Below are 144,179 nucleotides of genomic sequence, written 5' to 3'. Positions count from 1 at the left end.
TCTTTTTATTCTAAAAGAAGGTAATTAGTAAATATGATGGGAGAAAGTCTTCTTTCAGTAACAACAATAGTAGTAACAAACAAGATTGAGAAATAAACAAAATAATAAACATACAGGATGTAGATGAACAAAACTTCAGCACTTTCTAGCGGACACTTGAAGAAATAGAGATGCATGTTGTAATTCTGGATGGAAAGACACAAATATACATAAAGCTTTAGCGTGTAAGGGGAGGGGCGCTTCAAATCAACATCCTGTGCTTGTATTCTCAATGAGGAGCAGAAGGATAACTGAGTAACCATTTGGAATAAGTATAAACTAAGATCCCCATCTCACGTCATACTCTGATATCAATTCCAAAATGATTCCATTTTTTTCTCCTCCCTCCCTTGTGAGTTCAAATCTCCTTGCCAGAGTCCTGGGTGAGCCGGTCCTAGTGTCTCTGGGCAAGGTCCTCAGCAAGGACAGAAGTCAGGTGGACTCTGATGCTGGCAAACCCAGACTCTGCATGAATCCCTTAGTGAGGAAACTTGGAAAATTTCTTTTGCTTTTTGAAGAGTAAGACTGTTATATCCTCAGACACAGAAGCCTAAAATTCTGAGGCTAAACATAGCAGGTGACATTTAGCCAGAATGCTGAGGAGTGAACTTTTCAGCACAGATATCATAGATCTTTTACTTATGTTGTCTCCCTCTGTCATGGGTTGAATTATGTCCCCAAAAAGATATGCTGAAGTCCTATGTTCCCACCCCAGTACTTCAGAATGGGACTTTATTTGGAACTAGAATCATTGCAGGGGTAGTTAAGCTAAAATGAAGTCATACTGGGTTAGAGTGGGCCCTTCATCCAGTATGACTGGGTTCCTTATAGGAAGATTCTCATGTGAAGGCAGAGACACAAGGAGATGCCTCGTGAAGACAGAGGCAGAGATTGGAGTGCTACGTTATAAGCCAAGGGATGCCGAGGATTGCTGGCAACACGAGATGCTAGGAGGGGAAAGGCAGGGGACAAGGCCTCCCTGAGAGCCCTCAGAGGGAGCCAACCCTGCCAACAGCTTGGTTTTGGACTTCTAACCTCCAGAACTGTGGGAGAGGACACTGCTGTTGTTTAAGTCACCCAGTGTGTGGCACTGTGTTACGGCAGCCCTAGGAAATGAACACACCCTCTAAAAGGAGGCGTAGTACTCAGGTTTTAGTTGAGTGACTTTTTTCAAAGTCTACTGGCCAACAAGTATATGATTTTTAATGGAGTTGTTCGACTTGCATTTTTAATTCTAAAGAGATGGTTGGTGGCAGGGGTGTACGAGGCTATTGGCAGGCACATGAAGAGGGCTGAGCGCTCCCTCCCCTCGGCCCCTCGCCCCAACCTGCACCCTGGCTTCCCCTCAGAAGACCAAAAGGCAACTTGGCTGGCTTCCCGGCAGCTGCCCCCCAAGGGGAAGCCACCCAAGCTCCCTTAGCTGCTTCGGGTCTGGCGTTACCTGACAAGGAAAATGCCTCCCAAACGGCACAAGAAAAGGAAGGTGAGACATTTGAGCAAAGGAATCGAGGGTGTGGTATTTACCACCCAGACCAGCCCACTTGCTCTAACTAAATTTACAGGATAATCCCATCCTTCAAGCATGAATCCAAGCTTGTCCACAAACTTGTGGACAGTTTAGGTTTTCCTGCAGCAATTTCCTGACTGGTACAGTCAGAATAACCCTCGGGTGTTGAAGAGACGCAGGAAAGTTCTTTGTACATCCAGTAACTGCTGTCAAGACAAGGGAGGCTAGGTAGTGAAATCACACCAAAGATTTACATTGCACTGCATTGCTCCAACCCAGAGGTCCTGATCAGGCAGGATGGAGTAGGTCCTCCCCTCTGATTCATCCCGGACCCTCGGCCATTGTCCCAGCTCTTGAGCCTTTCCTTTCTGCCACAAACACTTCAAGCAAGTGCTTCCTCTGCTTGGAATACTCTTCCCCCTTTCCAAACCACTGCCTCCTCCAGGCTTCTCACCTGGCCCCCTCTTTCTCATCTGTCAGGTCTCAGGTTTAACATCATTTCCTGGAGGAATTCTCCGTCAAACATCTCATTCCTTCTGCTCAAAATTCTAATAGGAGATAGTTAAAAGATAACTATAAAACTGCATGATCACATATGAATACAGGATTTCCAGAAATAAAGTAACCCAGAAATACTGAAATCCTCCAATACAAAAGGGCTTCACCCTCTATAATACAGTGCATGGGTGACTTTGCAAAAAGGAAAAAAAGGGAAATTGTTGGGGGAAGAGACAATGCAGGGCAATCACCAGCTGAAGCTATCCGCTGCCTGGAGGGCATCCACTTACCCCAGACACCTAGGGTTTAGCTGGGGTGGAGGGTAGGGGAGTATGGTTGGGGGGGGGGTACTGGACAAAAACTCTGCTTTTCAGAGCAAGGAATAAGATCAGAGAGCCCATTTTAAACCTGAGCCTCTACAAAAGGAATTTAGAGAAACAAGGAATTAGAAAAAAATCTGGCACTGGGAGAAGATGGCATGGAAAAGTTTGTCCTGGCCTTTGCTCTTGGTGGAGGCAAGGAGAGTCTCCTCAGAAAACTCATAGTCAAATACTTGAGCTCCTATGGATGTGGGCCCATCTTTGCGTTATTTACATGGTCAAAATATAAACAAATAATAAAAAATATCAACATTTTAATTTAAAATGAGATTGCCAAAAAAAAAAAAGTCAAGCCTGAATCCAGTTAAGTTTCTAAAACTCGTGTCAAGTACACCAGAGTGATACATTCAGCAAACCCTAGACTGTAGGAGACTCTTCAGGACAAATAATCCAGTTTTTTGATGAATGAATTACAAGGGGGAAAAAAGAGGTGAAGGGGAAACTTATAAGTTAAGAGGCTTAATATGCATAGCAGCAAATTACAATGTGTAGACTTTGGATAATGGTACAAGTAAATCTACAGTAAAGAATATTTCGTAAGATAATTGGAAATTGAACACTGCCTGAATATTGGGTGATATTCAGGAATTATTAATCACTTTTTTTAGATTGATGATGATACTATGGTTTTGATTAAGTACTTGTCTAGAAGAGATGCATAGTGAAACATTTATGGATACAATTATATGACGTTGGAATTTATTCATAATGATATGTGAAGGGGATGTGGCTGGAGGTTTATCAATGTAACTAGATTGGCCAAGAGTTGACAACTGTCAAAGCTGGGTGATGGATACATGGGGTGTTATACTATTCTACCTTCGTACGTGTTTGAAATTTTCTATCATGAGTTAAAAAAATAAAATGAACTGCACCAAATCTGGCAATGCTTCAAGATGTCTCAAAAAAAAAATAATACGAATCCTTTCTGAAGACATGTATCTTCTTCAGAGACCTCAGAAGATTCCACTGGTAGCATCCCAACAAATATGAATTCGTACTTGAAATACACATGACAAAACAAGATTTCAAGACCAAGTGTCAGCAGAAAAAGCCATAGGGCCAACATAAATACATTAAAGATGTTTAAAGAAATTAAAGTGATCATTGAAAACATGAAAAAGGATTGAGAAACCATCAAAAAAAGCGCAGGATAATTCTATCAATAGCAGCTTATGTGGTTTCAGACCAACTTTCCCACTGAAAAACTATTAGGAATCTGTCCAAAGGCACTAGAGATCTGCCTAGTCAATGTGGACTTACAGGGCAAAGATCTGGACAGAAGAGAGGTCCAGAGCGCCGAGCCCAGCATTTGAGGCTGCTTTTTCCCTCAAGACAATTGCCAAATCCAAAAGCAGTAGGTAAGAAGTGCGTTAGTTTTTGACAGTTTGACAGTTTCCAGGAATAGGAACCTGCCAAAGAAAAGGTACTTATCTGAGCCTTTCACTTGGGATCTTGAGGGTCATCAGTTCTCAGATCTTTTAGTCTCAGGATCCCTTTACAATCTTAAAAATTATTTAGGATGCCAAAGAACTTTTGTTTATGTGGATTATATCTATCAATATTTACCACATCAGAAATTAAAACTCAGAATGAAAATATTTATAAAATATTTTATAATATTTATTATAAAAATAGTTTTAAAATATTTATTTTTAAAAATACTGATAACAAACCCATTACATGTTAATATAGGTGATTTAATTTATGAAAAAATAGCTATTTTTTTAAAACAAAAATATTAATGAGAAGAGTGGCTTTGTTTTACATTTTTGCAAGTCTCTTTAATATCTGGCTTAATATAAGACAGTTGGATTTTCGTATCTGCCTCTATGTTCAATCTGTTGTGGTATGTTGTTTTGCTTGAAATGTATGAAGAAAATCTGCCCTTACATAAATATGAAGGTAGGAAAGGGTGGAGTATTTTAATAGCCTTTAGAGATAATTAAGGATATTTTTCTTTTTCTTTCTTTCTTTCTTTCTTTTTTTTTGAGGAAGATTAGCTCTGAGCTAACATCTGCCACCAATCCTCCTCTTTTTTGCTGAGGAAGATGGGTCCTGAGCTAATATCAGGACCCATCTTCCTCTATTTTATATGTGGGATGCCTGCCACAGCATGGCTTGATAAATGGTATGCAGGACTGTGCCCGGGATCCGAACCAGTGAACCCTGGGCCACCAAAGCAGAGTGTGCGAACTTAACCACTATGCCACTGGGTCAGCCCAAGATATTTTGCTTTGATACTACACTAAAATTCAGTAAGTGGTAATTTCTTCAAGATTTGTTGCAATGTGGAATCTGAAATCATATCAATGAACTGTTCATACTCTCATACTTTAAAATGTACTGGCCTATTTTTAGCTTTGAATGATCTTTTATCTATGCATAATTTTTAACATAATTGCTCATTGGAAAAATATTAGTTCACGAGTTATGCTCATCTTCCAAATGTTGAAACATTTCACTATACAATATGCAAAAATCACATTAATTAGTAGCACCTCCAATCTCACCAGAAAAGTCTTTAACTATAGTTCATCTACCAGACATTTTTTCAAGTAAAAATAACGTTCCATAAAAAAAGCAGCTAGGGGCTGGCCCCGTGGCCAATGGTTAAGGTCATGCACTCCGCTTCGGTGGCCCAGGGTTTCGCCAGTTTGGATCCTGGGTGTGGACATGGCACTCATCAGGCCATGCTGAGGTGGCGTCCCATATAGTGCAAACCAGAGGTACCCATGGCTAGAATATACAACTATGTACTAGGGGGCTTTGGGGAGAAGAATAAAAGAAAAGAAAGAAAGAAAGAAAGAGAGGGAGGGAGGGAGGGAGGAAGGAGGGAAGGAAGGAAGGAAGGAAGGAAGGAAGGAAAGAAAGTAAGAAAGAAGATTGGCAACAATTGTTAGCTCAGGTGCCAATCCTTAAAAAAAAAAAAAAAAAAAAGCAGCTCATTCAGTACACAACTCCAACAATCTCACACATTTTTTTCCTCTAGACGCCATATTTCCATATACAACAGAAATGTATCAAGTGTATTCCCAATTTTGTCAGACAGAATGTTAAGCATTGAGACTTAATAAAATTAATCATTTTTACTGCACATCAAGGGAAACTAGCTTGTATTTTCTTTTTTACTGCAAGTGGATGGCTTGGTGTCATATTCTTGAGTTGTGCTAAGGCATCAATGCTAAAGCACCAATGACGTATTACCATCAGCGCACATTTCCACTCAGTGACAAAAAACCAAATGCCTTAGTATTATAATCAAAAGAAAATTTTAACCTTGTGGATCCCCTGAACACATCTCAGGGCCTCCCAGAGGTCCACAGACTACACATTGAAAATCAACGCTCTAGGAGTAAGAGTAAATGAGAAATAAACCAGCACTCTTAAGTAATGAAAATCAGCATTAAATCATCTCAATTCCTGATGGCCATAAGTAAAAGTAAATTCCTTTCTACAAGAAGATGACATCTTCCTGAGCTTCAACTTATCTCTACAATAGTTTATGCACAGTACCTGGCACTCAATCAAAAATAACCAACACATGAGAAGACAAGGCATAACTGAAAACCAAGAAAAAATGACAGACAATAAATAGATTCATGGAAGTTCTAAATAATGGGCTTAACAGACAAGGGGTGAATATTAGTAAGCTTAATATGTTCACTGAAATAAAAGACAGAAGGTAGATATTCAGTAGACAACTGAAGCTATTTTTAAGAAAGCAAAAGGGAGTTCTAGCACTAAAAATAATGTAAGTGAAGTTAAGAATCAAAGGACGGATATAACAGCAAATTAGACAAGCTGAAGAGAGAATTAATAAACTGGAAGATAGGTTAAAAAATCCAGAGTAAAGCAAGGAGTTATACAAAGATGAAAAAATACAAGAAAGAGACCAGGGATACACATGGAATCTAACATACATGTATATGGAGTTCCAGAAGAATAGGATGGGGTCAAATAATATTTGAAGACTCAATGGCTGAGAATTTTTCAAAAACTAGTGAAAAATATCAATTTACAGATACAGGAAGCACTTCAAACTCCAGAAACAGCAGGAAGCATATAAAGAGAACCACACCTAGAGAATCATATTAAAATTTATGAAAACCTCAAAAGCGGCCAGAGGAAAAAAAAGATACATTATCTTCAAAAGAGCAACTGTAAATAAGAAAACTGATTCTTACTAGAAATGATGGAAGTCAGAAGACTGGAATGAAATCTGAAAACTGCTAAAGGAAAAGAATTCCCTACATAGAATTTTGCACAAAGCAAAAATATCATTCAAAAGGAGATAAAGACATTTTCTGGGGCTAAAAAAAGGCTAAGGGAATTTGTTACCAGCAGACCTAGATGGTTGAGTATATTAAAGATGCTCTTCAGGCAAGAGGAAAATTATGCCAAAGGGAATGATTCTAAAAGCAAACTAAAAATGCAGGGAGGAATGAAGACAATATGTCTTTTGTAAGAGCAAATAATTGGGCTTAAACATGGAATAAAAAGAGATTGAAAGCAAAAGAATGGAAAAAGAAATGGAACTATATAAATAAAAGAAAGTAGACAAAGGCAAGAAGCATCAGAAATAAAGAAGGAGGTTTCAGAATCATGAAAGATCCAATACATTTGGAAAATTCTAAATTTGTATGCACATAGTAACATAGCCCAAAAAAATAGAAAGCAAAAATAATAGAACTGAAATGAGAACTATGCCAATCTATAATCATTGTGGGAGATTTTATCACATCTCTCTCAACTAATTTTTAAAAATCAGTAAGGCCATAATGAACAACCAATAAAAATGTGACCTAAATTTTTATTAAAATTCCAAATAAAGGCAGGATATACATTCTTTTCATGTGTATACAAAATTTATCAAAATTGGCCATGATCTAGCATATACAAAAAGCTTTAACATATTTCTTAAACTAGACATAATAGAAATTACTATGAAAAAGATAACTCAAAAATTTCCATATGTTTAAAAAATAAGAATTATACTTCCAACTAACTTATGGGTCAAAAAGGAAATCACAACGGAAAGTAAAATACATATTGAACTGAATGAAAATAAAAATACAACATATTGAAACTTGTAGGATGCTGGTAAAGCCATGATTACAGGAAAATTTATATCCTTAAAAGCTTGTATTAAAAAAGAAAGTAAGAAAGGCTGAAAATAAATTATTTAGGTGCCCATCTTAAAGAGTTAGAAAAGAAGAATAAATTAAATCCAAAGAAAGTAGGAAAGAAAATAATAAAGATCAAAGCAGAATTTATTGAAATGGAAATCCAATATGGTAAAATAGAGAACATTAATGAAGCCAAAAGTTGATCCTTCGAACTTTTGAGAGTTGTTTACAAACTCTTGGTGAGACTGATGAAGCAAAAAGAGAGAAGACACAAATAAACAGTAGCAGAAATGGAAAGAAGACAGAGCTACAGCTCTAAAGAAACTACCATGAGAACAGAATTAATAAGCATGATTATAAACACAGCTAGTTTTTTTCTTTTTCCTAATTTTTTATCTGGGAAAATTGCAAATAGACCTAGAATTAGAAAGAACGATATAGTGAAGTCTCGTGAACACATCATCCAGCTTCAACAAATTTCAACTCACAGACAATCTCTCTTATGTATACCTTTCCCTCCTTCCTCATCCTCATTATTTTGAAGCAAAACTTAGACATTATATCAGTTTATTTGTAAATATTTATTATTAAACATAATTATACTTGACCATGAGATTACTAAACTACGGTCATTTTTAAGTATCTGTTTCTCTGTATATCACACTCATTTAAGATGTTCTAAAACTATCTGTAAAAATAAAACTTGGCATGTAGGGCCAGCCCTGCCGGCCTAGTGGTTCAATTTGGCATGCTCCACTTTGGCGGCCTGGGTTTGGTTCCCATGGGCAGACCTACAACACTCGTCTGTCAGTGACCATGCTGTCACACTGGCTCACATACGAAAATAGGAAGATTCGCAGTGGATGTTAGTTCAGGGTGAATCTTCCTCAGGAAAAAAAATTGGCATGTATATTTGGAACTTTGTTCATAGGTGTTAGGAAAAATTGTAAAATGTACCATTACAAATTTATGAAAAGTCTTTAACCTGGTTTCATTAACAAGGTGCTTTTAAGGGAAAGAGTTACAGAGAGAGAGAGAGGGAGAGAGAGAGAAGGGGAGAGAGAGATATTGATTTTTAAAGAATTTGCTCACAAAATTGTGGTGACTGACAAATTCAAAATCTGTAGGACAGGCTGGTAGACAGGAGACTCAAGTAAGAGTTGATGTTGCAGTCTTGAGTCCAAAATCTGCAGGGCAGCAAGAAGAAAACTCAGGCAGGGTCCATCTTTCAGTCTTGAGGAGAATTCCATCTTCTTTGAGAAACCTTCTTTGCTCTTCAGGCCTTCAACTTATTGGACAAGGCTGACCTACATTATGGAGTGTAATCTGGTTTACTCAAAGCCTGTTGATTTAAATGTTAATCACATCTGAAAATACCTTCACAGTGACATTCAGACTGGTGTTCAATCAAATAACTGGGCCCCATAGCCTAGTTAATTTGACACAAAATTAACCATCACATCCATAGAAACAGGAACTAATTAGCAGAGAAAAAAATTACATTTTCAATAAAGGTTTAGTTGTTACAGTACTTCATAATTATCAAAATTTGGACTCTTTTATGATGTTCGATCACTTAGATTTTAATAAAAATTGGAAATGACCACATATTTTAATGTAAAGATTTATTGTTCAGAACATTTAAAAAAATATGTTTATTGCAGAAATGCATGAGAATGAAGGGTCAATAAAAGAGTTTCAAGCAAAAATTAGATTAGGATAAGATTCTGAGACGCAAAGTAGAGTGTAACACTTCCAACTCTACAATTGTTTATGTGTTTTCAATAGCTAATAAATACAAAAGTCTCTGTGAAATTTAGACTACATTTGGATAAATTTTAAGACTGACAAAACAATTACATTTTAAAATTACATAGGTGTATATATATATATGTATGTATAAATCATATTTTTCCAACTAAACAAATGAGGAAATTTTAGCGTCAACTTAAAAAGTATACAAAATGGAGACAGTGTCAAAATGGTGGCATAGGCAGACTCTGAACTCATCTCCTCCCACAGACATAACAAATTTACAACTACTCTTGGAACAATTACCACTGAGAGAGAACTGAAAACTGGATAAAAAGGACCCCCACAACAAAGGACAGTGCTGACTGAGGTGGAAGAGGCAGAAATTTCTTTCTGGAGAGAAAAAAGCCACCTTCTAGCCACAGTGCTTCATGGCCAGGGGCAATCTTAAGGTACGAAGCCTTCCCTGGAGGAGTGGGACATCTGAGCAGGGGAGCATGACCACAATAAGAAGCTTTTGGACTCAGTACAACCGCAACAAGTGTGATGCAAAAATCCTCAACTAAATACTAGCAAATCGAATATGACAATACATTAAAAAGGTCATACACCATGATCAAGTGAGATTTATTTCAGGGGTGCAGGGATGGTTCAACATCCACAGATCAATCAACATGATACACCACATTAACAAAATGAAGAATAAAAATCACATAATCATGTCAATGGATGCCGAGAAAGCATTCAACAAGATATAGCACCAATTTATGATAAAAACTCTGAATAAAATGGGTATAGAAGGAAAGTACCTCAGCATAATAAAGGCTATATATGACAAACCTACAGCTAATATCATTCTCAATGGAGAAAAACTGAAAGCTATCCCACTGAAAACAGGAACCAGACAAGAATGCCCACTTTCACCACTCTTATTTAACATTATATTGGAAGTCCTTGCCAGAGCAATCAGGCAAGAAAAAGAAATAAAAGGATCCAAATTGGAGAGTAAGAAGTGAAGCTGTCACTATTTGCAGATGACATGATTTTATATATAGAAAACCCTCAAGAATCCACCAAAAAACTTTTAGAAAAAATAAATGAATATGGTAAAGTTGCAGGATACAAAATCAACATACAAAAATCAGTTGTATTTTTATACACTAACAGTGAAGTAGCAGAAAGAACAATTATGAATCCCATTTACAATTGCAACAAAAAGAACAAAATACCTAGGAATAAACTTAACCAAAGAGGTGAAAGACCAGTACACTCAAAACTATAAAACATTGTCAAAAGAAATTGAATAAGACACAAAGAAATAGAAAGATATTCCATGCTCTTTGACTGGAAGAATTAACACAGTTAAAATGTTCATACTTCCTAAAGCAATCTACAGATTCAATGCAATCTTTATCAAAGTTCCAACGACATATTTCACAGAAATAGAACAAAGAATCCTAAAATTTATATAGAACAACAAAAGACCCCAAATAGCCAAAGGAACCCTGAGAAAAAAGAAAAAAGCCAGGAGCTGGCCCAGTGTCACAGCAGTTAAGTGCGCACATTCTGCTTTGGAGGCCCAGGGTTCTCCAGCTCGGATCCCAGGTGCGGACATGGCACTACTCAGCAAGCCATGCTGTGGCAGACATCCCACATATAAAGCAGAGGGAGATAGGCATGGATGTTAGCTCAGGGCCAGGCTTCCTCAGCAAAAAGAGGAGGATTGGCAGCAGATGTTAGTCTGCCCTAATCTTCCTCAAAAAAAAAAGGAAAAAAAAGAACAAAGCTAGAGGTATCACACTCCCTGATTTCAAAATGTACTACAGAGCTATAGTCACCAAAACAGCATAGTACTGGCACAAAAACAGACACACAGATCAATGGAACAGAATTGAGAGCCCAGAGATAAACCCACACATCTATGGACAGCTAATTTTCAACAAGGGAGTCAGGAACATACAATGGAGAAACGTAAGTCTCTTCAGTAAATGGTATGGGGAAAACTGGACAGCCAAATGCAAAAGAATGAAAGTAGACCATTATCTTACACCATATACAAAAATTAACTCAGATTAAAGACTCGAATGTAAGAGCCGAAACCATGAAACTTCTAGAAGAAAACACAGGCAGTATGCTCTTTGACATCAGTCTCAGCAGCATATTTTCAAGTACCATGTCTGACCAGACAGGGGAAACAATAGAGAAAATAAACAAGTGGGACTACATCAAACTAAAAAGCTTTTGCATGACAAAGGAAACCATCAACAAAACGAAAAGACAGCCTAACAATTGGGAGAAGATATTTGCAAACCATCTTATCTGATAAGGGGTTAATACCCAAAATATATAAAGAACTCATACATCACAACAACAAAAAAACTAACAACCCAATTTAAAAATGGGCAAAAGATCTGAACGCACATTTCTCCAAAGAAGTTGTATAGATGGTCAGCAGGCACATGAAAAGATGTTCAGGGAAAAGCAAATCAAAACTACAATGAGATACCACCTCATGCCCATCAGAATGGCTATAATTAACAAGGCAGGAAATAACAAGTGTTGGAGAGGATGTGGAGAAAAGGGAACTCTCATACATTGCTGGTGGGAGTGCAAACTGGTACAGTGACAATGGAAAACAGTATGGAGATTCCTCAAAATATTAAGAATAGAACTACCATACAATCCAGCTATTCCACTGCTGGGTATTGATCCAAACAACACGAAAACACTAATGTGTGAAGATACTTGCACCCCTAAGTTCATTGCAGCATTATTCACAATAGCCAAGACTTGGAAGCAACCTAGGTGCCCATCAAGGGACGAATAGATAAAGAAGATGTGGTATATATACAATGGAATATTACCTAGCAATAAAAAGCAATGAAATCTGGCCATTTGAAACAACATGGGTAGACCTTAAGGGTATTATGCTGAGTGAAATGCCAGAGGGAGAAAGTCAAATACTGTATGATCTCACTCATAAACAGAAGATAAAAAACAACAACAAACAAACTCATAGAGACAGAGACTGGATTGGTGCTTACCAGAGGGGAAGAAGGAGGGAGGAGCATGGAAGGGGTGATAAGGCACATGTGTGTGGTGATGGATTGTCATTAGTCTTTGGTGGTGAACATGATGTAATCTAGACAGAAACTGAAATATAAAGATGTACACCTGAAATTTATATAATGTTATAAACCAATGTTACTGCAATGAAAAAAATGAAAAAAAAGTATATGAAAAAGTACATAGTTTTTCAAAATTCTTTTATAGGGTACATGAGCAAAAAATTTTTAAAGCTATCCTCTAGATGACCTGGCTTCAGGAAAGCATAGAATCCTAGGACCTCCCCTCTCATAACATCTGCCTTGAAATATTTACTCGCTTTAAAATTTTTCACTCCTTTTCCAGGATTTCCTCCCACAATGAACCACACGATCTCTTCAATCAACTTTAGGTTCTCTTTCCTTTCTCAGTCCAATGGAACTCCCTTCCCCTTCTGCAAGCTCCCTTCAGACCACCTCCCAGCCTGGTTAGAGCACTGAGCTACCATGACACTTTAAAGGATTAGTGGCCCCACGACTTCTGCATTCAGAATGAACTTTTACTGCCATCATCTGAGTCATTTAACTGAAAAAGTATTAGTACCTTTGATCATTCAGGTTATCTCCAGAACACTCCTTGTAGTCCCTTGCATGTTTTTATGAATGACCTAAACCTGAAGATTGGCTTTGACTTCAAGGTGAGTGCCTGAAGCCACCATGTAATCGGAGACCTCCATCAATACAGTCACTCTTGTTTAATACTCCTCAATGGCTCCAAATAGCACTAAATAGCAATAAAACGCAACCTCCCCAAGCCCTCTTTGACTGTGCCAAGCTTATGTCACTAACCTCAGCTGAGGGCACGCTCCTCTTCTCCTTCCTTACTAAACACCGTCACCCCATCTTCCTTCAGGAGCAGGTCTAGCTCTCTTCTGCCCCAGGGCCTTTGCCTTCAAGCTCCCTTAGCCTGGTGTATTTTCCTCCATACTCCTTGAAGTAAATAGCTACCTCTTTCTCTTCAGGTTTATTGCAATTCGACAGTACCTGTCAAAATGTAAGATATCTGCCCATGGATGCACCAAAAACAATTCTAGAAATCCGTTCTGAAGGAGTATTCATATAGTACCTAACAATACGTAAAAAGGTGTTAAGAATTTAAATGTCCTTCAAGAGAGGAATGGTTAAACGGTGGTAGATGTGCAGCCATTAGAAAGAATGAGTTAGATCAGTAGGTCCTGGCATGGATAGAGGTCCACGGTATATCATTTGTGTATAAAGAAAGTCACAGAACACTGGAGCATGTGACCCCATTTATGTAAATAAAAGAAAGCCACAACACCCACATGAACATAGAAAAGGTTCCACAAGGCCTTACACCAGCCAGGAATGGGAGGATAGGGGAAGAGAACATTACTCTTTCCCACTAGTCATTCTCATTTTGTGTGAAAATTTTACAGCAACTGTGTGCTTATGTAATAAAATTTTATTAAATCTCTTAAATGTTGAAGTAAATTTGAGGGGAAGAACTATCTACAAATTGGTGTCATACTAGGCAAACAATCTTTCAAAGAGATATCAAAAACTTGAGGCAACTTTTGGCACTTTCTTTGAGCTAAGTAGTTAAGAGCTGAGTTATTGCTTTGATGCTGGAATCGTCAGTTAGATGCTTATGGTCCAGGCTAGGATCATATCTTTTGACAGGGAGCTGGTTGATCAGTGCAGGCTGGTTCACCATGCCCATGGGTGTCGCCATGGTTAGAAATGCTTTATTTCTTCTTGTCAAGGAGTCCCAGCCAAGGGGAAGCTTGTTTGGCTACTGCCTTGGGAGAAGGGAGCTGCAATGAGAGAGAAGGGAAGAAAAATGAGAAAATGGAAGTGGAACAATAAACGAATCAAGAGAGTGAAGAAGAGAGGAGAATAAAGAAGGCAGATGGGAGAAGAGAGAAGGGCAGGAGATGGAAGAGGGAAAAGGAGAGAAGGGGAAAGGAGGAGAAGGGAGAGAAGGAGAGGAGAGAGGAGAGCAAAGGAGAGGGAAAGAGAGGAGAGAACAAGAGCTGGCACTTATTGGATGTTCAGTGCATGCCAATCATTAATCTAAGCACTGAGCATGTTTTTATTACATCCTCTCTACTGCGAGTGATAGCATTATTATCTCTGTTTTACTGCTGAGGAAAATGGGGCACAAGGCACAGAAACTTAAATAAACGTTCCCAAGGGCACTCAACTTGCAAGTCCTGAAGCAAGAATTCAAACCTAGGTTGTCTGATGCCAGAGCACCTGTTCTTATCTCTGGAATTTCATGGAAAAGAAGAGCATTTGTGACAAAGAGAGAAAGGAAAGAAGGAACTGGGGATAGAAAAGGAAGACAGAGAAAGAATAAAAATTCAATCTGGTGGTGACTACTATTCTAATTTCTAAGCCATCGAGGAGGGGAGGATAAATATACACAATAGGTTGTTTCTGAACAGTTGAAATTTCAGAATGCTTTGTTTTCCTGCCTCAGCCAATCTAGATAAACCAACGTATCTGTTGCTGCATAACAAATTATCCCAAAACTTAGTAGCTTAAAACAGCAAACATTTATTATCTCACACAGTTTCTAAGAGTTAGGAATCCAGGGGCTGCCAAGATGGGTGACTCTGGCTCAGGGTTTCTCGTGAGGTTGCAGTCAAGATGACAGCCAGGCCTGCAGTCAACTGAAGGCTTGACTGGGGCTGGAGGGTCTGTTTCTAGGATGGCTCATTCACGTTGGCTGGAGATCTCAGCTCCTTGCTACCTGGGCTTCTCCAAACGGCCGCTTGGGTATCCTTACAACATAGCAGCTGGTTCCAACAGAGGGAGTGACCCAAGAGAGCAAGGTAGAAGCCATAATGTCTTTTATGACCTAGCCTTGGAAGTTACAGGCCATCGTTTCTGCCGTATTCTATTGGCTACACAGACCATCTCTGACACAAGGTGAGAGGGAACTACAGAGCAGCATGAATATCAAAAGGCAGGGATCTCTCAGGGTTACCGTAAGGAAACAAATGAGTTTCTGATAAGCAGTCTCTTCTCTGGCTGTCCACAATGACTTAATAAGTAGTCTTGTCAAATCTCTGGAAGGCTTATCACCCAGCAGTTTCTCTGCTTGCTGTGTACCACGGAGATATGTGTACTTATGAGCAATACTATCCCTAGAGACATTGTTTGTAATAGCCAAAAAACAACCATAACCCAAACGCATGCAATTCACCAATCGAACACATATATTGTGCTATATTTATATGACGGAATACTCCACAGCAATGAATAAACCAACTATAGTCACATGCAGCAACCTAGAGGAATCTTACAACGCTGAGCAAAAGAAGTCAGGCCAATATTTACTGTATTAATCCTCATTTACATAAAGCTCAAAAATAGGCAAACCTGAACTATAGTGTTTAGGGTTGCCTACTTAGGTAGTGAAACTATAAAGAAAGCAAGGAAATAATTTGCATAAAAGTCAGGGACGTGCTTTACCTTTAGGGATAAAGGAGGAGGTCGTGATCAGGCAGGGGCAGGATGGGGATTCTGGAAAATTTCTATTTCTTTACCTGAGTGCTGATTATAAGTGTTTCCTTTTTAATAATACCTTAAGCTGTATGTTTACGTTTTATGCATTTTTCTGTAGATTTGCCATATTTCACAATAAAATTTTTTTTAAGATCTTTGGAGTGATTTTAGCAATGGATTCTGGGTTTTATGCTCTAAGATCCTGTCTCAGAGAACAAATAATCAACCATGATAATAATAATAATTTGTCTAAACATGCACGATGAGCCCTGTCCCTGTATCCATGTGGGTCACAGGGATTCACAGGGAGCACTAGAGGTGTGAGGAAGCCTGTTCCCTCAGATCAGGGACACACAGTAAACCCTGTCCTGTGGTCCTCACGGCTGCAGAGCCTCACATTTGGACACTGGGAACCCAACTCCTATTGTGCTGACTTCTGAACTTCTTCTAGAAACCTTGGTCCTGGAGGAATTTCAGTCTGGTTCTACCATCATGGGTTCTCCCCACCCCCATCCTTTTTTGCCTGCTCCCTCCCACCCCTTCGTAGTCTAGCTTTTCTGTATTTCTTTTGTTAAGCTGACAGAAGCCATAATTGAACCCACTGACAAGAGCCGGGCTGTGCTTTTCTCTCTCTCTTCTTTTTTGCAGCCTACATTGAACCTTCCAAGTTCATTACCGCAAATGGTCTTGGTCAGGACCCAGGGGCTGGTGGCAGAAGCTTATTATCCAGCCTCAGGGACAGTGAGAGCTGGCGGCCCGCCGCAGTCATTCTGAAGCAGTCATGTCCAATTAGAACAAACATTAGGCACTTTCCTTCTGGAGGCCCATTAACAAATTAGTCCTACCACAAACTGAGAGGGACTGGATGGGACCAAATACCTTTTGACCACAGGATAATTTGATAATTTGGAGAAGAAACAGTGCAGAACACTACCGTGTGTGTGTGTGTGTGTGTGTGTGTGTGTTGGAGGTAGGCGAACAGGTAGTTAGGGAAGAGGATTTGATCCTGTATTGTGTCCCACCCAGAAATGAAACCTTTCTAATACTAAGCAATGCCTGTTATCGACTTAAAATAGAGAGTTGGGAAGAAGGGCAGTCTTTTCTGAGGTCAGTATTTCACCCCAGGTTGACTTGATGAGATGGAGGAGCTGTGGCACATGCCCTCAGTCAGGGCGTTGTGTCCTTACCCATCTTTGCCAGTTTTAATTCCAGGAAGTTCATGGGGAGAGGGCCAGGGAAGCCTCTGCCTCATGTACCTGCTATGGTAAAATAATCTTAACTCGCTATTTTAAAGTTAAGTTTTCAAAATATTGGTTATAAATGACTTGCTCAGGGAAGAGTACTAATTAAACCTCTGAGATTTTTAAGAGTCTGAATCACAAATAAATTTTTGTTGCTAAGGAAACAACCGCATTCAAATTACCATGGCAAATTCCAACTGCCATTTGCAACAGAGCGAAAGATTGGAGCAAGTCCTCTAAAAAGGAGAGCAGGAAAGGAGAATGAGGTAAAGAGGAAAGCACGCTACAGGCGAGAAAACTGTTCCTGCTTTTGATCTAGAGCTGAAGAACTAAGAATCTAGAAGCAGAGGACCACAGAGAAGACTCATACTGTCTCCTTTTCCATAACAATTTATTAACCCTGGAATTTCCCATTCATTGTAGGAGTGTTCTCTTTATTCGTGATAGCTCCTGGGGGTATAAACAAATAACATGAGGATTGTATGAAAACTTCCTGCTAATATAATCAAAAACCTTGATAAAATAGATAAATTCCTTCAAAAACATGACATCAAAACTGACACAAAGAGGGGCTGGCCCCATGGTATAGTGGTTAAGTTTGCACGCTCTGCTTCGGAGGCCTAGGGTTTGAAGATTTGGAACCCAGGTGCAGACCTACACACTTCTCATCAAGCCATGCTGTGGTGGCATCCCACATACCAAATAGAGGAAGATTGGCACAGATGTTAGCTCAGGGCCAATCTTCCTTACACACACACACACAAAACCTGACACGAGGAGAAATAAAAAACATCTAAATAGCTCCATATTATTAAGTATGCTGAATTTATAATTAAAACCCACAAAGAAATCTCCAAGCCCAGATGATTTCAACTGGTGAATTCTATCAAACATTAAAGAGAGAAATAATACTAGATGTACACAAACTCTTTCCGAAAAATAAAGGAAGAAACACTACTTAAGTTGTTTTATGAATTCAATGTAACCCTGATACTAAAACCTCAATAGATGCAGAAAAGTCATTTGGCAAAATTCAACACTCTTTCACAATCCAAGCGCTCAGGAAACTAAGAGAAGGGGACTTCCTCAACCCGATCAAAGGAACTACAAAAACTTACAGCTAATATCATAGTTAATGGTGAAATATTAAACCATTTCTAAGTCTGAGAACAAGGCAAAATGTCTACTCTTACCAGTTTTATTCAAAATGAGGCACAAAACAAGAAATAAAAGGCATAAGGATTGGAAAAGAAGACTGAACCTGTTAATATTTGCAGGCAACTTGATTGTGTACATCGAAAACCTTATGGGAATCTACAGAATAAATATGAGATCTTATAAGTGAATTTAACAAGCTTGCAAGATACAAAGTCAACATACAAAAATTAATTGTATTTCTAGGTATTAGAACAAACAATTGAAACCTAAAAATTTTAAATGTACCATTTACAGTAACATCAAAAAACATCAACTATATAGGATGAAATTTAGCAGAAGATGTGTTAAGACTTCTACACCAAAAACAAGACATTGCTGAAATTAAAGAGCTAAAAAATGGAGAGGTATGGTATGTTCATGGATTAGATGCCTCTAATGTTAATATTTCCATTCTCCCGATAACACTGAGTGAAGAGTCCAGAAATAAACATACCTAATTTTTTTTAAGGCATGCTTTTTTTTCTTTTATGGTGAGGAAGATTGTCCCTGAGCTGACATCTGTTGCCAATCTTCCTCTTTTATTTTCCTTCCCCAAAGCCCCCCAGTACATAGTTGTATATTCTAGTTGTAGGTCCTTCTAGTTCTTCTATGTGGGATGCCGCCCCAGCACGGCTTGATGAGTGGTGCTAGGTCCGCGTCCAGGATCGGAACCAGCAAAACCCTGGGCCACTGAAGTGGAATGTGCAAACTTAACCACTCAGCCATGGGGCTGGCCCTCCCCCGTTTTTTTGCTGAGGAAGATTCACCCTGAGCTAACATCCACCGTCAATCTTCCTCTTTTTGTATATGAGCTGCCACCATGAATGGCCACTGACTGAGGAGTGGTGTAAGGCCACACCCTGGGAACAGAACCCAGTTCGGCTGCAGAAGCAGAGCTTCGAGAACTTAACCACTAGGGCACTGGGACTGGCCCTAAACCCACCTGTTTTTGATTAACTGATTTTCAACCAAAACGCTGAGTCAATTCAATGGAGAAAGGAAAGTCTTTTTCCAAACGGTGCTGGAACAACTGTATATATTTTAAGGAAAAAAATGAACCCCAACCCCAATCTCACTCCATATGTAAAATTAACTTGAGATGGCTCCCAGACCAAAAATAAAAGCAAAACTTTAAAGCTTCCAGGGGAAAAAGAAAAAGTGCTATATTAGGGTTAGCAAAGATTTCTTGGACAGGATACAAAAAATTTTAACCACTAAAGAAGAAAGAAAGAAATTTTCCTTCATCATACTTCTACTCTCCAAAGATAATAAAAAGGTAAGCCACAGACTGGAAGAAAATAGTCACAACATGTATATGTGACAAACATCTTGAATCTCAACATGTAAAGAATCCATACAACTCAATAAGCAAAACAACCCAATTTTTAAAATGGTCAAAATCTCAACCAGAAATTCACCAAAGAAAATAGACAAATGGTTAATCAGTACATGAGATTATGTGGAACATCATGAGATATTAAGGAAATTCCTATGAAAAACAGTGAAATTTCAAAGGCTGATAATTACAAGAGTTGACAAAGATGTGGAACAATCAGAACCTCATTCAAAGATGACAGGAAGGTAAAATGGTGCAACCCCCTTTGTAAACCAGATTGTGACTTTCTTATAAAAATTATAAATTCACCTCTCTTAGAGGCCGGCCCTGTGGCCAAGTGGTTAAGTTTGCACGCTCCACTTTGGTGGCCCAGGGTTTTGCTGGTTCGGATCCTGGGCACGGACCTAGCACTGCTGATCAAGCCATGCTGAGGTGGCATCCCATATGGCATGCCCAGAGCCAGAAGGACCTACAACTAGAATATACAACTATGTGCTGGGGGGCTTTGGGGAGAAGAAGAAGGAAAAAAAAATAAAGATTGGCAACAGGTGTTAGCTCAGGGCCAATCTTTAAATTCACCTCTCCTAGATCCAGCAAATTCTACTTCTAGGGCTGGCCCCGTGGCTGAGTGGTTAAGTTCGCGTGCTCCACTGCAGGCGGCCCAGTGTCTCGTTGGTTCGAATCCTGGGCGCGGACATGGCACTGCTCATCAAACCACACTGAGGCAGCGTCCCACATGCCACAACTCGAAGGACCCACAAGGAAGAATATACAACTATGTACCAGGGGGCTTTGGGGAGAAAAAGGAAAAAAAATAAAATCTTTAAAAAAAAAAATTCTACATCTAGGTAGAAACATATCCACAAAACAACTTTCATATGCGTGTTCGTAGTAGCTTTATTCATTATTGCCAAAAACTGGAAATAATCAAATGTCCATCAATAGCTGAACAGATAAACAGATTGAGGTAAATCTACACAATGAAATACTACTCAGCAGTAAAAACAATGAACTGGAGCCAGACAAAAGGAGTACATACTGTGTATTCCTTTTATATGAAGTTCTAAAATAGGCAAAACCACTATACGGTGATAGAGATCAGTTCGCTGGGGTGGGCAGTGACTGCAAAGGAGCTTGGGCTTCCATGGGGGATTCTGGGCTCCATGCGGAAAGAGTCCTGAGTGGGAGCCTTCCAGGTAGTGACAGACCAAGAGAAAGATACTGGGGGGAGGTGATAGAAAAGCGAAGTCTGTTAAGCACCGTCCACGTTGATTATTTCCATTTTTGAGAACTTCAAGTTTCCCTTCCTCCCTCCCTCCCTTCCTTCCTTCCTTCCTTCTCCGTCTCTCTCCTTCCATTTTCATCCAACTGAGACCTGTGGGAAACGCTGGTATCCTCCTGAGATGAAACCTTTTAAAAAATTTTTAATCTGATTTCAGAAAGGCATCTGTTGATCCCTCCATTGTCTGTGATGGAGCAAACTCTCAGACCCGTAATTATCTCCTCTCCTGGCAAGCCTTAAGATGAAACAGACAGGAAGACCTGAGCGGATTCTTCTCAGATGCCACCTCTTAGCACTGGGCTTTGCGAGCCTATTATTTGGGGCGCTGCAGAAGGCAAGGCCCTATCCCGCTGAGGATCAATGGGAAAATAAGCAGTTGCTCGTGAATAGAGTGCGGTCTTCTGCAGTTGTCAGGCCTCCTTGGTAATGGCTATTTATCCCCACTTAATTGCTACCTGGGCTCCCCCTCATTCTGTGCTGGCTGGCACTTCCCACCACTGCCACCCCGGGCAAATTCAGGGCAGGCTGCAGAGGTGCAGTCCGCCTGCTCCGTACCCCTTCGCGGGGCCAAGGGTGCCCACGCTGACCTCAGCCAGATTGACAGTGGTGCCACCTACATGGACCGTCTCCTGGGGGGTGTCACCTGATCTCCAGTGCCTGGTGACATCTGTGCCCACCATGTTAAACTCCCAGGTGGTTTCTGGGGAGGCTTGAGCCGGGCAGGCAGTTCTCTGACAACATACAGACTGAAGCTGAGAAAAGAAATCTGTGTTCTCAGCAAGTGGAAGAGCCTAGAGAACGTTGGAGAAAGGGAACCTCGAGCCCATCTCCATCTGGACTTCTTGCTGTGTGGTAGGATAAATGGATCCCTTTGGAAAAAAAAAAGAAAGAAACATGATAGCACACAAGCAAGATTCCTATCCCAGATATTGTCATCCAAACCAAGCATTATATAATAAGCACATTCTACCATGAACAAATTTGACAAATGTAAACTAGCGGGAATTCGGAAAATCAAATACTACAATTTATAATACAACCCAGTTTAAATAAGGTTTAAGATTTTTTAAAAAGTCTTTGTTTATTTGTTGGACTACCTCTCGGAGAACTACATAATCCCATAACTTGCCATATTACCTTTGGGAATCACGTTGGCTGAGCAGGGTTAGGCAAACAAGTTTCATTTTTGTTCCCATTTAGACTGGGTGCCTGCTCGGCCTGGCATCCAGCCTTGGGGAAGGCTGTGAGATCCTCTGTGGGCTCGGCAGGGAAGAGGGCCAGGATCTATGGGTGAGGTGTGAGGGGGCACTAGGGTGGCAGGGAATGGCACCCGGGCCTGTATCTGCTCACCCTGGTAAGATCTCCTGTGCTGGGGAGTACAAAACCCTTTCCCAAAGGCTTCTTGGGAAAGAATCACCTTGTTAGCCCAATTCGACACCAGAAAGCGGAGACCGAGACGATGGACTCTAATCCCTCCTTGGTGAAGCTGTCCTCTGGTGTTTCTGAGTAGAGTTGGTCCAGCCCAGGAGGAAAGGGGAATTCTATTGTAGAACCACATACCCCAACTCCTGAAAAAAGTTCTACCCCTTTGGGTAACGTCCTTTGTGAAAGTTTTAGCTCTTAGGTAAAAAAGAGCTTTAATTACTCAGAATTCCACTTGAATTCAACAAATATATTTGCCTGCTTACCAGGTAAAAGGAACTGTACTCGGTTCTACAAGAAATAAAATTTTAAAAGTCTAGTGCCAAGACCTTCAACGGGCAAAGAGTAGTGTTTTCAGCTAATGGTGCTGGGACAACTGGATATCCACATGCAAATGAATGAATCTGGACCTCTATTGACACCACATACAAAAGTTTACTCAAAATGGATCAAAGACCTAAATGTAAGAGCTAAAACTATAAAACTCTTAGAATAAAGCAGTATAAACCTTCATGACCTTGAGTTAGGCAGTGATTTCTTTGATATGACACCAAAAGCACAAGCAACAAAAGAAAAAAATAGATAAATTGGACTTTATCAAAATTAAAACTTTCATGCTTCAAAGGACATCATCAAGAAAAGACAACGCACAGAATGGGAGAAAATATTTGGACATATCTGATAAGGGTCTAGTATCCAGAGTATATACAGAACAATTACAGCACAGCGATAGAAAGACAAATAACCCAATTATAGAAGATTTAAACAGATATTTGTCCAAAGAAAATATACAAATGGCCTATAAGCACATGAAAAGATGTGCTCATTAGTCATTAGGAAAATGCAAATCAAAACCACAATGAGATACCAATTTGCATCTACTAGGATGGCTATAATCAAACAGATGGACAATAACAAGTGTTGACAATCATGTGGAAAAATTAGAACCCTCATACATGGCTGGTGGGAACGTAAAATGGTGCTGTCACTTAGAAAAAGTCTGGCAGTTTCTCAAAAAATGAAACATAGAATTACTATATGACTCAGCAATTCCACTCCTAGGTACATACCCACGAAGACTGAAAACGTACGTCTACACAAAAACTTGGACATGAATATTCATAGCCACATTATTTATGATAACCAAAAAGTAAAACAACCCAAATGTCCATCAACTGAAGAATGGATAAATAGAATGTAGTATATCCAATCAATGGAATAGCATGTAGCCATGAAAAAGAATTTGGTACCAGTACATGCTGCAACATGGATGAACCTTAAAAACATACTGAGTGAAAGAAGCCAGACACAAGAAATCAGATATTGTATGATTCCATTTACATGAAGTGTCCAGAATAGGCAAATCCATAGAAAGAGAAAGTCGGTTAGTGGTTGCCAGGGGCTGGAGGGAAGAAAGAGTGATGAATGACCACTAATGGGTATAGGGCTTCTTTTGTGGGTGATGAAAATGTTCTGGATTTAGATAGGGGCGGTGATGGCACAACTTTGCGAAGATACTAAAAGCCACTGAACTGTACACTTTAAAATGATGAATTTTATGGTATATGAATTATATATCAATTTTTTTTAAATTCTAAGGAGCAGTCCTCTCTCTCAAATAGCTGACGATCTTCAGTGCTCAAACATTCCTGGTCAACACTGTCTAATTATCAATACTCTATGTTTTTATTTTCTGAGGTAGCCACAAATCACAAATCTTGATGAATTAACGAACTCAGGACCTAAAAAATAAAAATGTAAATCAGTTTAGAAAACACATTGCATTAATTACTCAGACTTTAATTAGTAAGGATGGAGCATTTTACAATAATTTTTTTTCTAAGCAACGAGGAAAATAATAGTCATATCAGTGGACCTGGGGACACCTCCAACTGATGACATTGGAATTGACTTTAAGACTCAAGCATCGTAAGAAAGGTTCTTATGTTTTTATCGATTACCATTATCTGCTGGGCCCTGGGGAGAGACCGTGAGTGCCTCAAGGAGCTCAGTGTGTAAGGGAAGAGGAGAACTTGTGAACAAAGCCCTGAAGGCCTGATGACACTACACCAGGAGGGCCATCACAGAGCTACGTCTGGGCCCAGTGGTGGCCCGGCCCATGGGGCAATGTTTTTGCACACAGGTGCATTTAGGGGCCCAGAATCAGCTCCGCATTTGACTGAATTACCTTTCCCACCACCAGCATTTTCTCTAAGTATATATTATTACCAAGGTTCAGGGACTGGCAGCACAATCTTGAGCTCTACAATGTATTAAAGTTTTCAAACTAATTGCCAACATATAAAAATCAGGAGGTTTCAAATACAAATCAAAATGTCTAGCTTTTTTAAAAAATCTGGCAGTGCTGTCCCCATGTTCTGGCCTATAACTTGCAGGGGAGGTGGAATAGTGCCTGCTTCCACTCACCGGGTGCCAAAATGGGCAAGGACCTCCCTCCATACCAGCTAGGACTGATGAGCAGTGTGATGGGCTCAAGGCCTTCATTATACTATCTCTCTATCTTGTATTTTTAAGTGTCCATAATAAAAAGTTAAAAGCAAACCAAAAATGAGGGGTATGCATTCTCCAATTGGCCACAGTCCCCACCCTGCTCTATTGTCGTTGAGGCAGAGTGTTAGTTACCATGCACTGGGCTTGAGCTACTCTTTTTCTTAGTGGTATTAAAAGGCAACTGAACTGTTTCTCACACCTCACCCGCTTGCCTCATCTTCCTCATCTGTGCAAAGCCCCTCCTGGCATTTGAGAACAGTCTCTAAAAGAAGCCTTAAGCAAAGGGCACAGCCTGGTGGCCAATGGCCAAACTCGGCCCACAAATGTGTTTTTCGTTTGACCCAAAGAATGTTTTCCTTAATAAGAGTTCATTGCCGTAGGTGGGCATCACTTTTCAATTCTCCCGTCTTCACCTCCCACTACATTACTATTATCTGGACCAGTCAACCTTTATATTCTTTGCCTTGCCCCTTTGGGCATCTGAATTTTAGAATCTAAAGCAGGAGGGGCAGCGGTTGTGTTCAGTATTTATGCTGGCATCTGGATGGGTGCAGCTAATCTTCATGGGTCTTGAAATCCGTCTGCCCATCGATCCCTTCCTGTTGTGAACGTGACCGTGCCTTCCATTTAGGGGTTTTTGTGAAAGTCTTCTATTTTGGGTAGTTTAAAATAGCTCTTTATCTTTCATAATTTTTCATTAAAAGATTAATTATGTATTATGCCTAGCATTGTCATTAACGTCATCTCATCTCTGAGTATATCTAATTGTTGTGAAATGTTCAACAGAAGCAGGTAATTCATTCTGTGACCAAATACAGCTTATACTCAAGGAAAAGCGGGTAGTATATGAACATTTAAAAAAATTCACAAACTTTCTAGTAGAGGAAAAAAATGCAACCCAAGATAGGTTTAAGGTATTATTATATCTCTATTAAGTTGATTATAAAAATTAAAAGGGTAACATTCTGTGATTATGAGGAAACAGGTGCACTTAAATATTACTCGGGAACTGAAGATTGATTGGGTAAGTAACTTGCAAATGTTACAAGAGCCGTGGTTAGATCATTCTATTCAGGAAATACACTCCCAAGGGAATAACTGAAAATGAAAAGTACAAAGATATTCCTACTAGTGCCATTTATAAGAGAGAGAAAAATATACACAAACTCCAATGACAAAAATAAGCAATAAAATAAGGAAACTCTCATTTAAGAACAAGATAGCAAACTATAAATTCTTCAGATGACAATTATGCAGACTATGGTCAATATATAATGAGCATGTGGGAGATAAGGATAAGCAGAAAAAACAAAATGGAACAGAGAAGAGGTACACGCTGATTTCATATGAATCAAAACTTATGTGTAATCATTGAAAAAGGTCAGAAGATAATATACAAAGGTATAAGGTGGTTTTTTTTGGTAAAGATTGGCACCTGAGCTAACATCTGTTGCCGATCTTTTTTTCTTCTTCTTCTCCCCAAATCTCCCCAGTACGCAGTTGTATATTCTTGGTTGTAGGTCCTTCTGGCTGTGCTATGTGGGACACTGCCTCAGCATGGCCTGATGAGCCGTGCCATGTCCGTGCCCAGAATCTGAACTGGTGAAACCCTGGGCCCCTGAAGTGGAGGGTGCAAATTTAACCACTCAGCCATGGGGCTAGCTCCCAAGCGAACAATTTGAAAGGAAAAGATGGAACTGAGTTACTAAGGTAGATGAAGAGGATGTAACATGTTTGTTGTGTGTACAATCTAACATGCACGTTTCTCATCGTGCACTGGATGGTGGAACAAGAAGACAGAATATGCATGGGGAAAAGTAGCCTGTGAGCACGGAGGCGTGCAGAAGAGTTTGAGGGGCACAGCTGTCACTGAAACATCGAGCAGCTGACAATCACTATTATCTATACAGACTAGACATGGGCTTTGCCTGTGGATTGAATTTCTTTGTCTTTTTTTTTTTTTGAGATTGGCCCTGAGCTAACATCTGTTGCCAATCTTACTCCCCCCTCCTCCCCCCCCACCCCGAGCCCCAGTACACAGTTGTACATCCATTTGCAAGTCCTTCTAGTTCCTCCATGTGGGATGCTGCCACAGCACGGCTTGATGTGTAATGCATTGGTCCAGGCTCAGGATCCGAACCGGTGAACCCGGGCCCCAAAGCAGAGTACGTGAATTTAACCACTTGGCTATGGGCTGGCCTCCTGGATTGAATTTCTTAAGGGGTGTCTGGAGAACTGATCCAAAGCTGGAAGGTAGTCCTGTACTGAATGCCCAGACAATGGGCAGTGTGTTGATTCAGGCTCAACTTGGTAATACTGTCCCTTGGTCAGGCTGGAGAAAGGCTTGGCCATTGCTGCTACAGAGCAGTCCTCCTCATCCAGGCGGGATATATTCCAAGACCCACAGGGGTTGCCTGCAACCTCAGATGGTGCTGAACCCTATGATTTTTCCTATACACACATACCTATGACAAAGTTAAATTTACAAATTAGGCATAATAAGAGATTAACAACAATAACTAATAATAAAATAGAACAATTATAACAATATACTGTAATAAAAGATGTGAATGGAGTCTCTCTCTCTCTCAGATATCTTATTGTACTGTACTCACCCTTCTTCTTGTGATGACGTGAGTCAATACAAAGCATCCGTGATGAGATGAAGTGAGGTGAACGATGTAGGCATTGTGACACTGCGTTACTTTTGGAGCAGTTTATGGGGGTTAACTGAAACCACAGAAAGTGAAACCGCAGATAGCAGGAAACTACTGTATCACACGTGGTGGATTGCTCAGCCTTTGTCAAGCGTGGGATCCGCTGATGTGGCGCGTCCTGGGGAATGCCAGCTCTATAAACACCAGGTCCACTTTTGTGGTCAAAACAACTCAACTCACACTAAACCCTGGATGTTAATGTTTTCATGGTATGGCATACCATACCATTTGGGGGTTAGAATTAGTAGATTCCTAGGCTTCTCCCACCATTGATGACAGAATCAAGACAGTAATGCTTTCCCACACGTTTCCACTGTCTCAAAGAAATTAGCACTACCCTCTCAACTGACGAACTGAGCAGGGGTAGATCATCAGGAACAAAGAAGAGAAAAGCTTTTGGAGGAAGAAGAAATAAATAAAAGATGCATTTTATAATTTAACCATTAATTAATCTTCTTAAACAAATACGTACGACTGGTAAATATGTGGTAATTTTCCTAGGATAAAACATAAACATGGAAATCTGCTCTCAAGAATGTTCTCGTTGAAACATAATAATCCCTTCAATTTCTCTTTTGGAGTGACGCAAGGCAGGTATATGTCCTATCTATACATTATCTCCCTTAAATGTCAGTGTAAGCTCAGGGAGAAGGAGCTATTACCATTCTGGTTTCAAAGGAGAAAAATCCGAAGCTTAGGAAAGGTTAATAACTTAGCAATGTCACAGCGATCACAGTGGGACATCCAGATTTTGAACCCTGCCCTGTCTGAGATAAAGCACGTAACCATCTTCCTCTCCCGTTTCCCATAAATGTGCTCATAGTCTCTGTGAAAAGTGCTGAAGGCACGGACACGAGGGAACATGTTGGCACCGCCATTGGCAGGTGAATGCCAAAGAGAGGTCTCAGAAAACCACAGAGAAGGGGTGACACTTGAACTTGGCCTTGAAGGATAAGTTGCAGGGTGTCAGGAAGACCCGAGGAAAGGGTGATTTAAGCAGAGGGAACAGCCTGGGCAAAGACATGGGAATCTAGCGTTTGACTGGGAAGCGGTAATATGCAGAAAGTGAGCAGGTTTGGAACTATGAGGTTCTCTTACAGAAAAATTTGCTAAACACTCACAATCTACACCCTGAAGTCCATGACTACTTGCATCTCATAAGGCTCATAAGAATAAAATTAATGTAAACAAATACGCCAAAGCTGGAATCACAGCATCCCCTGGCACATAAAACAAGTACAAACTCTCTTTGATTGTTCTCTAATTATTTCTCTGCATATGTCTTGACAGCCCAACCCAATTGTAAACACACTTGTTGGAAACAGTGAATGGGGCTCCAATAGTTTGTGCAGTGTGTAACCTACACAACTGTTCCTGCCCATCCTGATTATGTGGATGTCTATTATACACGGAAGTTGAAAAGTTTTGCTGGCTCTGTGATACTCTTACTGTAGAGTCTTTAACTGAGCTCTCTGATCTCTCTGCTCCTAAGAAATACAAGGAAACATCCTGCTTCTCAGAATGACCTGAAGCTATCCCACCACCTTTTAAGTAGACTGCTATTGATTCATTTATTAAATAATTCATTTAACAAGCATTAGTTGAGTAATAACTACAGGCCAGCCTCTGTGCCCAAGCAATGTAAAGAACGAAACAAACAACAATAAGAAAATTAGACATGGGACCTAGAAAATTAAGGTGAAAAGAATCAAATTTGTCTTTCCTTTATTTGTATTTGAAATAATACACAAACCTCTGATCGCCTTTTTAAACTTCTCACTTTGGTCAGTATCTAGTCCCTTCTCTCTTTTATCTACAAAATGAGAGGAGAGATGTGAATTACCTACACCTCCTCAGCAACAAGCTGCTCAACCGAAAAACGACAAGAAGGGGAAGGGGGCGGATCACGATCAAATGAACTTAAACAATGAGTCGAGTCATGTTCCATCTTGGACATTTACATTCACGTTTACTTAGTAAAGGGTCTGAAAAGGAAGTTTTCACCTTTGGCTAATCCAGGATTTCCAAAACATACCTGACCATGGAACTGTTTTTTTCATAGATTTTCTAACACTAACTTTAAGCAATAGGTCTCAAAACGTGAGCCAGCCATAGACGTTCTAAATGGGAATCATCTGGGGGCACATTATTTCAATCTTGCAGATCAACTTTCAAGGGTTTAAGTCAGCATTTTAGATCATTAATGCATTATGGGCAATACTGAGTTAATGGCCAGCAGGACTGGTAGGCAGGAAGCAGGAATTGGTGGGTTGAGTGTAGGCAGTATTCTCAGGTGATAATAGGCCTGAATTAGGAGTCAAGCACCTAAATCCTGGTCCTGGTGTCCCCTTGGACTCAAGAGTGACCTCTGAGAAGCCACTTCCCTCCTAGGACCATCTGTGAAGGTCAGGGTGTTGGATTGGACTGGCTGGTATTGCCCCTATAGAGCGCTGTGGAAATGTAGAAGGGCATTTTTCTTTGTCAAATGGTTGTGGGGTCACCATTGACATGAAGTGTGTAGGGACTATCGAAGCTTGAGGATTGCGGTGTGCAGGGTAGTTCTTCACCTTGAAGAATGGTCCTGCCTATTGCATGATCTTCTTATGTGCCTCTGAACACTCATGAAGGAGGTGAAACACCTGCCACCAGTTATCTGAGCCTAGAACTGAATCCTAAATTGCACATAAAAGCTTTGATATGCACTGAAATTTCCAGGAAAGCAACTACATCATGAATCAAGAGAAAACTGGACTTCATATATTCAGAACTTCTCCAAGAACTTGACTATAGTTTTGGGAAATCGCATCACCAATGATAACAGTACTCATGGGTTTTAATTAAATTGCCAATGCTACGTGCCCATACACCAGTCTCCACTTGTAGCTGTCACATTCGTGTTGACTCCATGAATGGGTGTGAGCATCTGATTACTTCACTATGTCATCTATGAAGAAGAAGCATCTAGAGCAATGCTTCCTAAAGTGCCAGTGAGCTATAAGATAAGGAACTTCCACCAGAATGTACACCAACATCTTGCTTCCTTCCTCAAGAAAGTCTTGCTATGAAAAAAATGTCAACTAAACTAAATCGTGTGTTTAGTGATGTAGTTGGTTTTCATTTCTGGTATAAGCTCTTCACGTCATTGCACATCAGTAACAGTCTATGTTTATGGCATATGATCTTTTTATTATCATATATAAGTAGGCTTTATTACCAATGTATTTCACTTCAGGAAAGGAAGAGGGATGTAAATATTGGTTATAAAAAAAGAAAATTCGGTCCAACACAATGGATGATCATTGGATCAAATGATTGCCAAGGGCAGGCACAGGGCAATGTGGGGTGACAGGCTTCAGCTTGCCCACAGCATCATCAGCTGCTTCACCCAGGTCTCTGATAACACAATTGAAGATCTCAATCTTGCATAAAGTGAGTGCTGGTCAATTGCCACTTTGGGACACCTCTTTCAACCAGAACACTGTCCCTAAGCCCCTCCTATGTAGAAAGTCTGGAGCACCCTGCTAATGATCTCTGCCTTTTTTATGCCCCCAGCTTATTTCTGTACTTTCTAAGCTTTGCAACTCTGTGCCTTGATCAATCCGTCCATATGGCTGCCCAAGTCACAGAAAGAATTGATGTTGCTCTATCAGGGGAGCAATTCAATGACTTCTCCCCACCAAAACAAGGATAATTACCTCCTTCACTGCCCTGTCCCTTAAACAGGTACTAGATAATTGACAAGAGTAAAATTTCTCCGCAAAGTCAATGCAGTTCAGTCCAGCAGGGGTTAAAGCTGGCTTCTTGTCTCTGCCGAGGAGCCAGGCGGGATGGGGCTCCTCCTGTAATGGGCACAGATGCCGCCATGCTTTGTTGATTACAATCTCCCACACCACGGAAGCTTTGACTAGGTTTGACATAATCAGCTCACAGCCTCTGCCTGCACTCTTTCACAAACAGGCCATTTTCACATCTTTTTCATGGAATCCGACAAGCGGAAAAATAATTAATGTTACCTCAGCCCAACAATGACCCTGGCTCTGATTCAAAAAGAAGGCATGTTGCATAAACTGCCCTTTAATTGAGGGTTGGGGGCAGACCCCACATACTCCTGTATCGGTTCTGCCTCCCTGGCCAAGGCTGATTAAGGCTTTCCTAAGATTGAGGACCCATGGTCACTGAGTACTACTCAGTTTCAGGTTCAAAGAGCTTCCATGAAAGAATTTTCTTCACGGTATTTAGCCGGCAGACCTGTTGTGCCTGTCGGAGAATTCCAGATGGTACTGTTGGTTGCTCCCATTTTATTGATAAAGACAAAGTGGATTTGATCTTTGCAAAAGACACAAAATTAGAATCCACAACTATTTTTCAATACGTTTCTTTTGAAAAAGAAAATACAAATGTATTTTATTATAGAAATCTACATGGTCATTTACATGGTTGTTGTGAATGTAAAATGGTGTCTTCACTTTGGAAAATAATCTGGCAGTTCCTCAAATGGCTAAATGTAGACTTATCTTTGGACCCAGCAATTCACTGCTAGGAATTCTCCCAAGAGAACTGAAAACATATGTCCACACAAAAACTTATGCACAAATGTTCCTAGAAGCTGTATTCACAATAGCCAGAAAGTGGAAACAACTCAAATGTCCCCAAGTAGATGAAGGGACAAACAAAATGTGGTATATCCATACAATGGAATATTATTTGGTCATAAAAAAGAAGAAGTGTATGCTATGACATAGATGAATCTTAAAAACATTATGCTAAGAAGCCAGTTACACACACGAAAAATCACTTAGATGATTCTATTTATATGAAATGTCCAGAAGGGACAAATACAGAGAGATAGAAAGTAGATTAGTGATTGCTCAGAACTAGGGAGGATGAGGGGCTGGAAGGTGGATAGCTAAGGGATACAGAGTTTCTTTTTGAAGCAGTGAAAACATTCTAAAATGGATTGCAATGTTGGTTGTACAACTCTATAGATAGACTAAAAGCCATTGAATTGTACACTTTTAAAAAAAGTATGTAGTACACTAATCTTACTCCAGAAAAATGACTGTCAAATTATGGGTCAAGGACCTGGAGATTCCCAAGATCTTTTGGGGGTGTCTGTGAATCCTTACCTTTCCAACTATATATCCATGTGAGGCTTTATATATAATTTCATAGAATTTCATATGAAATTTCATATAATTCAGCAGTACAACAGAGAGCAGCGGACCGAATGCAGAAGCAGATGTGAGAACTGAGCTATTTTTGATCAGGCCGTAAAATATTTTAGAAAAACATAAAAAGAAAACAAAATTCTACATGGTCACTATAGAAAATGTGTAAAACACAGAAAGTAAAAGGAAGACATCAAATGTCTTCCATGATCTGACCAACCACAGAAAACCAGCGCTGGCGTTTTGGTACAGTTTCATCCAGTCTTTTTTCCGGGCCCTTGAGTTCCCCGTGTGTTGAAGTGGTAAAGCTCTGGAAAGAGGCCCAGCTCTGCTGAGCAAGCGCCTTCCCCCTCTCTTGTTCCTTGGTTCTCTTCAAAGTGAAATAGCCAATACCCACCTTGTGTAAGCCCGTGATTACTTACTGATTACTTACTTACTTGCTAATTACAAAAGTGGCACACAGAGGTGATAAAAAAAATATTGTGTGATCGTCTGCACGTGCATTTCTGTGTATCGTGAATATATAAAGCAGAAAATAGATGATCTGGGATATCAGATCAAGGTGGCAGATGAAAATACACATCTTAAATTCTCCAGCTCCAAATCCCTTAAAATGACAGAAAAGTGTCTTAAATAAAGAATAAATTTTTCATAGCAAATGAGAATAGACGCCACTAGCAAACCAGAAATCATGAAGAATGATCAGAAGACAGAATGAAGAAAGGAAACAGATGAATAAGAGAAGAAACTCCAAAAACATTCAGGTAAAAACTACAAGTGACGAAAAACAAATTCAAATATACACCAAACTCCAAGTCGAATAACAAAGATTCACAATCACATATCTGCAATTCCTAAACCCAAAAAGCTCTCAAAACAGAAAGTTCTTCTTCTAAGTTTGGCACAAACTCATTAGTAACAAAACCTGACCAGAACTGATGTGAAGCTATTTTTAGATGTTATCTCATTTAGTTTGAATATTCATTTATTTATTTGCAAAAAACTAATGTATCTGATTGCAGGGTGCTGTCCCAGATCCCACTGGGAGTGTTATGAAAATATTCAGTAGGTGCAACAAACTACCTTTCTAAAATCCAAAAAAACATCAGAATTCCAAAACACGATAGGCCCCTAGGAATTTGAGTAGAGCGTGGACTTGTACTGATATCAGAAGAGGTGCTTGGGATAAAGTAAGAACTGGGTTCCCGTCAACAGGAGAATGAATAAGTAAGTTGAAATACATTGGAATGAATGAAAAGGACACTAAAGGCATGCAGATTAGAAAGGAAGAAACAAACTGTCCCTGTTTGCAGAGGACATGATTGTCTAGAAAACCCCAAGAAATCTACCAAAAAAACCAAAACCCAAAATGCTGTGAATTATTAAATGAATTTAGCAGATTCTCAGGATTCAGAGTCAACCCACAAAGAGCAATCATGCTAACAATCAATGAACAACTGGAAACAAATTAAAAGCACAATAGTATCTATAATTGCTAAAAAAAAGAAAAAGAAAGAAAGAAAGAAATACTGGGTATACATCTAACAAAACATGTACAAGAGCTGTATGGTAAAAACTACAAAATACTGATGAAAAAGTTTAAAAAAAACCCTAAATAAATGGAGAGACATATTATGTTCATTAATTGAAAGACCCAACATAGTAGAAATGCCAATTATCCCTAAGTTGATCTATCAAATTCCTAGCAGGATTCTTTGTAGATATAGGCAAACTGATTCTGGAATTTATATGAAAAGACAAAGGAACTAGAATAGCCAAAATAAGAATTTTGAAAAAGAATAAAGTGGGAGGAACCACATTACCTGATTTTGAAACCTATTTGCATCCCTGCAGTAACTAAGACAGTGCGGTGCTGGGAGCGGGGTGAATGCTTAGATGGCAGAAGAGAGCAGAGAAGCCAGAAATAGACCCACATAGTTTTGTCAACTGATTTTTGACAAAGGTGCAAAAGCAATTCAATGGAGGAAGGATAATTTTTATAACAATTGGTGTTGAAATAACTGGATATTCATAGGTGAAAAAGAACCTTGACCTAAACCTCACACCTTATACAAAAATTAACTCAAAAGGGATCACAGATCTAAATGCCAAAGTTAAAACTATAAAACTTTTAGGGGAAAACCTTCATTGCCTAGGATTAGGTGAAATGTTCTTAGACATGACAACAAAGACATGATCCCCAAGAGAAAAACATTGATAAATTGCTCTTCGTCAAAATTAAACCTTTGGAGTCAGGCCAGGTGGCCTAGTGGTTAAGATCACTTGCTCCACTTTGGTGGCCTGGGATTCGCTGGTTTGGATCCTGGGTGGGACCTATGCACCGCTTGTCAAGCCATGCTGTGGCACGCGTCCCACATACAAAATAAAGGAAGATGGGCACAGGTGTTAGCTCAGGGCCAATCTTCCTCAGCAAAAAGAGGAGGATTGGTGGCAGATGTTAGCTCAGGACGAATCTTCCTAAAAAAAAAAAAAAAATTAAAAACTTTGGATATGTGAAATTCTCTGTTAAGAGGAGGAAAAGACAAACCACAGACAGTGATAAAATGTTTGCAAGTCACACATCCAACAAAGAATGTATAAAGAACTCTCCAACCTCAACAGTAAAGGGAAAAAAATCCAATTAGAAAACAGGCAAAATGCTCGAAAAGACACTTTACCAAAGAGTATATATGGACGGCAAACAAGTAGATAAAAAGACATTTAACATCATTAGCAATTAGGGAAATGCAAATTAAGGCTATGATGAAATATTACTACACACCTATTAGAATGGTTCAAAGAAAAAATGCTGATTATACCAAGTGCTGATGAGGATGTGGAGCGATTGGATCTCTCATACATTGCCAGTGGGAATGGAAAATGGCTCAACCACTATGAAAAACAGGTTCGCTGCTTCTGATGAAAGGAAACATACACTTACCTTATCCAGTAATAGCAGTCCTAGGTATTATCCCAGAGAAATTAAAACTTGATTTCATACACACAAAAGGGATAAACTATTGATACGTGCAATAACGTGGATGGATCTCAAGGGCATTCTGCTGAGTGACAAAAAGTCAATCTCGCAGGGTTACATACTCTATGACTCCATTTATATAACATTCTTGAAGTGACAGAATTACAGTGACAGAGGACAGAACAGCGGTTGCTAGAGTTGTAGTGATGGACCAGTCTGCATCCTGGTTGTGTTGATGACTACTGTCTTCTACACATGATCAAACTTCATGGAACTATTCACCCATGTGCACACAGAAGAGTGCTTATAAAACTGGTGGAGTCCAAATAAGGCCTGAACCCGAGTTCATGTTATTACACCAACCCTAACTTTCTGGCTTTGACAAGATGCTATGCTTACGTAAGATATCATCATGGGGGAAGCTAGCTATATGTACACGGGAACTCTCTGTACTATTTTTACACCTTCTGAGACTTAAACTATTTAAAAAATTTATTAAGTTAAGCAAGGAAATGATCATTGCAAAACTTCAGAAAGTGATTACCTGAGGAGAGACGCAGGGGAATGGAATAGATAAGAAATATAAAAATAAATGTAGGATACTAGTTACGTCGTTGTTCTGGGTTCACTGGGGTGTTCACGGCTATTCGTTGTCTTATAATAGTTTATATAGATACAGATGTGGATGCAGCTACTGATAGACACAGAGACGTAGACGTAGGTGTAGGTATAATGTAGACAGCCGTAGGTGTAGACACAGATGTAGGTGTAGACAGAGATCTCACACTTAAACTTCTCTGTACATCAAAACAATATTTTGGGAGTTAATAAAGAAAAAGAATTTAAATAGAAAGTTCTAAAATAGTATGTATAATAGAAGCCCATTCAGATTTAAAGAAAAAAGCTCTGTTTATACATGGATACATATGTGTATAAATGCACAGGGAAAAGCAGAGAGAATACAAGCCCAAAGGTTAATAGTCAAAAGCCCTGGTGAGAATATTGAAATTGCGCTTAGACAGAAGAAGGGGAAAAATAAGGGAGCAGAGGAAATTGGGACTTTCGTCTTGTACTCTCTATATGTTGTATCTAAAACATTTTTCCAAGAGAATGTATTTGTATAAATTAGGCTTCCTCACCCCACTGCCATCATATGTTCTTGTTGAAATAGACACTTATTCTGTGTATGGATGTGCCTTCCTGCGCACAGTGCTTCTGCCGAAACCACCGCCTGCGGACTTACGGAATGCCTTATTCACCTTTATTCACACAGCATTGCTTTGACCTAGGAACTTACTTCACAGCAAAGGACGACAGCAATGGGCTTAGGATCACAGAATTCACTTGTCTTACCATGTTCCCTATCATCCTAAAGCAGAGGCTTCATAGAACAGTTGGATGGCCTTTTGAGGACTCAGTTATGTGACAACACCTGGCAGGCCTAGGGCAATGTGTGTTCAGATCAGTGATCCATATGCTACTGTTTCTCCCACGGCCAGGATTGACAGGCTGGGGCATCATGGGGTGGAAGTGGGAGAGGCTCCTCTCACTATTGTCCCTGGTGATCCATAGCTAGAGTCTTGCTTCCCACCTCCGCCACTTTGGACCCTGCTGGTCAAGAAGTCTTAGTCCCCAAGGGGGAACACTTTGACACAGGACACAGCAGGAGTTTCACTGAAGTAGAAGTTGGGACTGCCACCTGGCCATGGTGGCATGGCCATGTTGGCCATGTTGATTCACTGGAGTGTTCTCTTAAAGGGGTCACTGCACTGTTTGGGGTGACTGATCCTGACTCTCAAGAGAAAATCAGGCTGCAGCCACACAACGGAAGTCAGGAGGGATACGTGTGGAATGCAGGGGCTTCTCTTAGGACTCCCGTACACTGTGATAAAATTCAATGAAAAACTACAACAGCCCAATTCAGGCAGGACTGCTAATGGCCAGGCTCTTCAGGAAGAAAGATTCAGTAACCAGGCAAGGAACCTGGCCAAGGTGCTTACTGAGGGCAGAGAGAACGTGGAACGGCCGGTGGATAAACTGGCACACAACCTGGCACAGGATTAAGAGAAGCTGGAGGAGATCCAGAGGGAGCTGAACCAGTTGCAGGCGCTGATGCTGCCAAGTTCTTCTGGACAGATGAAACGATGAAATCCACTAGAGCAGCTGTTCTCTAATTTCTGGTGTGCATCCGAACCACTGGGAGAAGCTTTTTAAAAATGCTGGGTCTAGGGGCCGGCCCGGTGACGCAGCGGTTGAGTTCCCATGTTCCGCTTTGGTGGCCTGGGGTTCGCCAGTTCGGATCCTGGGTGTGGACATGGCACTGCTTGGCATGCCATGCCGTGGTAGGCGTCTCACATAGAAAGTAGAGGAAGATGGGCACGGATGTTAGCTCAGGGCCAGGCTTCCTCAGCAAAAAGAGGAGGACTGGCAGTAGTTAGCTCAGGGCTAATCTTGCTAAAAAAAATAAAAAAGCAAAATTCTGGGTCTAGAGGCCTTTGCTAGGCTACCTGCTCAGAACCTTCCAGGTGAGGTCAGGACATTTTGTACTGAGTTCTCAGACAATTCTACAATGACATCCAAGACCACTGTGTTGGAAGGTGTGTACTTGGGGAACATTCATGCATGGTCAAGTTGTTCCCCAGCTGCCAAATGTAACTATTCATTTTATATTCTAAATGAGCGGCACCCGCTAAAGTATAATTCCATAGCCAATAACATATAGGATGCCCCAAAGCTTTGGAACTTGTGAATTTCCCCAATTCACTCCTCATGAATTTTGCTTCAATTAGTAAAATAGAAAATTTAAAAAAAAATTAAATGAAATAGTTCCCATTAGTAAAAGTACTCTTTTTATCCTGTTTACCTGAGGTTAAAGTCAATGATATTAAAGTTTTTTTTTTTTTTTTTAGGAAGATTAGCCCTGAGCTAACTGCTGCCAGTCCTCCTCTTTTTGCTGAGGAAGACTGGCCCTGAGCTAACATGCATGCCCATCTTCCTCTACTTTATATGTGGGACGCCTACCACAGCATGGCTTGACAAGCAGTGCCATGTCCTCACCTGGAATCTGAACCGGCGAACCCCGGGCTGCCGAAGCAGAACGTGCAAACTTAACCACTGTGCAACCCGGCTGGCCCCAATGATGTTAAAGTTTTCTTTAATCCTCTCCAGAGAGACTCACTTTGGCTTGAGAGGATTAGAGATCTCTGCTATAGATCTGCAGATTAAGACGTGATTAAGAGAGACACGTGAGGACATCTATTTTGTATGTGTTCAATTGCTAACTCCAACAACCTTGATGTCTTGAAGTTAGATCCTATCAGGGCCCATCAGGACAAGACCTCATCCCTGGAGGCAAGAGGCTGGGTCTCTCCTGAAAGGTAGAATCACTTTCCTTAACAATAGGCTGGTGAAAACGTGGTCCTTGTACACAAAGATGTCATTACTCCCAAAGTCATTGAGTTTCCCTTACTCAAGTCTTTCTTCCAATAGTGGTAACAAATTTGTGATTATTCTTCATCAACCCCTCTCTGACCACCATTGGCCTTTTAAAGAGGAAGTCTTGTTAGGGCTGCTTTTTCGTGCAACGAATTTTCACTTGCCCAAGACCCTCCACCGTGTCTTCCCATCTGTACGTGCTCTTCCTCACTCTGGAAAGCTTCCTCCATTAAGTCAAAATTGACCATCCTATTGGGGCCAGCCCCTTGGCTGAGTGGTTAAGTTCATGTGCTCCGCTTCGGTGGCCCAGGGTTTCCACAGCTCGGATCCTGGGCACGGACGTGGCACCGCTCATCAGGCCACGCTGAGGCGGGGTCCCACATGCCACAACTAGAAGGACCTGCAACTAGAATATACAACGATGTGCTGGAAGGGCTTTGGGGAGAAGAAGAAGAAAGAAAAAGAAAGAAAAAAAGATTGGCAACAGATGTTAGCTCATTTATTAAAAAATAAAGAAATAAAATGGCCTTTAAAAAATGTCCAGAAAAATGGTTATGTAAATAGGTATTGAGTCAATCTTTCCGTTCTGTACACTCAATACCATGGAGGAAATAAAAAACAAACCAACCAGTGAGGTGACATCTATAAATGAACAGTTTGTGGGGAGAGCAGAACCGCTGATGTGACGAGTGTGTGGAAACCCTTCCGCGTTTCCTTCTAATTCCTCTGAAATGATGGAAACTTGTAATGAGACAACAGACATGTGAACTCACGCTTTCAGCCTGGAAGGTATAGCACAGGGACCAGGAAAGAGGAATTGTGGTGGTCTTTCAGTTGCCCAGACACCTCCAAAGAAGCCTTTCTGCTGGAAAGCGTAAAAGTGAATTTGGCTCCCTCTATAAAACCCCTGGACCAAATTGGATTTACTATTTGAGTGCAGGAAACTTTACCAAGATTATGGAAACAGAAAAGAATTTGAGATTAACACATACTGTACATTTCAGTACAGGTGGCAGGACAATTAGAAATCTAGTTAAGCTATAGAAAATCTCCATAAATCTGGGAGGGATTTAGGTCTTGGTGTGCTTTGGTGTAACCCATCATCAGATGCATGTCGTACTTGGTCTCAGTGCATCCAGACTCCCCAGGTGCGGGGGAGATGATGTAAAGGGAAGAATAAAGAAGTGATTTTTCTCTGATCCACCTTTTGTGTGGAGCAAACAATTAGGTGGCACTGGTGCCTGCAAGGGGAACGAATTGAGTCTCTGAATGCTCCCTTGTGTCACTGTTTTATAAGTTTTATATTTTCCTTTTAAAAGTAACTAAGAGCATTCCCACAAAATAAAAAAACTAAGAGAAAAGAAAAAAAGATACTCAAAAGTAAAAACTCCTCTTCACCATGGCTGTTCTGGTTTACCTCTTGGCGTATTCTCCAAAATAAAATAATAGTAATAATAATATGTTTTTAATTGGCCAAGAATTGAGCAAAGGTCTGCCTACCTGTAAAACCTGTTTCAACTATGTCAAATCAAAGGGTTTATTTTATCTACGATCTCCACCAATTGTCAACACACTTTTTCTGTAAATTGCAAGAGTAAACATTGGCTGTGTTCCAATAAAACTTTATTTATACTGAAATTTGAATTTCATATAATTTTCATGTGTCATGAAAGAGTATTCTTTTTTTTTTTTTTTTTTTGCTGAGGAAGATTTGCCCTGAGTTCACATCTGTTGCAAATCTTCCTCTATTTTGAATGTGGGCCACTGCCACAGCATGGCCACTGACTAGTGGTATAGGTCCACACCTGGGAACCAAACCTGGGCCGCCCAAGTGGAGGGCACCAAGCTTAACCATTAGGCCACCAGGGCTGGTTGTGATTTTTTTTTTTTTTTTAACATTCTTAGCTCTCAAGCTATACAAAAACAGGCTTCATGTGGGATTTGGTCCAATAGCTGTAGTTTGCTGATGCCTGATCTGGACCTACTCTGCTTCTTGAGTCTCTTCTGGAGAGATCCTATTAGGTTGAGATAGATGGGGGCTCCCCAGGCCCCTGGTAGGGCCCAGATCCTTTCTTCCAGATATTCTGCCACCCACCAGGCTCTGTCAATCAGCTGCCCCTTTCTAGTGTCACTTGAACTCTTTTGATAGGATTCCTCTTCCACTCATCGATGACTGTTCCCAAGCATGGATGAAACGTAATAGATAGAACGCACACTTAAGGGTAGTTTATAAAGCAGCTTTAAAATTCAGATGTTGAAATGGCTTGCCAACATTGGGTCTCTCAACAAGTCGTTATTTGCCCTACACTGGGTATTGCCAACTGCCTTTTCCACAGGGTGAGGATATGTTTGCCTGGAAACGGGCTTGAGCTTGGAGAAGCTAGATTACACTGAGAGAATGCTTTTCCCCTGACCAAAAGAACTGAGGAAAGAAAGCCCCTGCCCTTTTTATCAGGGATTTTGTGTGGGTGGAATGAAAGACTGCTTTAGGGTTTGTAAGGAATAGATTTTTATCTCTTTAGGCAATGTCTCAAATGGGAGGCCAGAAAACACGCTTGAATGTCAGGGAATTGAGTCTCCTGCAGCGAGAGCTTTGCAAATCTTTTGAAATTCCAACCAAGCCCTGGAGATTCAGCCCTGTGCCTTAGAGAAGAAATATTCCCCACCTTGGGGAATCTGGGCTAGTGGCAGCCTTCCCTGTACTCCCTAAGGCCAAACCCAGGAAAGGAAGAGAAGGTTTTGCCTGGTCTGGGGTGGGACCATCAATGAGAGGAAGGATCTGGATAAGGAGCAAATGAAAGGGGCTCCTAAAGAGGGACAAATACAAAGGCAGGGCCCAGAAAGCACTAATGATAGGGCCTCCTCCCCACCAATGAGTGCGCACATTTACTGGGATTGCTTCCAAAGTAACAAGTCCAAATTCCTGTGCTTTAGGGTGGAGCCCATGGCCACATTCCCACTCTCTCTGCAGGCTAGCACACTTGTGCCTCTAGTCTACACAGAAGAGGGTGGGATGAGGGAGAAGGAAGGTCAGGGAGGGCCCTACATGTATGAGGGTGAACTGAAGTAAAGGCCTGGGGGGAGCCTTATAAGGAAGCAGCTGTACCCAGGCCCTGGTACTCATCTGACCAGCCCTAAGCTCTTCTCTGCATGGTTTTGCCAGAAGTTAGGGGATTTGTTAGGTTGGTTGATTGGGTGTTGTCTGGTTGTTCTAGTAGTAGAAAATGTTTAAAGCTTCAAAAGCAAGCCAAATTACGCAGTCCTCTGTCCATGCAAAAGCCTGGCAGGCAATCAGGGGTGGGAGTTCATTGTTCTGACAGGAACCAATTACCAACAGTTAGCAGAGGGCAGGCAGAAGCCCAGGGGGAAAGCGCCCTTTCTCCCTTGAAGACCAAAGAAACTGAATTCAGGAGTGGAGGAAGAATTTAGCCTAGAAGGATTCCTAGAGAATTGTCATCAAGCAAAGATGAGGCTCCATGAGACAGTAAATAAATATTATGCTTTTCATTTTGCAGAAGGTAAAAATGAGGCCTTGAGTTCAATCAGCAGAATTGAACCAGGATCAATAAACAGAGAGAGAGAAAAAGATGAAAGTATGGTCCTTATAGGGAAATGTAAAAATGAAACAGAACAAAACAACAAAGAGGAAGAATTTAACAAGATGACACAAGTTAGATCAAACCTATCTATGTGACAAGTGTGGGTATGATGAGCTCACCCATGAAAGAGCAAGGTTTTCAGAACACCTCAAATACAAAATCCCACAGAGCGCTGTGTGGAAGAAACAGCTAAGAGAAATGAACATTAAAAGGTTATAATTTAGGGGCCGGCCCCGTGGCACAGCGGTTAAGTGTGCACATTCCACTTCAGAGCCCCGGGGTTCGCGGGTTCGGATCCCAGGTGCAGACATGGCACCGCTTGGCAAGCCATGCTGTGGCAGGCGTCCCACATATAAAGTAGAGGAAGATGGGCATGGATGTGAGCTCAGGGCCAGTCTTCCTCAGCAAAAAGAGGAGGATTGGTAGCAGATGTTAGCTCAGGGCTAATCTTCCTCAAAAAGGTAAAAGAATACAAATTTTAAAAAATCTTAAAAAAAAGGTTGTAATTTAGAAGGCAGGTAAACAGATACCATGCCAATGCTATTGAGAAAAAAGCAAGGATATATTCTGACTACCAGATGATATTCCGGCACATCTTAGAGTGGTCTTGAAATAATTTGTTAGAAGTGGAATTTCTGGGTCAAAATAAGTGTACTTTAAATTTTGACAAAGTCATTGCCATCCAAATTGCTAAATAGTAGAAGTATTTATATTGGCATCAAAAGTGTATAAAAATACATCAATGTTGACCTTGGAAATTATCAATTTTGTTCAATTTGTTAATATGAGGAGCAAAATAATTAGCGTTTGTTTTCATTTGCATTTCCCTGACTGCTAACAAGGCCGAGCATCTTTGTGTACATTGGCATCTCGTATTTCCTCTCTGAATAGCCTGTTCTGTATTTGTCTGTTTCTTATGGGTTTGTAGCTGAAATATGTGGAGAGTAATTATTTACCTTTCATATGCAGATATTTCCAAAATTATAAAAAGATCCTCTTACATTGTCTTGTAATAATTTTATCCTTTTGTTTTTGTTTGTTTTTCAGATTTCTCTCTTTAATCACTGTGGAATTTATTTTTGTATATGGTGTACATAGGAGTTTAAATTTATGCTTTCTTTATGGATGCCAATTGCCCTGACTCTTTGTTTTGAGGGTTTTTTTCCTTTTTCCACTACTTTGAAATGCCACCTTGATGATATTTTAAAGCCCAATATGTAGATGGGCTCCTGTCTCCTCAGCCCATTTGCATTTTCCTACACTGATACACGCTGTTTTAGAATTTGTAAACGTTATATCTTAATAGCTGGTGAGGGGCAGGTATATATATATTTTTGTATATAGATATATATATGTAAATACGTATATATTCTTTTTCAAAACTGTCTCATGTTTCCTACTCTAGACAAGCATTGGAATTCATTGGTCACGTTAAAAAGTTCTTTCGGAGGCCAGCCCAGTGGCTTAGTGGTTGAGTTCCCAGGCTCTGCTTTGGTGGCTCAGGGTTTGCAGGTTCGGATCCCGGGTACGGACTTAGCACCACTTGTCAAGCCATGCTGTGGCAACATCCCACATCAAATAGAGGAAGATTAGCATAGATGTTAGCTCAGCACCAATCTTCCTCAAGCAAAAAGAAGAAGATTGGCAACAGATGTTAGCTCAGGGCCAATCTTCCTTTCCAAAAAAAAAGTTCTTTTGGGACTTCAACTGGCATTTGTTGTTGTTAGTGCCATGGAGTCAATCCAACTCCCAGCAACCCTGTGTACAGCAGAGCGGAACCCTGCCCGGTCTTTTTGTGCCATCCCCTTGCCTTCTGGGGCTACATCAGACAGTGCCCCACTGCTATTCATGGGGCTTTCATGGCCAATTTTTTCAGAAGTGGGTGGCCAGGTCCTTCTTCCTGCTCTGTCTTGGTCTGGAAGCTCCGCTGAAACCCGTCCACCATGGGGGACCCTGCTGGTATTTGAAATGCCAGTGGCATAGTTTTCAGCCTCACAGCAACACACAGCCTCCCCAGTGTGACAACAGACAGATGGGTCGTGCGGTTCCCTGACTGGGAAACAAACCCCTGAGCCACCACCTTGAGAGCACTGAATCTTAAACACTCGACCACCAGGACTGGCTTCAATTAGGCATTACACTAAATTTATTAATTGTTTTGGGAGACAATGACATCTTTACGTATTGAATTTTTCTGTTCAAGAACATGGTATTTTTCATAAGATTCAGTAAGGTTTTATGGAATTTTTTAATAAAAATATTTACATATATAATGTGGAGCTTACCTTTTCCTTGTTAAGTTTATTCCTAGGAATTTTATATCTTTCATTGCCATTGAGAATTGGATTTTTTTCATTTATATTTTCTAATTGAACACTGATTCTACATAGGAAAGCCATAAATTTTTGTGTGTAAATCTTGTATCTGATGATACAATCATATTACTGAACTATCTCATTAGTTTTAACAGTTGTTTAGATGATTCTCTTGTAATTTTTAGTGGATAAAATTGCCCACCAACAACATGGCAAATCTCTCTCTCTCTTTTTTCAATATTTATGCCTCCTGTTTATGATTCTTACTGACTAGTTAACTCCAGTTCAATGTTGAATAGCATAGGCAACAGTGTAAAATTTTGCCTCATTCCTGTCTTTAATGGAAATACTTTTAAAGCATTGCTGTTGGTTCCTGGTAAAAATATTTTCTTAAATTGAGGAATGAGTCTTCTATTCCTAGCTCAGTAAAATATAGTTTTATTGATGTTCATTGTTTTACTTAGTTTTTTAAATTTTTTTGTAGAATTTCTTTATTCTTCCCTCTTCTTCTCTTCTTTTCTTTCTTTTTTTTTTTTTTTTGAGGAAGATTAGCCCTGAGCTAACGTCTGCTACCAATCTTCCTCTTTTTTGCTGAGGAAGATTGGCCCTGAGCTAATATCTGTGCCCACCTTCCTCTACTTTATACGTGGGACGCCTACCACAGCATGGCTTTCCAAGCGGTGCCATGTCTGCACCCAGGATCTGAACCAGCGAACCCCGGGCCCTCGAATCAGAACTTGCAAACTTAACCGCTGTGCCACCAGGCCAGCCCCTGTTTTACTTATTTTTAATAAGAAATAGATGGTAAGTTTTAGCAAATGACTTTTCAGTATATGCTTCATTTTATTGCTCCTTTAATATAGTCAGTTACATTAACAGATTTTCTGATGATGAATCATCTTCAAATAACTAGAATAAACCCTATTTTGCCATGATATGTGATCTTTCAATACATTACTGAATTCAACCTGATAATAGTTCACTTGAGACTGTACTGAGAAACGTAAAGAGTATGAGGCTTTTCCCTTGCTTGCAAGCTAAGTTAGCCTGCCATAGTCTCACGTAAGCTGACAGAATACACAAGACTCCAGGGTCAGAGACAAAGGACTTTACTACTCACAGCACACCAAGCAGCATGAGAATCATGTTCCCATTGGTTTCCCTTGCTCCCCAAATCCCACATGGACAATATGGGTGGATACTATGCGCAGCAGGCTTGCAGCACAGCTGAAGAACTCCAAGCTTAGAGAACCTGAATCTTTTATAAAGAGAAGTAAGCAAAGCTTCTAGAAGGACACATTATTTTTATCACACTAGACAGTAAGCAAACCTGCCCTCTACGCCAGACGGATGTTCTATCACTCTCTTCCAATGTTATTATACAAACATCCTTGAAAACATAGTCTAGAACAAAAGAGCAGTTGGTGCCTCTGGTTGCAAAACATGCAGAAACATAGAGTCTGTCTCCCAACAGAGTTTTGTATATATTGGCATATATTTGTAAGTGAAATTTGTCTACTGCTTTCTTTTGGAGGGCTATCCAGTTTAAGAGGTATCAGGATTTTATTGGCTTCATAGAACAAATTAGTAAGTTTTCACACTTGTACATGTTTAAAAGTAACATTAGGATAATATGGTCTTCGAAACATTGGCAAAGCTTACTCATAAATCTATTTTGGCCTAGTGCCTTTCTTGGGTGTAGATCTTTTTACTACTATTCAGATCTCTTCTATGGTTATTGATCTGTTCAGGGCTTGGACCTCTTCCGTGTCAGTTTTATTAATTGAGGTATTCCTAGACATTTTTCCACGTCATCAAGATTTAATTATTTACTCTTCTATAGTATTTCATAGGCAGGAATTTACTAATTTGGGTTATTTTTTAAATGGGGAACATTGAAGATTTTCTTTTCAGGGCACGATATAATTTTAGATTTGGCTTAATTCACTGATAAGGGTTCAAGTAGAACTGAATTCTCATTCAACATATTAGCTTGGGCAACTGGCTGAGGCTGTAATAATTTACTAGTTAGACTCATGCAAACCTCGTACTAAATAATATTGAAGTATCAGAAAGCTTTGGCACATGAAAGATGCAATTTGATCATTCCTTTCATATTTACATTTAATTTTCCAGTTAGGCAGGTATAAAAAGTGAAAGGCTTGGATAATAGCAATATATTATTATAAACTTAATCTGATAATAACTCTAACAGCAGTTACTATTCTAGATGTCTCCCTACTAGGGAAAATCACTATAGCCTTCAGTATCTAATATGAAAGTATTTATTGGGCAATGCTTTATTTTTCTTCATTCAGTAAACAGAAAATTAGTGGTGGTTTGCTTTCATCAGGCAGGGTAGCTATAGACCTGTCCAACTCTGCTTAGAGTACATGCTAACTCTCTAAGCGCACGCCGCAAGGTCTATCTGCTGGTAAATTTACCATTTTACCATCTCACAGGGCATCGTGCTAGTACTCTTCATTAGTGACATAATAATGGAAAGCAAGAAGTAGCTATCCATACATGTTTTTATAAGATATACATATGGGAGAAAGCAGAAAATGAATCTCCAAAAACATGTAGGGCTGCTACCTGCCATCCTACAGGATGTAGCAAATGCTGTGAACCAGCAAAGTAATGATGCTCTTTCTCCCACAGCCAAACTACAATGGCCAGAGAACAAATAGGTGGAGCTTGGGGGTCACACCTCTCATATTATACCAAATGAGAGACTCAACAATTTTTTCCTTCCCATTCCAAAAGGTCTGAGCTCTGCTGATTTAGGATAAGGAAGGATTGCTCATGTCAAAGGGACACAATATGATTCTGACTGAATTGGGATAGTTACTTGTTCACTTTGAGATCTCAGACAAGGAAGGGAGGAAGGAAAGAAGAGAGGGAGAGAAGGAGGGACAAATGGAGGGGAAAAGGGAGGAGGAGAGAAAGGGAGGCAATCAAGAGTAAATAACGTTATTGTTAGTGGGTAGAGTTTGATGAGGTACAGGATATTTAGTCTCAAGGTAGCTGCCTGTGAAATACTTGTCAATTTCTTACTAATTAATAATTAAAATTACTTGTAAATTAACAAGTAAAATTATTTACAAAATATAGTGAAGTAATCGGAAAGATACCATTTGTATTAATCAGTTCAGGCTGCCATAACAAAATAACATAGACTGGATGGCTTAAACAGCAGAAATTTATTTTCTCAAGTTCTGGAGGCTGGAAGTCCAAAGTCAGGGTGCCAACCTGGTTGCTTTCTGGTGAGAGGTCTCTTTCTGGCTTGCAGGCAGCCCCCTTCACGCTGTGTCCTCACATCGCAGAGAGAGAAAGCTCTCTGGGTGTCTCTTCTGACGGGGCACTAAACCTAATCCTCATCTAAACCTAATTATCTTCCAAAGGCCCCATTTCCAAATAGCATCACTTTGGGGATTAGGGTGTCAACGTGTAGATTTTGGGAGAGACACAATTCAGTCCATAGCACCGTCTTAACTAAGTGATAAAAGTCAACATCACCAATAATAGGACAAATTGATATCATGTGCCTCCTGATGGGATGCACCAAGAGCAGCAGCACTTCTGTGGTATTCCTGCTAGAAATACATAGCCTGAATCTAGTTGTGAGGAAACCATAAGACAAATACAGGAGCTGCCCCAGAGCCAAGCAGTTAAAGTTCACACGTTCTGCTTTGGCAGCCTGGGGTTTCACCAGTTTGGATCCGGGGCATGGACGTGGTACTAATCTTCAAGCCATGCTGAGCTGGTGTCCCACATAGCACAACCAGAAGGACCTACAAGGAGAATATACAACTACGTACTGGGGGGCTTTGGGGAGGAGGAGGAGGAGAAGGAGGAGAAGAAGAAGAAGAAAGATTGGCAACAGATGGCAGCTCAGATACAAATCTTTAAAAAAAAAAGACAGGGGCCGGTTCCATGGGCCGAGTGGTTAAGTTCGGCACTCTGCTGTGGCGGCCCAGGGTTCGGATCTTGGGCGCGGACACGGCACCGCTGGTCAGGCCACGTTGAGGCGGCATATCACATCCCACAACTAGAAGGATCTGCAACTAAGATACACGACTATGTATGGGGGGTTTGGGAAGATAAAGCAGAAAAAAAAAAGAAAAGAAAAGAAGATTGGCAACAGTTGTTAGCTCAGGTGCCAATCTTTAAAACAAAAAAAAGAAAGGAAAAAAAAAAAACCATGCATGGTTAAAGAGAGTGAGAGCTAACCATTTAAAAAAAAAAAAAGACAAATACAAATTGAAAGACATTCTGCAAAATAACTGGCCTGTACTCCTCAAAAATGTCAAAGTCATGCAAGACATGGAAAAACTGAAGAACTCTTCCAAATTGATGAAAAATTAAGAGACATAATAACTAAATATTATGTGTGATCCTGGATCAGATCCTGGACCAGAAAGAAAATGGTGTTTATATAGGATATTATTGAGACAATTAGCAAAATTTGAAAAGAGCCCATGGATTAGCATTTTAGATTTTATCAATATTAATTTCCTGTTTTTTTGTGGTTGTGCTGTGATTATGTAACAGATTATTTTGGGAAAATATACATACTAAAGTATTTATGGATAATGGGGAATCATGCCTGCAACTTTCTCTCAAATGATTCAGAAATAATTATATCTATATATAATATATAATAGAGAGAGAGAGTGAGAGCACACAAAAGTGGTAAAATGCTAATTGGGGAATCTAGGTGAAGAGTATACGAAAGTCTTCTGTGCTATTCTTCCAACTTTTCTGTACATATGAAATCATTTCAAAATAAAATGTTAAAAACAAACAGAAAGATGAACTGAAACCAAATTAGGGAGCAGTAGGAAAGCAAGTGCAAAAGAGTAAACATTAAAATTAACACTGCATATTATGAAGGCACTCGACTACACTCGACGGCAGGGTGGGGACGTTGAACGCAGGGAGTCCTAAAGTAAGCTGGGACCCTCAAAAACGGTTAAAACGCTCACAATGAAAGCACCCCCACCTCGTAGCTTCTACTCTCTTTGGAGGAAAGCAAGAATTCCCACAGATTAAGATCACCAAATAAGAATTCACTTTTATTCATATGGTCCATTTTATTCAATTGCTTTCATTCATATGAATAAAGGAATTGACACATAGAGATACAAATCATAATGAGTGAGAGTAAGCTGAAATGATCAAGAGATTTAGACTTCGAAAGACTTCAGATATTGGAATTATCAGATATAGAATATAGAATATGTACAACACGTTTATGAAATAAAACATGGGATTGCAAAGCTAAGCAAGCCATAAGCCAAAATGCCAAGGCAGATTTGAAAAAGAAACAAATAGAACTTTTGAAAAGAAAAATGTTCAAATTAAAAAATCAACAGTGGAAAATTTAAAATCTGGGGAGAGATGAAGAGAGACTTAGTGACCTAGAAGGTAGAGCTGATGATATGATGGAGGATGCAACTCTGAGAGAAAAGGCGGCAATGAAACATATGACAGAAAGATTAAATATGTACAATGAGAAATTGATATACATTGAATCATAGTCCCAGAAACAAAAAATACAGATAATAGAGGAGAAGCAATATTTAAAGAGATAACGGCTGTGAATTTTCCAGAACAGATAAAAGGAAGAATCCACAGATTCAAGGAGAACAACACATACCAAGCAGGGTAAACAAAAGCAAACCCACACCTATACATATTCTCGTGAAGCTGTAGAACACCAAAGGCAAAGAGAACATCTTACAAGCAGCCAGAGACAGAAGATAGATCCTCTCCACACGAATAACAATTATTCGGACAGCTGAAGACAGAAGCCAGAAGATGTGGAATAATATCTTTAAAAGGTTGAGGGAAACAAATGTCAACCTAGATTTCTGTGTCCTGAAAACATACTGTCTTTCAAATACAAGGGCAAAATGAAGCTTTTCTATATAAATAAAAACTGAAGGAGTGCATGGCTAAGAGAACTTCACTAGAAGAACAAGTGTATGATTCATTTCAGCAAAAAAGGAAAACGTCTTTGAAGAAATCCAAGGAAGGATGGTGAGCGAAGACTGTGATTAACACTTAGTTAAATCTAAACAAATACTGTCCTTATAAAATAATAAAAATACTGTTTAAGGACAAGGATACTACTTCTTCCCCTCTCCACCCCCAAGCACTCATGGCCTCACCACAAGAATGTGCCTTGGAAGCCACTAGGACTGATCCTATTGTGCCATCTGTCCATTTAGTCAGTTATCAATAAGTCCGAGATTTCTCCAGTATCCCAAATCATCTGGACTCTCACCCTTATCAGGCTCTGTACAGCCTCTTATCCAATCTTATCCCCTTTCTCCTTAAATCTTTAACGCTTTCTCCACCATTCTTACATATACATCCTGCTTTCAGTTAATGACCCGAAGAGTCCCATCTTTCTCTCATGTCCCATTTCCAATGCATCAGCAAGTTATATCAGTTCTTCCTTTAAAATATATCCAGAATCTGCTGGATATATCCTGCTTTCCCCTTCCACTGCTACCATGCTGATCCAAACCACAACCGTCTCCAACAGCCTCCTAACTGAGTCCCCTATTTCAGCCCTGACTCCCTACCATCCATTCTCCACAGAGACCTCCTACGCCTGGTTTATTCTTCTGAAGCTCTAGTCAGATCCTCTCTCTCCCATTAAGAAACATCCTACTGTTGCTGCTCACCTTACAGTGGCTGATGAGACTTTATGCCATCTGTCCTCCCCTACTGCCTCTCAGAGCTCATCGGTTCCAGGGGCTCACCTGGCTCCACCCAGTCCAGCTTCCATCTCACATATTTGCATTTGCTCTGCCCTCTGCCTGCAATGCTCTTCTCCCAGATATCCCCAAGAATTTCTCCCTTGCTCCCTTCAGGTCTCGTTGCTCAAATTGTCATCTTATCAATGAGGTTTTCCCTGACCATCTCATATAAAATGGATGGTCATCCCCATACCTCCATTCTCAGCACTCTTCTTCTGCTTTGTCTTTCTCCATAGCCAGAACCAAGAGTGTAGACAAGTCCAGGCCCCTGATTCACATAGAAACCAATGTGCTCTCCATTGAGCACAACTACAGTCCTCTAGGCTGGGTGTGGGGGCCTGTCCAGAGTACCTACCACCATATATACCTACAGGACACTTACTTATTCACAGAGCCACAATTCCTTATCAAAATCCTTGGGGCCAAATGTGTTCTTTAATCCTGAATTTTTTAAATTTTAGAAAGGAATATGGTGTATATACTGTATATTAAATAACACCATCAGTGGTTAGCGGCAGCATCCTGCAATCACATCTATTAATATTTCTGCTGTCAAGTGTGTAGCTATTCTCATTAATTGGGGTGGATAAATATTCAAATAATTTTACATTCACTCAGGTCAGATTTTTCTGCCAAATCACTTTAGATCAAACCGACACATACACATACAAAAACTTGAGGTTTTCAGAGCTTTTGCAATTTCATCATTGGAGATAAGCTACCCCCATCTGACAACCCCCAACAAGAAGGTACACTCCATGAGAACAAGGTCTCAGTCTGGTTTGTTCACTGTTTATTTCCAGTGCCAGAGCAGCGCCTGGCACATAGGAGGATCAATAAACATGTGTTGACCAGATGAATTAATGTGTTGTTTGCCTGTAAAATCCAGCCCCACTATTCTGGTAACTGTAGCCTTAAGGTGTCCCACTCTGCTCCCAGCTCAAGAGTCAATCAGAAAGTTTCCCCTTAGAATTTGCATCTTACGTGGTGACATAGAAGCTCTACCCGGCTGTAGCTCCTTCATCCCAATGAAGGGTCCTGGAGGGGACCCGCTGCTGAGACCCTCAGAGCTACTGTGATTCCCTCCCTGACAAGACTCAGTTCTTCAGGTTTTCCTTTGATTATGTGAGCTATGCGTACCTTCCTAATAAATTCTTATTTGCCTACCTTAGCTGGAATCAGTCTGTCTTCTTTATCACCAAGCAGCCATCAGAGGATCCAGTGTTGTTGAGAAGTCTGCTGTCCATCTGATTCTCCTTCCTTAGTAGACACTATCCTTGTAGTTCTAGAGTTTTACCAGAATGCCTGTGTGTAGGGTTTTTTCCCCTAAAAATCCTACTTGGCACTGGGTGGGCCCTTTCCATCTGAAGATTATAAGTATCAATAAATGAATTGTAAAAAGAAAAAATGCAGTGAGAGATGATGAAAACTAAAAAAACTGAAATCGATTTTTAACCTCTGGAAACATTTCTTCTATCATTTCTTTGATTTATCTTCTGTTTTCTCTTTCTATTTTAAAGCTTTGGTTGCCATCGTATGGGGGATTTTGTTTTTTTCAGTTTCCTTTTCTACCTTGTTAATACTGGATATGGCAAGAAAATGTTTATTTCCATATTTATTTCAGAACCAGCGACTTCATCGAATTCTCTTCCTAGGTTTCCATACTGCAGCCTGAATATGGATCTTGTTAACATGGAAATCTAGTCATGCCACTCCTCTGCTTAAAACCCTTGGATGGCTTCCCAATGTTTGCAGAATAGTCTTCAAAAGCCTCTTGGCTGACAGTGCTGCATGTGATCTGCCCATTTCTCCAGCCCTCCTCCCTCTGCTTTCCCACTTTCCACCTCACTCAAGAAACTTGAGTCCCACTGAGCTGCTCCCTGTTCCTTCTCCACATGGCATCCTGCCCATACTCTATTTTTTTCTAGAATGTCTTCTCCTTAGCCATTTGGCCAGCTCAGCTTCCAGATGAAGACCAATGATCTTCAGTGACTCCCCAGACCCTGAGCTATTCCTTTGTTGAATCTATCACAACACCCGGAATATTTCCATCACGGAGTTATAGTTATTTATACAATTATTTGTTTAATGACTATCTCCCCTTTTGGAATACTTTCTTATTTTTAAATTTAAATTAGAGTAATTTATTTTTGACTAGACAAACATTTACATGGTTCAAAGTTCAAAAGTACAAAAGGCTCTGCGTTGAGGTCTCCTTCTTAATCTTTCCGCAGCCTCCCAACTCGCCTCTCTGCAGTTTCCATATAATCAGCTTCTTTTTTTCCTACCAGGAATATTTTATGCATTAATAAACAAAAACATGCCTATTTTTCCTCCTTCCCACCACTGTTGTTTACAGAAATGGTACTGTATTATACATACTTGTCTGCATGCTAGCTCCTCTTTCCCATTGTCTTATGCCTTTTAAATTCTGTACTTATTTTAGTGAAGTTTCAAGGGAATAAAGATAAATCTTCATTCAACTAGTCATATTCAACTGGAACCTGAATGGGATTTTTTTTTTTCATTTCTTTTCAAAGCCATATATGGGAAGTATAAAAGAAGGATTTTAATTTATGTATGTTTATCTTCTATCCAGCCACTTAAGATTGGCAAACATAAGGAATATTTATATCACCCACTATTGATGAGGGGATATAGGCACTTATCTAGATGCCTAGCAAATTTTTAAGAAATAATTTGGCATTCTCTTTTAAAATTAAAATGAGGGGCTGGCCCCGTGGCCGAGTGGTTAAGTTCTCGCACTCCGCTGCAGGCGGGCCAGTGTCTCGTTGGTTCGAATCCTGGGCGCGGACATGGCACTGCTCATCAAACCATGCTGAGGCAGCATCCCACATGCCACAACTAGAAGGACCCACAATGAAGAATATACAACTATGTACTGGGGGCCTTTGGGGAGAAAAAGGAAAATATAAATAAATAAATAAAATAATAAAATAATAAAATGAAAATGAAAAATATGGTGCTCCATTTGAAGCACTGGCCATTAATTGACCATCCCTTCTCGTTTCCATTCACTTTCCTTGGCTTCCAGGACACATGGATCTCCTTGTCTTCCTCTCTACTCATTCCCTCTGTGCCTCCTCAGTGGAGACATCCTCTTCTACTCTGGCAGTAAGTCATGGAAGTCCTCAAGACAGCTCTGATACCCTCTCCTCTCCTCATTTCACACTCTACTTGCTAAGTGATTTAATCCACATCTACTGCAGCAATTAATATTTCACTACTTTTTAAAACTTTTCAGCCATTGTTACTTCAAATATTTCTTCTGTTCCTTTCTCACTTTTTCTTTTTGGTATTTCCATTACGTGCACATTACACCTTTTGTAATTGTCCCACGGTTCTTAGATAATCTGTTCTGTCTCTTTCTTTTTTTTTAAGATTTTATTTTTTCTTTTTCTCCCCAAAGACCTCAGGTACATAGTTGTATATTTTTAGTTGTGGCTCCTTCTAGTTGTGTCATGTGGGATGCCGCCTCAGCGTGTCCTGATGAGTGGTGCCATGTTTGCGCCCAGGATCCGAACCAGCAAAATCCTGGTCCGCTGAAGTGGAGCATGTCAACTTAACCACTCAGGCACAGGGCTGGCCCCTGTTCTGTCTTTTTTCATCCTTTTTTTTTTCTTTGCATTTTAGTTTTAGAAGTTTCTATTCACATATATTCAAGCTCATTGATTCCTCCTCTGTGTCTGGTCTCCTGATGAGCCCATCAAAGACATTCTACATTTTTGTTACACTGTTTTTGATTTCTAGCATTTCCTTTTGACTTTTTATTAGAGTTTCCATGTCTCTGCTTGCATTACCCACCTCTTCTTCTACGGTGTCCACTCTTTCCATTAGAGCCTTTAGCATATTAATCATAGTTATTTTAAATCCCTAATCTGATAAGTCCAATATCCCCTCCTTCAGTCTGGTTCTGATGCTTGCTTTGTCTCTTCAACCTGTGTTTTTTGCCTGTTGGCAGGCTTTGTAATTTTTTTGTTGAAAGCTAGACATGATGCATTGGGTTAAAGAAACTGAGGTAGGTAGGCTTTTAGTGTGAGAATTTATATTGATTTGGTTAAGAGTTAGGCTGTGTATAATGTTTGCTGTAGCTGTATGTGTCAAGAGGCTAACATTTCCTTTAATGTCCTCATTTTCTCATCCGCTGTTGTCTTTGGGTTTCCCTAGAGGCTCCTTCTTAAAATAGAGTCTGAAAATCAACAGAGTCTGAGCCTTGAAATTCTTTTAGCTGTAATCCACTGTTATTACACAGGACCCTGGTTGATGTGGTGGTAAAATGTGGGGACAGGGACATCCCATAATCTGTCGATCCATCTTGGTCTCTTACTGAGCCTATGCTCCTGGCTGATGACCTTCACAAGTGTTTCTCAGCTTTTTTGTTTTTTCCTTTAGGTGAGACAGGAAGATCAGAGGGGGTTGAAGTTGGGTATTTCCCTTCCCACAAGTCATTTAGACTCTGGTAAATAAATAGGGCAGAGCATTGTTACGGAGAACAGATGCTCTGGTTTATTTCAAAGAGGTTACTTTTCCCTTTCACCTGGCAGAAGAGAATTTTTTCTCCAATCTTCACCCTGAGAAGCTGAAAGAGTTCCTAGGGGTAAAACTCAGGAAAGTGTGGGGACCCCCTAAGACTGGGACCCTGGTCTTTAACTCCGAAGCTTGTCCACTTGATCCTCCAGCAATCTGTCGATTACACTTTACGTTTTCCTACTGTAACTATGGGCCCTCCAGGACCAGTTCAACTCACCCCTCTCTTATTAACGGTGACTAAGAATTGCTTTTCAGAAAATCTGCAAAGGCATATAGCCAGGGTATGCACAAAAGAAGAAATTGTGACCTGAAACAACCTCAGAACCAAAGATCTTCCTTCCCATGGAACTCAAGGACTGGGACACAACCAGAATGTGAAAGCCAGACTCTTATCAGAAGCCAGCAGTCTCTCATTCAGGAAGATCTGGTGTTAAGATTCCTTCCCCACCTCATCAAAAGTGTTTAGAACCTCATCATAAATGTTTAAAACCTTACCATAAATGCTTGAAGCCCACCAATCAAAATCTGTCCCACCAGTGTTTCCACATGCCAGTCTATTCTCCTTAACCCCTTAAATTTCACCCAAATCCTGAACTGGGGAGACAGATCTGAGGGCACCCCTCCATCCCTGTCTCCCTGCAGATTGATCTCGCAGAATAAAGCTGATCTCTTGTGCAAAGGCTGATGCCATAATTAATTGGCTTGTTTACGTGCATTGGGCAGAGAACCCCAATTTTGCGCAGTAACACTACCAGTTCTGGCTCCAGTGAAAGCAGTAAACTTTGCTCCTGGTAAACTGTGATTCTCAGTATCCACATCTCTTTCCAGTTTGGGGGGCAGTGGTTTGACCTCAATTCTCTGATGAATCTAAGAAAAGGTGTTGATTTTCAGTTTATCCAGCTTTTTCTTATTGTGGCCATGGAAGTAATAACTTCTAAGCTCTTTGTGTATCAGAAACCAGAAGTCCCTCAATTAATATTTCCACACCACCGACTCATAATTTAAATTTTCAGCTTAGGCTTCTCCTGTGAGCTCCGCAATCATCTACATTCCCGCTTGAATGTCTCAGAGTCACTTCATTTCAATGTATCTGAGACCAAGTTTATGACCCTCTCCCCTCCCCCCACACCACGTAACAACTGATCTTCTTTCAATTTTCCTCATCTCAGAAATGGCGCCCCCTACCAGCCGGTTTCCCAGGCTATCCTCCTTGATACCTTCCTCTCTTACACCTCTATATCCAATACCTCTCGAAGTCTTCTGAATTTTACTTCCTTGATACCTTTCAAAAGAATCCATGTCTCTGTATTGTCATTATCTTAGTCCAAGACATTTACCTGATCAACTGCAATAACATCCTACTCTTGTCCACCTCATTCCTGAAGACTCCCTACCTCACCCAACTATTCAAAGGGCAAATCTGATTATGTCCCATCACACTACTCTGTGTCCCTCAGCCCTCTGCACCCCGTTCAGCCCCTCCAGCATGCTGGGTCCTCTTTGACCCCAGGGACCTTGTAAATTCTGCTCCCTCTGTCCGGAATGCACTTTCTTTCCTCTCACCTGGTCCACACTCGCCCACTTTTTCAGATCTCCATTTGAGCCTCAGGCCCTCAGGGAAACCTGGTCTGGTTCCCCAGGCTAGATTACCATCCTTCCCTTTATGTGCTCACAGAACCCTGCCTTCCTCCTTCACAGCACTCAGGCCACTTTGTAATCGCGTATTCACTAGTGAGATGATTTCCTTGATGCCTGTCTCCCCCACTAGAGTATAAACTCCAAGAAAGAAGGGAAGAAGACTGTTTTACTCACCATTGTGTCTCCAGCCCATAGCGCAGGGCCTTGTACAAAGTAGCTGCTGAGAAATATTTATTAAGTGACTAAATTAAATCTCTCCTCCACATTGATTCCTCCCAGATTTGCGTTGCCAATCTGGTCCTCCGTTCTAATCTCAATCTACAGACTCCAGCTCCTGCTGGAAAGTTCCTCCTGGGGGGCCCACAGACAGTCCCTCCTCTTCTGAACGGTACCACCCTTCACCCCATTACTTCAGGCAGAACCCTGACAGTCATTTTAGGGGTCTTCCTTCTCCCTCTACCACCATTTTCAGGAAATCACAAAGTCTGCCCCTTCCTACCTCCTAAATGCCTCTCAGACATCCCATTCTTTTCTTCCCCATTATCCCCTACCCTACTTTAGACTCCCATCACCTCTCGCTTATATTTCTCCAGTAGCTTCCACAGTGGTCTCTCTTAGAAGATCTTGTCCTTCCAAAAGGTTTTCCACAAAGGAGTCTATTTGAAATAGAAATTTCACTCTTAAATTGAAATTTGATTCATTTCTATTCTGTTCGATTCCGCCCAATTCTGTTCTACTGATGGGCCTCATCAGACCATAGATTCACCTCCCAGCTCCGCCACTGCCTTTCCCTGCCTGAAGCTCTGCTGTAGGCTACCTGCCTCCAAGCGCGGCTTCCCTCAGTTCCCCACAGGAGCCATGGCCTCTCACTTCCAGGCCTTCACTCTTCTTCTGCCCCTACCCCAAAACCTGTTCCCTCCCTCCCCGCCCTCTTCGTCTCACCAACTTCTACTCAGGTCAGGCTTGGAGCCTCTCCCAGGGATCCCACCCAGCACCCCACACTTTCCCATCAAAGCACTGTCATCCTGCTGTTATCCCCTGTTTGCTTCTTCTCCTCCGCTAGAAGGTAAGCGTCATCCTTACAAGGACCTTGATTTTAGCTGTGTCTCCTGGTAGGTATAGAAAGTGAGTAGTAAAAACCACTGAACACATGAAAGGGCACCAAATCTGGAAGCATCAGAATGAACTGTGATGCTACCCTTTTAGAGGAATCTTCACATGTAAGATGCTGGAAAGGAGAATTACGGCCACACGAGTGCCAGCCCCACTGCTAGTCCTCTGTCCAGGATTATAATCCTATAAGGGTAGGACATGTATATTCTCAGCAGTTCCTGAATCAAGAAACATACATAGAGTGCTCGCTTTGGCAGCACGTATACTAAAATTGGAACGATACGGACAAGATCAGCATGGCCCCTGAGCAAGGATGCCACGCAAATTTGTGAAGCATTCTACATTTTTAATAAAGTGATTAAAAAAAAAAAAAGGGACATCGGGCCCACATCTGAGCAGGCAGTGGAAGAAGCGGGGTTCTGTGGCTTACTTTGCTATGCTGTGTGGCGGCCATCATTGGCTGCACGGCAGTTAATCCCATCGAAGGAAGGTTTTTAAAATCTGCTGAAGCAGCAATGCTTTGGCTCTTACCACCGTATGCAAAGCAAGGTGCGGTGTAACAGCTGCTATCGGCCTTTTTTTCCTTTCCCAAACCTGGTCGAGGGGGAGAACTTGAAAGTCTTCTGGCTGAAACGAGCGCTGGGGGCAGCTGATGGGTGGATGATCAAAGGCTCCAGGTGTTTGGCTGAGACCGCTGTCTCCAGGGGAACGCAGGGGAGGTATGAACGTGGCAAGAGGGAAGTGATGTGTGGGGAAAGGGGACGGCTGAGTTCTAAATCCAGGCTAAACATAGCAAAAATTCTTGGGGTTTTGCCCATTTAAAACTAAAGGAGAAAGACAACTTCTTCTATACTATGTCCTGAGTGATGCCACAGTTGGGCAAGTGAGGTATATCATGAATAAAAGTCTTGGGAAAGTGGAGGCTCTGTGCCTCAGCTTCCCCAAACAGGAAGGAGGAATAATGTACCTTTCTCTGAAGATCAATAAGACAATTATTTCTCTTGGACATGGACTTTTTTGTGTGTGTGTGTGAGGCAGATTGGCCCTGAGCTAACATCTGTGTCAGTCTTCCTCCATTATGTATGTGGGACGCCGCTTCAGCATGGCTTGATGAGCTGTGTGTAGGTCTGTGCATGGGCTCTGGAGCCATGAACCCTGGGCCATGGAAGGGGACAGTGCGAACTTAACCACTACACCATCTGGCTGGCCGCTACATTCTCTTTTTAAAATAAGAGGAGACAGACATGACTGGGATTACCTGAGAGTGCAGCTGGGTGAATCATACCACCATCCTCCCTCTGGTCCCTACTCCCCTGCTCACCACTCATCCCCAGAAACCATCCTGTTAACATAACGTTTTTGTTTTATTTTTAAATCAGTGGTTTAGCTAAGGTGCGAAGAACAATTTATAAAAGGCAGCCTGAGGGGAGTTGGCGGAGGTGGGGAGGGACGTGGATGCTCAGGGACAGCTGCTCCGAGACACGGGCCTTTGAGCGGAAGCCTGAGAAGATCTGGGGAATTAAGCTCCCGTGGCAGGAGGCATAACTGCAGAGAGACCCTAAGACAGAAGAGCCCGGAATATCTGAGGGGCTGCAAAGCGGTGAGCGGCTGGAGCCAAGTAAAGGGGGTTTGTGGGAGGAGGGGGGAAGGAGCTGTTCATGCAGGGCCACGGAAGAACTTGGGAGTTTGCTAGTAAGAGAAGCTACCAAAAGGTTCTAAGCAGGAAAGCAATATAATCATGTCTGTTGTCGAAAAGATTCATCCTCTGGCTTCCAAGCAGAGAATGAGCTCGGAACATGAATGCAACCTGAACAGTAGGGAGCCAGGAGGTGAGGCTGGGAGGCCAGTCAGGAGGCTGCGGTGGCCCTCCAGGCCAGAGATGTGGTGGCAGGTGAACTGGTGAGAAGTTCTGGGCTGGAACCAATTCTGGATACTAGAGCCAACAGCGCTTGCTTTGGGCTCGGATGTGGGGTGTGAGGAAAACAGAGGGAACAAAAGAAGAGTCAGTAGGTGTTTGGTACATTTATTAACTGACTCATCGCTCACTGCCGTGGACGATGACTGAACTTCTCTTTCCTGTAAGCCTTTCCCGGTTTCCCAGCCACGGCGGTCTGCCAAGGTTTTGACTCTGTTGCTGCCTTTCTGTAATAGGAGGCTAATAATACTCACCCTCCAAGGCTATTGGGCAAACAAATGGATAATGTTGACATCAGGCTTTCTGAGAAGACACAAGTGGAGGCTCCGAGTGGATGCCAAAGCCCTTCTCATTGTACTCTTGGTCAAACACACAGATTCAAATATAAATAGACATTTTAACGCTCTCAACAGCCCTGTGCAGTATATATGGCTCTTATCCATCTCAGGAGAAGGCTGGGGCCTGGGGAGTTTGCATGCTGGGCCACAGTCCCAGTGCCTGTGGGTCAGCCCAGGTGTGGAGAGTTGGAGGTGAGCAGCTCGGGAATGGGGGCAGCTGGCGTCATCCTTGCGGGTGGGAGAGAAGAGAGGTCCTCATGCTTGTTAAGGTCCCGCTTTCTGATCCCAACACGGAGCAGCAGGATTCCTGCATCGCGGTTTGCATAACGCATTTCAGTAGGGTAAAAGGGAGGAGAAATCCCCAACGCACTGGTAGCCGGGAACCTCCTTTGAAGTGAGTGCGGACAAGTCCGTCTCTGCACGCCGGGGTGGGGGCTGAAAGCTGGCAGCCGGGAGCGCGGCCGCTGACGCCAGCCCGGCCGCTGGAATGCGCCCGCCCGCCCGGGGCTGGCGAGGCCGAGGCCCTGAAGAGGGCTCCGCCGGGCTGCCGCGGCTTCTGTCGGTCCAGAAGCACCACCGCTCCGAACACCGTCTGGTTCTCGTCTCCTCCTAGCACGAGCCGCAGGAAACCGACGGAGCGAGCGATGGAGCTGCCGCCCGTCCCAGCCCAGGACCGGGCTGCTGGCCGCCGCTCTTCCAGGAGTTAAAGCGTTCCCTCTCCCTCACCGGAGGCTGAGAGCTAGGTGGAGGAAGCTCAGCCCCACCCTGAGGACCCTCCCCACCCTGCGCGCTCTATTCCAGGCTTCTGCCCTCCTGGCTAAAGGTCTGAGTGGGTCTCAGTTGTCTCAGTGTCCTCAATGCCCAGCACAGGGCCTGATGCCCAAAGGGATTTGCTGAGTCAGTGGATAAATTTCCTATGAATCCAAGGTTCCAAATCAGCATCCCCAACATCTGGCTTCCCTTGGCAGCTTCAGAGCCGGAGATCTGGGCCTCTGACCTGGCTGCTGGCTGATCCTGCAAAGGAGGACATGTCAAGGAAAAGTGACTTCCCTTCCCACAGCTTACCATCCTGTAACCACAAAAGGGATCCCCAGACCCAAAAACCAATCTTAGGGAGCATAGAAAGGAAATGCCAGAAGGGGAGGCAGCAGGGCAAGCGCTTGGGCTGTAAGCCCAAATCCACAACCAACAAGCTGTGTGGCCTTGGACAAGTCACTTAACCTCTCTGTGCGTCACCTTTCTCATCTTCAAAATGGAGAGGCATTATAGTAGGTCAGGGGCAGGTGGGCTCTGACGTCAGATGGCCTCATTTTACCACTCACCGGCAGCAACCATTTAGATTTTTGAACATGGCCCAGTTATACAAACTCTGTGGGCCTCAGTATTCTCATTGGTGAATGAAAAATAACAGTATCTAATTCACAGAGTTGTTGGGAGGGGTAATATAGCTATCCTGTATTTTATATATATACATATACATATTTAGGACAGTCCTGGCACCTGATGAATTATCATTGTAATGTTTACCTGTTTTAAAATGATAAAGGACACTCTCCAGGTCTCCCAGGGTTTGGTAATGATCCTCTAACATCATGAATAAAAAAGCAGGGAGGAATTCAGCAGGTATCTGGTCTTTTTTGACCTTTTTTGTTTTCAGATCTGACAGGAAATTCCTTCTTTCTTCAGCGGCGCCCGCCACCCAGCCACCCGCCCCAGCTGACTGCTTTCCATGACAAAAGGTAAGGCCACGTCGGCCGCCAGGTCTCTACCCAGAAACCAGCAAATCCCTGCCTCAGGAAAACGCCAGGGGTTTCTTTTTCATTAACAACCTCAAGGTTTAGTTACTAGAGCTGCTGAAGAAAAGAAAAACCAGTTGGACTCTGAAGATTCAGGCTTTGCTCAAGTCCTGGGAGGTCTCAGGGAGGAAGAGAGCAGAGTTTGGGAGTTTGTGACGTTCCTCGTGGCCAAAGCTCGGTCAGTCTGCCCTGAGAGGGACTTGTGAGTGCCCTCGGGGGCTGGGGGGCGGAGTTGGGGTGCAGATGCACAGTTTTCGAAGCCTCTGGGCTCCCCAGCTGCCTTTTCCCAGTAAGTTCAAGAATGAGATGAAGGATCTAGAAGTATCCAGAAGGAAACCTGAAACCTGCTTTTTTTCAAATTCTCCTTTGCCCATGTCGTACTCTGAAAGGTACACTAGGTCCCAGAAGGCCGATGGCAGCTGCTTTGAGTTATAAATGTGCCCAATGGCCTCAGCCTGGGCTGCAACTTGACATCACACCCTAGTCCAGGGGGAAACCCCTGAAAACAGGGGTGCTTAACTCTGCGCTGCGGGGCCGCATCTTTTCCTAGGCACTGTCCTGAACGACGGAAAGTGAAGTCTCGCTCAGACCAGAATTTCTGACCTGGTTCCCAGGCAGAAAATGCTGCAGATGCAGGAAGCCGATGCCAGTTGGTGTGCTGGTGCAGACTGTGACCTGGAAACATCACAGGCATTGGCCTTGTCCCTTTCCCTTTAATCCCACGCCCAGCAGGAGGGGAGGCAGTTCCCGGATGGAGACGTGCCCACAGCACAGCTTCTTTGGTCCCGGGAGTGGGGACTGAGACACCCTGCTGCCCTTGGGAGTTGTTCGGATCAGAAGAGCCTTCTCTTTGCCTTTGTTCTCATAAATGCCGTCGTCCTGGCATTTAATATCAATCAACCACCCAGATCTAGATACTTCCAAATACAGCTTAATCACGTTTCTTTAACGTGTCTTTCTTTCCAAGAAATGCTTCTGCCTGTCCCCCACACCCCTGCCAAAAGAAACCCAAACATACTAATAACCCAGTTTATTGTTTGCTCAAAATTATTCCTAGCCTAGGTCTCTATTCATGGAAATAATTAGATGCCAAGGAGGAGGCTACCATAAGAATCTATATCAGCAACTGAGATACTGGGCTCCCTCCAGCGTGACAGGCCCAGAGCGGTGGATCTCAGTTCTCAGAAACGCCTCCAGGATTGGGTTGTTCCTGCTCACGACTCATTTTCTTTAGAGAAGGCAGGCATCTCATAGGACAGAAACTGTCCTGTACCAGAAGACCAAGGCCTAATTCACTCAGGGCTCAACTGCTAGCCTTGGACCCAGGACTTTGTGTGAGGGAGTGAGGGGGCTGTTTTCTCATTGGCAAGTTGTGAGCACTGGTCTAGATCAGTGGTTCTCAACCAGGGTTAATTTTGCCCCCGAGGGGGCATTTGGCAATGTCTGGACATACTTTTGGTCTTCACACATGGCCAGGACTGGGGGGAGAAGGGGTGCTTCTGGCATCTAATGGGTAGCCCAGGGATGCGGCTAAACATCCTGTAACGCACAGTGCAACTTCTCCCAACAAACTACCCAGCCCCAAATATCAATATGCTGAGGAAGAGAAACCCTGGTAGAGACACCTCATCTTTCAGGCTTCTTCTAGATGCGGCCAAGTTCAACAGTTTCCTAGTTATTTCCTTGGAACTGATGGGCTGCCTGTCGCCCCCTGAGGATCATAACACCCAAGGCTGTAAGAGCTCCACCTGAGGAGTGTTGCCAGCTTGTGAGGCCTTACAGCGCCGTTTCTTTCTGGAACAGAAGTTGTCTGGCGCACTGAAGTTCAGTTTAATCTAAAGGACAGAATTGTTACTTCATTAAAAATAAGTTAAATGCTCATATGTCTCCAGACCCTGCTCAAAGAGTAATTGTTTCCTTCTAGCCCTTTCAGATGTGGGTAGGTAGAACAAAGCCAATGAAAACTCAATTACTCTCTCTCAACACACAGAAAGTCCCTGTAGTGGCTTCAGTACCATACCACCTACATCTATTCCGTTAGGAGAAAAAAGCTGAAGACGGAAAAACAGTAATGCCTACAAGTGCCCAACGTCATCCCACTTAAAGTTTATTTCATGTGATTCTTAGCATGCAGTGTACTTTCTTGGGAAAAAAATGTTTTGTCCCAGTTCACATTATAAATTAATTTACAAATATAAAATTGTATTAGAAACAATATTTATAAAAGTTCATACGATTTTTCACATAGAAAAATATCCATAGAAACTGGTTTTTTGTACACACAATATGGGGGTAGGTAGTCTCTTTGGTTGTCTTTCTGCATAATACTTAACAAGTAATGGTCATGTTATTTATACCTCAATAAACTGTTCAAAAAATAATTTTCTGTATGTATATTTCAAAATAAAAATTTAAGAGAAATGCTGTGAGTCTCAAGATAGAATACACAGGGAAAAGTCAGAAATTTTTCACAATGCACTTGTGTTCCTTTTTCTAAAAAAATTAAAACCCCAAACCAGTAACGCTCCTATTGAAGACCCAACAACATGGTACAAAGGCAACAGGGCATATCTTCAGCTTAACGCAATGCTGTTCCAAAGAAATCAACTAACCACATTTGAATTAACGCTTTTTGGATAAGTGTCTGCCACGTACCAGGCACTCTACTGGGCACTGGGAGGATGACCATAAAAATTATTCAAATGAAGACACCTCTTGAGAAGTAAAAGGGAAGACTAAAAATAAATTATATTTAAAAAAATTTTTTGACCACAAATGGTTTATTTAAAAACTATAAAAATTCCATTTAAAGACTATTTTTAATAAAATTCTAAGACTTTGTTAAAAAATGAAAAATCCAGGACACATGCTAAAAGGGATGGAGCATCAAGTTAACTAGGACGATGGTCACCTCAGGACTGTGGCAGAAAAAATAAGGCAGAGGTGGTGTCCATTAACATCTCAAGTGATTTATTTCAACCAGAATCTTTGGTCCAATGAGATCTTGCTCATTCCTACCCCCGATATGCTATGTCTGCCTATGGACGCGGGCACCTTTGTTTTTCAGGAACTAGAACACAAAAGCTTACAAGCACCAGCTCTGGAGCCAGATTGCCTGGACCTGATCCTGGCCCCACGACTTACTAGCTGTGTGGCCTTGGGCGGTTACCTAATATCTTGGAGTTTCACTGCCCTCATATAAAAAACGAGGAGTAGTAGCAAACCCCATCTCCCAAGGTTGTTGTGAGGATTAACTGAGTTAATACACGTCAAGTGTCTAGAGCAGTGCCTGGCACACAGGGCTTGCCTGGGCACTTTTATTGCTATTAGTACCTACCATGTACCAGACACTGAGCATACGCAGAGGTGATTCGTGAGCTGGATACAGCTCAAGGATTTGTGGTGTTTCCTACTACAGTATTTTTAAAACTTTAATTTGTGACAAAGAATACAAATAGAGGTTTCCTATAAAAATCCACATATCCAACTTTTCTAGAAAAATCAGAAAGCTGCCAGGCAGGAGCTAACTATCTGCCCACAGCAGCCTTCATTCAGCTGCTCAGTCCCAGACACCCCCTACTGCTTCAGTTGCCAACTGCTACCTTTTTCCCACCCAATAACTTCATTCGCTTGTTTCCTAGCTGGCCCTGGTACACATCTGAGCTTGGAACCCTGATAAACAGTGATGAACAAAACATGGTCCCCGCCTTCACAGGGCTCACAGGTACCATCCCAGAACAGTGAGATGACTCTCTCTCCAGGGAGGCCCTTATCCAGAGAAGCCTGTAAAACCTCGCTGGGTTGTAGAAAGAGTTATCTACTAGACCCATGCTACTCCAGGTGTGGTCAATGGGCCACAAGATCACCCGGGAGCTCCAGAGAAATGCGGAGTCTCAGTTCCTGCCCCAGACCTACGGCCTTGGAATGTGCATTTTAACAAGATCTCAGGTGTGCATATTCAAGTCTGAGCAGCAGCGCTCTATACCTCGGAGCCCTCCCGGGGGTAGATGAGGCTGTTGACCATGCTGAAGTTGTAGAAAGGGCTGCTGAAGGGGCTGCTTTGACCCCCGCTGGTGCTGGTGGGGAAGGGGCTGTAATAGGAAGACCTCTGGCTGCTGCCGTTGCTGGTGCTGCTGTTACTCAGCTGCAGGTTGTCTGGCGAGGCCTCTGAGATGGAGCTGGGGGGAAATGCGCTGCTGGACGGCAGCTGGGTCCCCTGGATCCCTAGGTGGCGGCTGCCAGGGAGAGCTCGCTGGGTGCTCCCACTGCTGCTGACACTTAAGGTGCTGAGGCTGCTGAAGAAGGTGTTGAGGCACGGGGTGGAGGTGAGCATGGATCCTCCTGGGGAGGAGGCAGTACTCTTAGTACCCTCCGGAGGCTCCGGGGACTGCGAAGGCCTTAGCAAAGCCGAGGGGCTGTCTCCTTCTGGCTTCCCACCCACTGCAGATCCCAATCCTGAGGAAAGCCCTTCTTCTGATTTTGATGTCCCTGCGGCCACCGTGGAGGTGCTGCTGGCCTCGGAGCGGCGCTTCCGCTTCCGGCGGAAGTTCCCGTTGTCAAACATTTTCTCACAGTTTGGATCCAAGGTCCAGTAATTACCTTTCCCTATAGAGATGAGAAAGAAAGACAAGTCAGAGAGGGACCTAGTTTATGCTCGTGTATTCGGCTTCAGTTCTGGCAGAAGTCGGGCAGTCTCTCATTAAATGCTGACCAAGATGCTCAATCCACTCTGCCGTTTAAATTTCTCCTTTGGGGAGAGATTTTGTTCTTCACCTGCAAGGGGAAATCTGGAACAAAGATGTTCTGGCCACTTCTACCTCCTCCTGCATAGTGTCTGCTACTTAAATCTTAAGACCTAACTCTATTCCCAAAGCTCTTATAATTACCCAACACCTTCCCTTCTAGATCCATGTTGCGCCCTTGCAAAATCACGGAATTCTGGCGCTACTTAAACTTGAGGCTCCGTTTCTTGATTTACAAAAATAGGTATAGAAATAGTACCCACTTCATAGGTTGGCTTGAGGGTTAAACGATATCGCTGCATAGTAGCTGGCACATGTAAGCAGTGACAAAACAGGATCTGTCAGCATTATTTGCTGAAGGGGTACAATACTCGCCCCTAAAAAAATACCCCACTGAAAAAAGACAGTCTCAGAAAGCTGATCCTCTGCCTTGCTGAATGAACGAAAATGACAACAAAAGTTATTACTGAGCAATGAATGGTTTTAACAATGCCTTGGATGGCATATATTCAGGGTATGAGGAAGCTCCTGGAGTCTACGTCCCCTCTGTGCCTTGGGCAGGAGGTTTTTCTTAAGTTTTTCCTCCACTGGGCAAACCTCAGAGATCAGGGCCCCATTTCATGCAAGCAATGCTTGTCTCCTGCTTAGAAAATTTCCCTCTATCTAGCGCAAGTGAGGTTAAAAAAAGGATCTACCATCTTGGAGGATTTTGTCTCCCAACAGCTTTTTTCACTTCTGGCAAAAATCTCTGGCATCTGAAAGGATGGTGAAGCACTTACCTGGCCGTGAGTGCTTGCTCAACTCCTCAACATTATTACCTCCACTTTTCAGATGGGCAGACTGAGGTGCAGAATGGTTAGTAACCTGCCGTACTCCCAGTCAGCAAAGGTAGAGCCAGGATGTAAGCAGGCTGGCTCTAGACTCAGCAGTCTTAACTGCCCACTTCTATGCTGCCTCCTCAAATTAGCACACACTCCCCCACACCCACTATTTCTACTGACACATTTTCTGCAAATAGTTGCAGAAAAAAATGTATTGCTACAACTACCATCTAAACAATACTACCTGCACCTATCAGGATATTTATACTGTGCCACCTTGATACCAAGCGCTTTGACCAGACACTAGCTATAGATCTTTGAACTTTTTAGAAAGTCCAGAGGCGTATACGACAATTTACATGATGATCTCAGGTGATTCCGAAGCCAAACAGGGAAGACGCACCTTCTAGAACTGCATGCCCTGTCCAATACAGTAACCTCTAGGCACACGTGGCTTCTGGGTGCTTGAAAAGTGGCCAGTCCCAGTTGAGATGTGGTGGAAAACACACACAGGATTTTGAAGACTTGGTACCAAAAAAATAAAGTATCTCACTAATAATTTTTATATTTGTTCTATGTTGAAACATTATTTTGGGTTACTTAGAAAATACTAAAAATAATTTCACTGGTTTCCTTTTACTTTTTTAATGTGGCTATTAGAAAATTTACAATAGTTTGTACTCTATTTTTATTGGAAAGCACTGCTCCGGAATGACTTCAGATACGAATACTCCAGAAGATTTACATAATTTACACAAATCCTGGATCTCTGTAGTGTGCATCTCAAGTGGTTTTATTTCTCTTCTCCTTTTCTATCACCACTCTGCCTCCATCTCCCTCGTCCTGGGCTCCTTCTGAAAACCTCAAGGAGGATTCCATTTCTCTCCTGTTTAGGAGCTTTTCTCTTGCCTCCACTTCTCAGGAAAGAGGAAAACTACTAACACTGCACTGGAACGCAGCCCTCCTCCCCCCAGGGCTTAGATCAGAACGGAAGCAGATTTGGAGTTTTCATTTTTACACTTCTAAATAACTAAGGTACCACAACCGCGATTTGAAGGACCCAGCTAAAGTTCTCTGATCCCGCTGCCCCTGTCTCCCGAGGCCTGTGCCTCTATCCTCAAATCCTCTCTCAAGGCTGGCACAGTGCTCCTTTCATGAAGAAGAGAGATCGTCTCTTAGGAACCTGATGCAGGAAGAAGTGCATTATGGAAGGCTGTTCCTCTTGGTCTCTCACCACCTCTTTTGTGAAATGTGATGGGATTCTCAGCTCATCTGAATCCCTTTACAGTCATTCCCTATCTGAGAGCTCACCGGTGTTCTTCTTCCTAACCAACCTGCCTGTAACCTGACCCTCCCGACCCTCCCTTCAACTGGCCCGAGGAACACCACCCAGGGGTGCCTTTCTGTTTGAGGATACGAGCTTTTTCCTTTTTCTCTAAGCGGCCAGCCTCTGCGTGTGTGTGGGTGGGTGGTGTGGGGGAGTGAGTGGGTGTGGGTGTAAGGGACGAGCTCCTCCCTCACCGGGTCCTCCCTCGGGGGATGCTCTGATCACTTTTTGTCCTCTGGCTTCCCCTCACCCTAATCAGAGAGGTTCAGGTGGCTGTTCCTCCACCGGCTCCCACCCCCAGTTAGAATGAGAAGACTCCGCGTGCATCTTCAAGTCAACCACACTCAGACCCCCCACCCCGCCCACGCGCCGCTTCCCCACCCTCCCGCCGGCGGGGGAAGCACCTGTGCGGCTGCCCTCACCTGGGTCGTCCTCGTCGCGGGGCACCTTCTTGAAGCAGTCGTTGAGCGACAGGTTGTGGCGGATGGAGTTCTGCCAGCCGGCCTTGCTGCGCTGGTAGAAGGGGAAGCTGTCGGCCACGAACTGGTAGATGTGGCTGAGCGTGAGCTTGCGCTCGGGCGCGCTCTGAATGGCCATGGCGATGAGCGCCGAGTACGAGTAGGGCGGCCGCACCATCTTCATCAGGTCCTCGCGGCTGGCCATGGACAGCCAGCCCAGCTCGCCGGGCGCGGCGGGCCCCGCGGGCGAGGCGGGCGCGGCGGGCGCGGGCTGCGCGAAGGGCCGCTGAGCGCAGCCGAAGGTGCCGGCGGCGGGCGGCGGCTGCAGGAAGGGCCCGGCCGCGCCCCCGGGGGGCGGCGGCGGCGGCGGGGCGCCCAGGTAGGCGGCGGCGGCGGCGGCGGCGGCTGCGGGCGGGCCGCCCACGCCCGGCCCGTTGAGCCACAGGTAGGGGTTGGCGGCGGCGGCCGGCGGCGCGGCGTAGTCGGCCAGCCCGTAGGGCGCCCTGGAGGCCGGGGGCGCGCCCGGGGCGGTGGCGGCGGCGGCGGCCGGGGGCAGGCCGGGCTGCGAGTACACGCCGAAGTTGTCGCCGCAGTAGAGAGCCATGTCGGCGGCCGTCGGCGGGTGCGGCGCGGCGGCGGCGAGGGGCGAGCGGGGCTGGTCTCGCCGCTCGGGCGAGAGCATCCCTTTGGGGGCCAACCTTGCGGCCCCGCCTCGGCCCGCGCTCGGCGACCGGTGCTCCGGGCGGGGGTCGGGCGGCTGCGCGCGGGGCGCCTGCGAGCCGGCTTCTTATAACCGTCGGCGGCGCGGCTCCTCCCGGGCCGGGCCCGGGGCTGGGCGGTGGCCCGCGGGCAGGGGCTCTCCACGCCCCCGCCACGCCCCACCTGCCCGCGCCGCCAGGGGAGCGCGCCCGAGCCGCGCGCCGCCCGCCCGGCCGCCCCGCCCCTGCAGCCCCTCCTCGCGGGCCCGGGAGCGCGGGGAGCCCGGGGAGGCAGCGGGGCGCCGGCGCCTCCAGGTTTAAGGCGAAGAGCACCCCGTTCCTAGCCACCGTATTCTTAGCCCAATAAGGAGCTAAAATAACGAATACTAAAACAAAGAGAAGATAACCGAAATAGTGCAACTGTTTTCTAAATGGTCCGTAAGTTAACTTGCGGTGGCCGCTTAGAGCACCTGCCTCCCTGCTTCAGTTTTTCTACCTGAAGCCTGTACACCTTTTGTGATCGAGTTGGAAGAGATTCACGTCCGGTCTTAACTGACCGGCTCCCGGTCGGAAATAATAGACGTGAATTGCAACCCTTTGGGGGTATACGGTAGGTTATATTAACGGGCATCCTTGGTGTGTCCCCCTCTCTTAGTGAGTTCTGTGATGTCAGAGACCGAAGTCGGTTTTTAATTTCTCTAACTCTGTCTCTAAACACGCAATAACTATATTTTGGTTCACATTCGGCAAGTGTTTGTAAATTTTATGTCCGGTTTGTGCAGTCTTTTGGTGTGATTTGTCGTCTTCAAAAACAAAAGGGTGAACGTTTTCAAAGACATTAAATAAGTGGGTTCGGAATTAGCATTTTAAAACCAACTGTAATTTAAACAGTGCGAGAAGCGCTCGTTTACAAAAAACGGTCTCAACGAATTATGGTGTATGACTTGCCCTCTACTTTTGTAAGTTTTCAAATGCGGCTCCTGCCAGGAAAAAAACAAAACCAGTACTGTGGCGACTTCACATGCCAAGCAATCGTTACTTACTGCTTCCGAACAACAATAAGAAGAAAATTGTTTCTTATTCCATTAAAATTATTCCTAAGTGTGTTCTTGATAAGTGACAGGTCTGAGGTTCTCATTTAAGAGAGGGGAGGGGGGAAGTTTTATTTTTTTCTGCCAAGTGCATACTGACAGTTCAGAATACTTAATAATTCGGAAACGCTCCCCACCCCCTTCCCGGACGCATTTATTTTCATGATAAAGTTAGTTATGTACTTTGGGGAAAATCATCGTCTTCTGTTATTTCACTTCTTAAAAAACATAATGCAGAGATATTTAACTAGCAAATTTTGGTACCTAAAATGCAAATCACACTTCAAATGTAATTGTTTTTCGTCTTTTCCGGAACCAGACAGGAATTATTGTCAACTATGAAGCACAGTATTTCTTTCAACCTCTTGCAGATACTATCGAATGGAATAGTGTTTGCCTAAATTGTATTTTGATTTAAGCGTCTAAATGTTTTCTTTATTTAGATAAGCACAGTGCTTTTTTTTCTCCCCAAATGACCCAAAATGATGTTTTGTTTTGTTATTTCCCTTGGGATGTTAATAAGGATGGCAACTGTAATCCAAGAAATTATAAAACAATTTTTAATGTTATAATGCCCAGATATACTACTTTTTCTTAAATTTGAAGGTCTAAACTGAAAAAGAGAAAGTCCAAAAGAAAACTGGAAACCTAGATGGCAATAAATGAGGAAAAATTTGAAACCAGCTCCCCTTTGGTAATTGACACCCTTAAGAGTTTACTACCTTCCCTTGTTTTTTAGCAAGTTGTTTACCCATACGTACTTTGCAGTTTTTAAGGGTTGTTTTTTTTTTCAGTCAAATTCTTAACCCGTTAACTCCAAATTATTCTGAGCGAGAGGCCATGATAGCAGATTATTGTTTCTTGCTTTGATTAAAGGTTCTGCCTAGTAGAGATATTTTTGTTCCTTAGCTACTGTAGACATTATCTTTTGCGGACTTAGTTTTATTTAAAAATGACAGAGCCACCTAGCGGCTCTTTGCCTCTGTTACAGCATACATCATGTAGGGATCTGTGAGGTGGATACCCCCTCTAGGGGTTTGAAAGATACTTTTCTATCTATTTTCAAACACATCTTAATTAGATAAGCTTAAAACTATTATTGGTTGTGGCCTGGGTTTTTTAAATATCAAAATTAAAATAATGTTCTCTTAATCCCTATTTTTCTTTTGGTGAGGAAGATTGTCTGTGAGCTGACATCTGTTCCAGTCTTCCTCTACTCTATGTGTTATGCTGCCACGGCACAGTTTGATGAGCGGTATGTAGGTCCGCACCCGGGATCCGAACTTGCAAACCCCATGCAGCCCAAGTGGAGCGGGGAACTCCGCCACTACCCCAACAGGCCAGTCCTTAGTCCCTATTTTTAAAAAAGGAAAACAAACTTACAAAGCATGTGATACACTGAAAAAAACGTAAACAGGATAAAAACTGTACCTAAAATGCAAGTTCCCCATAATCATGTTTTTTCAAATTGCCTTTTCACAAAAAGATGTAATTAAGGCAATTGATTAATGTATCTATGCCAGTGTAAAAGAAGGATAGACTGTTATGTGTTTTCATCACTGGAAAATAAACCGTTTGGGGAAATTATTCAACCCAGAGAAAATATCTTGCTTATTTTCCACTGACACTTGGTAACGTTCTTGTTGCTTCTTTGAAATGGCTGAGCAACAACAGTGATTTACAATGGAATGTGGTAATTTTTTGGTTTACAATGGAATGTGGTAATTTTTAACAAATATTGTAACAGAATATAAAATTTATTACACTCATTAATTTATAGCATCATAGAAACATTAGCACGTTAATGTTTGCTAGTATTTTTACATGTTTATAGAGGAAGAGAAAGGTGTGTAATATAAATTGGAAATAAGCTCAGTGCTCCTAACTTGTAATGGCTGCCAACTTAGAACAACATCGAGCTGTGGGCAGAGTCAGTCATTTCTATGTCAGCATCGTGGTTTACCTTGTGTCATCTATGAAAAAGCCACAGGGGGAAATCATGAAATTTACCCGTGTCTCCTACCTGGCTTTCTACCTTGCACTGTCGTTATACCTATCTTACCTCTTCTAGTAAATCAGAGGCCCTTTGAAGACGAATCCTTACATGTAATTCATCTTGTTTTTTTTTTAAATATCTTGCCCACGATAGGCTAGGCAAATATCAACTTTTGAAAAAAATTATAGATTTTGAAAATATGTTGAATTCATAAAAGACAACTTACAAATGCCATGTTGGAATATTAATACGCTGATTCAAGGATGTATAAACATACACACACACAAAACCCACAAATACCCAAAACGGGACCTGGGGAAAATTTCTATAATGAAGAATAGAAGCATTACTCAGGTGTGGAGAAAAAGCCCAACTCTGAAAATAATTTACTAGAGTAATGGAAAGAACATTTTAGAAAATATCTGCTTTTTTGTTGTCAATAAGAAAGTTTGGCCTTTGTGAAACAAGAGGTCAGAGTAAGATACAAAGTAAAACTCTGGTGCACCTGGAGTTGAAGAAGGAACTCAAGGAGGTGAGAAAATAGTGCGGGAGAACTCGGATTGTAATCTGAGGACACAGTTTTTGGAATAATGAGGTGACAATGACCTGACCATATAGGCCAAAATATGTAAGATTAATTAGTGCCTTTATTGTTTTGGTGAGGAAAGAAGAGATTATTTAAGAAAAGATGTTGAGACAACCGGAGCTGGACCCACTACCTCATTCCTGACTTGCTGTCATTTTTTTTCCAGCTTCTGACCACTTAATTGGTTCTCATTTTAGAGCCGGTAGTGTCCTTAGTGAGGGGCAAACTGGAGAGCCTCTGGCCTCTCCCGGTCCATAGCTCAAAGGCTATGACTTGCAGACTGAAACAGAACTCAGAGGGACCATTCATTTGCTCCTTTAACAAATATTTAGGGCTCTACTTAGTCTAAGAGTTGGTGGGAAACTGAGGCAGCAAGCTTTCCACCACCTTGGCTTTATCTTCTGTTCCAAGAATACCTTTCCCTTGTCAGCCTTTTATGTTGACGTTGGCCAGATGGCCCTGGCCAGTCGCCCACTCAGCCACCTGGAAGTCAGGGAAGACTGGAGTGAGCTACAAACACAGAGTGGGGCAAAAACCAAGCTCATGGAGGTTCAGAAGCAGGGACATGGCCCAGGGACCACCCAGCCACACACCAGCTGACCCCCAAGACTCATGCCCCTCTTCCCACTGCAAACATTAGGTCCAGGAAGTGTAGCAAAAAGAATGAATCCTGAGTATTCTAGAAGCCTAAAGCATCTGAGGATAACACAGAAGTTCCATGTACTTAATCCAGAAAACTAAGAGGAAAAATTACCAGCCAAAACAGTGGTGTTCCAACAGTTCCTTTGACTGAGCGAAGTTATTGAATGTGGCTCCCCTGTTTAAACCTTACACCTCTTCCTGTTGCTTCCCTCTCTCCTCCCTAATTCTCTGGAATGCTTCCTGGCCTCTGGCTCTCACTGATTATCCACATTCTTGAGCTTCCTCAACTAACCTCTCAGATTCCTCCTTCTGCACCAGACCAGGCTCCCAGAGTGTCTTCAGCTCTCCTAGGATGACTTGCCTTGCAGAGCCTCTCCCTGCCCTGAATGCATCCTGGCTCCCCCAGGATCCTCCCGTGGTGTCCTGAGGCCATCTCAGTTGAAGGCTGCATCCCCCTGCTCCTCCCTCCTCAGGGCAAGAAGGCCCTCCAGCCCTGCTATCATGCTGGATGGTGCCAGCATCCACCTGGATGGCTCATCCACACTCTGGCCCCTCATTTCCAATAACCAACTCCTCTTCTGCAGGTCAGTCACCCACTATCCTGGGTGTCCTATGAGGGCAGGGACTGTGTCTTTTGTTGCTCCTTTTTTTAGGTTAAGTCATTAAATGCAGTCTCCCACTTGTAAGTGTGCAGTCAGGATTCAAGCCCAGGCAGGCTGGCCAAGGAGACGTGCGAGGAGCCCTCAGCTCAAATTACCTCCTCTGTTATTTCCCCAGTGCCTCACCCAGTGCCTGACATTTGTGCGTGCTCGATTATTGTGTTGCTTAATAAATTAAAAAGTTAAAAAGCATTAAATCGTGTAAAACGGAAATTAAAAGTCTCACCCCTACAACCTCCTACTCCCTCTCTTTACATAGTCCTGCTCACCAAAGGCAACCACTTGCCATCCGGTTCTTATGCTTTCCTCCAGAAAGTGTTCTGAGGTGCTTACATGCACAGCTACTGCACTTGTCTGCCTCATTTCGTCCATCAGGAGTTCCCTTTCATGGGATATTCAGTGGGGACCCACCAGTATGGCTTTGAGTGGGTGGTTTATAGCCGGTGCCTGTTCTAATTTGTTAGTGCCCCTGCATACCTGTTAGGCAATATTTTGAATTTAACCTATTTTTGATGGGTTTTTGGATTATTTCCTTATTTAAAAAATATGGCCTTGTTTGCTTATAATAGTAAATTCCTAGCTGGGATTTGCTGGGTCAAAGAGTATGTACCTCTATTTTTTTTTTTTTTTTTTTTGAGGAAGATTATCCCTGAGCTAACTGTTGCCAATCCTCCTATTTTGCTGAGGAAGGCTGGCCCTGAGCTAACATCCGTGCCCGTCTTCCTCTATTTTATATGTGGGATGCCTACCACAGAATGGCTTGCCAAGTGGTGCCATGTCCGCACCCAGGATCCCACCTGGCGAGTGGAATGTATGCACTTAACCGCTGCGCCACTGGGCCAGCCCCCTCCTGTGGCTTAATGATTGTAGTGAGCGCGGTTTGTTGTAGTTGTTATTGCCTGTTTAACAACTCTATAAAGAAACACGCTTCCATTATTCCCAGTTTGTAAGGTCTATGTGGGATTGGCCATTGCGCAGGGACAGGCTAGAGACTCAGACTCAGCCTTGCCAGTGTTGCTTTTCCCTCCCCAGTGATTGTTTGAGGCAGGCGAGTGATTTGAGCCGGTCATTTAAGATCTTCCTCAGGACTTATGCTGGGATTATCAGGAAAAAGTTTTTCTTCACAGGAATTGGTTCCTGTGCAGAGGTTGTAGTCCTGATAGGGCCGTCTTTGGTACCATGAGGGAGACCCTGCCTGAGAATGCAGATGACACCAAGTGAAGCTGAGTGACAGAAATGAAGACACATCCTGCATCTAAGGTTTGAAACCCTTTATCCAGGATCCTCCTTCACCCCCTTGAACTTCCTGATTTCATTAGATAACAAATTTCCTTTTTGATTTAATGTTAGGATGGTGTTATTGGCTGAATTGTGTCCCTCTGAAATTAATACATTGACATTCTCATCCCTAGTACCTCAGAATGTGACTCTCCGGAGATAGGGTCTTTAAAGAGGTAATTAGGGTAAAATTAGGTTATTAAGGTGGGCCCTAATCCAATACGACTTGAGGAGATTGGGACATAGACACAGACACACAGAAGGAAGACCATGTGAAGACATAAGCCAAGGAGAGAGGCCCTCAGAGGAATCGAACCTTGCTGACACCTTGATCTTGGACTTCTAACCTCCAGAACTGTGAGGAAGTACATTTCCATTGTTTAAGCCGCTCAGCCTGTGGTGCTTTGTTCTGGCAGCCCTAGCAAACTAACACAGGGGGGTTTTTACCTCTCAGAAGAAAGTGCTGGTTACTCCAATCCACATCTCGCACGTGAGCTTCTAGCCCAGCAATCAACTCCTCCTGGACATTTCCTCTTTGTTTTCTTACAAGTCATCTCACATACAACATGTCTAAGCAGGCCATCGTACTTCTCTCAAAACCCACTTCTCCAGTATTCCCTGTCTCTGTGAAGGGCCTCTCCCCTCCACCATTGACCCAGTAATCTAAGCCAGAAATGGGGGGTTCTTCTACCTCAGTGACCAAGTCATGGCATGGTAGTTCTTTCCTCTCTCTGTCCTACTGGGAACATCAAGGGTTAGCGCACCATCATCTCTGTCCTGGATTATTGCACTTGGCTCCTAGCTGACCTCCCTGGCTCCTTTTGTCACCTTCCAATCCTCTCTCTACACCACCCTCATAATGACTTTGTAAAACAGCAAATCCAGTCATGACACCTCCTGCTTTCAACTCTTTAGTGGCTCCCACTGCTCTCAGGATAAAGTCCAAACTGACGCATGGCATACATGATCCTAGGAGAGGTAGCTTATTAGCCGGGCTTGTCTACACTCCCTGCTTGCTTTGCACTCTCTTCTAAAGCTCAGTATTTCCCTAATCCAGTCATTCTAATGTCCTCTTCATGGTTCTCTATATCACTTATGCTAATCATTACTTAATATTTTTCTTCTAATTGGTTCAACTTTTAAAATTAAATTCCATTATTTGGAAAAGAAACCATATAGCACTACTGTAAAAATTTTTAAAAAGTATATATAGGGGCCGGCCCCATGACCGAGTGGTTAAGTTCGTGCCCTCCACTTTGGTGGCCCGGGATTTCACCGGTTCAGATCCTGGGTGTGGCCAGGTCATGCTGAAGCAGTGTCCCACATAGCACAACCAGCGGGACCACAACTACAATATACAACTATGTACTGGGGGGCTTTGGGGAGAAAAAGAAGACCAAAAAAAAAAAAAAAAAAGATTGGCAACAGATGTTAGCTCAGGTGCCAATCTTTAAAAATAAATAAATAAAATTAAAAAGTATATATAGATATATCTATATACTATAAATAGCACTTGCCATAAATAGAAAGTAAACAATTTAAATGGATCTTTAAATTGCTGATGAATTTGTTCCCTTAAATCATGTTGTTAAATTTCAAAAAAGTTTAAAAATAAAAACATAAATAGTGTAATACAAGTAGGAATAAACTTACTTTCATTAAGAAAGATCCAAACCTGAAAATAAATTCCTCGATAAGAACAGCACTACTTACGATCAGTTTGGTAACAAAGTGATGTTCAGTTTGATGATGCTTATTTTAAAATTAAGATTAAGGCAAAATTTTACATTGGTAAAATAAATTCTATTTTTTGAACTTTTTTTGACAACATGAAGAGTTGCAGTTTACATGTATTTATGTGGGAATGGAAAAAGATATTTAATTGACCCATTTGATAGGTTTGGCTAACTTTTATTTAAAAATGTTTGATTTAAGAAGCCATCTGAAGTAATCCTTAGGATCTCTTGTAAATTTGTGAAGCTGGAATCCAAGATAACATCCAAAAAGGAATGGAGAAAGGATTTCTTGTGCCCTGACTACTGTCACTGGACAATGCTTGTGAAATGCTTTTATCAGTCCTGTCAAATGTTTTTTCATGCCCTGCAAAATACTCTCAGCAAGTATTTCAGGTGAGTTTATAATCAGGTTCGATTGTTTATTGAGCATGACAGACCCTGGCCCTGGATCCAGGCAAACATGATGAACCATGAGTCTCTGCTCCCACATAGCCTCAGATAAGGAGACGGCTCCCACTCCACGTGACCCAGAGCACCAAGGGACCCACGTGACCCAGACTGCAGGCTTACAATCCCCAAGGTCACTTTATCTTGCCTGGAAATAGTGAAATAAGCTTGTCTTTTAAGGATAAATTAGGCTTTCAAATGAGCAAAATTTATCTACAAGATATGCTAATTTGCAAATCCTCACCCAGTCATGCATACGATGTCCATGAAGATAGAAATTTTCTTCTAGAAAGACTTACTTCTTCTCCTATCTTGAAAAGACAGGTGTGGAGCTTCAGTATGAAGGAGTAGTCACTGCCCAATACTTCTCAAAGTTGAAAAGGTTGAGAATTCAGTGACCTGTGCTTAACATAATTGACAATTTTAACTGCCTCCTGGAATCTTCCTGCCTATTTTCTGTGGCCAAGACTTCCCCAGTGTACGCAACAATGGATGGTCTTGGCTGTCCAGCCTGGATGAAGGGAGTCCATTCTCCAACCTGTTCAACTAGCCATGGCTCTAGCACCCTCCATGCTTTCCCCAAAGTGCTGCTCCCAAGCCTCGTGATGCTTTGTCATGAGTGAATCAGTAAGTTGAAAAACCAGTTCTCTTCAGTTGTATGAGTTGACGGGTCAAGATGTAACCATGGTCTTAATTCAGCCTGTGTCTGATAAACACACAAAATTTGGCCGATTTTACGATATTGGTGGCTTCATCAGTTTGCTAGACTCCATTATATATAAAATCTTTGTATAAGCATCAGATATATTTTACTGACTTACTGCATCTCTTCTTAACCGACCTCCAAGTGAACCTAGATTCATTCTTCTAATCCCAGTTCCAGCAGCCTTTCTATCCTGGGGCCCTTTGCTTTGATCCTACTCTTTGAGCTTGGTAATTGCCTTTCCTATAATAGGCAAGGATAGATGGTTTTTGATGGTAATAATGATGGTGATAATGTTCGTGACAACCTTGACCCTGTGGCTGCTTCCTGACTCTGGATCTACTTGGGTTGACGCCACCCAGCCAAGGCTGAGATTGGAGAAGCTGGACTGACCTAATTTTTCAACCAGTGCTTCTCACTCCTGTGACAGTCACTCAGGGAGTTTGTTAAAATGCAGATTCCTTGGCCCCACCCCATGGAGTCTGAGTCTCCAGGGTGGGATGCCTGCGGGCTGCTTACTTTTTAACCTCCACCCTCCAATGATCCTGATACTTGAGTTTGGGAGCACAATCACCTATTAAAAACTTTAAAAATGAGGTAAAATCTTGCCTATATATACATATAAATGATAAGACACTAATTCTAAAGTTGGGGAGATCAGAGAGGGGTATCAGAAACAATCGAAGTCTTTTTCAACTAATAGGAGTCCTCCCCTTGTCTCTGTTGGAGATGACAGGAGAGAGCCATGACTAGCAGGGATGTGCCTGTAGCATCGCTGGGAAGTGGAGGGGCCGAGGTAAACAGTTGAGAGCCTTGCTAAGGAGCAGAGAGTATACAAGATGTGGAAATAATCAAGGAGCTCTTCATATCAATGCATTAATATATATTTTGAAAGAAAAAAAAAAGGTGGCTGTGGGGGGAAAGGAAATCTTATCCCAAATAGAGCATGGGGAGCTAAAAATGGAATAAACTTGAATACGGAGAGCACAAATCATTGTGGAATGCTGGCTAAATCTGCCTTTCTACAGCAGAGCCTCCCCATGAGCCTCTGACAAAGGACCTCAGAAGCATTTTTGGCAATAGAGCGAAGTTTCAGTTCTCTGGTTTCTGTAGTCGGAGAGACCTGGGTTCCCATCTCAGCTTTGCTGCTTATTAAGCTTAGAGAACAGTACCACCAGCTAAAGAACTATTTGAATCTCTGAATCTTGAGTTTCTTGCGTATAAATATAGATGGCAACGCCTAAATTGTCTGAAGGATTAAAAGTGAAAATGTGTGTAAAGTACTAAGTTTTCATGGTGGTTTTTATCATTGCCTATTTTTTATTTTTTGAATTGATAAACCTGGGCATGAAGTATACTGCCTTTGCTCATAGATAAGGCACAGATCAGAAACACAGGGCAAAGATAAGTGGACATTTCCATGCTGGAAAAATTAAAATACGAGTTTCCTCTGTAAACCATTAGTTGGACCAATCTTATTCATGAGAGAATATTTGGCCAAGTGGTTGCAAATGAAACATTCAACTTTTCAATATATAACATATGAAACTTCTTAGTTTGGTGAAAAATTAATGGGGTGCCAATAATGTGCCAGATCCTTGACGAGGCACAAGAGAGAAAAAGACAGAGTTCCTACCCTCAAGGTGCCCCCGACTAAGGAAAAGCATAAAAGGGAAGTGATTAGGTTGGAAGAAGGTTCTGTGGGAGTTGTAATAATACTTTCCTTTAAGGTATTAGTAATTTTCTTACCTTTTAGTAAATTTCTTATCTTATAGTAAATTTCTTATCTTTCTGGGAGCTCCATTTATTTTTGGGAGATTGAGCCCTTTGTCTATAATATGAGTTACAATATTTTTCCCAATATTCTCTTTTGACTTTGTTTCAGTGGGATTTTTTTGTTTTTTTGTTTTTTTAATGGGTTTTAATAGACAAACACACACATACACACAGTGACACATCACAAAGATAAGTGAATTTGAAAGGAACCAGTTTCCAGTGTGACGGAAAGCTGTTGTTTCAAGAAAGGTGCACAGGCTTCAGCTGACGGCCAGCTCCGTGCAGTTTTTTTGTTTTGTTTTTGTTTTTGACCATGCAGGTATCGTTGTTATATCATCAAATACCAATATCTTCTTTAAGGGCTTCTAGATTTTGTGTCAGAGTTGTCAGGCCTTCTCCATTCTGAGACTATAAAATAATTCGCCCGTGATTTCTTCTAGTACTTTTACATTTCCACTTTTTATATGCAAAGTTTCGATCCATTGTAATTCATCTGGATGTGAGATAAGGATACAATTTTATTTCTTTCAGAAGGCCACCTGGATGTGCCAACATCATTTATTAAATAGTCCCCTTAATTTACTTGGTCTTATAGATAATATAAAACAGTTTGGTGTTGAGTTCTCAGATGACAGAGTCATTGATATTCACTAATGATGACCCTGAGTCTTCAATAAAAGATTATGTTGTGTAGTCTCTTGTTAAGAGGCAAGGGGAGTGAGTGATTTATATAGAATGATTTTTAAACACTCATTTTAACATTTTTTTGTTTTGTTGCTTAAAGGCAATTATTTAAAAAATTTGCATCTTAGCACCCCATAGCCAAGATAAATCTAATACAAGGCATAAAATAAAGCACTCCTTTTCTTATTGTTGCGCACCGAAATAATAAAAATATCTTGGTAACTAAAATTAAAATAAATATGAAAACCTCAGAGAAAACCTGTTTGTAGTGACAAGCCACTGACTGGCCAAAGGTTGCGCATTTCCAGGATCAGCTGGCTAACTATCGACACCCCTGTAGTTGTTCTGGATCAGAAACCCTGAGTATTTAAGACATCATTTCGTTTGGAATTCAAGGGTAAGTTCTGAAACTCTACGTAGGAAGGAGCCTCACGCTAACTTACATGCCCATCACCAGCGTGAGAGACTGTTTCCTCACATCCTTATTCAAGACTGGATATAACCGAAGTTTACTAATCTGATAGATGAAAAGCACCTCATTTGTTGTTTTATTTTTTATTTCTTTACTTATGAGCGAGTTTGTATATCTTTTCATATGTGGATTCTTTTTCTGTGAACAATGTCCTTTGCTCATTTTTGTTGGACTGTTTGACTTTTTGTTACGCATCTGTAAGAATCCTTGCATTAACCCCTCCCCTTGGGACGGGTGGGCCCAGCGGCCACTAGGGCATGTGGCTTGGAGTACAGGCACTGGATTTCGGCTCTACTCATTACTTTAGGAGTTCCACTTATCCAGGGCACACCCTGCCCGACTGTTCACAGCAACACTGTCTCATCTAATTTTCATAAACAATCCTAGGAAGAAAATGCTATTATCCCCATTTTAGGTCACTTGGCCAAAGCCACACGGTGAGTCAGTGGTGACTTTGGAGCCCATGATTAATCATTGCGCTGTGTAGCACCTACCACACAAGGTTATAGTGAGTATTAATCAGGACAGTCCTCAGAAAGCACCCAGCACAGTGCCTGACAGATGATAAACACTTAGTAAAATGTGTGTGATGTTAGCATTTAGTCTGTCGCGTGTTGCAAATACTGTTTTACAATTTTGGCATTTGGCATTTGATGTGGCTTGTGGTGTGTTTGCTAATCTACAAAATTTTTGTGTAATCAGATTTCTTTATCTTTTTCATTATGACTTTGGTTGTGACTTTTGCTTTGTTGGGCATTTGTGAAGACAAAACAATTGAATAAGATAGCTACTCCGGTATTAATCAGGGGACAAGTTAACTTTCAAAGAGACCCTCAAATACAAGATTACAGTGGACTCCTTCTCTCCGGTGGAGCAGACCTGATGTGGGACGTGCCTCTGCGCCAGAGGCTTCCCACTGACCCAGGCACTTTCTCTGTTAGAAAAGAACATGGGACAGGGGACGGAGAAGAAGTGGAAGACAAGCAATTTCCCTTAAAGGGAGCAACATTCGTTTCCACTTAAATCCCCTTGGAACTTAGTCACGTGGGCACACCTGGCTGCAAAGAAAGCTGGGAAATGTAGTCTCAAGCTGGGTGGCCTGTGTGCTGCTGAAACAAGGGGCTGGGTGGGCAGGGCATGGCTCTTGTACTAAAAGAAAGGAGAGAGCACCAGGGTGCAATTTGCAGTCAGCACCACACCTCCCCAAACCTGTGTCCTCTTTGTGAAACTCCCCCCTTCCTGAACTTACTTCGGGATAACATTTCTCGGCGGCAAGAATTTCAGTTCTTGTAGATGCGCTTTTTTTTTTTCCAAGTTCTTTTGTTGGGGATAATTATAAGAGGTAACTCAGAGTTAGGAAAAGAAAAGAGAAATAATACTTCTTGCCTCCTGAGGGTCTTGGCAAGTTCTGCTTCCTGGGCCTGGACCACCTTCCCAGTCTTTCAGCCAGTTAATTGCTACCTGTTGTTCAGATGCCAGCCCCAAGCCCCATCCTCAGAAAAGCGGTCCCGGCTTCTTCCCTCCCCTTCCTCCCAGGGTAGATGGGGGCTCCTTTATAATCGTCTCATATTACCTTTTCTTCCCGGCACTTTCCCGGGTGGGAACTAGGACGTGTTAGTGTGACTATTTGGTTGAGGCTTGCCCTGTGGATTTCCCCAGGGGGGAGGGACTGTGTCTGCTTTGTTCACCCCTAGGGATGGAGCTTAGCACTGGGCACAGAGTAGGTGCTCAATAAATATTTGCTGGGTGAATATTGAGAAAGGAAGGTAGAGGAGCTCTGAGAAAAATGACGGAGGCTGGGACAAAAGTAACTGATATCTTAGGATATCATGGGTGGCCTGTCAGAGGGGAGGAGCTGAACTCGGGGAAGGAGCAGGCCTGTTGCTCACCCATGAGCTCAGTGAGTTCCGGGTCTGTACTCTGGTCCAAAGCTGTCCACAGGCGGGGCTGAGAGGCGAAACCCCTTACAGGGCAGAGGGGTGCTGGTGAGAAACACTGGTGCCAGGGCTGAGGCCTCAGTCCCTTTAGAAGAGGCAAGAACACTTAATAACTGATTGTTGAATTGATGAAATGTTATGTGTTGGAATTTTTCCAGCCTTTTCCGTGAAATAAAATTACTTGTCCCATGACTTGATTCATTTTTCTGGTATGAAGCTAAGTCCTCTGTCAGAGACTTATTTAGACAATTTGCTTTTTAATAAAACTAAAAGTGACACTGACATTTAAGGAAAATCTGTATTAGGAGTGGTGGTAAAACAAAGGGAATTAGGACTCTATGCTCATAGTTTCCTAATGTCACTGCACTTTTTGACATTACTATTGACGTTTGACCAGGGTCCTGGTCAATAAGGCATAGCATATTGACTGTGGAAATTAAACTGCTGACGTGTTGCTTCATTTTGGACGGATGTGAGCTACATTATATACAATGTGTCTGTCTCTATTACTGACCAGTGAAGAAGTTTTGCATTTATTCACTTTGGGACATTAAAGCCCTTTACAGAAGATCATCTTCCTGCTCGTCATTCAGGTTTTCTCCCTTTGGATGATCTCAGCTTCAAGCAGGTGAAAGAAAAAAAGCCAGAACGGCAGGTCCTCCTATCTTCAGTTTATTCTGTTGCGTAATCATCGCACTGTTGGCTCTTGCAAAAATTACTAGAAGAATAAGATGTGATTCGAACTTTCCCATATGAACACATCTCCTAGATTTTACTGCTTGAAATTAGTCCGTTTTTATCGTTGACACAATTTACGGAGAATACGTGGAGGAAAGTCATTTGATAAGACTTGTAATGTTCGGTATATCGGATGATGCTTTTGTACTGTTCGCTGAGTGTGATTGTCTGACAGAACATCTGAATTGCAGCCACTTCAAAATAGGCAGTGTCCTTCCTACCAGGCATGTGAAAATACTTCTTAGTGTCACTGTATTTTCAAGTCTTGTCTGGCGAAAAAGTTAGATCCAAAAAAGAGAAATAACTTCGAGTTTACAGAAAGTGTTGGGGCAAAGGTGGGGGGACTGGGGCTAGAGGTACCAGCCTCAGGTGATTCCACTGGCTTTATGCATTTCCAAAAGAAACACGAGTCAGGGGCTTGCCTTGATCTGCGCCTCGAAACTTGAAGGAAGAACGGAGATAAAGTTCCCACCATGCTCTTCACAAAGCGCAGAGGAACTGCGGTGGCATTTGCCCAACACCTTTGTCAGGTGCGTTTTCTCTATTGTTCTCCAAATGGCGAGGGATTAAGATGAGGGGGTTGGAGTGGCAATTTTTTTATGATTCTTCCGAAGCCAGGAGAGACACTTTTCTTAGCTGTGGAAAGGAATGCAGACTGCTGAGTACTTTGGGAAACTTGTTTCAGAACACCTGGAGTAGGTGTCTAATCCATACTTTGAAACAGCTGACTTCTGCTTCCTCAAAGCCAGCACCCCCACCTAACCCCAACCACTTTCCTTTCCCACTGCCATTCCTCTGGCCTCAGAAGCCTCGCTCTTTTAATTTTGGGACTAAAAGGCGTCCCGCCACCCAAAGCTATAAGCAGGATGCAGTCAGCTTTATTTATGTGAACAGGGAAGCTGTGCCACCCTCCACCCCCACCACTGAGCTTCCAGTCAAGGGGGAAGAGTTCGAGTTTCAAAATGACCTGTGCCCCACCTCTCAAACTGACGAGGTCTGCAATTGTGACTGTTCTTGCAAATGTGGCCTCTGGCTTCTGGGAAGCTGGGAGACTTGTGGTCTTGTTGGTATTAGTCTTCAGCACCTTTGCACCCTCAGAGAAAGGCCCTATAGAAATACGGTGATGGATGGTAAATAGTCTACGGGTGGTGAACATGATGTAGTCTACACAGAAATCGAAATATGATGATCTACGCCTGAAATTTATATAATGTTATAAACCAATGTTACCTCAATAAAAAAATTACCAAAGAAATACAGGGAATGCAAGCTGGCTCCTCCAATTGCACCTGGCTGCCCTTTATACAGTCACCTTACTTCCTCAGAAGTCCTGCGAGCCAGACTAGAGATTACTGTACTGCACAGTGTCATTTTCAATTTTAAAAATAGATAGGTTTTAGGGAAATTCCCCCTCAATTTGGGGTTGGTGAGCTAGGCACTCAAATAAATCTCATGTCCAGCTGACTTCTCTGTAACCCGAAGAAATAATTGCTGCCAGTGGGGATACTCAGAGATTTAAAGCTGCATGAAAAGTTTTAAACATCTCAGAAACAAAACTGGTTCTTTAAGAAATATGTAAAGGATTAGAATCTGTCCTGCATCCGAGAAGAGGTAAAGCAAACAAGAGGACACACACTGGTCATCTCCATCCACAATGTGAACAGGCGATCAGGGCCTTGTTTTACATGCCTTGCCAAGCTCCACTCCTCGAGAGATGCGTGGGGTCCAGGCAGCCGTCACAGGGGATGACCTCCTCTCCGTGACTACTGGCTAACTCGAGGCCAAGGTCTGTGACTGCTGTGTCCCCTGCCCCGACACCGAGCCTCACACACAATCGGCCAACACTGATGGCCTCTTGAGTAAATGCCTGCTGGTGTGTCTTGTTACTAATCAGCTAGAGGAGCTGATGAGGCCCTAGCTCCTCAGCTGTGTTCACTTAGCTTGCTAAAAGTCTGTTTCTGTGAAAGGTAAGGGGTGTTTATTTTTCATCTCCAGCTCATCCATGAAGGGGCCTAAAGTTGATGACGGTACTGAAGGTTGCACTTTGCTTTTGTTCAACTGTTTTCACTCGCAAAATATGCATCATGGCTTTTGTGGTGATGGCCCCTGCCGTGGCAGATCCTGGGCTTTCCGTGGGAAGTAGGCATGTTTAGATGTTTGAGAAAATTGCATCTTCTGGACCATTTCTCCAGTCTTGATCCCCCCATATAAATCCTATGTCCTTTTCCTGTAAAGATTTTATATAAAATGGGGGATAGTGAAATCATTTTCCTGCTCAGATCATTCCAGGTTTAAATTTTAAAATAGATTCTAAATAAAAACTAACAGCAAAATGAAAAAGCAGTACTCAGTTAACTCAGTACTTTGTAATATATTCCAGTGCATAAATCAGATTAATCCCAGATAATAAATGTTAAAATGCATAAGAAGAAACTAGTTAAGTCTCAACAATGCAGGGCTTTGCCTTAGTTGAGATTTGGAGCCCTAGAACCCTGGGACCTGGATGTGGTTGGTTGCAGAATTCAAATCTAATTGTTAATTGAATTGGAGAAATAACTACTTGAATCTCCTGTGTAGAAAGGGGAAAATGTCACTGCTAGAAAAAATAACTGGTAGAAACTATGATAATGCAGTCCAGTGGTTCTCTCTTCCCAAGCAAATGTGTGAAAGTAGATTTCAAGTGATCCAGGATCTCCAGATTGCAGAGAAATGCAGGGAGGAGTTAGGACAGATAATAACTAGTTTATTATATTATTACAATTATTATTATTATTTTAGGAAGATTAGCCCTGAGCTAACTGCTGCCTAATCCTCCTCTTTTTGCTGAGGAAGACTGGCCCTGAGCTAACATCCATGCCCATCTTCCTCTACTTTATATATGGGACACCTGCCACAGCATGGGTTTTGCCAAATGGTGCCACGTCCGCACCTGGGATCTGAACCGGTGAACCCCGGGCCTCCGAGAAGCGGAGCGTGTGAACTTCACTGCTGTGCCACCGGGCCGGCCCCACTAGTTTATTATTTAATAGAATCCTAAGCAATACCTCTGACGTGGTCCTACTGCCTCTACCTGGGAAGCTGTTAGTGCACTGAAAGAGGGAGAGAAAGGGAGAGAGAGGAAACAAGCTGGCTTTCTCTCTAAGGGCAAGAGCATTTCTTTAGAGATGTCTGAAGAAACAACCGACTTCATGAAGCAGCATCTCTAAATCACAAAAATAAAGAAGCAAACTGACAAAATTAACAGTGTTTGACTGGCTAAGATGCGATGTTCTCCAAGAGGCCACCTTGGCAGCGAAATGCAGAACAAAATTCAAAAGTAATGCAGAAACAGTTGTAGATCTGTCATCCTTTGGTAGAAATGTTCGTCTCTTAAAAACGCTGATGGGGAGAAAAATGCTGATGAGGAATCTGTTATAAGGGACACAGGACCACTTTCTGCCCTAGGCTCTGAAAATTCTCTGTGGCCAATAATTGAGTTTAGTATTTTCATGGGCTGCGTTAGCAGACTGGAAGCAGACCCAGGCTTGGTTCACGGCTGGTCTTTTATTATGAGAATGCATTAATAGTACACCTTTTGTTAATAAAAATACTAATAACAAAAAGTAAATCAGGCTAAAAGTCCTAAAGACAAATTTGAAACGTGGAAAAATGTAACTGGCAATTCTGGGCTGATCACATCTCACGAGTGAGCGATATAGAATACTAAAACATACTTTATTTGCTTCTTTTTTTTTTCCAGCTCATGGGGCTTTGTGGGAAAGGGTGCCACAGATTCCCTGAAATGGCAGTACTATCTGCACATTGTTGGTCAAATCCACTTCTGTGCAGTGCGAACTAAAACGTGACCTGATCTTATCACAGCAATGTAGGGGACTAGCCCGGATCAAGTGGGAGTAGTTTAATTTCCACAAAGCGTGGCTGCAGAATCTCTGACAGATGGTTCCAGAGACTCTGGGATGAACCCATCCTCTGTCACCACAAAACTGTGTTTGGGAAAGCTTGAGTCCACTGATGAGCAAATCCGAATATCACCAGCAGTATCCACAGCCATCCATATGCTGTTGCAAACATTTATATGGATTTTTACAGAAGAAGAAAAGTTTGCTCTCCTGCTTGAACCTCCAAACAACCCTAATTAAGTATTTGCCTAAGGCGTCAGAGGCAGTGATCGGCAGAACTGGGCCTCAGAAGGAGGGCTCCTGACTCCAAGACCAGAGCGGGTGGCTGCCCAGGGAGACTGCCTGGGGGAGACTAGGTTTTGGATGTGGTATTTGCATCTGCTTTTTTTTCTTGCTCCTGCTGCTTCTCCTCCCCTTATTCCTCCCTTTCCTCTGACCCTTTCTCTTCTGTCTTTTCTCTTTTTCGGGTGTAATTGACATAAAATCAACTGCACACGCTTAACGCGTACAGTTTGATAAATTTTGACAGATGTACGCCCTGGCAGAACCATCACCACAAGCAAGATAGTGAATTTATTGTCACCCTCAAAAGTGTCCTCCTGCTTCTCAGGAGCCCCTCCCTCCCACCATCCTGCCGACCCCTTCCCAGCCTCCCGTTGATCAGCTTTCTGTCACTATAGCTTAGTGTGCATTTTCTAGAATTTTATATAAGTTGAATCATATAGTATGTATTCTTTTTTAAGTCTGGCTTCTTTCACTCAACAAAATTATTTTTAGATTCATCCACGTTCTTGTGCGTTTCAGTAGCTCCATATCTCATTCCTTTTTATTATTTTCTGAGTAGCGCCCCATTGTATGGCTGTACCACCACTTGTTTATCCACTCACCTGTTGATGGACAATAGTGCTGATTCCCGTTTGTGCTTATTACAAATCTGCTGTGAGCATTCATGTACAGGTTTTTGTACGGACATGGGCTTTTCTTTCTTTTGAGTAAATACCCAGGGATGGAATGGCAGGGGTATGCTTAAATTTCAGAAACTGCCCAGCTCTTTTCCAGAGTGGTGTACCATTCACATTCCCGGCAGCAGTGTATTGAGAGCTCCATTTCCGCCACATCCTCACTGGCTTATTAATTTCGACCATTCTAACAGGTGTGGAGTGCTATCTCATTGTAGTTTTAATTTCATTTCTCTGATGACTGGCAATGCTGACTCCTCTTTCTTTTGTTGATCACTTTTTTTCTGTGCACATGCAAACTTATATTTAAAAAATTTTATGTAACTGGATTTCATGCGTGTATATGCCTTTGTGGTCTTTTTAACTACACTCAAGGATCATACTAGATGAAGAAGAGCAACACATTTTCCCTTTTCCTCACCAGCCGATCAGATCTTGGTACCAGGAGGAATATTTTACAGAAAATGACAGATATCAGCATTCCTAGATTTCAGATGTTCAAAACATAATGTAAGCAAGAAGTCTGGTCTTTCCTTATTTTTGTTTTTTTTAAGTTGGCACCTGAGCTAACAACCATTGCCAATCTTTTTTTTTTTTTTTTCTGCTTTATCTCCCCAAACCCCCCATACATAGTTGTATATCTTAGTTGCAGGTTCCTCTAGTTGTGGGATATGGGACACCGCCTCAATGTGGCCCGACGAGCGGTGCCATGTCCCAGCCCAGGATCTGAACCCTGGGCCACCGCAGCGGAGTGCGCAAAGTTAACCACTCGGCCACAGAGCCGACCCCTGGTCTTTCTATTTCAGTATCCACAAATCTAAAGAGGGAATAACATTTTTTGTTGTTTTTAGATTGGCACCTGAGCTAACATCTGTTGCCAATCTTCCTTTTTTTTCCCCCTTCTTCTCTTCTTCCCAAAGCCCCCCCGGTATGTAGCTGTATATTCTAGTTGTGAGTGCCTCTGGTTGTGTTATGTGTGACGCCACCTCAGCATGGCCTGATGGCATCTGGGCTCATGACTGTCCAACCTGGGGCAGGTTCCCTGTGGTCAGACTGACCATGAAACTCTAACAAGCACAGCAGTAGCAGTGCCCATATGTGTGTAGGGGAGAGACAGGCTGGATGATGAGCATCACAGGAAAGATTCTTGAGCAATATATGGGATAAAATAAATAACAGCAACTAATCCCAACACAAAGCAGAATGAAATAAGTCCTGCAGAGCAATGCTAATCAAAGCAACAGACCCACAAGCTGTTTGGGACTGGTCCTCGATAAAACAAGGAGCTTGTGCTGGAATGTAAATCAATGTGCTGCTGCTTTGATTGAGAAAGTCTATTAAAACAAATTATATACATAAGATATATATACATACACACACACAGAGTGAACAAAAGGGAGTGATTAGCTGGCTGGTTAACCTATATTCTGGCTTAAGCTCCTCAACTACCTACTTGCAGACGAGTAAGGAACAGGTCACAGAAGGCACTGGTCGGCAGACCTCATTTTGGGTGGCTTTGCTCTAGAGAGGTGCAAGCAGCTTTCGGTATGAGCACAGAAGGGAGTATGATTAATTCTGAAAAGTATGTATTCACTCTCTGGCCTTTATGACATTTGGCCTCAGGACAAGCCAGTATATTTCAGGAAATTGCAAAGATCAAAGCACTTTAAAATTATACGTTCCCCTTAAAATTAAAACAAACATTAAAAGTAACTGCACTGCATGTTGTAAACAATAGGGAATTAATTCTTTGACAAATGAAATGTGTGTGATAAACATAATCGTACTTTTACTTATCAGCCTTTGAGGACTAAATGACATACTAACCAATATGATTTATAGCAATAAGACATTTTATCAACATCATCATCTGATTGGCATGGGCACTGTATTTACCAAGCGCTGGAGTATCATCTCATATTATGTAACACAGAGGGACATTGCCACCAACCTGGCAAGAGAGCTGTGGCAGGCAAAATAAGGCTCCCCCAAAGATGTCCACAGATCCCTGGAACCTGTGAGAAGGTTACCTTACGTGGTAAAAGGGACTTTGCAGAGGTCATTAAATTAGGGATCTTGAGGTGAGAGATTGTCCCGGATTACCTGGGTGGGCCCAATGTGATCACAAGGGTGCTTGGAAGAGGAAGACAGTTGGATCAGAGGCAGAGATGTGATATCAGAAGCAGAAGTTGAAGTGACATGCTTTGAAGATGGAGGAAGGAGCCACAAGACAAGGTACACCAGACAAGAACCTCTTGGAGCCAGAAAAGGCAAGGAAATTCTCCCCTGAAGCCCCCAGAAAGAACGTAGCCCTGCCAACCCCTTGATTTTAGGACTTCTGACCCCCAGAACTGTGAGATAATACATTTGTGTTGTTTTGGGCCACTGAGTTTGTGGAAATTTTTGAGCAGCAATAGGAAACTAATACCAGAGGATCGGGGATACAGAAGGGCTTACTGATCTCTTGGCCAGGCCCTGCTCCGGGTGCTCTCCGCATATTAACACATCTAACTCTCACAACCACAGCATGAGTGGCTTCTATGATTAACTGCATTTTACAGATGAGGAAACTGAGGCAGAAGGCGTTAAGGAGCAAGGTCCCAGAGCTTTTAAGGGCAGGGTCAGTATTTGAAGCAAGTCCCTCTGGCTTCAGAATGTGTGCACTAAATCACCTCATTTCTATCACATCCCCGGTAAAATGAAAGGCTTCTGGGATGGTCAGCAAGAGGGAGGGTTACAAGAACGTGTCATTCCTAAGGGACATTTTACTCTACAGCTTTGCGGTCATCTTCCACAAAATGTCGTATAAGACAAGGCAAAAATGGTAGCTCCTCTCTCAGTGTCTTCCTGCCCTCTGCTGAAGGGGCCAACTTACCCAAGTGACACAGTGGCGAGTGTAAGAGGACAAGCACATGAGAACTGATGATGCATAAAGTGGATTATGGGCTATTATGCAGCAGAAGGTGCCTACAATTTAACCTGCAATTGGAGATCCTTTATGTGTGAAAATTAGCTCTTAACTATCCTTTAAAATTTTATTTCAAAGCTTGCTTAGTGAGTAATGTTCACGTTTTACTGTTAGAACAAAATACTCAGACGTGTCACTTAGAATGCTGATGACCATTTTCATATGAAAACACACACACACATAAATCAGTTTAACAGAAAGTTTAGAAAATAAAGTTGAGGAAATTTCCCAGAAATGAGAAAAAAAATACAAAGGAATGAAAAGTAGGAGAGGATTAGAAAATTAGAGTATTCAAGCCATCCAATAATATGAATTCCAAAAGTGGTCAAGAAAATGGAAAGAAAGAAACTATAAAGAAATAATACAAGAAAATGTCCTGGTTTTGAAGCCTCAGGTATCTAAATTAGAAGGGTCCGTTGAGAGGCCAGGACAGTAAATGACAAATGACACACCAAGGCACCATCACAAAACTTCAGCACTAAGAATGGAGAGGGTATTGTGAAAGATAGTAGAGTGAAAGTTAAAGGTCACACGCAAAGGGTTGTATCAGACTGCGTTAATAACTGGACAATGTGGGGAGATACGTAGAAGTGTCTTCAGAATTCAGAGGGATAGCCGGAAAGGGGAAACAAGCCAAGTGTCCTTAACTGATAAATGAATAAACAGTGGTATAGCAATACAGGGGAATATTATTTGGGAATAAGTAGGAATGAAATGCATTATGTGCTACAACATGGATGAACCTTGAAAACATGACGTTAAGGAGCCACTTACAAAAGACCACATATTGTCAGATTCCTATTACATGGAATGTCCAGAATAGACAAATCCACAGAGAGAGAGAGTGGATTAGTGGTTGCCAGGGCCAGGGATATGGAGAATGGGGAGTGACTGCTAATGGCTATGGAGTTTCTTTTTTCTCTCTCTTTTTTTTTTGTGAGGAAGATTGGCCTTGAGCTAACATCTGTTGCCAATCTTCTTCTTTTTGCTTGAGGAAGATTGTTGCTGAGCTAACATCTGTGCCAGTCTTCCTCTATTTTATGTGGGATGCCACCACAGCATGGCTTGATGAGTGGTGATAGGTCTGCGCCCGGGATCTGAACCTGCGAACCCCAGGGCGCTGAAGCGGAGTGTGCGAACTTAACCACTACACCAGCAGGCTGGCCCCTGCAGTTTCGTTTTGGGGGTGATGAAAATGTTTAAAACTGGATTCTCAGGGCTACTCACTGTTCCAGAATATCACTTCCACTCATTTGTCCACTATAACTTTGTTGTTTTTGCATGCTAAATATCTCATATTGTCAAGAATCATCAGACTAAATGGGAACGTCTTTTGGAATGGTATACTTTATTACTAACTAGCTCATCAGTCATCAGTTAATACCTTAGTAGAGTTTAGCTGCCTGATGGAATGTGAGAATCTTCCAGACCCAAGCTTGCCATTCAGGGATGCTTGTACCTACTCACCAGTCCTTCAAAGGCCAATGATGAGTGGTAGAAACAGGTCTTTCCAGGTGGCCAAGGAGGGAGGAGGGAGGGAGAGCACACAGCTCTCCCTGCAGAGGAGGTAATAAAGGGGGCAATATTTCTTTTATTTATCTGCACTTACAAAGACATTTAAAAAGTCATTTGGTTCATTTATGTGAAAATGATTTGCCTATCATTTTGCTTACCACCACCTGGATGCAGGAACTCTGCCAGATGCAGGAATACAGAGGTGAACAAGCCATCACCTGCCCCCAGGGAGCTCTCAGTCTCTTGAGAAAAGTAGGAGAATGCTTGGGACTCAGTTCCTCATATTTTTGCCGAACTTGGTCTCTTCCAGTAAGAGCAGATCACCCCTTCTCCACTCTACCCGTTTAGTGCCATTAATTGAATATTAAGGCAACTTCTCTTTTTGTAGTAAAATATGTTGGATGGGAGGGTTACATGCCTGTGATCTGACCCCCTCTGACTGTCTGGGATGATGCAGCCCATCAGGCTGGCTAAGCCGGCATCATTCAATATATATTCATCCAGCTGTTTCTGTGGGCCGGGTTCCTGGAACAAGACAGACAAGGTCCCTTCGCTTTGGCTGGGGGAGGGGTGAGGAGGGAGGTGAGGTGAGGGCTACTCTGGATAGAGTGGGCAAGGGCAGGCCTCTCTGAAGGATGAGAATGAGACAGCCAGGCAATGAGTTGGAGAGAAGGTATTTTTTTAACCATACTGCATTGGAGGCAGGCATGATCAATCCCGCTTCAAGGGGAGGAATCCAGCTCCCAGAGGATGAGGAGCTCGTCTCAAGTCCTGCAGCTTTCAGCTAGCAAAGAAGACATCACCCCCACCCTCCATGCCTCTCCGTGTTAGCCATTCTCCGTCTGCCACCCCACAGTGTCAGCTGCAAGTGAAACAGCAGACCGTGAGATCAGATTGGGGAGGGTGAGGGATCCACGCTGAATGGGAAAGGACAAGAAGAACATAGAGGTGGCCCAGAAGAACAGGGTGGGGCACGAGGCAGGGGTCTCGTTCCTCTGCTCCTCTCTGGCCATTTCCCCTAAGCTCCGCACTTGGTTGGGGAAGATAACCTCTCCAGAGAATGGAGACTTATTCTTGCACCAAGAGAAGGATGGAATCAAACATTTGTCCTGATTTTTGAGCATTTGAGGAGTGTGTGGAAATCTCCCCTAGCCAAGCTTGCCAGCCGGGGATGCTTCTATCTCCTTACCTGTCCTTCAAAGGCCAACGACAGGTGGTGGAAACAGGTCTTTCCAGGTGGCTGAGCAGTGAGCAGGGAGGGAAAGCACACAGCTCTCAGTGCACGGGAGATAACAGAGGATGAGCACTCGTGTTGTGCCTGCAAACATTAATGCACATTCGTGAAAACCTGGGCTTTCACAGAGCGGGAGGCCCTCAGTCTGTCATCAGCCAGGTGGGGAAACTGAGATCCCACCTGAGCCATCCTTCTTCTTCAGGACGCTTCACCAGCGGGTCCTCTGAGAACCATAAATAAAGACCACTGCGAATGGCTTTTTGGTCTGACCCTTTAACCTGAAATAAAAATAAAGCTTGGAGAATGTAATCCTGACTCAAGACTCCTTCTTGGGCTCCTCCTTCCCTTACCTGTTGACAGGTGCCTGCCAGACCTCACAGTTACCTTTGATTTAGCTGTAATGGCATCTCCACACTTAGCCCAGGTCTGCCCTGTAATCCTCTCCAAAGCTTAAGTCAATTTATATGGTAACCTGAGAGCCATTTCTTGCTTCCAGATGATGTCACTGTCTGTTAACACATTCTGGAATGATCCCTAACCTCACGCTTAGGGCAATGGAGCAGTAGATCATGCTCAAAGCCAGAGCTGGGTTAAAACAAATGTTAAACAAATTGTCAAAATAAAAAAGGAAGCTTTACTCCCTTTTGCAAACTCCTAAGATATTTCAATACTTGTTTTCAGAGAACCAAGAGTGGTTTTTCTGAATCAAAATTCTGCACCTGAGAAGTCTAAGTGTATTTATGGAGATAAGGGTGGCAAATTTGAAATTGGAGCAGAATGGATATAATAATCAAAACCTCCAAGAGAATTTTAAACCCTGTATTTTTCTCAACTCAACCGTGAAATGAGTTCACGTTAATAAAAGTTACCCCCAGCATTTTTCGTTTGAACACAGTTCTGGGTAAAAAAGGATTGTAAGTTTCTTTGTTCCCAATTTATGGGGGGTTCTGGAGGGAAAGTGTAACCATTTTTTTGTGTTAAACAGTATCTGCTAAACACAGCAAAATTATGATCGTTTTGTTATGGGACAGATGGACTATATTGATTGAGATATGCACAGAGATTTCTATTTGTGCGTGTGTGTTCACATTTTGCCTATTTTAAATGTGCGGAAATGATTAAAAAAAAGAAAAGATAGAATCCATTTCCTTGCCTTTTCCAGCTTCTAGAGGCTGCCTGCATTCCTAGGCTTGTGGTCCCTTCCTTCCATCTTCAATGCACATCACTTCAACCTCCACTTCTGTTGTCACATCTCCTTCTCTGACTCTGACCCTCTTGCCTCTTACAAAGACCCTTGTGATTACATTGGGCCCACCCAGCTAATCCAGGACAATCTCTCACCTTGAGATCCTTAACTTAATCACGTGTGCAAAATCTCCTTTACAGCCTAAAGTAGCGTATTCCCAGGTTCTGGGGGTTAGGACACCAGTAACTTTGAAGGGCCATTATTTAGCCTGCCACACCTACTATCACAAGTATTTACAAACCTGTGACCTGGAAGTAGTGCTTCCATAAGCAAAGGCTAGAATGTAGATGAAGAGTTGTTTACACACTTGCAGCACCCTCCTCACTGTAGCTCACTCCAGGAATGAGCTTTTCTGACTGGCCCTCAGCCCAACGCCATCTCCCCAACCAGTCATGGCCGCTCTGTCCCTTGCGTGGGATGGCAAGGCCAAAAGGCCATTGGACTTGAGTGACTTTAAGCAACTGTTTCACCTCTCTGAGAGCAGTTTCCTCATGTGTAAAAGAGGAATAACCACATACACTCCCTGTGGCCTTGAGGGGTGAATGAGTTTGGTGCTAAGAGTGCTTTATAAATTGTAAAGACTTTGTAAACGTATGTTCCAATGGGACTCATTTTAGGTTGTAAATTACGTAACCAAGAGATTGTTAGACATAGATGAGACTTGAGATTCATCATTCCAAATCCTCACGACAGATGTGACATCTGGGGCTCGTCTGGCTTCACAGGTCACACAGCTGGAACCCAGATGTCCCGATTCCTGGTTCCGTGTTCTTTCCATCACATCCCAGCATAAGGGTGACATGCTGGGCTCAGTACACAGTGATCTGTTGACTGATCTCTACCCATGTTTGCCCTGGGTGCCCCTCCATCAACAGTTACCACCAACCAAGCTTGTGTCACCACCCTCCTGCAGTGCTGTTGCCCCAGTGTGGCAGCCCCACTGTCTCCTCTCTCAAGTCTATGCCTCTCTCCTCTCTGATTCTCACACTGGTGTGTGTTTGGTTGTCTCTCCCTCAGCTCCTACTTTGGCTGTGTCAAGCCCTTCCCAATTTGTTGTGTTTCACCATTTGCAGCCTCTTCCTAGTTGTCTCTGCCTCCAGATCCAGCCAAGGCCACTCCATTTGTCACCTACGGGATAATAATTTCCTAATAAACTTCGTGTTTACACAGCTCTGGTATTTACATGTCAGACATTTTTTTTTTTACATTTAACTTTTTTATTGCGTTACAACTTACATTCAATTCACCATTTTTAGTTACAGTTCTGTGAGTTTTGACAAACACATGTAGAGGTGTAACCAGCACCACAATCAAGAAACAAAACAATTCCACCGTGTGCGTAGTGCTTTCAGTGTCATATCTAAAAACTCTTTACCTATCCCAAAGTCACAAAGGTTTCCTCCTCTATTTTTTTCTGGAAGTTTTATAGTTTAAATTTTGCTTTCAGGTCTATGATCCATTCTGAGTTAATTTTTGCATAGGGTGCAAGGTATAGATTGACTTTTTTTTTTATTGGGGTGTCCGATTATTTCAGTCTCATTTGTTAAAAGTCTTTTTCCATTGAATTGCCTTTGCACCTTTGTAGAAAATCAGTGGACTATATATGTGTGCATCCACTTCTGTATTCACTTTGGTTCCATTGGTGTATCTTGATTACTGTAGCTTTACAATGAGTCTGGAAATCTAGTAGTGTGAATCCTCCAACTTTGTTGTTTTTAAAAATTATTTTGGTTATTTTGGTTCCTTTGCCCTTCCATATAAATTTAGAATCAGCTTATTGATTTTTATAAAAACCTTTGCTTGAATTTTGATTGAAACTGAGATAAAACTATAGATCAAAGAGAATTGGCATCTTAACAATATTGAGACTTCCAGTCTATGAATACAGTATTTATCTCCATTTATTTAGGTCTTCTTTGATTTCTTTCAGTAGTGTTTTATAGTTTTCGGTGTACAGACATTGCCAATATTTTGTAAAATTTATACCTAAGCATTTGATGTTTTTTTTTTAAGCTTGAGATTGTGGTGTGGGAGTAGTTTCCTTTTCTTTCTTTTTTTAAAAAAAGATTGGCCCTGAGCTAACATCTGTTGCCAATCATCTTCCTTTTTTTTTTCTTTTTCTTCTTCTCCCCAAAGCCCCCTAGTACATAGTTGTATATTCTAGTTGTCGGTCCTTCTAGTTCTGCTGTGTGGGACACTGCCTCAGCGTGGCTTGATGAGCAGTGCTAGGTCTGCTCCCAGGATCCGAACCAGCAAAACCCCGGGCTGCCAAAGCGGAGCACACGAACGTAACCACTTGGCCACAGGGACAGCCCCATTTGGTGTTTTTCCATGCTAGGGTAAATGGTACTTTTAAAATTTCAGTTTTGAATTGTTCATTGCTAATCTATAAAAATATGATTGACTTTTATATGTTGGCCTCATATACTGTAAACTTGGTAAATTTGCTTCTTAGTTTTAGGGACTCTTTTGTATATTCTTTGGGATTTTCTGCATAGGTAATTATGTTGTCTGCAAAGAGTGACAGTTCTATTTCTTCTTTTCCAATATGCATGAATTTTGCTTCTTTTTCTTGCCTTATTGCACTAGATAGGACCTCCAGTAACATACCAAACAGGAGAGGAGAGAGTGTACATCCTCACCTTGTTTCCAGTCTTACGGAGAAGGCATGCAGTCTTGCACCGTTGAGGAGGATGCTAGCTATAAGTTTTCTGTACGTTCTCTTTATAAAGGTGAGGAAATTACCCTATAATTATAGTTCAATGAGAGTTTTTGTCATGAATACATGGTTAATTTTATCATATGCTTTTTCTGCATCTATTGAAATGATCATATGATTTTTCTTCTGTAGTCTGCTGATCTGGTGAGTTACACTAACTAATTTTCAGACGTTAAACTTTGCAGTCCCAGTATAAAACCCATTAGGCCTGAAGTATTATTGTTATTATTTTTTAACATATTTTTAGATTTGAGTTTTAAAAATTTTGGTAAGAATTTTTGTGTCTATGTTGATGAGGGATATTAGCATGTTTTCTTTTCTTGTAAGGTCTTTATCTGGTTTTGATATAAGAATAATATTACCTTATGGAATAAATTAGGAGATATTCCTTCTCTTCAGTTTTCTGGAAGAGTTTCTGTAGAATTGATATTATTTCCGCCTTAAATGTTTGGTAGAATTCACCAGTGAAGCCATCTGGGCCTGGAGTTTTCTTTGTGGAAAAGTTTTTAATTAAAAATTCAATCTCTTTAATAAATATAAAGCTATTCAGATTATCTATTTCTTCTTAAGTGGGTTTTAGTAGTTCATATCTTTCAAGGAATTTGTTATTTCATCTAAGTTGTCAAATTTACTGACATAAAGTTGCCCATAATATTTTCTTATTATCCTTGTAATATTTCTAGGATCTGTAGCGGTGTTCCATTTCTCATTCCTGATGTTTGTAATTTTTATCTTCTCTTTTTTTCTTATGAATCTGGCTGGAGATTTATCAGTTTTATTGATCAAGAACCATTTTTAGTTTCATCAATTTTCTCTATTGTTTTTCTGTTTTATATTTCATTGATTTTTGCTTTAAACTTTATTTTTTTCCCTTTCTTCTGATTGCTTTGACTTTAATTTGATCTTCTTTGTCTAGTTTCTTAAGGTAGAAACTAAAATCATTGATTTAGATAGGTTTTCAATGGAATACAGAATACTCAATTAAATTTTAATTTCATGCCACGACTAGAAGGACCCACAACTAAAATACACAACTATGTACCGGGGGGCTTTGGGGAGAAAAAAAAAAAAAAGCAGGAAAAAAAATTTTAATTTCATATAAACAACAAATAATTTTTTAGTATAAAAAATAAATATATCCCAAATATTGCATGAAACATACTTATACTAAAAAAAATTTATTCTTTGTCTGAAGTTCAAATTCAGCTGAGTATCCGGTATGTTCGTTTGCTAAATCTGGCAGCCCTAACTTAAGACATTTCTTCATTTCTAATACAGGTATTTGATGTTATAAATTTCTCTTTGTCTGCATCACACAGATTTTGATGTTACTTTTTCATTTTCATTCAGTTCAAAATACTTTTTAATTTCCCTTTTGATTTCTTCTTCTTCTTTTTTTTTTTGAGGAAGACTGGCCCTGAGCTAACATCTGTGCCCATCTTCCTCTACTTTATACGTGGGACACCTGCCACAGCATGGCTTGCCAAGCAGTGCCATGTCCGCACCTGGGATTCAAACCCATGAACCCCGGGCCGCCAAAGCAGAACGTGCGCACTTAACTGCTGCGCCACCAGGCTGGCCCCATGATTTCTTCTTGAGTTATTTAGAAGTGTGTTATTTAGTTTTAGAGATTTTCCAGGGATATTTGATTTGATTTCTAATTTAATTCCATTGTGGTCAGAGAACATGCTTTGTATGATTTGAATCCTTTTAAATTTATTGAAACTTGTTTTATGAATCAGAACATAGTCAACTTTGGTGAATATTCTATATGAATTTGAAAAGAATGTGTATTTTTCTATTGTTGGATGGAATATTCTATAAATGTCACTTCGGTCAAGTTGGTGGATCATATTGAACAAATCTTCTCTATCCTTACTGATTTTTAGTCTACTTGCATCAAAAAACATACTCATACATAGAGGGACATTGAAATCTCTAACTTTAACAGTAGATTTGTGCATTTGTCCTTGTAGTTCTCTCAGTTTTTGCTTAAGTTTTGAAGCTCTGATATTAGATACATAAACATTTAGGATTGTTCTGTCTTCTTGGTGAATTGACCCTTTCATCATTATGAAATGACTCTCTTGGGGCCAGCCCCGTGGCCGAGTGGTTAAGTTCACATGGTCTTCTTTGGCACCCCAATGTTTCACAGGTTTGGATCCTGGGCGTGGACATGGCACCATTTGTCAGACCATGCTGAGGTGGCGTCCCACATAGTACAACCAGAAGGATATACAACTAAAATATACAACTACTTACTGGGGGGCTTTGGGGAGAAGAAGAAGAAAAAAGAAGATTGGCAACAGATGTTAGCTCAGGTGCTGATCTTTAAAAAAAAAGAAATGACTTTCTTTATCTCTGGAGTCTGAAATTTTCTTTGTCTGATATTAATATAACCATACCAACTTTTTCTTTTTAGTGTTAGCTTAGTATGTATTTTTCTTTACTTTTAATTTATTGTATCTTTATATTTAAAGTGGGTTTTTTGTAGGCAACATATAGTTGCTTTTTATTCAACCTGATAATCTCTGACTTTTAATTGTGATGTTTAGGTGTTTATCCTGTGCTTACATATCAGACATTTAAAGTAATTCTTCTGCCTGAAAGAAGAAATACCAAGATACACATATTGAGTAGAAGGGCTAGTCCCAAGTACTATAAAAAATGAAAACGTTTTCAAGATCCTCATTTCATTTTTGGTGTATTTATTTATTTGCATTTGTTCTCAAACTTGAATGAATGCAAAAATCACCAGATTTTAAAATTCAGGTTTCTGGGCCCCACCCCAAGTCTGATATGGGTCTTGGTGTGGTCCTGGACCCCGTATTATGTGATACACACTACCCCTCCCTCCACCATCAGCACGGCCACATCCCAGTGCAGGAGGTTCTCAGATCACAGCTGGAGGAACACGGTGTGGAAGGCAGTCAGGTCCACTGGATTTACTGTCATCTATTTTTCCTTTTTTGAGGTTATCAAAAACACTGAGCAAATATACTGAAGTTCACCTGCCCACTCCCAGCTGTGTGACAGCATGAGCCAACTTCCATTAAACTAAAGCCAGTTTCCATTGACGTAAGTTGAGTCCTTTAGGGAGGCAAATTTATTCTTCAGGGCTAGCTCTCCATCCTTTAGCAGAAGCTATGTTACCAAGAAATGGAAGAAAACAAGGCTGTTATTCAAATGAAATCTGACTCTAATGGAGACAAAAGGTTTTGATGATTTATTTAATTGCAGTAATAAGTGCATATATAACCACGGGAAATCATCCTGTATTTGACAATCATCTATTTTGAAACTGTTTTTTCTCTTTTGTTTTTAGTTAGAATTTTTTTGCTCATGCTGCTTGCTTCCTCTCAAATGTCCCTTTCTGCCTCTCCTCTTTCACGCCTCATTCAAATTCTGCCCATTCTTTGAGATCCAGCCTAAGTAACTCCTTTCCCACAATTCTGCCTCTCAGACTTATTATAAAGCTAGAGTTGATCCAGCAGTTTGGTCATTTGGTAAATTGATTTTCAACCAATTGGTCTGCTAGGCTCATGACATTATGACAAATCAACCCTGGAAGCCAGATGTCAAATGAGGAGGAGAAATTATATCCCTAGCCCATAGATGGAAGAAAAAGCTCCAACTTGTGCCCTGGATGCTGGGATGGGTGGGAAGTCCTATCTGCCAGAGCAGATACTGAGAAGGAACAACAGGTATAAGGAGAAGGTACTATCAAATGCAGAGCACTAAAGATTAAAAGAAAATTTTTTCTTGTGCTAGTAAGTCTATATGTAAATAAATTCAGTAAGCTTTTATTTAACATTCCTACAGCAGAAAATCATTTTGCATCTCCTATACCAAGAGCTCTCTAATATAGTCTAAGCTTATTTGGGACAGAAGTCAGGCACATAAAGAGACAATGCAGTGAAAATCTGGGGCAATCAGAGAAGGCTTCTAGAGGAAGTGACATTTGAGCTGGATGGCCTCTAAAGATGGAAGGATGAGCGTTTTGGACAGAATGAACAGCACAGAAGTTCAGGCAAAGAAAAGATGATAGCTGGTAAGGAGAAAGAATCATTTTGTGGGGATAGATGAAAGTGGTAGATGAGACTGGAAAGGTGGGAGGTTGGGTTGGGACCAGACCAAAAAGAGCCTTAGATGTCAGAGGTTTAAAAGTTCTAAGAAGCCAGGATCTTTCTGGTTGGCAGTGGGCCCTCGTCATCTCATCCAGGGTCTAACGGGAGTCATACAGACATACAGAGACAATACCTTGCATTGTATATCAATTAAATGACGTTTGATTTTTTTAATTCCTCTCGAGGTTTCTCGCCGTTTCACCAACGACGGGCAGTGATCCGTGCACAAACCAAGCAGCGGGGGAAGATAGATCACCAAGAGAAGTGGTTCTGTTTATCCACAAACACCTTGACAACTTGCAGTGATGGAAAAGGAGACCAGGCAAGATATCAGGTAGAATAGGCCACAGCCAAACTGGCAATGCTGCTCTTAACTCTCTCGGCTTTATTTGTTCTTTTCCTTGCCATGTTTCTGCAACGTTGTGACTGCTCAGTTTTCTATGTGAATGACACTAATGCGGAGATCTTTTCAAAGCGTTACTTTGAGCAGATGTTTCTGTGCTACTGAATATAAGCTGAGCAGTTTCAAATCCAGGAACAAACACAGGAAGAGAAATAGGGACATCGGAGTTTCCAAACTGCATCCCGAAAATACGTGCCTCTCTGTAGCGTCTCCCAGCTGTCACTCAAAATTCTGCCCCAGTTCTGTTTTGGTCCTTATATAACTCAATATGTCTTACAAATAGTATAGACACTCAATATTCAACAAAAAAGGACTTCTCATGGTGGATATTTGAATCTATACCTGATATTAGGATACTCCTCATGGAAATATAAAATGAGAAAGATTATCGAAGAAAGTACTGGACAGGATGGAGGCTTGAGTATTTTAAATACTTAACATTGATTCAGATCATTAGTAAATAGTTTCTTTTAAAAAAGTTTATAAAATAAAGTATTACAAACTAATACATGTATTTTATAGAAAACTTAGAAAATACTCAAATGTTGAAAGAAAAGAAATAACACATAGTTCCATCAATCTAATACAATTCTTGTTAACATTTGGTGATTTCATTTCAGACTTTTTTTCCTATGCATAGTTTTGAGATCCTTCTTAAATAAGAAGAAAATAAGCTTCTGTCAAAAGTGTGAGGGGAGCACTGGGAATCTCTGAGAATTACTTTTTAAATGAGGGAAACTCTCTTAGCTTAGTGTCATACAACTTCTTGGTATGCCAGTAGAAACCCTTTGATATCCAGATGCCTTAAAAGGATGATGAATTCGGGCCTTTACTTCCTTGGCCAGCGCCGAGCCCCACTTCTGTGGTCTGCACAGTGTGAGGCACAAGGTAGCTTAAAAACCACCAAATTCTCCTGGTGGCTGAGTGTGGAAAACAAGAGGTGCTAGGGCAAAGCTTATAATATAGCAGTACAATTCAGGAGTGTTCAGTTGTCAAAGCCACCAGGTGGCAGAGGATTTGAGTGAAGACAGGGGCAGTGGTAAAGTCTGGGAGATAAACGGAAACTGTGGAGAGAAAATGAATATTTTTCTCAATTAAAAAAAAAACCACGTGGTTAATGTTCAAAGATATAACAGGATTACATTCTGTCAGGGCAAGACCAAATTGCTCCTTTAGGCAAACTTCTTCCAGCTTCTGCATAAATGAGGGGCAGAGAGAGGCCTTATGGGAGGGAATTTCCTTCAGCCGAATCCTGCTGCTTCTCTCGAACAGGGAACAGCGTGGAGACAAGGCAGCCGGGTACGTCGTCAGCTCCTTCACCTCCCACCACAGCCTTCCTGCACACGAGTGACATCGCTTGCATTTATTGGTGGCAACTGAAGTCCAGAGAGATCCAGGAACTGCTGCGGCCCCACCACCCAGGAAGTGTTGAAGCTGGGATTCAAACAGTCCTTTCTCCTCTTGAAAAAAGAAATGCCTCACCTCTTTGAGCAAAGGCATTGCACCGTTGGCAGGGCGGGAGAACAGATCAAACATACCAACAGGTTCCCAAAAAACTATATCTATGGATCAAAGAGCAATATCTCCGTGTCTTAGCTAGATCTACAAGGGTTAGCTAATCAGTCACCTTCAAGTCATAATGGCAAATATTTTATTTCACAGTTGTGAAAGGTAAGAAATAGAAGCCTCGAGTTCTAGAGAGCCCATGTTTTTGTCTACAGGCCACTGCTTCCAGAAGGGCACTAGGGACATCTCTGCTCATTTCTAGGAATTCCGATTTATAAAATTAGGATAACAATACTTTTGACTTAACCACGTTAGGAAGGGTGGGGTAAGAATTCTTGCAATAGTGGTTAAGGATTCCTGGGATAGCAGCTCTGGTTCTCCATTGGCTTATCCACCGCCCCCCCCCCCCCCCCCCCCCGCCTCCTCAATCATTTTGAAATTAATGAGGCCTCATTACCTTTGGGGGTGGCTCACAGATGGACGAAGAGAGAATTTCAAATTTTTCTACATTGCCAAAGGTATGAAGTCATAGGAGGGAAACAAAAGAAGAGATAAGAAGGAAACTTTAAGACTAGAAAAAGTCATTGGAAATCATCTCCATTAGAATTTCCCGTCATCCTCCCAAGTCAGCCTCCTTTTGTATCCTGTGTATCTGTAGGATCTTCAATTTGTGGTAACATTCATGGAGTAAGGGACAAGAGAGGAGCTGTAGCTGAGGGGTTAAACAAAATACTGTAATTTTTAATTAATATTATGATGAGTATTTTCAGTAGTACAGAGCTGTTGCATTTAGATGCTGGCAACAAAAGACTGAAATTTTACTAAATTAAAAAAAAATCAGGGAAGCCTCCAAAAAACCCACAGCATGCTTCAGAACACACAGACTTCATGGATCTTTCAGAAAGCGTTGACTTTATTTTGAGCTTCTTAAACTTTTGGGGGAAGGCCAGCTGAAGAATGCCAGGGCAGTTTCATTAAGGAATAGGGAGGGTCGGTTTTCACTAGAAAGGAAGTGAGACGAGATGTCTGGGGAAAAGCAAACACTTCGTACTTCAAGGTGGACTGACATTTCTCTCCTGCCCTCCCCCTCTTCTCCCATGACCCCTAAGATCCGAGATGCGCCTTCGCTGAAGTACAGATCAAAGGGAGAGGTGACTCGACACACACTGAAAGCATCCAGTTGTTTAATTATCTCTTGATGTGAAAGGCCAGGTCTTGCTTGGCTTCTCTGTCAGTGTCGGCAGGTGGTTGTTCAGAACTCCGGCGTTTTTTTCCCCGGACAGGTTTATGTTACTTATTAGAGCAAAGGCGGGCCAATGGTAGAAAATCTGGGACGTGTTTATCCATTTTGGAATAGTTCTTATGGACAAAATAATGTTTAGACATGTAGAATCTAGGCTCTACACTTTCAATTTAGAATCTGATGCTAATTGCATGCTTTGGTTTAAAAAATAAAAGTTCTACAGGTAGATTGCCGAATTCGTACATACTCTGACATAAACTAAATTATTCTCTGCTGGTTCTGCTTGAGCATCCCCTGTGTCAGCGTCAAGTTTTAGGGACATGAAGAGTTTCAGTAAAGGCAGCCCTGTTCAAGCATAGAGTGAACATTTCTGTTTGTGAGAGTGTGTGGGGAGGTGGATATTCTATAAACATGGATCTGAGTCCAAATTGAGGCAGTGTGGTAGCTGAAAAAGAGTGGTCTTTTAAGCCAAACAAATCATAGGCCACTTCCTAACTGTGTGATGTTGGGCAAGATACTTAAATTCTCTGGTCTTCAGTTTCCTCATCTGTAGAATTGGCCTTCTGATACATTACAGGGTTGTTGTGAGGATTGGCAGAAATATACATGAAGCAAGCAGCACGCGATCACTTTGTAAGTGACCTTGGGTAAAGATTATAACAACAGCATATTCCCAGAATTATACCATATTATGGTTTGCCAGTTAGCACCCTAGTTTTAAATGCAAATCCAATGAATTTTGGAATCATAAGAGTTGTGCTTTCACATCAAATTTTGACCCACCAATTAGATATCATGCTGTCAGTGAAGTGTGTATGACTAAACATGTGTTTAGTCAAATGTTTAATTTTTGTTTAATTTATGTTTTATGAGATTGAAGGGTTTGTCATGGTAACAGTTGTTTGAAACACAGAATATGAAAAAAAGAAAACTATTCTGATGACAAAAAAAGGTGATAGATGACAGCTCATGAGAGAGTATTCTCTGGTATTTGTGTGTATAGAGGGAGAGAAGGAGAGAGAAGAAAGAGAGAGTTATAAAATGCAAGTTAGAGGAAGAACATTTGCTTCACAAAGGGTACGCCATTTGTAAATCCATAGAACAAATTCTTATCACTGGGGTCCATAGATGGGCCCAGGGGCTCTGAGAAACCCTTGAAGATGCAGGTATGAGTTTTTGCATGTAAATATCCACATTTGTGGAGAAACCATCCATGGCTTTCATCAAGTTACAAAAAACAAACAAACATGTAGAGCGTAGGTAGTAACTGTTGCTTTAAATATTGAACGTCTAAAAACATTTCAAATGAATTTTGTTACCTCTTAATGGAAATGTTGTTAAAATTGTTAATAGACCTTGTATTACAGTTCATCAATGAGCACCTTAATTTTAAAATGAAGTCCGGTGAATTTGGGAGTCATAAAAGTTGTGCTTTTGGGCTGGCCCAGTGGCATAGCAGTTAAGTTTACACACTCTGCTTTGGTGCCCTGGGGTTCAGATTGGAGTTGTCAGTATGATAACTGTCAGATAGGTGTGTATACATGGACTAGTATTCAGACCTATAATTCTCAGGTTCGTAGCCGGGGCGCGGACCTACATAGCATTCATCAAGCCTTGCTGTGGTGGTGTACCACATACAAAAAGTAGAGGAAGATTGCCACAGATGTTAGTTCAGGGCCAATCTTTCTCACCAAAAAAAAAAGTTGTGTTTTGATATCAAATTTGACCCAGCAGTCAGATATAATGCTGTAGGTGAAAAAAGAGAAAAAAAAAATAATGGCATCTATTGCTGCTGATGATATGTAAGACGATATATGCAGAAAAACACACTTTCTTGGGCAATGGTACAGCATAGTGATCAAGACCTAGAGAGCCAAGATTAATTCTGTTCCTGCTACCGTTGTGCGATTTTGGACAATGACTTGACCTTGCCAGGATAATAATAGCTGGTTCTCATGTGAGAATACTGTGAGGAGTAAATGGCAGTGCCTGTGGATTCTTGGAACAGTTTCTGGCTCAGAGAAAATGCTCATAGATGTCTGTTGTGTCCCTGTCAACCAGAAGATGGGAAAAACCTCATGCAGGAAGTCCCTAGGAGAAACAGCAGGGCATTTTCCCCTTAATATCTTCAGGGTCTATGAAGCTGGCCATTATCAGTTGTTCTGGGTTGAACAAATAAAATTCACTAAGTGATATGTAAAAAACAGATGTCCCTGCTAGAATGCGTACTCCATCAGCAGTCTTGGAAATGCGCCCCACAGTTGGCTTTCTCAGCTGCAGGTCACATTGGATTCTCACCACCCAGGAGGAGCAGTACCCTGGACCGGCACAGAGCTGGCTGTTGACACCAGCTAGCAGAAGTCAGTAACTGAATTGAACTCAACAGTGGTATTGGAGGCCGCACAGCACAATGGTGATGCCAACCCGAGTTTGACACTCAGTATAGCACTTCATTAGCTTTGTAACTTAGGGCAAGTTACTTAACTCTCTGAGCCTCAGTGTCCTCATCTGTAGGATGGACTTGATAATGGGAGCTCCCCCTTAGTGCTGTTATGAGGACAAGAGGAGGTGAGCCTTGCAGAACGTTTTGCAGTGTCTGGCACCTAGTATCAAACAGTAGATGTTAAGTAGCGTGAGTTGAAAAGTGCTTACTGCACACCTGGCCCAGTGCTGAATTTTTTATCTGAAATAGCTCCTATAAAGGTGCTGGTAATATTCCTATTTGACAAATGAAGAATGTGGGCACAAAGTGCTTGAGAAAGTTGGCCAAGTTCAGGCAGCTAGAGAAGGACAGACACAGATTTGTCTCCAAGGATCCCCACCATTCCCACTGCACTCCCTGAATCAGAGGAGTCCCCTGGGCCCACCATTTGCCTTGAGGGTTGCAAGTTCCTCTGCAATCAAGGTGGGGGTGGGAGTGGGGGCGGAGCAAACCCCTTGGCCTTGGAAACTGTCCCCAGATCTCTCAGATCTCACAAAATGGACAAAATGGACTTAAACCAGTGCTATCTTGGGTTTGTCTGGCATCGTCTATGTGTGGGCATATAGGAATACGTGCATAAGATATTTGTGTGCTGGAGGAACCTGGGGCAGAGGGGTGATGGCTTAAACAGCTGTGGTGGTGAGAGGGTCAGAGCACTTTGAGGAAAAGGATCACCTGCAGCTTTTAGGTGAGGGCCTCACATCAAGGTATGGTTTGCCTAAGGCACTGTTTGAAGGAAGTTCTAAAGGAGTTGCCTCATAATTGCATGGCGACTCCCCACCCTGTTCTGCAGCCAGGACTCCCCACCCTGTTCTGCAGCCAGATAGGCCCTGCTTTGCCTCTTTGGCCCAATCGAGCTCTCTGAGTTAACAACAGGGGGCTTGGCCTTTGTGACACCTCCCAGCCCAACAATCCTATCTCTAAGGTTATTAGAGGCAATATCAGTGTAAATGCCTTACCTAGATGGAACCCTTCATTTGGCCGCAAGCAACTGGGCCTCGTCATTCCAATGAGATCAACGCTGTCAGAACTGGAGGGAGGGCTCCTGTCCCAGGGCAGTCAGGGCAGAAACAGCATTCCATCTCAGCTCTTCACCTCTCCTGGTCCTAAGAACTAAAAGAACGTAAACTTCTGCTGAAATAGATGTTCTGAGCACCCACCGATCTATTGAATTATGTTCAAGTGATTTTTCTGGAAATATATATGGAAATAGACTTGATATTTGAAGGCTTCACAAGGAGTCAAAAGAAGGAAAGGAAATAGCAAAGCAAAAAGGACATCTTTGCCGCAAGCCCTGAAGCTTTCACCATCTTCTTCAAATATTTATAATATCCACGTTGTCATCAACAGCCTCAAGAAGAGAATGGCTTTAAAGTATATGGAGAATTGACCATATTCAAAAGCCTGCCGAAGGTGTTAGGAGGAACTTTAGAGCTCTTTGAATTCAAACCTCCACTTGGATGCTTCCTGGCATCTCAAACTAAACATGGCCAATGCATACCTGGGGGGATAAACTAGAAAGAAAATCAAGGAGCCCATACTCTAAAAATAAGATATCACTTACCTCTGTGGGAAGGCTATTTGTGATCAGGAAGAACTTTGGCAGCGTGAGTGATTTGCAGGGTTCTACTTCTTGATCTGGGTAGAGGTTACGTGCATGCGAGACGCATTGGAATAATTCATTAGATTGTGTCTGTATATTTTAAGCATTTTTCTTTATGTGAACTTTTCCACACTGAACGAAAAAGAAGAATGTGCTACCCACACAAGCCTGGTCCTCCCCCATTCTCTACCATTTCAGTAATTGGTGGTGCCACCATCCCTGCAGTTGGTGAGGTCTAAGACCTGGGCGTTATTCTTGACTCTCTTTTCCTCCTTTCCTTCTACCCCTCTATCTGTTCCACTGGCAGCCCCCAAAATTCTCCCCTCCCTCCAGGCCTCACTACCTCCACTGCCACCACTTTGTCCCACCTCTGTCATGTCTTTTGTGAGCTCCTCATCTCCAGTCTTCCTCCCCCTACAAAGAAAGTGAACTTTTAAAAAAACTTTTCACTTAGCATAATGCCATTGGGATCTACCCGAGTTGTTGTGTGTATGAATAGTTTGCTCCTTTTTATTGCTAAATAGTATTCTACAGAATGGATGTAATCTTTTAAAAACAGAACCTGTCATTTCCAGGTTCAAATGGGGCTTTCCCATTGCACTGAGGTCAAAATCTACACTCCTAGCCCATGAGGCCCTTCTTGCCTGGCCTGGCTGCTGCCTCCTCTGTCTTCTCCACTACCCTGCTCCTCCCCGCACTCACACTGGCCTTCTGTCCCTCCTGTGAAACCCACCCAGCTTATTTCTCTGTGCTACTCATCTGGGATGAACATCCCTACCTCTCCTTGTCCTGTTTAAATGCCACCTCCTCAGAGAGGCCTTCCCTGCACTTTCCCACATAGATGCTGCCATCCATTCCTGTTTTCCTGCTCGTTTCCTCCCTTGCACTGATTATACCCAGAAACCACTTTCTTTCTTTGTTTACTTGTTTAGTGCCTGTCACTCTCTCCAGAAGAGTGACCAGTGTGTAACAGACACTAACAAAGGGATGAGTTGAATGAAGGAGTTAATAGGTCTCTGAAAGAGAATGCTGATGATTAATAATATACTTGTTTGTACCTGTTCTCCTTCCAGAAAGGGATTCAGGGTGGCTTGCAAAAATATTGACTATGCAACAAGAATAATAAGTAGGGAAAATAAGAACAGGAAAAGTTAAAGCCAAGATCAAGATGGCCCACAGCCTGTAGATGAGAAGCAGAGCTGGCTGGACTCCTGGAAGCTGGTGCGAGAGGCAAAGGGGACCATTCTTTCCTCATCTCTGAGCAGGCGCTGGGGCACCATGGGGGCAAGTCCAACAGCAGTTGGATGACAAAGAAATAAATACACAAGCAAGGTAATTGCAGGTTGTGATGAGGGATATGAAGAAAATAAAAGTTAACCATGGTCACGTGATTTGCAGTATCCATGAAAATAGAAACATGTCCATTTTTTTCCCTTAAGAAACAGTTTTTCCTGGGGCCAGCCCTGTGGTGATGTGGTAACTGCATGTGTTCCGCTTTGGCATCCTGGGGTTTTGCCCATTCAAATCCTGGGCATGGACTTAGCACTGCTCCAGGCCATGCTGAGGCAGTGTCCCACATAGCACGACCAGAAGGACCTACGACTAGAATATACAACTATGTACTGGGGGGCTTCGAGGAGAAGAAGAAGAAAGAAAAAAAGGAAGATTGGCAACTGACGTTAGCTCAGGTGCCAATCTTAAATAAAAAAAAGAAGCAGTTTTTCCTGATTCTGAGAATTGAGAGAAAAATTTACCATGAGTCTTACTTTTTTTTTTTTTCCTGAGGAAGATTCATCCTGAGCTAACATCTGTTGCCAATCTTTCTCTTTTTGCTCTAGGTGGATTTGCCCTGAGCTAACATCTATGCCAGCCTTCCTATATTTTGTATGTGGGTGCTGCCACAGCATGGCCGCTAATGAGTGGTATAGGTCTGCACCCGAGAACCAAACCCATGCTGCTGAAGTGGAGTGTGCCAGACCTAACCACCAGACCATGGGGCCAGCCCCCGAGTCCTACTGTTTTTATTTTTATGCATTTTTTTTATTTTGGAGGCCCTATTATGGTTGCTCCCTAGGGATATAATGGAGAAAAAAAGGACAAGGACTCCCCCGCCCTCTAGACCTTTAGTGACATGAAGGAACCAGGTCCCAGGTTCTGATGATGTCTCTCTCTTTCAATAGCTTTGTCTCTCTATCTCTCTGTCTCTCTCTCATCACCAGGTCCTGTTGGTTTTATGTCTTTCCTGTCCTCAGAAAGGTTAAATGAGCCGCCTAGAGTAACACAGCTGATTACGGCAAGCTGGGCCAAGAAAACAAGTTTCTGAATAGTAAGTCCACTTTCTTTCCATAACATCCATCCCTCTGGGTAATCAAGTGTTAGAATCTAAGCTGTTACCTTCTTGGCTTTGACCAGTCATAGGCCCCGTGTGGGCCCCACAACCTTTGCTTACCAGTTAAATTGAGTTCAAATGAAGATCAAAGGCAATCTCAAACGAGAGGTATGATTCAGCAAAGACCAGCTTACCCGCTGAGAGGTGTGTGTGGGAAGGAGAGGGCCCTTGTCGCTGAGAACAGCTGTGCACGACACAGCTGTGCACGCAGCCACCGCACCCCACCTGCCACCCTAGGGCTCAGCTCCTCCAGGAAGTCTTAGACGCCCTCACCATCCCTACCACACGCTTACTCTGAGTTCAGAGCCCCTCTCTGGGTTCCCACAGGACCCTGTGTCAGCCTGTTTCCCTGCATCGTAATTGCCTCTTGGAGGTGACTCTTGGTGTCACTGTTTCACTAAGTGGGTTCAGGAAGCACCTGCAACAGGGTCATCTGGGTGTTGTTCGAAATGCGGATCCCCTGACCCTTCTCCACTGAATCGAATTCTCTGGGGTTGAGGCCCAGGCACCAGAATCGCTAAGAAGCTCTCCAGGTAATTTATAGGAACTGCGTCTTGACCTCTGTTTTACTCTTGGGTTCTGCTGGACCCTTTGTAGCCTCTTCATCTGTATTTGTCAGTTCATTGATTAATAACAAATAAGTCATGTGTATGGGGGATTATCCAGGGACGGTGTGCCTTGAAGGGTTGCAGCTCCTTGAGCTCTAGGAAGATCTCTGGCCCTACCATGACTCCCCTTTGCCAAGAAGCCTGTTGCACAGATTTAGGCTTTAGGAAGTGTCCTGGGACAGAGGGTGGAGGTGGATTGGGAGAGATCTAGACTAGAGGTTCCTTCAGCGCTCCAGAGGAGAAGAGCTAATGATGAGACCAAGGAGCCTTATGAGGATGGAGAGAGAGAGGCAGATAAGGGGGCAGGAAGGAATGAGGTAAAGCAATAGGACCCAGCGATGTGGGAGACAGGGAGGAGGAGGCATCAAACCAACTCTCAGGTGGCTTAGGGCACCAGTGAGGCCTTTTGTAGAGAACAGAGGAGTCTGCATTTGAGTCACTCACAGTGAGGCTGGATAAATTACACAAATTCTCTGAGCCTCAGTCACCTCATCTACAGAAAAGGACTTATTGCAAGGGTGACAATGCCATTAATAGGGTTACACTACTTGTTGTAGCATCCAAGAAATATATAGTTATATGTATGAATGTTGTTGTCATCGTTATTACTATTACAGCCAGAATGGTACTAGGTATGGCTGGGATTACCAGGGGAGGAATGCTCTCAGTTTGGATATGCTGAGTTTGAGGCATCTGTGGGGCATCCTAATAGAGATATCTGGAAGTTCTGGATGGGGTGCTGAGAAGACAACAGTTGGATGATCTAAATTTGAGATTTTGCTGAGCGTTGCAGCAGATGAACACTGTGGTAAGGGGGCTTGAGGATAAGAGAGTGGCTGAAGTGATGGGCCATGGGGGTGCGGCTGGGAGGGAAGAGACTGAAAACAGGAAGAGACTGAAAATGAAATGGGTGAGGGACTACAGTGGAGTTGATGCAAGTGTAGTGTTTCTGAAAGAGTGAGAAAGCCTGAAGGAATTGAGTTGGTGCTTGGGGATGTGGGTGTTTAAGGTTTAGAGGGGATGAGAGATGACAGATGGGACCTTGAAGTTAAAGTGGAGGGAGGAGAACTTAACTGGCATGGAGAAGGTGATGGAATGCTGCTCCAGGCCGTAGGGTGGACCTTGCAATGACCTGGAATCATGCCTGACTTGGATGGAGATGGTTAGAGAGGAAAACCTGTGCTCAAATCTGATAGAACTCAGGAGGTGGGCAGACGTCTGGGACACGTTGAGGTTTCAAGGGGTAGAGCCAGATGCAACTGGCCTCACCAAGCAGGGACTGTCCACAAGGGCAGACAAGGAATACGTCAGATGCGCTCTCTATTCTGGAGCTTGGAGAAGGCCTTCTCTGCCTGGAACATTCTGGTCTGTAAAGCCTAGAAGAATGAAAAGACATCACTCACGGGGCTGAAGTGGGGGCTGGTTACAGTAAAATAAAAGTGCTTCACAGCATCTCCAAAGGTCCTGCCTGCTCTGCCCTTCTACGATTTGAGCATAGGGGCAAAGAGGATATGGCACTGTGCTTGCTGATGTGTAGAAGCTGGAATATGTGAGTCTGAAGGAAAAGATAGGTATTTTGAGGGGCGGCTGAGGTATGTATTTGTGGCTCAGTGTCATTGAACAGCCAGGCTCAGAGCCCTGCAGGGGCTGCCAGGCAGTGTCTAATGGTGTTGCTGGGGCAATGCGGGATGTGTTTTAGCAAGGCCCCTGATCTACAGGGATGTGGTTAAATAAGGTCCCCTGAAATTCAGGGCTACCCGCAACTTCAGAATGTGACCTTATTTGGAAATAGAGTCTTTGTGGATATAGTCAGGTAAAGATAGAGATGAGATCACACTGGGTTAGGGTGGGCCCTAAATCCAAAGAGAGTGTCCTTATAAGAGACACACAGAGTAGACAGCCACGTGAAGACTGAGGTAGGCAGAGACCGGGATTATGCTGCCACAACCCAAGAAACGCCTGGGGACACCAGAAGCTGGAAGAGGCAAGGAAGGATTCTCCTCTAGATGCTTCAGAGGGAGCAGAGCCCTGCTGACACCTTGATTTCAGACTTGTAGCCTCCAGAGCTGTGAGGGAATAAATTTCTGTTGCTTTAAGTCACCAAGTTTGGGGTAACTTGTTCTGGCAGCCTTAGGAACTGATACAGGGAACTTCCCACTGAAGCGAGTTTTAACTGCTGGGGCCACCACCACCATGCACAGAAAGCTGGGTACGGCAGAAAAAATAAATGTAATAGAGAGCTCCGAGAAAGTGAGTGCCCAGGTGAGGTGAGTTGAGGTGAGAGACTAAGGACAATCGGGGCCCTCTGTATCCAGGGGTTGCGCAATTGTGGATTCAATCAACCGTGTATGGTAAAACAGTACTGTGGTTGGTTGAATCCGGAGATCTGGAACCCGTGGATAAGAGGGGAGGACTAAGGAACTTGAGCATCCGTGAATTTTGGTATCTGCGGGGCATCCTGGAACCAGGCCCCCATGGTTATGAGGGACAACTGTATTACAAAACGCATCACGCACCCATCCATTGGTGATTAAAGCAGGCACCTTATTCTGCAAACCTTTTGGAGGAAAGCAAAATTGCCGTGGAAATCAGATGATCAAGACTCATTACTAAAAGCAGAATGAGAGCATTTGCAAGGCAGTAGTGGTGGTGATCAGAACCTGAAACGAGCCAGCATCCTACAGCCCAGGGGAGGTGGAGCGGGACGCTCAGAAGAGGGATAGCAGGACAGACAGCAGGCGGAAGTAGGCCCAGGACTGCTTTCTAGCCACCCGGTTAAGATTATCCTGGGTCCTCTGTGAGAAGAGAGTGGACGTCCTTGCATGGATTGACACATGTTTATTGAGCACCTGCTTTGTGCCAGGCTCAGGCCCAGCATGGAATATTAGGGGGACAAATCTCACCCCCGCAGAGCAGATAATGTCAGTTGAGATTTCGTTTGCAAGTAACAGAAAACTCAACATAAATTGACTTACACAATAAAAGGAACTTGTTAACTCCGGGAACTAAAAAGCCCAGTGGTCTAAGGGTTACAGCGCCATTCAGCCTGGACTCTACTTCATTTCTCTGGGGTTCTTTTGGGCCTTCCCTCTTCTCTGTATCACTTCCAGCCTGGGGTTGACTTCTCTTTTGCTCAAAAGAGCCAAATATCTTGCATCGTTGCAGGAGGGCTACCAGCAGTATTTGTGGCAACTTACTTTACACTCAGGGAGGGAGAGTCTGCTGTCCTGCAGTCATTGGACCGTCATACATCCATGTGTCCACCCCTGACTCAATCATAAGGCAAAGGAAATAAGATACTCTGATTGGCTTAGACCAGTACTACTCAAAGTGGAGTCTCCAGGCCAGCAGCATCAGCATCCCCTGGGAATTTACCAAAAGTGCAAATCCTTGGGATCAGAACTGAATCAGAAACTCTAGGAATGGCGTCTGTGATGAACAAGCCCTCCAGGTGATTCCAGTGCACGTGGAAGTTTGAGAACTGTTCTTGGATGAATGGGATCCCATCTGTGGAGCTGGTGGTGCAGGTTATTCTACCCAAACTGCATAACTGCTATGCAATGGCGGAAGGACAGAATGGATACTGGGGAGACAACCGTAATGGCCATTATCCTTAGTGGTTATGACAGCTAGCATAATAGCCAGCATTTATTGAATTCTCATTCTGTGCCAGGTCACTGTGCTGCACACTTTACATGCATGATCTCATTTCATCCTCACCTCAAACCTGTGAGATAGGTACTATTAATATCCACAAGAGCTGGGGAAACTGAGGCCGAGTGCAGTTGAGTAAATTTATTAGGGCTTAGTAGCTAAGTGTCAGGGCTGGAGTTAGAACTCTAGCAAATGACCCCACAGGCTGTGCAATAATAGACAGCCAGAAGCCAGGATGTATGATAAGCATCATGACAGAGGAAGTTGTGCCTTGGGAGCATTGTAGAGGCACCTAACATACTCCAGAGGTGATTAAGGAGGGCTTCTTGGAGGAAGTGACCATCTGGGAAAACTAGGTGAAAAGGAGGAGGAAGAGTATACAGAGGCCTGAAGCCCAGAGATGGCTGGGCATGTGTGAGGGACTGGCTTCACTGTGATGTTGGAGATGGGGCGAAGAAAGAGATAGACAGAGCCTGGACCTGAAAGGGCCTGTGGACCAAGTGAAGAGGTTTGGCTTTGTCCTAAGGGCATGAAGGAGCATAGCGGGTTCTAACCCAGGGGAGGAATTCACTGGACTTGTCTTTAGAAAGATGATCCTGTTTGTAGGGTGGGAAATTGAGCGGAGGCAGAAAAGCTAATTAGAAATCCATTGCAGGGGTCGATCTCATTAAAAATGCTGGCGGCTGGGCAAAGGGCAGGGAGAAAAACAGACGCATTTGGGGACTTAGTGATTAACTGCGTGGCTCTCGATTTTCTGGCTTGGGCTGATGAGTGACCCTCTTCACAAAGACCAGGAAGAGCAAGTTTTGGGGGCATGAAGTTCAGTTTTTGGCCTGATAGATTTAACAAGAACTTCAATGCATTGTCTGTGTAATTGCTTTTTTACATATAGGGTTGAGTTTCTTTGAGGGATGGGTAGCTATCATTTCTTGGGCTTTTACTGTGCACCAGGTTATATGTATTACTTCTCATCGATTCAACTACTTACAGAGGTAGGCATTCTTGTCCACATTTTCTATAAGAGGAGGCAGAGTTAAATAACTTTTCCAGGAATCACACGCACAAATGGTGAGACAGCTGAGTTTGAACTCAGGGCTGTACTCCCTGCACAGAGTCATGATGCTTCCCCAAGCCACAACCATAACTAGGGACTGCTATGGATCATGTGTGTTTGTGCATTATTTCTAATCATTCATGTGAGTAGTTATGTATATAAAACCCATCCCAGAGAGTGGAATCACAGAGGATAGGGCATGTCCTTTGTTCACTAAGATACTCCCAATGCCTGGCATATAGCAGGTGCCCAGCAAATATTTGAAGGAAGGAAAGAAGGGAGGGAGGGGGGAACCAGTGAAAGCTTCCAGGTGTTGTTACATGTAGGTGGTTAACTGGTTTTAACCGCTGAAACAGTTACACACAAGATTTTCGTAGAAAGAGTAGGAAAAACCAAAATTCTACCTGTGTATATTAGATGTTACAAATGAATATAAAGGGGGAGGAAATCTCTGAGAACTCAAGACTTTTTTTTCAAGTTTTAAAGCTTTTTTAAAAATAAATTCTTGTATATATCTCTGAGCTATTTAATAAATGCTAATTAAGTGAATCAGTAAATGGCATGTATAATGTCATATGCATAATATGTCTTGAAATTTTCTTATTTCTTTTCCTAATGTTATTGTTTTCGGTATTATCTTACATCTGATCTTGCTGGAATATACACAAAGAAGCCCACTGAAATCAAGTTTCATTTATTTCTAATAATTCTCTACACCAGGGTAATGGAATAGATATAGGGTCACTTGACTGCTTGCAAAAATGCTTCACGCAAGTGTCTAATCAGTCATAACGGGGTCCTCAAAGACTTGCCTATGGGCGAAATATCACCAAGGTCTTCCTCAATTGTCCCCAGACTTCAGGGTACCAAAGAATCCACTTAAGAGTTTGTTTAACAAGCTGATTCCCTTGCCTGACTCCAGCCTCCCCCATCAAGTTAGGATTCGGAAGATATGCGGTGGGGTCTTGGGACCCTGTATTCTTAGCAATCGCTCCCGGAGGTCCAAGGACCATGCTTTAAGATCCAGCAACTTATCCTGAAAGTGTTTGTGACCCAAAAAGTCAGTCTTCTTCCCAACCTCCTGCTGCCAGGTTTGCGTTATGAGGTATGAGGGGACTGACCTCAAAGTGGCTGATCCATCAGTCAACGCGATTCCTGGGAAGATGCTCCTCTCGGCACTTCATTCCAATGTGATGGCATGAAGGGAGATCCTCTCACAGATTACACCGCCAGTGCCAGGTCAGGCAGTGGGGGAATGGGAGTGTGACTTACTGATCACCTTGCCCTTTCAACATCTAAATGGCCTGACCCACCACTGACCCCAGACTCATGGCCCAAAAAGCATTTGAAAGAATTTAGGAAAGTTGACAGAGGTACAAGGAGACAAAATAGGCATTGCTAATATGTCACAGTAACTATTAGGCAGGGTAAGATCTTTTATGGACAATATTCTTCTTCTAATTCTTTTGGGCATAGAATCTTTACCATTACCATCTTCATCATCATCATCATCATCATCATCAACAATCACAATAATCAATAGTTACTGAGCATTCATAGGATGCGTCTTAGAATTATTATAAGAAATTAAGAAATATAAGAATTACCATAGGAAAGAGACCCTAGGGGATATAATTTTTCATTGCATTTCCAAGCCTTTGGACAAAATGATTTTATTGAGCCATCTCCAATGGTATCAAGATAATTCTTTAATATCTTCACAGAAAGAGTTTCTCCTTCTCACAGACACAGACATGCTTCCATTTCATATAAAGACATATTATTATTTCATAGGGTGGATGAAACTATGTTTATTTAATCAGTTCCTGCTGGTGTAGCTTGTTTCGGGTTTTTGCTATTTCAAGCAATGGCATAATGAACCATGTCACACCTATCTTTGCACATGTGAGTGATCACTGATATAAGACTAACATCTAGAAGTGCAATTGCTAGGTCAAAGGACGCAGCCATTTAAATTTTGGCAGGTGCCTCCAATTGTCTTCAAAAGGTTATGGCAGTTTATACTTCTAACAGTAGTGTATGAAAAAGTACCTGTTTCCTCATGCCAGTACTGGAAATTATATTTTAAACTTTTTTTTGGCACTCTGATAGGTGGAAAATTGGATATGTTTATTTGCATTCCTTTAATTTGCAATGATGTGTTTATAGGTCATTTGTGTATTTTTATTCTGTAAAATGCTTAATCCTTTGCAAAACATATAATTTTTTAAAACATTTTAAACAGAGGTTAATTTTTTTTAAAAAATTTAATTTTTAAAATGGTAAGCTTCATTTATTGGGAAAATGTATGATTTAAGGGCACTGAAGAACTCATTCCTCACCTGTGTCACGCAATTTGAGCCTTACTGTAATAGAATAGAGAGAAACTGATAATCTGGATACATTTTTTAAAATGTTTTTGCGCACCGTTGAAAGAACTGAAGCTTTTCTGAACAAGAAAATAAAACAAATTAAGAATCGCAGTGTGAGCTCGCTCTGCCAGTCGCCGTGCTGGACACGGCCGCATGTTCCACTGCCGAATCTCCTTCCACAGTTCTTTGGTGTTGATGTGATGCTCACCCCCACTTTGACAGAGTTCTTTCCCCTTTCTGCTGAGGAGATCACAGAAATAGAAAAATGAAGCAGACAAAGATGGTTATAGTGACCCTTTCTGAGGCCCCAACCGTGGCACAGCCTGGCAAAGTTCAGCTTCTGAGCAGGCGAAGCACTCTGGGAAGCATTGGGATTTCCAATGGGATGTTGATGACTTCCGCCCGAAGACCATCAGGAACCCACCTGGAACTGAACAAACTGGGTTTATGTCCAGTTGCAAAAAGGGAGAGACGTACAACAGGGAGCTTTCAGATTGGGGGGTGCGAAAGTATTTATTATTGGATTTAGGCTTGGGTTAGGTGATTTGAGGGAGAGTTCAAGGAAGTGGGGCTTCGCTCTGGATTGTACGTTGTCAGGAAGCAGGTATAACTCTATAATTGTGTATCTTAATAATTCTTCTCTCAGGCAGGAGGAAAAATTTGAGGCTAGAGAAGCAGCGGTCACTTGCTAACTGGGATAGAGAGGTGTTGGGTCACTTTTGTGTGTTGGACGATGTTCCTGCTTTGTGTGGGTTCAGACATAATTACAGAGGGTCCTCTTTTTGTCTTGATTCACTGTGGTCACAGTGGTCTTGTCTGATGTGGGTGTTGTGTGAAACTGTTTATGTTCAACAGGAGAACACCGCAGCCTGGCTGTGGGTGCCAGCCTCCAGGTCAGGGGCCGCTTTTCACTTTCTCAGGGAATTTGAGGACCTTGTTTGAAATGAAGACTGTCTGCCAAATTCCAGCATATAGGTTGCTCTCTTTAGAACCCCATCCTCTTTCTCTCCAGGTGTGCAGGGGCCACATGGCCCAGTGATTGAGATCGTAGACTCTGGCCCCAGGAGTCTGGAGCTGGAATCCTGCCTCTGTCACTTATTAGTTGTGTGGGACCCTGAGCAAGTCACTTATTCTTTCCATACCTCACTGTCATCATTTACAAAATGGGGAGAATAAAAGGGATCTATATTTCAGGGTTATGGTGAAGCTGTCAGGACAGCACCCAGCACAGAGAATGTGCTCTGTTGCTACCATTGTCACCAAACGTCCAGTCAATTCTCAGAGCCTGGCTGACTGTAGGAGCCCCCAGCTGTTGTCATTTCTCGGTACTCTCCTCTTTCCTGTCTGTGCTGCACACTTCTCCCACACTAGTCTTCTTAAAAAGTCCCTTCCATCATGTTCTCTTGAGTGACATGTTCCACGCCTACTCTTGTTTATTGAGCATGTACTATGGGGTCAGGTATTGGGCTGAGCAGGGCATTCATACTTACGGGTCTAGTCTACGGGCTCAGAGGAAATTGAGAAGCAAAAGGCAGTTCAAATCTTTTGGGGAAGTAAAAAATGCATAACTAAGTAAGACATGGAAATGGCATCAATTAAGTGACAGATATCTGCTGCAGTGTCATAAATGTTCAGAGAAGAGGGATGTGGTCAAGCATGAGAGGCAGGAAGTGGTTCCCAATAGAGGTTGGGGGTTGGCAGAACCTTCAGGGATGAGCTAGATTTGGACAAAGAAGGCTCTTCATTGAAGACTTGATTTCAAGGCCACACCTTCTCTGCCATTTCTCCTCTCTAGACCAGATGGCCCGCCTCTGCAGTCCCCTAGCTGTGCTTGCTCATTCTCTTTGGCCACTTCCCTCCTCCCCCTCACCAATTTGTAAAGTGCTAGATGGCAGGAACCTTGCGTTTTTCATCTTTTATCATCACCCCAACAACACCCCCTTCCTATTTCTACACACACGGACACACACACAGCATCTAGCACCATGCCTTGCTCACCAGGCAGCCAATACTAGCGTGTTGAACAAATGAAGCAGAAGGCCCCAAGTTCTTATCTTATTTAACAATTTCATGGACTCTTTTGGTATCATTTCTCATGTACTGTGCACGTCCACCATCCTGCATACATGACAGGCAGGGCCCTGACCGGCTGTCTGTACAAGTCCCTGAAAGTTTCTGGGCCTCATCTCTCTCCCCTATAAAGAGCTGGGGTGGCCCAGCCAGGCTTCCTCTAGGCATGCATAAGAATCCTAAGAATCCTAAGAGTCCCCAGTGAAACTTGTTTAAAGGTAAATTCTGGGGTTGGCCCCTTCTTCTAGAGGTTCTGACACAGAAGGTGCAAGCAGAAATCTGGATTTTCATATGTATCCTAGGGGACTCAAAAGCAGAGGGTCCCTGGGCTGCCTTTGGAGGAACCCTGCAAGAGGTGGTCCAGCTAGTTTCTGACTCTAGAATGGAAAAGGATGACAGACCCTGTGTTTGGGGCTGGTGAAGGCATCCGTGTGGGGACAGACCTCTCCAAAGCACAAACACGTCTTAATTTTCAGAGCCATCCACTTGAAAGCTAATGACCCAGATGTGAGTCCCCAGGGAAAGTCTAGAAGAGCGAGGCTGTGGGACAATCCAGGGTCCCCACTCTCCTCTGAAGATGCATTACTTCCGCAGGGCCCGCCCGCCCTCCTGTGCAGCAGGGGCCAATTCTGATTAACGCCAATGATCTTTGTTTGTTTGTTTGTTTGTTCTTCACATTGATGGGGTTTCTATTTCTGCTGAGGGCCCTCCCGGCTAAGGCACCCCGTTTGGGAAAAGCAGCGTTTGCTAAGCCCTCGGAGGCTCCTGGCTCCTGGAGAGGGATCAATATCCCCTCTGCTCTGGGAGGAGGCCTTTGTAGTGTCGACTTGTTGTTTGTGTTTCAGGCTCTAAGGAAAGGTTTGCTCCTAATTAAAGGCGTAAATGCTTTAATCCCTGGCCTGGGGGCTTCCCATAGAGCATTAGCCGTATTAGGAAGGAAATGGATTGTAATCCCTTTAATATAAGCCTGGAGGAACTCGAGGGCTTCTGGTTTGGGAGAAGAATTTCCTCCTGTGATTTACAATATTAACATGCTGAATTTGCATAGACAGAAACTCAGGGCCCAGCTTTCCCACTAGGGAAGGCCCAGCGAAGTCTCTCTCAGATGAAGGCAGGTTACAATAATTAAGCTCCTACAGCATACCCGACCAGAGGCCAAGTCATTGTACATGTTTTCTCCTTTGGTTTTCTCATCCCACCCTGTGAATATATATTGGGCCAACTATTTTATCAGTAAGGAAATGAAGATGTGGAGGTGAACATCCTCGCTGGAGGAAGGAGGGGAGGGTCTTGTTGAGAGACTTTGGTGCACGTGTGCTTTGTATACACCATTTATCGAATCCTGTCCACACAATGTCGTTTTGTGTGTGCTCCTTTATACCGTTTACTTCACCATAACCATGCTTTTAGAAATACACTCATACCGTACTGGTTTCTGTAAGGCAATTTAGTTTATCTCAGCCTACACAGTTTGAACCCAACACTTCTGTGCAGTTTAGGCTTAGAGAAGAAAACAGGGTTTGCTTTCTGGTTTATTTTTCATCCCTTACAAATGTGGAAAAGATCCCCCTTGCATGCTGCTAAAGGAGACAGCAAGAACCAGGAGAAACTTACCTGCGTTTTGTACTCCAGAAAATAACACGTGTCATTCTGTAAACACTGGAAAAGTGGTACACTTGACGTTTTGCAATGTTTCAGGGTGAGCTTACAAATTTCCTGGTTATGTTGTAGTCTGGATGGAAGGAGCCTATGCACACACAACGCAGCATTTCAATTCTCGGTGAAGAGATGAGGACACAGAGACTCACGGAGGGAAGTCACTTGCCCACGCTGAGTCAGCGGGCTCCTGCAGGTTGCTGCACTAATGTTGTTGCTGCGTTAATTCTGAAGACAGGAGATTCTGAGAAACGGAAGTGCAGCAAAGATAGCAAACACAGGGGACCAAAAAGAGGCCTGAGTACATGGACCCCGTGACCTCTTTACCCCTCTGGCTGATTGGCCCTCCTGCTGCCCTTGAATACCCCCTTAGGAGGCAGCGGGATGCTCTGTAGAGCAGCATCGCACTGCAGGGCTGTGTGGGAGGCTAAGGCAACTAATAAGATAAGTTCCTTCTGTTAGTTTCAAACACCACCTGTATCACCGCAATTCCAGGGTGTGTACCGCACGTCCAGAGCCTTCTTCCCTGAGCTAGAGATCCTTCTACGCAAGTGTTTACTCCCCTGCTCCACTTGGAACCCAGACAGGCTGCACAACTGCAGTAGGACCCAAACTGCACGAATGGTCTTACTCCCCAAATCGGCTTCTCCCCCAGCACTTCCCCTCTCATCAAAGGACCATCCTACCCCAATGACTCATTCCAAAAATCAGGGAATCATCTTTGATACCTCTCTCTGGCTTGTCCCTGCCACTTCCTAATAATGATTAAATCCTATAGAATTTGCTTCCAGATGCCTCTTGAATCCCCCTACTCTTCTCCATACCCACCATCTCCTCCAACCTGTCCCAGTCACCATTGTCACCCAGTGACCTTCGAACTCTCTTCCCCTTCCCCCAGGCCATTGTCCACCTGAGTTCTTTTTGATATGCACATCCATCGCCTCATCCTTCTGCTTAAACTCCCCACTACTTCCCATTATTCTCAGGATAAACTCCACCGATCCTCCTGTCCCCTGCTAGATGAAGCCCCCACCTCCTCTCCAGCCTCATCTGGAGTTCCTACTTGTCCCTCCTCACTCGCTCTTGGAGAGCAGCCTCTCTCTTCTACACAAGACCCGTGTCCCTTCAGCCCTGAGGCAGTCACGCAGTGCTCTTTAGGACGGAGTTAAAATGTCACACTTGAGGCAACTCCTTCCTGACCAACCCCTCAAGACTAGGTCAGGTCCCCACACCCATATTTCTTCTTCATGGCGCTTGTCACAATTGTAATTAAAGGCTTACTAGTGCGACTATTGATATATGTGTCTAAAATTATACCGCAATTTTGTCAAGGCAGAGACCGTGTCAGTTTTATTTCACTGCTGTAATCATGGGCCCTTGCACAGTGTCAGGCACAGAGCAGAAACTCAGAAAATATGGGTGAATATTGGTATGGAGATCACCAAGAACCTTCACAGACATATCCACTTGACTTCCCACTTTCATTTCCAGGTGGATATTACATGCCTGTTTTACAGATGATCAAACTGACTTCTTTTGAACAAACATAATTTACTCAAGGGCATGAGGATAGTATCGAGATTTGAAGTCAGGACTCCAAAATCTACTTGGTGATATTTTCCTGAAAAGTATATCAGTAAGGCCCCAAAATCACTTGTCACGGCCCAGCTGCCCCCTCTTCTGCCATCTTTGCAGCCGTCTGTGCTTTACCCTGTTCTTTGCCATTTCCTTCAGTTTTATCAAATTCGCAAGCACTTCTTAAAACCCCACACTTAGCTGAGAGTGCACTGAGGGATAAAAAGACCTAGTTTTTTCCTGAAGGATCCACAGTTTGTTAGGAGAAATAACTACTTTAGCTCTCCAACCTTGAATTTTTTGGAACTGCTTCAGCTGTAAGTTACATAAACTCAACTAAAATTGGCTTTAGCAAGAAAAGGAAAATATTGGCTGACATAAACTGCAAAGGCTAGATGTAGTTCAAGCTTCAGGCGTGGCTGTATCCAAGGGCTCATGATGCAGTCACTCTCTGTCTCCATCTCTGGGGTCTTCTTTTCTCTGCTGACTTTATTCTTGACCAAACTCTCTCCACATGGGCAAAGATGGCAGCAACAGGCTCACATTGTTCTTAGTGCCCCACTATCTCAGAAAGAGAGAGCCTCTTTCCCAAGAGCTGGGGATGATGCTCATCACCCGCCTTAGGTCATGAATCAATCATAGTGGCCCAGAGGATGGAATATTCTGGGGACCACATGTCCATTTAGAGCTGGAGTGATGTCAGCACCACTCAAACCACATGATCCCTATGGAGAGAGAAACGGTTCTCTAAAGTGAAATTGGCATGCCATTACAGAAAGAAGGAGAAAGTCAGAGACTCACAATGCACTCTCTCTCTTGGCCTCATGCCCTCAACCACTCCTCTCTTTGGCCGGTCTTCTTCCAAGTTCTTCCTGTCTTACAGGCTTCGCACTTGCTCACCCCCAAGCTGGGAGCCCCTTTCCTCCATATCTTTGCGTGACTTGTTCTTTCTCACACTTCATATTTCTGCTCTAACTATACCTCTCAGAGAGGCCTTCTCAGACCCCCCATCTGAAGTGCCCACTCAGTCATTCTCTCACACATTGTCTTGTTTATTTCCTGGATCTGATGGAGGCTGAACTGCTTATTAGTTTGTCTACTCTGTGTTTTGCTCTCATCAGAATGTAAGCTCTGATCAAGCAGGCATTTCCATTGATTTTATTCACTGTTGAATCTGCAAGGTTCAGAACAGTGCCCAACACAAAATACGTGCTCAGTAAATACTGGTTAGAAAAATGAAAGGAGTCTGTGATGGCAGCTAGTGAGACCCCAAGGAGAGCTTCATGAAGAGGGGGCCCTTAAAAAGAGTGGAATTTTTTTTATTGTGGTAAATATATATAACATAAAATTTACCATTCTAACCATTTTAAAGTGTACAATTTAGAGGCATTAAGTACATTTACAATGTTGAGCAATCACCACCACTATCCATTTCCAGAACTTTTTCACCCCAAACTGAAAAATTATACCCATTCCTCCCAGCCTTCTGGCAACCACTATTCTACTTTCTGTCTCTAAGAATCTGATACTGTAGATAACTCACATAAGTGGAATCATACAATATTTGTCCTTTATTGTTTGGCTTATTTCACTTAGCATAATGTTTTCAAGATTTATCCATGTTGTAGCATGTGTCAGAATTTCCTCCCTTTCCAAGGCTGAATAATATTCCATTGTGTGTATATATCACATTTTGTTTATTCATTCATCTGTTGATGGACATTTGGGTTGCTTCCATCTTTTGGCTATTGTGAATAATGCTGCTATGAACATGGGTGTATGGGTATCTAAGTTCATGCTTTCAATTCTTTTGGGTGTATACTCAGAAGTTGAATTTCAGGATCATATGGTAAATCCATGTTTAATGTTTTGAAGAATTACCAAACTGTTTTCCACAGCAGCGGCACCATTTTGCATTCCCACCAGCAACGTACAAGCATTCCAATTTCTCTGTATCTTTGCGAACACTTGTTATTTTCTGTTTTTGGATTATAGTTGGGTGAAAGAAGGTAGAATTTTGATGGCTAGAGGAAGGATAAGCCAACCTTTCAGGCAACAGAGGATTGGAGGGGCTTTGGTATAAGGTGGATTCAGTCACACATAGTCTGACGTCATAATCTAGTTGTGGTTCTGTTTACCTCCCTCTCCTGAAAATAGATCAATTCCGTAGAGTATTGGAAAGCCTTTGCCTCCTGGGTACCCTCCAATGTTGCCAGGGTTCATGTTGGCTGAGGTGTGCTGGGATACCAGCAGCTCACTGTGAGAAAGGGTGAGCCATGGACAGGGGCACTGACATACAGGCAGGTTGGCCAGCCACCCCATCACTATGACTGGGGACTGTGACCAAAACAGCCTGCATCATGTAGGTCAGGATTCATCTCAAAGGCAGGCGTGGCAGAGGGACACATCAGCAGGACTCTCCGTGTGGCAGGGGCACCTGGACTTGGAAGGGCAGGAGCATCGTCATCCCCTTGGCAGAAGGAGGGGTAGGTACTGTTTGCACTGAAGCTGGTCCCCAGCCTCAAGAAAAAAGTTGTCTATGCGCAAAAAGGAGGGGACACAAAGGCCAGTTGAGGTCTGGCAACCACCCTGCTGGGCCACAGCCCACTGAATGGAGTAGGGCTCAAGGCAGCGTTCTGTGGGCATGAAATGGAGCATCAGTCAAGAACTTAGGGGGTCACGCACACAAGATAGGGTGAGCTCAGAGAGCTCTCCAGTGCCCGGGCAGTAAGGTGAAGCCCCTAGGATTTCAGGGCTGGGGGGCGAGGGCCAGGGTTGGACCTACAAGCTGCTATTGTTCAACTGGGAATGCAGAATCTCACAACTTTACCCTGGCTGCCCCCAATTTCCACCAGAAAACATAGTTGGTGCTTCTGAATGAGACTGCCTCTAAGGCCTGGGCATGAGCCTTGCTTCCTGAGGGCAGTTCAGGGCCCTGTTCAGTGGGACCCATGTGCTGGAGCAGCTCATCCTGGCTCTGAGAGCCCATTCAGTGCACATCTTGGCAACTTGGTGTCAGTGACATGATATTGATAGCTCAAAATGAGCCAGGAGGGAGCATTTACAACACAGAAATTGACAAATGCTATAAATTAGGGCTTATTTGCCCCACAAAGGTGATTGTTAAACATACCAGCATGCCACTTGCCCTGCTATCAGACTTCTGCTTGAGAGATAAAACAGCTCTAATTCCTCCTGAGTCCTGCTCCAGCCCACTGTCCCAGGGCCCCTGCCCACCAGCCCATTTATCCCTGCTGCCACCACCATTCCCTGGATGATTGCATAATGTGCAAGTTGGGGCTAAGAGGACTGGGCGTAGCGCTTGGTTGGCACAGCTTTGGGGACAGTGGCTGTTTTCCCTGCCAGTGGCAGAAGCGGAGCTAACCAACTTGTCTGTGTCTAGGTCGTCTGTGATGGCAGGTGTGGTGTACCCCAGACAGGTGAGTGCTGGGAGATTCTGTCCCTGTGACCATCTCAAGATTGGGCAGCCTCAGCAAGCAGCCCTCCGGGGGAGGAACAGGCTCTTTGGGTCTCCCTCTGGTTATCATTCTGGAACAATGGATTTTTTTTGAAACAGGCAGGGGAAAGCTAAAGGTTTACAGTTTTCAGGGGGTTCATTTATGTATTCAGAATGCATTTATTGGGCATCCTCGGTGTGTCGGGCACCATGCTGGGCTTTGAGGCTGAAGAGACGCCTAAGATCAGGTCCTCATCTAGTGAATTTCATTAACTCATTTATAGTACGCCACAATAAGTGCTGTAGCGAGGCATGTAGAATGTACTATGAAAGCAGAAGAGAAAGGGTTTAATTCTTGGGAGGTGGAGAAGAAAATGGTGGGAGAGATGTTTTGGAGATGTGACATTTAATCTAGGTCTTAGAGGATATGTAGGAGTTTGCCAGTCAGCGAGGAGTGCAACTAGTGTTTCTAGCAGGAGATCAGAGCATGTGCCAGGCACCTGTGAAGAGTGGAAAGAAGTGAGGCGCGAGTGCAGAGGGCCCAGAGGGGAGCCCAGCAGGTGAGAAGTAAAGGCCAGCAGAAGGCAGATCATGACAGGCTCCGAGTGCCAGGCCAACAGTTGGCCTTTGTCCTGCAGACAGTGAGAAGCCACTGAATGCATTTAAGTGGAAGAACAAGATGGGATCTATTGTTTTGTATTCTCCTTGTCCTTAAGGCCCCTGTGGACTTAGACATTTACCAAAGCTCCTACATGGTCAACTATAAACCGTACGGGAAGCACAAATACTCCCAGGTCACATCGCAAGAGGTAAGCAGTCACTCAGTCTTGTCTGTTCAATTGCCCACTGGAATCTTGATTTCATTTTTATTATGTATGTGGACATTGGGGGCACTTAGAATAATATCCGATACCAGGAGATCTAAGGGGATTTCTATGTGTATGTGTGGGTATGTTTTAAAATATACATTAACATATGTTGTGCAAACAAAAGAGTGTAAATAACATACAATTACAGTTTAAATAATATCGATAAAATAAGCACCAATGTACCCATTATCAGCCAGCTTTGAACATAGCACATTAACAGTGCCTTAGAGCCCCCGTATGCACCTCCCTGCTCTACCCCTCCCCCACCTCCAGAGGTAGCCACTGTTCCGAGTTATGGGTTAATCATTGCCGTGTGTGTGTGTGTGTGTGTGTGTGTGTGTGTGTGTTAAATACTTTACCCTGTGTGTATATATCCCTCTAAACAAATTGTTCAGGTTTGCCTTTTTTGAACTTTATTATATATTGGGTCATACTATTTGTACTCTTCTGTGACTTTCATTTTTTCTAAACATTATGGCATATTATTCATTTTCTGCTGTGTTGTATGACATTGCATGAATATGCCGCCGTATATTTGTCCTTTCTCCTGTTGGTGGACATCTGAGTTTACTGTTTTGTTACTCCCGACCCCCAAATACTGGAGATGAGTATCAACGGAGATGAGGCGCAGCCTCATGTGCAAGAGGTCACCCATCCCAGGAGTGGAATTGCTTGTCGTAGGTGACGTTGCTGTTCTCCAAAGTGGTGGCACTGGTTTACTTTCTCACCAGCAGATAGTCCTGTAGCTCTCCAATGTTGCCATTATCACACTTTTTAATTTTTGTCAATTTGGTGGGTTTGAAATAATATTTTCTTGTGGTCATAATTTTCATTTCACTGATTATTAATGAAGTTCAGCATCTTTTCATTTAATTTGGATATTTATTATTCTGCTCATGTCTGTTCGTGTCTTTTGCCCATTTTTCTATCGAGTAGCTTGCCTTTTTCCTATTAATTTATTGGAGTTCCTTAAATATTCTGGACATCTTCCATTTGCCAGTTATGTAAGTGGCAAAACTCTTCTCCAGTTTGTGGTTTGTCTTTTCATTCTATCTTTCAGTGAATAGAAATTCTTATTTTAATATAGCCAGATGTATCAGCGTTTTCCTTTATCGTTTGATCTTTTTAAGTCTTGTTTAAGAACTCTTTTCCTACCTTGAGGATCTCCACTAAAAATAATAAGATCTATACAAACAAAGGTGGAACAATTTCTGAGATGCATTATTTAATGGAAGCAAAGTGCAGAGTGGAATTATAATATGCATCATTTGTGTACAAACCAGGGGTGTGGATATATACGTATGCGCTTATGTAAAATATTTCTAGAATGATGCCAAAAGCACTGATGACAGTGGTTGCCTCTGAAGATGGCAACCAAGGGAAAAGGAGAATGGGAAAGAGACTTACTTTTCAGTGTAAACCCTTTTGTATTATTTCAGTATTTTCTTCTGTTGTATATATTACCATCCAAAAACTCATTGGAAACTTTAAAAAATAGAGAAAAGTGTGCTCTGTCTTGGGTACTTCCAAGCAAGCTGCATCATCTTTCATCTCTCTCAGTCCTTCATTCATGTGTGGTTTGTTTCCGCAGCAAATGAAGCTGGACACCCAACTCCGGAACAAAGAGTTTTATAGGCCAATCCCCAGCCCCAACCCCAAGCTGGAGGATGGATACCCTGCCTTCAAAAGACCTTTCATGACTGCCAAAGACCTGGGACGCCCTGGTTTCTTCCCGTCACAGGACCTGGTGACCACTGCGGAGGACGAATGCAGGTTCACCAGTATCTGCCCTTCCATGTACCCAGTTTCCCATGCTCTGTACCTGGCCCATGGTGACCCAAACCTGGTCCACCAGAGCGCCGACTTTCCATGCCTGCTGGAGCCCCAGCGCCAGCCTGCTGCAGAGGAGGACAAAGGCTACATCCTACTGCCTGGCTGCTCCTGTCCTCATCACTGTAGAGTCAAGGTCCCCATCTTGAACCGATGGGGGCCCTTGATGCCATTCTACCAGTAGGAAGGTGAGAATGCCTTCCAGGGGCACTATGGAAATCCTTCCCTCTGACAAGGAAATCCCTGCTCTGCCCTCGGAGTACAGAGAGGAGAAGCGAAAATAAAACCTGGGAAAGATGTTCCAGCAGCACAGGGACTGTACTTGTTCCACCTTGCTCCCTGCCTGCCCTGGGACACAGCATCCCCAACCCAGAAGGAGGGAGGGAAGGAGGGAGGTGGGGAAAGAAGGAAAATGGGTATGTATGGAGGGCTGGATTTGTGTGATGGTTCATTATAATTGAGTCCTGCTGTAAAGACTCTTACTGTTTTAGGCATTTACTTACAAAATGGGAAAAATCATGTTTCCCATAGTCATTTGAATGTTGGGTGTGATTGTCAAACTTGAAATACTGTTGGATAACTTTTCCCCTCGATACTCTTATTTTAGTTTATTCACGACTCCCATCCCTGTAGCGATCAACAGTAACCATTTAGAGGGCATCATTTCATACTTTTCTTCTTGCTCAGTGGAGCTTTTGTGAACATATACATGTGTGAGTCAGTTAGGATATAGGCTGAGCTGCCGTAACAAACAGAACCAAAATACAGTGGCTTGAACAACACACTAGTTTCTGTCTTGTCTAACAGTTTGGAGGTAGGCAGTCGAGGAGGGTGGAGCATCTTTGCTGTGGCTTTTGTCTCTGAGTCTAAGGTGGCTGCTATAGACTAAATTGTGTCTCCCCCAAATTCGTATGTTGAAACCCCAACCCCCAAAGTGATTGTATTTGGAAATAGGGCCTTTAGGAGGTAAATAAGGTTAAATGAGGTCTTACGAGTAGGGCTCCAATCCGATAGGATTGGTGGACTTCTAGAAAGAGGGAGAGAAAGAGAGCCTCTCTCTCTCTACACACACACACACACACACACACACACACACACACACAAACCCAAGGAAAGGCATTGTGAGGACACAGTGAGAAGGTAGCCATTTGCAAGCCAAGAAGAGAGGCCTCACCAGGAGCCAAACTCTGCCAGCACCTTGATCCTGGACTTCCGGCCTGCAGAACTGTGAGGAAAGAAATTTCTCTTAAGCTACCCAGTCTATGGTGTTTTGTTATGGCAGCCTGAGCAGACTGATATGGTGACATTCAGCTGTTGACACTTTTCAATTGGCAGAAAGCAAGAAACGCCCAGGGGAATACAGGTGCATTCTCTTTTAGGGGCACAATGCAGAAATCATATTCTTCACTTCTAGTCATGTCATCTTGGCTAGAGTTTAGGCGCATGGTCCCACTAAACTGCAAGGAAGGCTGGGAAATATAATCTTTATCCTGGGTGGCCACGTGCCCACCTAAAAATGAAAAGTTATTAGTATAGAAGGAGAGGATGGATTTTGGTGGATAACCATCCACTTTTGCCACAATACATGAGAAGCCTTTCCCAATGGGAAAAGCTCTCTTCCACCAGCGCTTCCCTAGGGAATCTTGTTACAATGCAGATTCTGGTTCAGTAGCTGTAGAGTCAGGGCAAGATTCTACATTTCCAACAAGCTCCCAGGTGATGCCAATGCTGCTGGACACTAGACCACACCTCAGTAATGAGGCTATACAGAAGACAGCTTCCTTTTCTCTTCACAGGTCATTACTCACAGATCTAATCATTTTCAATGGCTGCACGATATTCCATTGAACTGACAGATCTTGATTCATTAAACTATTTCCCTATTGGTAGATAGTCATGCTTTTCCAATTTCCTCCCTACAAATGCTGCAATAACTACTCATGAACATACATCCTCACAAATGATGCTTTTGTTTCTGTAAGACAGAATCTTACAAGCACTGGGTTCACGCTGGGTCAAAGGGGATGGGTATTTAGTATGAACAGACACTGCCAGCACAGCCCACTCCCTGCCAGCTGTGGGTCCTGGTGCCTCTTTTCCCAGCTCCTCATCAGCACATGGATATTATCAAGCTTTTTAATGTCTTCCAATTTGATAAATAGAAAACGCTATCATCATGATTTCAATTTGCAATTACCTAGATATTACGAGATATAGGATCTTTTTTGTATTATTAGCCATTGGGTTTCTGAGTTGCATCTTTTTCTCTTGAGTTGTTTATCTTTTTTCTCATGAATTTATCAATGTGATATTGCACATTAGCTATGTTAGCCCTTCATCGAGCCATGTTCCACATATGTTTTCTCTTTAATTTTAAATATGTAATCTGAACAAATTTTTTTCTAGTATAAAATTAATACCTTCAGTAGAAAATTTTGCAAAGTGAAGAAGGATGTGAAGAAGGAAAAGAAAAACCCCCTCTAACCCCACTGCTCAGTCAGTGACAATCACTGTCAACATCTGATGCCCAGGGCAGCAGAACAATGGTTAAATTCTTGAGCTGTAGAGCCAGACAAAACTGGGGTTCCACCCAGACCTGAGTTTACTACTTACCAGCTGAGGGGTACTCTAGAAAGGTACTTCTTCTCTCTGAACAGCAATTCCTCATCTGTAAGAGGCATTAATCTCCTATCTTTTGAGGGAACGCTGTTTGCACAGCGCCTGAGATATAGTCAGTGCTCAATGAGACATTTTATATATATCTTTACAAATCTCACTGAACACCTAACTTTAAATTCTGCTTGGTCTTAGTTGCATTAACTATAAACATTGCCACTCAACTTTAAAACTTTATAAGTATCTTTGCACAAACGTACCATAATTACTCTTGTTAGACATAGCTGTTTCCAATTGTGTACTTTTCTCTTACAAATATGGCTACAACTTTTCTTCTGTAATTCGATAGAAAAAGAGAGGTGTAGTTACTGAGTCAGTGTATGAATATGTTCTTGAGGCATATTGCCAAACCACTTTCTAAATAGGCATATTTCTAATATTAAGGAATCATTAGTAATTTTGTTAGGTGTGATAATGGCATTTTGCTTATGTTAGAGATACTTCATTTTGAAATATTTACGGGAGAGATGATGTCTGAAATTTACTTTAAAATGCTCTAGCAAAATGACCAGTGTTATTATACTAGGGGAATGTGTGAAATAATATTAACAAGGAAGTGAAAGTTGTAGCTGGGCAATGGGTACGTGGAAGTGCATTACGCTACTCTCTCTACTTTTGCGTATGCTTGAAATTTTCCGTAATAAAACATTAAAACAGTAAGAAAGGAAGGAAGGGAGGAAGGAGGAAAAGGAAGAAAAAAGAAAGATGTACCCCTTTAGATGACCACTAGCCATCTATAAGTGCGTCTAATTCATAATATCCTTGTCATCCTTGCTACTCTCATTAAGAAAGAAAAAGAAAGAAGGAAGGAAGGAAGAGAGAGAGAGGAAGACTGTTAGATAGAAGAGTCTCTTTGATCCCCAGGAGGCTGAATAATTTTGTAAATGATCGTTATCTCTCATCAGTTGTAAAATGCTTCCTTACCAGGGTGTTCCCTTCTCCTTTACCTGTGACAATCTTTAGTGAATCTGTTTTAACCCGAATGCCTTCTAAGGTGTCTACAAAAGGAAGTGTCTATGGACGAAAGTTCACTAATCTCAATGTTTGTTAATAACATTTTTTTGAGTGTTCGGTCATGTGGATCAGCTGACAGTTCTAACACATAATTGATTCCATAAAACAATTTAATTGAGGTGAAAACGTTAATAACAATAGCTACTTTTTACCAATCACTTATTCTATGCCAGACTCTTTGTTGCACACATCGTGGGCGTGATTTCATTCTCATATACAGATGAAGAAACAGAGGTTCGGGGAGGTTAAGTGCCTGGCCCAAGGCCACATGTGGCAAAGCCGGAATTTGAATCCCAGATCTGATTCCAACCCCAGGGTTTTATTCGTTTTTGGAATGTCGCATGTCGTTTTTATCATAAATAAATGATGGAAAGCCCTTTAAAACGGTAGTTGTTTTGCTTTCTAATGGCCAGGTTTTGTTGATTAACCAGCCATTGGTGTGAACAACTGCCTGCACTGAGAAGATCGGTCCAGAGCTCTCTTTCAGGAGTTCTGAATGTGAGATGTCCAGGAGGTCATAACCTGCATCACAGACTTACAAGGGATGTGACTGGCCGTGCTTGCGATGTAAAATGGATCACAGAGATGTGCCTGGATGCCACCATAGGAGTGGATGGAGCGAGAAAGCCAGCTGTGACCTGGGTCCCCTGGAACAGGAGAGGACCATGGCAGGGGAGCCCAGGGAGGGATCCGCTCAAGAGAGGATGAGCCGAGACCCCAACATGCTGCATCTGAGGTGCTTCCCACAGAGAGGCCTGAAGGCTGATAAACTGGACTGCGTCTGGGAAAGAGCCACTGAAGTCCCGAGTTCTGCCTCAGAAATCTCTCTGACTTGGCCCTCATCCAGACCCCAGGGCAGCAGGCTTCCTCTCCCGGCATCTGGGAGCGCCCCCTGCAGTTCCTCCCCATGTTACCCGCTGAGAAATACAACACCCGGCTGACTATTTCTCCTCTCCCTGATAGCCGCTCCTCTGGGGCCCTTCACATGTGGCACCAACCCTCCCAAGCTCATCTCCCTGCCTTACCTACACGCACACTCAACATTTCCCACCTCTGTGCACCTGTGCACTTGCTGGTCCTTTCTGTCTGCCAGACAGCCCTCTCTCCTGCTTCCCCGCAGCCGAATTATTGCCTCCTCGGAAAGCCTGTCTTGACACTCTCCTAACAGTTTGCTGTTCCTGCGTGTTCCCACATCCCTTCATTCCAACATCTCTTAGAGGGGCGCTGTGGGGATTACATGGTGAACACCTAGAGCCTGGCAGATAGTAAAGGCTCAATAATTGTTAGATCTTTTTAAGCTTTATTATCTTTAGAATGCTTACTGTTCTATTTATCTCTGAGAGTGTTTTATTTATCTTTGCTGCTCCTGGAACCTGGCACAGAGCAGATGCTCAATAAGTACTGAAGGAATGATTGATGGGGTGAGAGGGAGAACGGCTTTCCAAGGGGAGGCACTGGAATGAGCTGGCCCCGGCCAGACCTCCAGGCATTGTCTGTAGCTGCTCTCCAAGATTGTGTGTCCAGCAGCTTCAGGCTCCCTGCTGGGTTCTGGGTCGCCCTTCAACCAGGAAAGCTCTCACTACCTGGCAACGTCAGGTGAAGTTCCTTTGGCAGACACTCCCAAGGATGGCCCACAACTTTGCCCACTGAATTCTACCCTCTATTCACTGCAGTCGTCTTTGGGAAGACAGAGGACTGTGGGATTGGGTTTGGGCCACCCCCTTGTGCCTTCCTAGCCTCATCACTGGCCTGGCCCAATAACTGTGTTTAATCAATAGATCCAGGAGAAGCCTGCTTTGGTCAACAGATAGTTTAATAGTCTCAGAAGAAGACTCAGCTCCTCGCACAGTTTATTCCTGGGGCAGAACATGGCTACATACCTGCGGCCACTCCCATCTGTTGTCACTCCTCTTGCATTCTTTAGAGCCCCCTGAGGTCCTTCAACGTAAGGGCGAGAGGACGGAATCTGGAGCAGGTGCTGTGGAGGTGGACCCATGGTGACACCGGGATGTGCCAGCCCCAGCGCCAGGCACAGCACGCACCTTACTAAATGTCCCCCATAACCATTGTTTTAATACAGCTGTCACCCCACTTAACAGCTGAGGAAACCTAGGGCTCAGGTGACTTGGCCAAATGTCACAGCATTTGAAGCTTGGCTTCTTCCTTCCATGAAAATCTTCAGTTTTCTCATCTGTAAAATGAGGATAATTACACCCATCTCACAATGTACATGCATGCAGTTTAGAAAAAAGTTTTTAAAGGTTAATAAAGTGTTCCTTTCAAGTGTCAACATAAAAGAGAGTGAACTGACACCTTTTTCCTGCACTTGCTTGTAGATTTGCTGCTGCCCCACACTGTGCCCCCACCCCCACCATGATGTCAACCTGACGGGATGCTTTTGTCATTCCTAGGCCTGGGGAGGGGCCTAGATGATGAGGCTAAAGAAATAGGACTGGGAGGCTCCAAGATAATGCTAACAGCCCTCACATGTGTATATTCTTCAGCGTTTACAAAACACAGCCACAGATGGTATCTCCCTTAATTCTCATTTCATCTCGGTGACACAGGAATTCTTACTCCCATTTCACAGAGGGATAAGTAATCAGCCTGAGCGGGGACACAGACCCCCGGCTTGGACTGCAAAGTGCCCTCCTCTAGGTCAAGTAGCCACTCACTGTGGATCACGGACTCCGAAAGAGTGCCTGCTAAGGGGATGGCATCTGAGCACCTCGATAGAATGCTGATTCCTCAGCTCCCCCAGATCTGGATGGCGAGTCAGTAGGTCCGGAGTGAACTCCAAGCATTTGCATTTTTATCCAGTTCACCTGGGGCTTGGGTCGCTGGTGCTCTGTGGATCACACTTGGAGAAGCAGCCACAGAGGGTGCAGAGTTCCTCGAAGTCTCGGGGCAGATAGCAGTGAATCTCTGCTGGAGATAAACTTATAACTGGGGGGAATGGGGCTGGATGGGTGGGCGTGGGGGGTGAGGGTGGATCAGAGCATGCACATATTGAAATATCCCAAGAATGTTTTGGCCAAGCTACATGCCAGAATGAGTCCATTAATAAAAACATTAAAAATATGTATATTCCACTTATATGGGGTACCTAGAGTAGTCAAATTTATAGAATAGAAAGTAGAAGGAATTGGGGAGTGTTTAATGGGCACAGAATTTCAGTTTGGGATAAGGAAAAGTTCTAGAGATGAAAAGTGGTGATGGTTGCACAACAATATGAATGTACTTAATGCCACTGAACTGTACACTTAAAAAGGGTTGAAATGGTAAATGCTGTGTTATGTGTACATTTTATCACAATAAAAATACATATACACACATTGGAAAGGGAAGCTTCTCAAAGTATGAATAAAGCCTAGAAACTATAAATTAAAAAAATTAATATGTTTCCTACATAATAATCGAAATTTTTGCATGGAAAAAATGCCATAAACAAAACCAAAAGCAAAGAACAAACTGGGAAAATATTTGCACCACAAATGACAAAACACACAAAGAAGAAAAAGACCAACAACGCAGGAGAAAAATTAGTTTTTAATTCAATCATCCACTCTTTTAGCAAATATTTAATGTATTTTATGTGTCAGGCACAATTCCAAGTGCTCAGAATATAGCAAAAATAAAAATAATAATAAGACAAGGAGACTCCATGCCCATTTGGGAAAATAACAATAAACTAAATAAGGAAAGTATATGTCGGACAGCAAGAAATGGCGTGGAGAAAAGCAGACAGGAGATGAGAGAGAGGTGACGGGGAATAGGTTAAATAGGTTTGTCAGGGCAGGTCTTGCTGAGAAGGTGACATTTGAGCAAAGCCCTGGAGGGGAGAGAGACCTTCTCACGGGGATGAGTGGGGTCGCATGACCAGGCAAAGACCCTGAGGGGGACGGGCCTGGGAGGCCATGTCAGGGCAGCAGAAGGGGGTCAGAGGAGTCACAGGGGTCCCTCAGGATTGTCTAGGGACTGGTGAGCGGTTGTAAAGGCTCCTGCTCTTATTCTAAATGAGATGGGAGCCACTGGAAATTCATGAGCAAAGCTATGCCATGACCTGGTTTCTGTTTTTAAAGACTTCGGCCACTGGCTTGGGAACAGACTTGAGAGGGCAAAGGCAGAAGCAGACAAGTGGGTTACGACGATGCGGGTGAGAGGTGGTGACTTGGACCAGAGTGGCAGTTGAGGAGGGGGAGAGGGTGAAGTGTGGGTGGATTTGGGGTGTAGGTGAAGGTACAGCCAATGGGATTTCCAGCAGATTGGCTGGGGGGCCTGTGAGAGAGAGAAAGGTGGCAATGATGACTCTGTTTTGTTGACTTGTGCAAACTGGAGCGATGAGCTGCTTTTTGTTGAGTTGGAGAGGACGAAATGAGTCAAAGTGGGGTTGAGGGGAAGATGAGTTTGGTTTTGGAAATGTTAGGTTAGAAACATCTCTAGGACATCTAAATAGAGATTTGAGGAGGCAGTTGGCTACACAGGGGAGGGGTCAAGAGAGAGGTCAGGGCCTGCTGGAGATAGAAACTTGGCTTAACAGCCTGTGGAAGGTATTGAAAACCAGGAGACCTGAGCCCATTGACAAGGCATGGAAGTGCTCCAAGGAATGAGGTCTGGGGCAGGTCAAGTTTGAGAAGTTAAGGAGATGTGGAGGACCTGCATGGTGGAGGAAAACCAGGGAACCATGGTGTTCTGGAAACCAGGTGAAGAGAGGTGTCAGGGAGGAGGCAGGGAGCAGCCGATCAGCTGCGTCAGATGCTGCTGCTGGGCCAGGAAGCAAGGGGACTGAGGACTTTCCGTTGGATGCAGCAACAAGGTCACTGGAGACCTGGAAAGGCAGGGGGTATGTGTGTGTGTGTGTGTGTGTGTGAATGGGAGACAGGGCGAAGGCGGAGAGGAGAGGCCGAGCAAGAGAGAATGAGACAGGAGAAATGGCAGCACTGGGTTTGTACAGATAACTGTTGAAAAGCTTTGTTGAGAAGTAAAGGGTGGGTGAGGGGGCAGGAAGATGGGCAAAGACGTGGAAAGTTCACAGAAAAAGAGACACGTGGCTTTAAAACACGGGGAAAGATGCTGAACCTCATAATCAAATAAATGTCTATGTAAATAACAAAGAGATGTCGTTTTACACCTATCAGATTAGGAAAGATTAAATAGTTGATACCATACTGTTGGAAGGGCAGAGAAGACAACTCTTACCCACTGTTGTTAGGACTAAGTTAGTGCAGCCTTTCTGGTGGGTAAGAACACACACTTCAGCCCGGTAATTCGACTCCTAGGAATTTGTTCCAATGGATAGAGTCACACAGGTACTCAATGACCGCACAGGCATATTCACAGCATTATTATTTATCATAGCAAAGCCCTGGAACAAATCCAAACATCCAACAACTAGCCTCACGGCGCAGCCACAAATGGAACACGAGCAGCTGTACGTGCAGATGCAGCATAATTGTTATGCACGAGTAAACAAGGAAAGCAAGTGTGTATCGTCTCTGCTCATTTGTGACGAAAGGGGATACCTACATGCTGCCACGGGCTGGGAGATTTCTGGGAGCACACACAAGAGACTGAACACAGGGATGGCCCTTGGAGGGAGGACCGGGGTTCAAAGGCGGGAGACACATTTTACTTCACGTCCTTTTGTACTGTTCAGAATTTCAACCAGGGACATGCACTGCCTTAAGAACTAAATTTAAAATAAAAACATGCAGTGGGGTCATATCATGTAGATTTGGAGGGGACTTTCAGGTCATCTAACCCAGTGGTTCCCACCCCCCAGTCCATGGCTGGGCTGCATCAGAGTCACCTGAGGGCTTGTTAAGACACAGAACTGATGTGCAGAGTCAGCCTCTGGTGCTTGATCTGGCCATCTGGATTACAGCTCCTCAGGCCATTCTGAAACGGGCAGGAGAATGCAGTGGGCACTGTGCTCACCACGAGGTTCAATTTCCTGGAGAAACTGAGGGCTGTGCAAGTGCCAACCACTGTCCTGGAGGCTGTTTTCCCCACAGTGAACAGTCAGGCAAGAAGGCAAGAAGATTCCAGGGAGCTTCGTTATCAGTAAGAAGAGACAGCTGATAAAATGATATAATAGCTAACATTAACTATTGTACAGAAAATAACTAATGCTTTTAACAACTTTATGAAGACAGGCACTATTATTACCCCCATTGTATACATGAGAAAACGGAGGCATAGAAAAGTCACACAGCTAGCGAGTTGCTGAGCTAGGATGGAGCTCCAGCAATCTATCTCTTCAGATTATAAATACAAAGGGAAAAAAAGGACACGGACCGACAGAGTGCGGCACGCCCCTGGCTTTGGTGGTCAGAGCAGACCTTTCCCGACAGGCGAAGCTCTGGGGGGTGAGAGACTCGTGGCAAGCACAAGGCCACCTGATGGAGAAGACAGCTGGGCCAGTGTAAGAGTCCCTGGTCTTTGAGAATGGATAATTGAAGGACAGACTGAGTGAATATCTGATCATCTTGGAGCAATAGTTTTCTTCTGGTGTGACTCCTTCGTCAGGTGGCAGGAAGTGCATTGCCTATTCCTTTACATGTCAGTTCCCTTCTTTAGAAATTTCTTCTTGGCTTGAGTTCTGCTAGATTTCTCCCAACAGCCATTTTCTCTTCTATGTTAACAGAATGTCCAAGATTTTTAGCTGAGCCATGGCCACCTAGGAAAAAAGACTTTTCCCAGCTTCCCCTGTATGAAACGTGGCCATCTGACATCCAGCCAATGGGCCGTAACCAGAAGGGATGTATGCATCCTCCCCTCCTGCATCCTGCAGCTTGGACAAGCTATGAGCCAAATTGGACCTTGTAGGTAGTACAACTAGAGACAAGGGGGCTGGATTCCTGAGTGGTACACAGCATCATATCAGTTCTGGAGTGTCCCATGGGAGAGAAATAAACCACCAATGGTTCTTAACCTTGGCTGCACACGGCGAGCTTTAAAAAAATACTGATGACTGCCCCCTTGTCCTCAATTTCTGATGCAATTGGTCTGGGGTGTACCTTGAGCGCTGGATGTTTAAAAATCTCCCCAGCC

The 144,179-nt window shown here is 42.8% G+C and overlaps 2 protein-coding genes and 1 non-coding gene across 5 annotated transcripts; 2 read left to right on the top strand and 1 right to left on the bottom strand.

The window, feature by feature from the left end:
* Positions 1-59,399: 59,399 nt before the first annotated feature.
* On the top strand, positions 59,400-59,506 carry LOC111768245 (U6 spliceosomal RNA). Its single transcript, XR_002800424.1, has one exon. It is a non-coding gene; the product is annotated as a U6 spliceosomal RNA (small nuclear RNA).
* A 5,787-nt stretch (positions 59,507-65,293) lies between these two features.
* Positions 65,294-71,357, bottom strand: FOXI3 (forkhead box I3). The gene is made up of 2 exons (XM_023618762.2): positions 70,520-71,357; positions 65,294-67,812 (listed from the first exon to the last, which is right to left on the bottom strand). The coding sequence occupies exons 1-2, from the start codon at positions 71,235-71,237 to the stop codon at positions 67,187-67,189; spliced, it is 1,344 nt and encodes a 447-aa protein (XP_023474530.2). The 5' UTR covers positions 71,238-71,357; the 3' UTR covers positions 65,294-67,186.
* Positions 71,358-71,494: 137 nt separating this feature from the next.
* SPMIP9 (sperm microtubule inner protein 9) lies at positions 71,495-133,912 on the top strand. 3 transcript variants are annotated; one of them, XM_070236200.1, is made up of 13 exons: positions 71,495-71,863; positions 73,523-73,599; positions 100,409-100,551; positions 103,513-103,616; positions 104,361-104,589; positions 104,851-104,999; positions 106,341-106,739; positions 112,976-113,234; positions 114,122-114,228; positions 129,647-129,766; positions 130,684-130,720; positions 131,454-131,546; positions 133,198-133,912. In XM_070236200.1, the coding sequence occupies exons 11-13, from the start codon at positions 130,694-130,696 to the stop codon at positions 133,618-133,620; spliced, it is 543 nt and encodes a 180-aa protein (XP_070092301.1). In that variant the 5' UTR covers positions 71,495-71,863; positions 73,523-73,599; positions 100,409-100,551; positions 103,513-103,616; positions 104,361-104,589; positions 104,851-104,999; positions 106,341-106,739; positions 112,976-113,234; positions 114,122-114,228; positions 129,647-129,766; positions 130,684-130,693; the 3' UTR covers positions 133,621-133,912. The 3 variants fall into 3 exon arrangements, with proteins under 3 accessions (XP_070092301.1, XP_023474527.1, XP_070092302.1); XM_070236201.1 differs by lacking the exons at positions 71,495-71,863; positions 73,523-73,599; positions 100,409-100,551; ... (2 more) ...; positions 104,851-104,999; positions 106,341-106,739 and adding an exon at positions 111,261-111,906; XM_023618759.2 differs by lacking the exons at positions 71,495-71,863; positions 73,523-73,599; positions 100,409-100,551; ... (3 more) ...; positions 106,341-106,739; positions 129,647-129,766 and adding an exon at positions 111,243-111,906 and having other exon boundaries at positions 133,198-133,748.
* Positions 133,913-144,179: the final 10,267 nt, after the last annotated feature.

Source organism: Equus caballus, chromosome 15 (assembly GCF_041296265.1).
Source record: "Equus caballus isolate H_3958 breed thoroughbred chromosome 15, TB-T2T, whole genome shotgun sequence".
Lineage (NCBI taxonomy): Eukaryota > Metazoa > Chordata > Mammalia > Perissodactyla > Equidae > Equus > Equus caballus.
This window is presented reverse-complemented; position numbering and strand designations above follow the sequence as displayed.

Bases quoted from the DNA above. Each gene is read 5' to 3' on its own strand.
- FOXI3 (XM_023618762.2), bottom strand. From the start codon at position 71,237: ATGCTCTCGCCCGAGCGGCGAGACCAGCCCCGCTCGCCCCTCGCCGCC. The intron at 67,813-70,519 runs GTGAGGGCAGCC...TCATCTCTATAG, and splicing joins CCGCGACGAGGACGACCCAG to GGAAAGGTAATTACTGGACC.
- SPMIP9 (XM_070236200.1), top strand. From the start codon at position 130,694: ATGGCAGGTGTGGTGTACCCCAGACAG. The intron at 130,721-131,453 runs GTGAGTGCTGGG...CTTGTCCTTAAG, and splicing joins GTGTGGTGTACCCCAGACAG to GCCCCTGTGGACTTAGACAT. The intron at 131,547-133,197 runs GTAAGCAGTCAC...TTGTTTCCGCAG, and splicing joins CCCAGGTCACATCGCAAGAG to CAAATGAAGCTGGACACCCA.